At 48.1% G+C, this 104,011-nt stretch overlaps 2 protein-coding genes across 7 annotated transcripts; one reads left to right on the top strand and one right to left on the bottom strand.

Moving 5' to 3' along the window:
• The first annotated feature begins 26,298 nt into the window (after positions 1-26,298).
• On the top strand, positions 26,299-42,059 carry FAM151A (family with sequence similarity 151 member A). Its single transcript, XM_066376376.1, has 8 exons — positions 26,299-26,571; positions 27,687-27,833; positions 36,948-37,100; positions 37,570-37,729; positions 39,033-39,257; positions 39,919-40,058; positions 40,794-40,937; positions 41,386-42,059. The coding sequence occupies exons 1-8, from the start codon at positions 26,457-26,459 to the stop codon at positions 42,057-42,059; spliced, it is 1,758 nt and encodes a 585-aa protein (XP_066232473.1). The 5' UTR covers positions 26,299-26,456.
• Positions 42,060-42,190: 131 nt separating this feature from the next.
• ACOT11 (acyl-CoA thioesterase 11) lies at positions 42,191-98,808 on the bottom strand. 6 transcript variants are annotated; one of them, XM_066376372.1, is made up of 17 exons: positions 98,490-98,601; positions 94,870-94,943; positions 65,960-66,170; positions 64,920-64,989; positions 60,183-60,243; positions 57,822-57,920; positions 57,031-57,166; positions 55,079-55,235; positions 53,589-53,708; positions 52,070-52,214; positions 50,076-50,135; positions 49,192-49,254; positions 48,755-48,838; positions 46,718-46,851; positions 43,859-43,990; positions 43,126-43,252; positions 42,191-42,346 (listed from the first exon to the last, which is right to left on the bottom strand). In XM_066376372.1, exons 3-17 carry the CDS (start codon positions 66,096-66,098, stop codon positions 42,191-42,193), a joined length of 1,683 nt encoding a protein of 560 aa, XP_066232469.1. In that variant the 5' UTR covers positions 66,099-66,170; positions 94,870-94,943; positions 98,490-98,601. The 6 variants fall into 6 exon arrangements, with proteins under 6 accessions (XP_066232469.1, XP_066232472.1, XP_066232468.1 ...); XM_066376375.1 differs by lacking the exon at positions 94,870-94,943 and having other exon boundaries at positions 98,490-98,808; XM_066376371.1 differs by lacking the exons at positions 94,870-94,943; positions 98,490-98,601 and adding an exon at positions 93,285-93,412.
• Positions 98,809-104,011: the final 5,203 nt, after the last annotated feature.

Below are 104,011 nucleotides of genomic sequence, written 5' to 3'. Positions count from 1 at the left end.
GCACATACAAAGTGTCCCAGAAGTTAGACATTATTACTGCATTATACACCTGAGGAAGTGGAGGTCATGGAGAAGGTCACCCACCCCACTGGCGCTCAGGGCAGCCAAGGTCATCTCTTTATATCACCTGTCGTCCCTACCTCCATCACTTCCTCAATCCTTAGTAGCACCCAAAAAAAAACTTTCTGTGTCTGCCCCAACACCCTCTGCACCCTTCCTGCCCCTCCATACTCCCTTTCCCACTCCATCCTACCATCCTTCAAATCCTTGGAGTTTTTCCAAAGAGCCAGGCTCCTGGGTTAGGTCTGGGCCTTCCACAAGTTGGGCACCCCTTTCCCCAGCCTCCTTCCCTGGCTAACACGTGCAGCTTCACCACTTCACATTTCAGCTCAAATGTTAAAAACCTTCCAGGTCCCCCAGACAGGTAAGGTCCACTTATAAGCTCCCAAGGCATCTGGTCCACTTCCCCTTTCCTGGCACACACTATCTGGTTTCCCCACTAGACGATTTCTGCTCATTTTGGCTCCAGAAAAGGTTCTCTATATCCTCCTATGTCTCCATCACCACTGTCAAGCCCTAGGGTAGGTTCCATTGCCTTTGAGCTGGGTTTTGGAAAGCCCTCTCAACAATGGTCCTTGAATCTAGGGACTGCACCTGATAAACCATTTTCCAAAATAAGCTACAAAGTTTTTCCTTTAAAATTGCATTCAAGCCTGACCTGTGGTGGCTCAGTGGACAGAGCGTTGACCTGGAATGCTGAGGTTGCTGGTTCGAAACCCAGGGCTTGACCAATCAAAGCACATACAACAAGCAATTAATGAACAATTAAAGTGAAACAACTAGATCTTTCTCTCTCTCTCTCTCTCTCTGTCTCTCTCTCTCTCCCTCTTTCTCTAAAATCAATAAATAAAATCTTTTTTAAATTGCGTTCAACATAAATTAGTAGTTACAAAATAGTCACAAGATGTAAAGCATAGGAAATATGGTCAATAAAATTGCAATAACTATGTATGGTTACAGTTGGGTACTAGAAATATCGAGGGGAACATTATGTAAAATATATGATTGAAACTGTATACCTGAAACCAATATAAAATAAAATTTAAACTAAAAATTTGCATTTAATAATGTGGTACTGGCATAAGTGTAGACATATTGATCAATGGAGTAAAACTGAGAGTCTAGAAATACATCTATGGTCAATTGATTATCATGTGATTCAACAATTTCACCCTTTTGTATATACCCAAAAGAGTTGAAAATTGGTGTTACAACAAAAACCTGTACACACATATGCATAGCAGTATTATTCACAACAGTCAAAAGTAGAAATACCTCTAACGTTTGTCAACTGGTGAATAAGTAAAATGTGGTATATCCATACAACAGAATTGTATTCCCCCATAAAAAGAAATTAACTACATGCCAAACATAGATAAACTTTGAAAATATGCTAAGTGGCCCTGGCTGGTTGGCTCAGTGGTAGAGCACAGGCCTGGTGTGTGGAAGTCCTGGGTTCAATTCCCAGTCAGGGCACACAGGAGAAGCAACCATCTGCTTCTCCATCCCTAATCCCCCCTGTTTCTCTCTCTTTCTTTCTCTCTCTCTCTCTCTCTCTCTCTCTCTCTCTCTCTCTCTCTTCCCCTCCTGCAGCCATGGCTCAAATGACTTGAGTAAGTTGGCCCTCAGTGCTGAGGATGGCATCATGGCCTTGCTCAGGTGCTAAAATAGCTCAGTTGCTGAGCAATGGAGCAAGCCCCAGATGGGCAGAGCATTACCCCATAGAGGGCTTGCTGGGTGGATCCCAGTCGGGGCACTATTGGGAGTCTGTCTCTCTGCCTCCCTGCCTTCCATGTAATCAATCAATCAATAAATAAATAAATAAATTTTAAAAATTTAAATAGAAAATACGTTAAGTGAATAAAGCCAGACTCAAAAGGTCACATGTTATATAATTACATTTGTATAAAACATCTAGAATAATGAAATTCAGAGAGGCTGAAAGCAGATAAAAGCAGACAGAAAAGGTTGCCAGGGAGCAGGGAAAAGGAGAGAATGGGAAGTGACTGCTTAATGGGCACATGGTTTCCTTTAGAGTAGTGCTGGTCAACCTGGTCCCTACCGCCCACTAGTGGGCATTCCAGCTTTCATGGTGGGTGGTAGCAGAGCAACCAAAGTATAAATAAAAGATAGATTTAACTATAGTAAGCTGTTTTATAAAGGTTTATTCTGCCAAACTTAGCGAAAATCTGACATAAAGTACTTGATAAGTAATTATTATTATATGCTTTAACTTGCTGTAACTCTGCTTTATAAATTTTATAAAGTAAAGTTACTTCCCTACTTTATAAATCACCATTACTGTGGAACCGGTGGGCGGTTAGAAAATTTTACTATTAACAGAGATACAAAAGTGGGCAGTAGGTATAAAAAGGTTGACTACCCCTGATTTAGAGTGACAAAAATACTCTGTAACTAGATAGTGGTGATGGTTGCACAATATTATGAAGGTATTAAATGTCACTAATAATAAATTTTATGTTATGTGCATTGTACCACAATTTTTTAAATGCATGTAATAGACAAGAAGGCATAGACTCACTTTTTTATACTCTTGCCTTCTACATACATCTAAATATCCTGAAAATAGTCAACCGACAGCCATAAAGGGACTCTGAAAACTAGAAAGAAGTCAGTGGACTGGCTAGGAACCTCCAAACTTGAGGGAAGACAGGACTATGTGTTCTCAGGTTTTATTTTTATTGCCCATATACCCCAATTGGGCACACACACACACACATAGAAAAATGAAAAGAAAAGCTTGCTCTCTGACCAAAGGACCAGCAAAGGGGAAGCCCAACAGAGAGGAAGCTCCAGTCCCACTCCAACCCCAAGATAGTGGCAGGCCAATCCACCTGCAGCATCAGTGTCAGCAGGGCCCTGCATCTCTGGGCCCTCCACCCAGTGGCAGAGAACTTGCCAGGTCCCGCAGCTCCTGGACCCCCACGGACAACATACGGCCCAGGGAAGTACCTTTTGCCCTGATGGGTAGAACCAGCAAGAATGAACAGAAACCTCAGCAATGGCAGAACAAAGCAGACCAAGGCTCTGAAAACTATTATTGGGACTACAATCCATAAAAGTAGACCCGAACCTACATACTAAATCTTACCAGGTTGACTGTCTGCTAAAACATACTGCTCACAAAAATTAGGGGATATTTCAAAATGATAAATTCCTTTAAAAAATTTTTTTTAATTAATTTATTTATTTATTCATTTTTAGAGAGGAGAGAGAGAGACAGAGAGACAGAAAGAGAGAAGGGGGGAGGAGCAGGAAGCATCAACTCCCATATGTGCCTTGACCAGGTAAGCCCAGGGTTTCGAACCGGCGACCTCAGCATTTCCAGGTTGATGCTTTATCCACTGCGCCACCACAGGTCAGGCAAATTTTTTTTTTTAATTTATTGATTTTTAGAGAGAGAAAAGAGAGGGAGAGACAGAAGGAGAGAGAAGAGAAGCAGGAAGCATCAACTCATAGTAGTTGCTTCTCATACGTGCCTTGACCAGGCAAGCCCAGGGTTTCAAACCAGTGACCTCAGCATTCCAGGTCGATGCTTTATCCACTGCGCCACCACTCAAAATGAATATGAAGCAATAAAATATCCCCTAGTTTTTGTGAGCAGTGTAGAATATTAAAGTACGTAGAGTCAAGAGTCTGTTCACATCCAAAATACCAAAAGATACAATCAAAAATCACTCATCATACCAAATACTAAGAAAATCTTATCTTGGGAAAATATAAGGTCTACCGGAAAGTTCTGTCCGTTTCTATCACAAGTTTCGACACATAAGCACATGTTTATTTGGCGCATGTGTGCCTCTCTATTTTTATCATTTAATGTATACATACTGACGTAGCAAATTAACTAAAACAAAGTTGATTCACATTAGTCTTATGTGTGAAGCGATAGTGTACCCATGGCTACTGATAAAGTTCATTTACACGACTGTAATTTTTACAAATTTCAACAAGGAAGAAACGCTACAGAAGCATGTCTGTCGCATCCACCATATTCCCCAGACTTAGCACCCTCTGACTATCACTTGTTTTTGTCCTTACAAAATTTTTTGAAGGGCAAAAAATTCAAAAATGAAAAATATCAAACAAGCACTGGTTCAATTTTTCGCATCAAAAAATAAAACATTTTTCAAAAATGGGATATACAAATTGCCATCATGCTGGCAAGAAATCATGAATAATAATGGCAATTATATTATTTAATAAAGTTTATTGACAGTAAGAAAAATTTGTATTTTGTTTTATTCCAAAAACGGCAGAACTTTCCGGTAGACCTTATATAATCAACTGATGCTAACACTGAGATGAATTAGATGTCAGAATTTGTGATGATTTAAAAATAGTATCATAAAAACACTTCAAAAAGCAATTACAAATATTTGTGAAATACATAAAAAGTAGAAAATCTCAATAAATAAATATGTTATTAAAAATACAACAGCTGGGCTTGACTGGTGGTGGACTAGTGGATAGAGTATTGACCTGGTACACTAATGTCCCAGGTTAAAAACCCCAAGGTTGCCAGTTGGGCGCAGGCTTCCTAGCTTGAGCACAGGGTTGCTGGCTTGAGTGTGGGATAATGTCGCAGGCTTGAGCCCAAAGGTCACTGGTTAAAGCCTAAGGTTGCTGGCTTGAACAAGGGATCACTGGCTCAGCTTGAGCCTCCTGGTCAAGGCACATATGAGAAGCAATCAATGAACAACTAAAGTGATGCAGTTACCAATTGATGCTTCTCATCTCTCCCTTCCTGTTTGTCTGTTTTTCTGTCTCTCTCTCCCTCTCACTATAAAAAATATATATATAATTGAAATTAAAATAGAAGTTATTTTAAAAGCATAATAACTGAAGAAAAAAAAAAATACTTGCTAGTGCCTGACCTGTGGTGGCACAGTGGATAAAGCATCGACCGGGAATGCTGAAGTCGCCAGTTCAAAATCCTGGGTTTGTTTGGTCAAGACACATATGAGAAGCAACTATACTACAGTTGATGCTTCTTGTTCCTCCCCCCTTCTCTCTCTCTCTCTCTCCTCTTTCTGAAAATCAATAACTAAAATCTTTTTAAAAACTTGCTAGTAAAGTGGAGATTACAGAGAATAAAATCAGTGAACTTGATGAACAGATCGATAAAGTATACTTAATTCCATCAACAGAGAGGAAATAGGCTGAAAAAAATAAGCAAAGACTCAGGGATCTGTAGGAGAAAACACAATATCTAATATCTGTATTATCAGAATTCCAGAAGGAGAACAAAGAGAATGGTAAAAAAAATTTTCAAGAAATAATAGAGAAATAATAAAAGAAATAGAAATTTCCCAAATTTAGTGAAAGACAGCGTACAGATTCAGGAAGCTGAAAAATCCCAAATAGAATAAACTCAAGAAAATTCATTCCTAAATATCATCATTAAACTTCTGAAAACTAAAACAATCTTAAAAGCAGCCAGAGAGCATTATCTATTAGAGAACATCAGTTCAAGTGACCGCAGATCTCTCATCTGAAGCCAAGAGGCCAAAGAGAAGCGCTCCCCATTTTTCAATTGCTGAAAGAAAAGAATGCCAACCACGAATGACTTGTCAAGGCTACCCTTCAGGAATTAAGAGGAAATAAGATATTCTCAGATGAAGGAAAAATGCTTGCAAATCCAACCTTGCCATTTTCCTCTTGGGGCCTCACTTATAGGTGATTGCCTATAGGTTTTCAGACTTTTGACTGCGTACAGAGTTTATACATTTCTTTTAAAAGACAGGTTGCTGGGCCTCAATCTCATAAATTCTAATTTGTAGCTCTGGAGGGGCCCAGGAATCAGCCTTTTTAGCATGTATTTCCCTACCCCCTCTCCCCAAAGTAATGATCACATAGCTGGTGCACAGACACCCTGATCTGCAGTCTGATGTCTGCATTTCTTTTAGCAGTCCCCTTTGCCCAAAGGCCTCACCCCTTCATCTCTCCAGCTACATCTATCCCCTCCCCTGGTTCAATCCTTGAGTCACTCTCAACCAAACTGCACCTTGTACTCAAACCATTCTCAACTTCTCCTAGTGCCTCAAATGTGTTGGCCAACTTCTTGACTTGCGGACTTCGCAAATACTTTTTTCCTTTCTATAAACTTACCCAAGACTACCCACCTAAACCTCCATCACTACTTCTGGCTACCATCCAGTCACATTTTAGATGCCAGCTTAGGTGTCTTTTCCTCCAAGAAGTCTTCCTGAGACCCTCAAATGTGGCAGAGGAGCCTTCCTCATGCGATGCCACTCCGTATCAGAGGATTGCTCTGTCTACTTATCTGTCTCCACTCTAGAAAGTGAGCTTGGTGAGTGTCTTGCTGTCTAGTTACCCTGTTTTCCTAGCAAATGGCCTAGTGCCTAGCCCACGGGAGAGGGGGGTGTTCAGAAAATATTCATGGAGTAAGAAGACGAATGAGTGAATAAATGACAACTTTTCAAAATAGGCATCGTTAACTCATTTACCTGTGTATTAATTCAAACTGTTCAGGGATCTAAAGTGATTTTTGCCAAAGTTCCCAGCAAGTTGAAGAGGCCAAATTCAAACCCAGGTCCTCTCAACTCAGTTTTGCTTACAATATCCCAGAGATTCCCAAAACGTGAATCACTCAGTGAAGCTATGTCTTCCCATTTCTCACCTCCCATTCCCCATTCCCTCTTAGGCTTCTATCATGAAAGAAAGGACAATAAAAGCAACAAAACTCTCCTGATGCTCATTGTAATACACAAACCCAGGGCTTTAGGATCAAATAGACCTGAGTTCAAAACCTGTTCTGTCTCCCACCAGCTGTGTTAACCTGAGCAAGTAGCCTTACCACACTGAGGGTCAATCTTAATACACAATCCACAAAATTGCTGTAGGGAATAAAATGAATAATGAACACAGTGATGATAACAGGGCCTGGCCCCCGGTAGGTCTATAACAAATGTTCATCCTCACCATTTCTTCCCTGGTGAGGGTATGGTGGGACGTGGGGGGCGGGGCAGAGACTTGAGAAAAAGACCAAGTCTGGCTTCTAGGTTGTCTGTGTTCTCTTTCCCCCAATCTAAGGTACTCTCTCCCTGGGTCTTCTCACTCTCTTCCCCATCTCCTGCCCCCAATTCCTGCCCACCACACACTCTCAGAATTTGATAACCTAAACTCTTTCTCCATGAGCCCTGAGCTGTTAATATAAAGTTCAATGTGTTACCTCCACCTGGTGCATCCACATGGTAAAAGAAAATCCAGCTTTAAGCCAAAAGTGTGAAGTTGTAACTGTGGAATTACAGCCAGAGGGGAGAGACTTTTACCCAGGGGTGTGGCATCAAGATGGTAACTCCCTTGTGGAGGCTGTGAAGACTGCCACCACCCCTGGGACTTTCCCAGAGCCACCTCTCAGCTTACCCAGGCTCCCCCCAGCCCAGGCTGGTGTTACAGTCTTTGTGAGGTCACCAAGACTCAGGAGTTCCCAGCCAATGGGGTCCTGGCTCATGCCAACACAGTAGGAAGAAGCAGTTAACTATTCTTCCAGAGAAAGATCTATCTGGAAGTGACCTCTCTCAATTGAAGGCAGAGTTCCCTGCCTTGTGTGCAAGCCTCTCCATGAAAGCCCGAGTGACTTCATGCCTCTGCTTATCTTTAGGTGACAGCTGGGTCTGAGGAACATCATGGTTTGGGATGCAGCCGACCTGAGATGGAGTCTGGTGCATAACGTGGTGTGGGCAAAGGGCTTTGCAATCAGGTAATCTGTGAGGAGGTAACAGACCCACAGAAGGAAAAGACTGGCCCAAAGTCAAGAGCTAGGACACTTCCTGGTTGCCTTATCTTTCTCCTGCTGCCCCACACCAGGCACGGGTAACAGTGGAGCAGGATGGGAATGAGGGGGCGCCAAGAGACTCAGAAGTAAAACCTAGATCCTATGATAAGAAAAAGCTTTTTAAGGATGAGCAATAACTAAACTAATTAAGATTACCAGTGACTAGATAGAAAAATATCGCTGGACACCCCTTCTAAAATAGTAATGGAACTGTCCCCTAAGCTATATTCCTATTTACCCAGGCCACGAAATCTCAGGGTAGTCTGGTTATGTCACATAATATGCTGAGCTCTTAGGCCCAGAAATCTGCCTCATCACTCCTAGTCCCCACCACTGGGGGCCTCGACACTCGACAGTGTGGATGTGAGAAACATCCAAACCTGTAGATGTTTTTTATAAGTGTTTGAGCCCAAACTGATGACACATGCTGGAGAGCAAGATCTCAAATGCTGTGGAGAATAACAGTTTCTTTTATGCATTTGAAATTAAGGAGAGAATGTAAGGAAGATGGGAGAAAGCAAGGCAGGAGTTGGGTTACAGGATAATTAAAGACGTTTTGCTCCCTTAAGGGTGCTTATATCCTATAAGGAGGGGTCTGAAAGGGTGGTTCACACACTAAAAGGCGGGGTCTGAAAAGAAGCATATATATATAGCATATATATATATTTTTTTTTTTTTTTGAAAAGAGGCATTTCAAGATGTGTGCATCTAAATCAGCGATTTTCAACCAATGTGCCGCAAGAATTTTTAAAACATGCAACACCTGGCTATTTAATCAAGGGTACTGACCTCTTTTCCCTAGATTGTCAAATTAAAAATATGATACAGCCAACACACAATAACTGTCTGATGTGAATGTGTGGGAGACTGCAAGCTGGCAAAGCCTTCGCAGTTTAAGGTTTAGCCAAAGGTTAAGTTCTTTAAAGCCCCATACCTCCATATTGGCTATGAAGCTGAGTATTTGTGCTCATCCAATGTCCCCACATCTCCTGTTCAATTAAATTGCTGGAGGCAATTTATTTGCCTTTCCTCTCACCTTTTGTTTGTTCTGATGTTGGATGATTTCAGTTATGCATGGTGGGGGCATTCCTGTTTATGCCATAAATGGATTCCTGTTTATGACTCAAATGGATTCCTGTTTATGCCTCAGATGTGTGACTTTGTATCGGAGACTTCCTTATTTGCATATGGCTCTGCACTATATACTAAGGTAGACTGGGGGCTTTGCTCCGCTCTTGCAAGTTATCTTGGCGTTGCAAAGGCCTCCCAATCCCATCCTTTTTCTCTCTGAGTTTATTTCTTCATTCCGCACCATTCTCACTCAGGGCCTGGACAATTACTAGCCACGCTGGTCCGCGGCAGTGAATGAATCAAAATTATACCTATTTTTTTGTTGAATCGGCAAAAAAATGTAATACAGTATATTTTTTGGTGTGCCACAGAATTTTAGTAATTAGTTTATGTGTGCCATGAGATGAAAAAAGTAGAAAATTGCTGACCTAGATGCACAGAAACAATGGACAGGACTTGCTGCGCTTTTACTAAAAGGTTACACGCCTGGGGTGTAACGACCCGCTATGACCTGCCCAGCAAGGAGTTTATGATCAGATCATCCTATGAGGTTGCTTTCCACAGAACCCCTTTTTTCGTCTACCACAGTGAACTTCGTCCAGTCCACCTCAGATCTGCCCTGCCCAGTCCTGGCCCTGTACTGCCCTCCTGCTGCTTCATGGGACTGTGTCACTGAGTGCTTCCTCCATTTGCTTCTTCCCCTATGAGCATGGGCTAGGTGAAGCACAATAAGACATTAACAGGAGCCTGACCGGGTGGTGGTGCAGTGGATAGAGCGTCGGACTGGGATGCAGAAGAAGGTTCGAGACCCCAAGGTCGCCAGCTTGAGCGAGGGCTCATCTGCTTTGAGCAAAAGCTCACAAGCTTGAGCCCAAGGGCCCAAGGTCGCTGGCTCCAGCAAGGGGTTACTCGGTCTGCTGAAGGCCCGCGGTCAAGGCACGTATGAGAAAGCAATCAATGAACAATTAAGGTGCTGCAACGTGCAACGAAAAACTAATGATTGATGCTTCTCATCTCTCCATTCCTGTCTGTCTGTCCCTGTCTATTCTTCTCTCTGACTCTGTCTCTGTAAAAAAGAAAAAAAAAGACATTAACAGAAGTTTGCAGCCTAGAAAATACGGATTTATTAAGGAGATGGCACCATGTTCGGAGTCACAGGTAGCTCACGCTCAAAGACCTGGTACCCAGATAGCTCCCAGGGGGTGGATTATATGGAGGAAAATCGTTAATCATGGTGACTAAAGGAGTTAGGGTTATGCTCTCTACTGATTGGTTGGTGCTAGGGTAGGGGTAATTAATTGATCATTGCATCTGGTCCTGATGTCAGCCACGAAGTTCTGTCCAACTTCATAAGAGTTTGTTCTGAGGGATCATTCTGCTTTCCTGGGTCTAGAGCTAAAACACAACCAAGGCCAAGATATCATCTTTAGTTTGATTGAAAACTCTGTCTCTGTAGTCAGTAGACTGAGGACCTTGTTCCTAAGACTACTGGATACTGACCAGAACCTCACTGTCCTAAGTGCTTAATGATTAAGCAAGGAAGAGGGAAGTGGGTGACTTAGGGCACTGGGTGAGGCCAGTTTGAGTCAAAGAAAAAAAATTAAAATAAAAGTCCAGATTAAAGAAAATAAGGTTTCCACATGATTATAGTTCTTACAGTTTTCCCTCCAAATCTCTCCAGTCTCTCCAACCCCACACCCTCCATCTTGGCTCGAATCCTCATCACTAGAGGGCCTGGCCATTCTTCTCAGTCCTGTCCCACAGGGCAGGCTTTCTCCTCTGTTAACACCTTTCCCTCCAGCTAAGGCAGGGGTCCCCAAACTACGGCCCGCCCTCCCGCGGGCCACATGCGGCCCCCTGAGGCCATTTATCTGGTCCCCGCTGCACTTCCGGAAGGGGCACCTCTTTCATTGATGGTCAGTGAGAGGAGCACATATCACTTGTTACGGCTAGCAGTGACAAATATGGAACCGGATATTGACCATCTCATTAGCCAAAAGCAGGCCCATAGTTCCCATTGAAATACTGGTCAGCTTGTTGATTTAAATTACTTGTTCTTTATTTTAAATATTGTATTTGTTCCTTTTTTTTTTTTAACTTTAAAATAAGATATGTGCAGTGTGCATAGGGATTTGTTCATAGTTTTTTTTATAATCCGGCCCTCCAACGGTCTGAGGGACAGTGAACTAGCCCCGTGTAAAAAGTTTGGGGACCCCTGAGCTAAGGAGTTTCCCTGACAGCTCCCTCTCCCCTGCGGTAAACCCATTAGTCAACAGAGCCAAATATCAACAGTACAACGATTGAGATTTCTTTTTGAGAGCCAAATTTTTTAAACTTAAACTATATAGGTAGGTACATTCCTTTTCGAGGTAGCGCCTGCATGTGGTATTTTCTGGAAGAGCCCCACTCAAGGGGCCAAAGAGCTGCAGTGGCTCTTGAGCCAAGCTGCAGTTTGCCGACCAGGGCAAGGCTTAACCCCCTCAGCGTCTCCATGCCTACAGGGTTACGTCCAGCTCTTCAGTCAGTCTTCTTCTGCCTGCCTGTGCACCTTGTTTTTGCTCCCTTTTTGATTTTTAAAATGTGTACTGAAGTGCCCTGGCCGAATAGCTGGGCTGGTTAGAACATCATCTTCATACTCCAAGGTTGCAGATTTGATCCCTGGTTAAGGCATGTACAAGAATCAACCAATGAATGTATAAATAAGTGGAACAACAAATCAATGTTTCTCTCTCTCTCTCTCTCTCTCTCTCTCTCTATATATATATATATATATATAATAAAAAATTAATAAAATGTGTACTGAAGCATCATACACATACAAAAAAATTGCACATATCATCAATTTTGATGTGTTTTCACTGAGTGAATGCACACATATAACCAGCACTCAGATCTAGAGTATAGAAAATTACCAGGACCCCTAAAACCTGACAGTCCCAATCCTCCCACCAAAGGTAACTACAATCCACATTTCTTTTTGCTTCTTTTTTTTTCAAGTGAGAGGAAGGGAGATACAGAGACAGGCTCTCTCTCATATGTGCCCTGACCAGGATCCACCCAGCAACCCCATCTAGGGTTGTGGCTCTGCCCATCTGGAGCCTATGCTCATAACCGAGCTCTCTTTACCACCAAGGCAGGGGCTCCATAGAGCCATCTTCAGCGCCTGGGGCCAGTGTGCTCAAATCAATCAAGCCATGACTTCAGGAGAGGAAGAGAGAAAGAAGGGGGGGAGGAGGGAGGGATAAGTAAATGGTCGCCTCTCTGTGTGCCCTGACCAGGAATCAAACCTGGGACTTCCACATGCCTGCCTGGTCGACGCTCTATCACTGAGCCAACCTGCCAGGGCACAATCCTGACTTCTTTTTGTTTGTTTGTTTGTTTGTTTTGGGGGTTTTTTTTTGTATTTTTCTGAAGCTGGAAACGGGGAGAGACAGTCAGACAGACTCCCGCATGCGCCCGACCGACCGGGATCCACCCTGCACACCCACCAGGGGGCTACGCTTTGCCCACCAGGGGGCGATGCTCTGCCCCTCCGGGGGCGTCGCTCTGCCAAGACCAGAGCCACTCTAGTGCCTGGGGCAGAGGCCAAGGAGCCATCCACAGCGCCCGGGCCATCTTTGCTCCAATGGAGCCTTGGCTGCGGGAGGGGAAGAAAGAGACAGAGAGGAAGGGGGGGGGGGTGGAGAAGCAAATGGGCGCTTCTCCTATGTGCCCTGGCCAGGAATCGAACCCGGGTCCCCCGCGTGCCAGGCCGATGCTCTACCGCTGAGCCAACCGGCCAGGGCCCACAATCCTGACTTCTAATGCCACCCTTTATATTTGCCTGTTTTTGACTTAATATAAATGGAATTACACAGCAATACTCTGCTGTCTTTGACTTCTTTGGTTCAATATGTTTGTGAGAGTTTAACATATTTTTGCATATAGCAGCTATTCTTTATTTTAAATGTTGGCTCCCTCTCATCTCTTCCTGACTTTGATCTCTTTCTGAAGCCTTCAGGTAGAAGTCTTGTATATTTTGTTTAGAATTCATATCTCTAGAAGAGTTGCACTGATCAGAGCTACCTTGCCATCACCAGAAGTAGACTTTCCTTTGCCGTTGTTATCCTATTTTTCTCCTTTCTTATTCTCTTTAGGATTACTAAATTTGCCATCCTTCTCTCAATCCTTTTTCCCCCTTTTCTATTTCATTGGAAGTTACATATCCTATATCTATACTTTAGGGTTACTTTAGCCACTTTAACATACATACCTTATGTAGCAAAGTCTAAAATAATGCTGTTATCCTTCTTCGGAAAAATAAAAAAATAAGAAACATAAGGACCGGCCCTGGCTGGTGGGCCTGGTATGTAGATGTCCCAGATTCAATTATCAGTCAGGACACGCAAGAGAAGCGACCAGCTGCTTCTCTACCTCGCTCCCTCCCCTTTCTCTCTCTCTCTCTCTCTTGCCCTCCTGCATCCTTGGCTGAATTGGTTCAAGTGCATTGGTCCTAAGTGCTGAGGATGACTCTGTGGAGCCTCTGCCTCAGGAGCTAAAAATAGCTCAGTTGCAAGCATGGCCCAGATGGGCAGACCATCAACCCAGACCAGGGTTGCTAGGTGGATTCTGGTCAGGGCGCACGTGAGAGTCTCTCTATCTCCACTCCTCTCACTTGGAAAAGAAAAAAAGAAAGAATCATAAGAACCATAGAAGAGTTTCATTTTAATCAGCCAATGCCCATCTTATATATATTTATATATTATTATTTTTTTATTTACTTTTTTTTTTTTTCTGAAGTGAGAAGTGAAGAGGCAGAAAGATAGACTCCCAAAGGTGCCTGACCAGGATCCACCCGGAAAGCCCACCAGGGGGCAATGTTCTGCCCATCTGGGCATGGCTTCGTTGCAATCTGGAGGCATTTTAGTGCCTGAGGCAGAGGCCATGGAACCACCCTCAGCGTCCGGGCCAACTTTGCTCCAATGAAGCCTTGGCTGCGGGTTGAGAAGAGAGAGACAGAGAGAAAGGAGAGGGGGGAGGGGTGGAGAAGCAGATGGGTGCTTCTCCTGTGTGCCCTGCTGGGAATTGAACCCGGGACTTCCACATGCCAGGCCGATGCTCTACCGCCGAGCCAACTGGCCAGGACTTTATTTACTTTTCAAAAATATTTTAAATTTTGTTTTTATATATTGATTTTAGAAAAAGAGAGGAAGGGGGAGTGAGAGAGAGAAACAGTGGCTTGTTATTTCACTTATCTATGTATTCATTGATTGATTCTTGTATGTACCCTGACCAGGGATTGAAACCCCAAAATTGGCACATCGGGATGATGCTCTACCCAACTACCTGCCCAGGACAACTTTTGTTATGTTGTTGGGGTTTTTTTGTTTGTTTGTTTTATTTTTTCCTTTTCTTTATATATATTATTCTCTATTTTATTCCTGTTCTGTTTTTTAAATCCTACCAAGGTTTAAAAATATTCTTTTATGCAATCAGTGTTTATTTAGATTTAATAGATATATTTTTAATATCTTGGCAGATTGTTCTTTATTTTTTATTTATTTATTTTCTTCTTTGACAACTGAGAGGAGAGATAGAGAAACAGACTCCCACATGCAACCCGACCAGAATCCAGAATCCACCTGACAAATCCCACCTGGGGCTGATGCTCTGCCCATCTAGGGCCATGCTGGCAGGTGAGCTATTTTTGCCTGAGGCTTGGTGGAGCCACTCTCAGCACCCGAAATGATGTGCTCGAACCAATTAAGCCATGGCTATGGGAGGGGAAAAGAGGGGGGGAGAGAGAAAGGGGAAGGGGAGAGGTAGAGAAGTAGCTGGTCGCTCTTTCTCTGTGCCCTGACTAGCAATGGCAGACCATTTTTTAAATTGAATCTCAGTCTTTCCATCTGAGCTCCATTTCCTTCTGCCTAAGGAATAGCTTTTATAGCCTGGTCACTGGTGGCACAGTGGATAGAGCATCAACCTGAAATGCTAAGTTTCCCAGTTTGAAACCCAGAGGTTGCTGCCTGGCCTCTGGTGGCGCAGTGGATCAAGCGTCGACCTGGAAATGCTGAGGTCGCCAGTTCGAAACCCTGGGCTGCCTGGTCAAAGCACATATGGGAGTTGATGCTTCCTGCTCCTCCCCCCTTCTTTCTCTCTCTCTCTCTTCTCTCTAAAATGAATAAATAAATAAAAATATTAAAAATAAATAAATAAATAAACCGTTACAATTTCAAAATTAAAAAAAAAAAAAAGAAACCCAGAGGTCGCAAGTTGAGTGCAGGCTTGTTAGCTTGAGCACAGGTTGGCTGGCTTGAGTGCAGGATCATTGGCATGATTCCAGGGTCTCTGGTTTAAAGCCCAAGGTCCCTGGCTTGAGCAAGGGGTCTTGGCTCTGCTTGAGCTCCCTGGTCAAGGCATGTGTGAGAAGCAATCAAAGAACAACTAAAGTGATGATGCATCTACAAGTTGATACTTCTTATGTCTCTCCCTTCCTCTCTCTCCCTATAATCAATAAAAAACAATTTTAAAAAAGAATAACTTAGCCCTGGCCAGTTGGCTCCGCGGTAGAGCATCAGCCCGGAGTGTGGAAGTCCTGGGTTTGATTCCCAGCCAGGGCACACAGGCAAAGTACCCATCTGCTTCTTCACCCTTACCCCTCTCCTTTCTTTGTCTCTCTCTTCCCCTCCTGCAGCCAAGGCTCCATTGGAGCAAAGTTGGCCCGGGCGCTGAGGATGGCTCTGATTGCAGTGGAGCAACACCCCCAATGGGCCGAGCATCGCCCCCTGGTGGGCATGCTGGTGGATCCCAGTAGGGCGCATGCGGAGTCTGTCTGTCTGCCTCCCCCCCTCCCACATACTTCTCACTTTGGAAAAATACAAAAAAAAAGAATAGCTTTTATAAATTCCTTAATAAGAGTTTGTTAGTAGTAAGCTCTTAGTTTTTGTTTGCAAAAAAAAAAATTCTTTATTTTATCCTCATTTTTGAAAACATTTTCACTGAATGTAGGACACTAGGGTGTCTTATTTTATTTTACCACATCAAAGTTAATGCTCCATTTCCTCTGGCTCCCATTGATGCTAGTGAAAAGTCAGTCTGCCAGCTTTTTGGTGGATTAATCTATTATTTCTGGCTGCTTCTAAGGGCTTTTACTTTGGTGGTCTGCAATTTTACAATGACATATAGAGTTATGAATTTCTTTTGTTATTACTGCTTGAGATTCATTGTGATTTCTAAATCTGGAAATAGGTGTTCATCAGTGATTTTGAAAACTTTCCAGAAATATTGGAAAATACTGCCTTTCCCTCATTCTCTCTCTGCTCTTCATCTGCAGCTCTCATTAGAGGCAGGTTATCCTCTCTCTGTCTTAACCTCTCATACTCCATCTATTTTTGGTTTTCTTTGTTTTTGTTTCTCTATGTTAATTTCTAGATCAGAACTTGCCTAATTTAATAATCACATTGTGTCTTATGTTAAATCTTTTCATTAGAATATTTTTTTAATTTATTTTGAGAGAGAGAGAGAGAGAGGGACAGGAATACACAGGGACAGACAGACAGGAAGGGAGAGAGATGAGAAGCATCAACTCATAGTTGCAGCATCTTAATTGTTCATTGATTACTTTTTCATATGTGCCTTGACTCAGGGGCTCTTGCCAAGCCAGTGACTCCATGCTCAAACCAGCGACCTTGGGCTCAAGCCAGCAAATATGGGATCATGTCCATGATCTCACGCTCAAGCCGGTGACCCTGTGCTCAAGCTGGTAAGCCTGCGCTCAAGCCAGCAACCTCAGGTTTTCAAACCAGAGTCCTCAGCATTTCAGGCCAATACTCTGCACCACCACCTGGTCAGGCAGGATTTTTATTTTCATGTTATCTTTTATTTCTAGAAGTTCTGTTTGGCTCCTTCTCAAATCTGCTTAGTCATCCTATATAGTCTACTGTTGTTAGTTTTCAGGGTTTTTTTTTAATGTTTATTTCTTGATTTTAGCAAGAGAGGAAGGGAGAAAAAGACAGACAGACAGAAACATCAATCTATTCCTGTATGTGTACTGACCAGGAATTGAACCAGCAACCTCTGCACTTAGGGACAATGCTTAACCAATCAAACTATCCAGCCAGGGCCAAGTTATTTTTTATTTTTAAAACATTAAGCCTGGCCTGACCAGGTGGTGGCGCAGTGGATAGAGCATCGAACTAGGATGTGGAGGACCCAGGTTCAAGACCCCGAGGTTGCCAGCTTGAGCGTGGCTCATCTGGCTTGAGCCAAAAAAAATGCTCACCACCAAGGTCGCTGGCTCCAGCAAGGCGTTACTCGGTCTGCCGAGAGCCCATGGTCAAGGCACATATGAGAGTACAATCAATGAACAACTAAGGTGTCTCAACGAAAAACTGATGATTGATGCTTCTCATCTCTGTTCCTGTCTGTCTGTCCCTATCTATCCCTCTCTCTGACTCTCTCTGTGTCTCTGTAAAAAAAAAAAAAAACAAACAAAAAAAAACATTAAGCCTGACCTGTGGTGGCACAGTGGATGGACAGCATAGACCTGGAATGCTGAGGTCACCAGTTCAAAACCCTGGGCTTGCCTGGTCAAGGCACAAATGGGAGTTGATGCTTCTTGCTCCTCCCCCCCTCACCCTTTTTCTCTCTCTCCTCTCTAAAATGAATAAGTAAAACCTTTAAAATAAATAAATAAATGCTGAGGGTCACTGGTTCAAAACCCTGGGCTTGCCTGGTCAAGGCACAAATGGGAGTTGATGCTTCCTGCTCCTCCTCCCCCTCTCTCTTTCTGTCTCTCTTCTCTAAAATGAATAAATAAAAATTTTTTAAAAGATCAGAGCAGAAATAAATGACATAGACTAAAAAAAAAATTATAAATAAATAAATACAACATTAAAGATTGTGGTGATGCAGTAAATAGGGCCTCGGCTTGGAATGCTGAGGTCTCCGGTTTGAAAGCGCAGAATTGCCTAGTCAAGGCACATGTGAGAGGCGGCTGCTGCAAGTTGGTGCTTCCCGCTACTCCCCTCCTTCTCTCTCTCTCTCTGAAATTAATAAATAAAATCTTTAAAAAAATAATTAAGCATTATGAGCCCATGTCTGCTATTTTTATTTGGGTTTTTTTTATTCTTTTTTTTTTTTTTTTTTTTTTTTTTTTTTAGAGAGGAGAGAAAGGGGGAGAGAGAGAGACAGAGAAGAGAGAAGGGGGGAGGAGCTGGAAGCATCAACTCCCATATGTGCCTTGACCAGAGCAACCTCAGCATTTCCAGGTCGATGCTTTATCCACTGTGCCACCACAGGTCAGGCTCATGTCTGCTATTTTTAAATAATAAAGGCTTCATGGGTCTGAGTCTGCTGTTTACTCTTTCTGTCAGTTTTTACTCATGGTGCCATATTTTTCTCATGAATTTTGGGACTGTTGACAATGGGTTGTTTATTATCTTGAAAATTTGCCTGGGAATTCTTTTTTATGTTTTTTTTTTTTTTTTTTTTTTTTTTTTAACTTTTATTAATTTTTAGAGAGGAGAGAGAGTGAGGGGGGGGGAGGGAGGAGCAGGAAGCATCAACTCCCATATGTGCCTTGACCAGGCAAGCCCAGGGTTTTGAACTGGCGACCTCAACATTCCAGGTCGACACTTTATCCACTGCACCACCACAGGTCAGGCCTTTTTTATGTTTTTTAGTTGATTCATTTTAGAAAGATGGAGAGAGGGAGGGAGAGAGAGAGAGAGAGAAGCAGTCACTTGTTCCACTTAGTTGTTGCATTTATTGTTTGGTTCCCATATGTGCTCTGACCAGGGATCGAACCCACAACCTTGCTGTTTTAGGTTCATTCTAACTGATAGAGGTGCCCAGCCAGGGCCTTCCTAGGAATTCTTTAAAGTCTAGATGAAGTTATGATCCTCTTGAAAAGGTTTATTTTTGCTTCTGCTCGTCACCTTGGGCTACCACCTACCAGGGACTACTTTAAACTAAATTTCACCATTTCAAGTTTGAGAACCACCCAGACAGCATGAATTCGGACCACATAACTATAGGAGGGACAGCTTGTGGTTATTCATTTTCAGATGAGTTCTTTTCCCCACCAAGAGCCAATATCAAAACAAGTAAGTGGTTTCATTTCTTTCATCTTCACTGAGGGTGCAGCCTTTGGAGTACCGTTTTATGAAGGTACAGTATTTCCTACTAGAATTCCCCCTCTAGAAGGGGTCCTAGGCTTAATGCCTTGTCACCGTCACCAGTATTGCCATCATAGTGGAAGCTCTCTAGGGCTGGACAAAATTCCCAAGGACAGAGAGGTCAGGCTTCACAGTTGTTTCCCTCTCAAAGTTCCAGCTTTCATGTCATTTTTCAGTCTTGTGATTCTTTACTATTATACTAGCTTAAAGCTACATTTAAATGGTTATTTTTAGTTTATCCAGCATTTAGGTTGTTTTAATTAGGAGTTTTCTTTTCATTGTTTCTAATTCTTTATACCTCTGGAATTGCTCCCCGTCTCATCTCTTACCATTTCCTCCTATATAATTTCTGCTTTAGAAACACAGTGGTTCCCCCAAATTCACCGTGATGTTTTCTGCATCTGTGCCTTTTTTCATGATGTTCCATCCATACAGAATGTTCTTTCCCTCCCATGTCCCCCCACTTCACCTGTATAACTCCTACTCATCCCTCAAAACCCAATGGTATCTTCTCTAAGAAGTCCTCCATAATAGTTGCCATCCCAACAGAAGGAGGAAGCAACCCAACCCTGACATGGAAAATTTTACCCCTGAACCCCTCACAAGCCCGCCTTTTCACATAAGCCTGCTTTGTTCCAAGCTTATAAAAACAGCCAAGCAGAGTCAGCCTCCCAGACTGTTCAGAGGACTTTTCTTTCCTCTGGGCTGTCTCCCTTGTACTCAAGCATAAGCTTAATAAAATCTGTCTGAAAATTTCTCTGGAGTTTGCCCTGAATTTCTGTCTTGGGGAACCCAAGAACTCCAATGCCAGTAACACAATAAGACCATGAACCAAGAAATGCAGACAGAAGCCAGTAGCTGGAACAGCCAGGAAGTGGATTCTCCCCCTAGAGCATCCAGAAGAAACACAGCCTTACCAATATCTTGTTTTTAGCCCAGTCAAATCTATTTCAGACTTCTGACCTCAAAAACTAGAAGATAATAAATGTGTTGTTTATGCCGCTAAGTTTGTGGTAATTTGTTACAGCAGCAATAGAAAACTAATACACCCACTGAGAAAGCAAAGTAGAATATCAATAAATGTCCGTTGAAAAAAGAATGGAAAAATCTTCAATAAAATCAAAACAAGTTACAACTGGTGGGTAGATCTTTTAAGTTTAAAATCATGATAATGTCCTTTTCCCACTTTTCTGACGTTTCCCATATCTTTTTTTTTTAAACAGGTGGTACCTTGTTAGCATTTTTTTTTTTTTTTTTTTTTTTTTTACAGAGACAGAGAGAGAGTTAGAGACAGGAATAGATAGGGACAGACAGACAGGAATGGAGAGAGATGAGAAGTATCAATCATTAGTTTTTCATTGCGACACCTTAGTTATTCGTTGATTGCTTTCTCATATGTGCCTTGACTGTGGGGCTTCAGCAGACCGAGTAACCCCTTGCTCGAGTCAGCGACCTTGGGTCCAAGCTGGTGAGCTTTTTTGCTCAAACCAGATGAGCCCGCGCTCAAGCTGGTGATCTTGGGGTCTCAAACCTGGGTCCTCCGCATCTCAGTCCGGCACTCTATCCACTGCGCCACCGCCTGGTCAGGCCCATATCTTTTTTTATACCATTTTTATAAAAGGAAAAAATAAGCTTTTATTATCTCTGTCAGAGATCCTACCTACCCATCCTTCAAGGTTCAAATGCTGCTTCCCCCGGGAAGCCTACCAGCTGCCATAGCCAAGGTCAGACTCTCTGTTCGTATGGCCTTAACACTGCAACTAGATTCTAAATACCTCAGAAGTGGGTCCAGGCTAAATTCTCTCGGGGCTCAGCAGACCCCAGCTAGTGGGCATTCAATGGCCATAAGCTGGGTTCAGGAACAACCATTTTTCCTGAGCTGATTCAAGGCTGCTTTCCCCATATACTCACATGGGCTTCCCGGCGGAGGAAGGAGGGAAGGGGAGCACTGCCTCGCGGACGCTGGTGGGGCCTCTCAGGGCTCAGTGAGCAGAACCTCCTGCAGCACTTGTCCTAGAGACAGCTGCTCCACATCTAAAATAGTGGAGCTTCCTAACAACCTCCCGTTTAGTCTCCCTATCTGTCGGGATGAGGGGAACAAAGTAACCTAGGTAACAAATCCTGGGACTCAAACCTTGGTGAGCATATGGTTGCTCTGAGCAGAATGATGTGGGAAGTCGTATGACTCTGTCGGGGGACTGGGGTTGGGGGCAGTGTTAAAACAGGATGGCCAGCGTGCTAGAAAAAGTTGGGCCTTCTCAAGCCATGTCTCAATACCAGCTTCCAGAATCACCTCCGAAAATCCAAAGCTGAATGTACCTCCTATGTTAAAGACAAGTTCCAACTGAATAAATTTGAAGATCTAATTGGCTTTATTAAGTGATTTATGAATGGGGCTGCATCCCATCTAGCAACTAACTGGAAGAGTGCTCATAAGAGTTGTACAAAATGGAAGGTTTTTATGGGCAGAAAGAAAAGGGGATTAGGAAGTTACAATTTGATCATTTTAGGCAAAACCCCTTCTTCTAAGGGAAGGCAGGGAATCTTATTAGTCAGGTATTATAGAAGGCAAGGGGGAAGGAAAGGGAGCTATTAGAGAAAGAAAACAAAGGAATATTTTGGGGCCAGGATACTTTCTCTCTGGGGGAAGAGAGAAAAGGGATTTTATCATGTAAACTACCTCTTCCTTATATGGGCATGAAGAAGACCCAGGTGACAGATGACCTTAGAGGTGCTTGACTAGAAAATTCCATACTGGTTGATTAAGATTTAATATTTCTTATATTTCTTTTTCTTTTTCTTTTTTTTGTATTTTTCTGAAGCTGGAAACCGGGAGAGACAGTCAGACAGACTCCCGTATGCGCCCAACCGGGATCCACCCGGCATGCCCACCAGGGGGCGACGCTCTGCCCACCAGGGGGCGACGCTCTGCCCACCAGGGGGCAATGCTCTGCCCCTCCGGGGCATCGCTCTGTTGCGGCCAGAGCCACTCTAGCACCTGGGGCAGAGGCCAAGGAGCCATCCCCAGTGCCCGGGCCATCTTTGCTCCAATGGAGCCTCGGCTGCGGGAGGGGAAGAGAGAGACAGAGAGGAAGGAGAGGGGGAGGGGTGGAGAAGCAGATGGGCACTTCTCCTGTGTGCCCTGGCCGGGAATCGAACCTGGGACTTCCGCACGCCAGGCCGACGCTCTACCACTGAGCCAACCGGCCAGGGCCTAATATTTCTTAAAAAGAAAAAAAAAGATTTAATGTTTCTGGGAAAGGTTGAAACTACAGTTGGATCAGGTTTGAAATCTAGGTTTGATATCATGGACTCCCAGCATGAGTAACATCATTTGGGGCCTGTGGTTTTCTGTTTAACACTTGCTTATCTCATAGGTGAAGGCTACACATCACCTCTGGGTGGGGTGATCCACGCCTCTCACTTCCCCAGCCTCATCTCCCAGAGGACCCCCGTGTCCCACCCAGCGATCTAGTCAACTGTGCTGCCACGTCTTCAAGCAAGCCCTGCTTGCTACCACACACGCTGCTCCCTTGTATGGACTGTCCTTCCCTAGCTTCTGACCCTTACAATTCTCTGATTCTCCGTGACTCTCCTGAAAGCACCTGACCCACCCAGGTGGTTGGGGCTCCTCCTCTGTGCTCTCAATCCCCTGACATCTCAATCCATCATGCTTTCCCTTTAGGGCCCTGCCATTGGCACGTCCTCACAGGCTGTGAGCCCCCTCCTGCAGCACCACCTCCAGAACAGCTGCTGCACATCTGAGATGCTGGAGCCCCCTGACACCACCCCCTCTTTTTCTCAAGGGGGACAGGTGTGACCCCAGAGCCTAGCACAGTGCTGGGCACAGAGTGAGGCTCAGGATTTTAATTAGTTATCTGTCTCACAAGAAATATCACTAGCTGTGGAGTCCATGCAACCTAGAGTCTGCCCCAGAGCTGTTCCTCCTGCCGAAAGCCAGAGCTGGATAAAGTCCCTCTTCAGAGACACAGCCTGCAGAGCCCTCAGAGCTGAGAGAGGGGCCTGCAGCATCCTTGGGGGAGGGTGGACCTGGGAGAAGAGGGAGACCAGCAATATACGCCCTGCTGGGACCAGGCCCTTATCCTCACCTCCGCTGCTGACCCACTCCTGTCCCCTTATCTGAAAAGGGGAGGGGGTGACGCTGCCTCCCCCTTAAAAGTGTCAAATGGCCTCTAAATAAACAAACAATTCTAAAACAAAGTCGGTTAGTGCATGGAGAGACATTGTCAACGGTGAGATATTATTGTAAAGTAACGTTTCGCTGGGTTTACGTAGAAACACCAAGTCCAAATGAATTTTTAAGGAGTTTTATTAAAAGGAGGAGATTTATTAATATGCCGGCCACATATGACTGACACGGGGCAAAGCTGACCCAAATCGTGCTGTGCAGAATATAGCCCTGAGGCAGGTTATATACCTTTGATCACACACAGGGTGGTGGGGAAAGGAGGGGGGGAATGACATAATCATTATTAAGCTTATAACATTCGTCTTTAGGATTTATAAAAAAACATTTCTACATATTAAAACTTATAAGGTAACACAATAGCAAAAAATGTTGTTTTTCATATTAAAAGACATTTCCAAATCTTTCAGTGTTTATCTGCTATTCCTTTGTCTAGAGGTATATATATACATTAACTACACGCCTTCGAGAGAGGGAGGGGGAGCCTACATGGCGCCAGGGGATAAGCGTTTGTGAATGGTCCATTAAAAAAAGAAAGAGGGCCCTGGCCAGTTGGCTCAACGGTAGAGCGTTGGCCTGGCGTGCAGGGGACCCGGGTTTGATTCCCAGCTAGGGCACATAGGAGAAGCGCCCATTTGCTTCTCCACCCCCCCCCTCCTTCCTCTCTGTCTCTCTCTTCCCCTCCCGCAGCCGAGGCTCCATTGGAGCAAGGATGGCCCGGGCGCTGGGGATGGCTCCTTGGCCTCTGCCCCAGGCGCTAGAGTGGCTCTGGTCGTGGCAGAGCGACGCCCCGGAGGGGCAGAGCATCGCCCCCTGGTGGGCAGAGCATCGCCCCTGGTGGGCGTGCCAGGTGGATCCCGGTCGGGCGTATGCGGGAGTCTGTCTGACTGTCTCTCCCCATTTCCAGCTTCGGAAAAATACAAAAAAAAAAAAAAAAAAAAAGAAAGAAAGAAAGAAAGGGAAAGGGAAAGGAAAAGTGCTCGCTTGATCTTTCCTCTCCCCCCACCCCCTGCACCTGGCTAGGGTTTATTCTCTTTCTCACAGGTGCGGTGGAAGGGAGGGAATTCAGGTTTTCTTTCTACTTCCATTCAAAACCTAGCACAAAATCTTTCTATTTACAATATAATGCTGTCGTCTATCCTGAGTTGGTGCAAATCACATACAAGTATAAAAATCATATTTACAAAATCTCTCTGTATGCTTAGCCCAAATTATAAAACGTCCTTTAATCTTCCTAGTAAGAGGGGGTTTCCTACACAGTATGTCTCTGCAAGCCAGGAAATTTTTACATTTCTCTTCCCTCACTCCCTACAGAAAGGAGAGGACAGAAACCTGACTTTTTCTCCTAAAATATTAATATTACTTTTTCAATTCTTTGGTGCCTTACCACAATATAAGTTTTGGATTTTTTTTTTTTTTTCAAAAATAAGTTCGGCTAGGCCCTGGCCAGAGAATTCAGCTGGTTAAAGCATTATCCCAACACACCAAGGTTACAAATTCAATCCCTGGTCAGGGTACATACAAGCAAGAATCAACCAGTGGATGCGTAAATAAGTGAAACAAATCAATGTTTCTCTCTCTCTGCCTTCCTCTCTATAAAATCAATAACTTTCTATAAAACAAAAATATGTTTGTCCAGCATTCTTGTTATATATTTTAATCCTCCCCCCCAAAAAAAATGTCTATCTCCTTGTAAATGGAGTCCATGGACACTGTCCTCACCAGTATTGTCATCATTCTTTCTTTTTTAAAACTTGATTTGAGAGAGAGAAAAAAGAACAGGAAAACATCGATTTGTTGTTCCACTTATTTATGCATGCATTGGTTGATTCTTGTATGTGCTCTGACTGGGTATTGAACCCACAACCTTGGTGGGTCAGGACAACGCTCTAACCAACTGAGCTACCCAGCCGGACACAGTAATTCTTTTTATTGTCAAATCTGGCTGCACTTTGCTGTCCTTTTAGGACTCTGCTCCAGGTATCACTGACCACTCTTTCTTCTAGAAGTGATCCTTCCATTCACTCCTGGGACTACTCTGCCTCTCTTCATTCCGTCCCATTCTTCTGTTTCCACTAGCTCTGATTCCCCAGAGATCTGTATTCACTCCTTCTCTCTGTGCCTTGGACGGGAAATCATGCTCACATCCTAGTCTTTGGTCCTGAGTCTCAGACCTCTATATCTAGTGTCCTCCTGGGCAGCTCTTCAGGAATGACCCACAACCTCAGGACTCCACAGACCTGAATCAAACTCCCTCCCAACTTGCTCCTCACCACTCAGGCTTCTTCCATCAGCCCATCATTCATTCTTCTAGACACTCTTACACACATACACACACTATAATCAGTCACCAGGGGTTCTGCTGGGTTTCTCTGTGAACCTTTGTAAGCTGAAGTCCCTGTGTCCATTACAGGTGATTCTCGGACTCATTTAAACTCTAGGGTAGCCTAAGTCAGGACAGTCGCTAACTTCCTTCCCACAGCTCTATGCGAGGTGGTAACCCAACCTCTCCCCATGGACTCGCTGTCCTGGGAGCGACCTGCAGTAACCCGGGCCAGCATGCCAGGCCTATCGGTTTCAATCTCAGGTAGATAGTCTATCAGCCACAATCTGGGGTGGAAGGAGAAGTTCCCTAGGCAGATCCAATCTGTCCTTGTCACCAACCCTTGCCTGATCTTCCTGACTCCCTGGGGCAGGGCAAAAAGAGGGAAGGACAATTCAGCTGCCTCCTTTTACAAAGGGGGAGAACCAGGACCAGAGAAGGGAAGACATTTGTTGCAGGTCTCCAGAAAATTGAGGTCTAGATCCCCAGTTTCTCAACTCCCAGGCAAGGCAGACAGGCAGGGGGTGGGGGCTCAGGCCAACATCCTCAACTGCCTCTTAATGTGCTCAAAGGTCATACTGAGGGTGGCAGGATTTTATGCATGACCCGTTAAGATCCTGGGAGGGGGGAGGAAGAGGAGGAGGGCAGAGGGAGGAGGAGCACCACCCTGGGACATCCCACACCTGCAGGAGCTGCCCTGTAGTGGGGGAAAACGGGTGCTGCTGGGAGCTCCTGCCTCCCACTGATTCCAGCTGCAGAGCATTCAGGGACTCTGGGCTGTGAGGAACTGGGAGGCAGTCTCCAGGGAGGGTGGTCATGGCCTGCAAGGTGTGCTCAAACAAGTGGGCTATTGCCAGTGTTGCCAGTGTGGTCCTGGTGTTCATCCTTGGATTGGTCCTGTGCTTCACACTGCTGGAGGTCACGCAGCCAGGTAAGGGCCTCCCCGCCATGCTATTATGTTGGCTTCCCCCATTGCTCACTCCTTGTCCCCACCAAGGTAGATCTCATCTGTCCTCATCACTAACCCACCTGGTCCCCATCGACAGATCTGATGGCCTCCTCTCCCGTCCTGCATTTCCCAAAACTTACTCTCATCCACAACCCCATCTGCCTCTCCCACTACCACCCACACCAAGACTTCCCTGCACGAGGTCCCATTGGCCTTATTGTCCTCCCTGTTTCACCAGGTTTCAGTTGCCTAAAGACCACACCAAACCTTGGTCTTCATCCCAGACCTCTCTCCTGTGCCCTCAAATAGACATTTCTTTTATGAGGTGGGCATCTCAAACTCAGCAAACTGAGCCAAATTCACCCTTTCCCCCCACACCTTCCTGTCGCCGTGCCCCCTCCATTCACACAAGGAAGTGGGAACAGTCTCCTCCCATCCTCTCTCTCAGGCTGTCTCCTCAGGCCCTACACCTTGAGGCTTCTGCCTTCTGCCCTCCATTGGCTACCACCCTGCCTTCTCAGGCTCCTCCTGGACCCCGGCAGCAACCCTCCCCCTCCCACACAGTCTCTGCCACCAAGGGAACCTTTCTAAACACAGAACTCACTCACTGCCCTCAGCACACATCCAACTCCTTTGCTGGTGGTCTAAGCCATTTATAACCTGATCACAACCCTCTCCTTCCCTGTCTTGCCCTACTCCGTGCTCTATAGCCCATCTGTACCAAGCCAACGGCCATTCCTTTAGGAAACCCCCCCATTTCCTACAGTCAAGCCCTTGCTTATAATGTCCTTTCTGTCTGGAATAACCCACCCCCCTTTTCTGTCAAATTTATACCTAGCCTTCAAGCCCCCCTCCATAAATGTTTCCTTCTCTGTAAACTTCTTGACTGCCCCAGGCCGGTTTAGAGCCTCCTTACACTTAGAAGCCACATATGTCCCTCTCTCTCAGCACTGATGACTCTGGGGTCCCACTGTCTCTCTGCTAGATGACATGCTGGACACACCCTGGGAGCCCAGAAAAGAAGGGTAAGTGAATGGACAGGAATCTTGAGCTGGGACAAGAACTGAGGCTAACAGCCCCCTTGGCCTTCCTTCCAGGCTGTGAGCAGGATGTGGCTTGCCGCCCGGATGCAGACATGCTGGACTACTTGCTGAGCCTGGGTCAGATCAGCCAACGAGATGGCCTACTGGTCACCTGGTACCATGCTGCCAACAGCCAGGAGGAGATGAAGGCTGCCCTGAACAGTAAGTCTGAAACTGGAAACATCAGAGTTTGTGCTGCCTGTCACCAATTCAGCCAAAAAGTCATGCTAGGGTTTGAGTCCTTATGAGCACTTTATTCAGATGACCAGCAATCTGAGGAGACGGGGTTTACATTTCCAAATCGTCTCAACCCCCTGGCCCCAGACAACCATTTTATAAGGGGAAGAAAAGAGTGGGTAAGGAAATTCAAGGAAGAGTTAATCAGATTATAACCAAAGTCAATTGGATCATAGTCAGCAGGTTTTTCTTCCTCCGAGTACAAAGGTGGTCTGCTCACAGATCTCCTGGGGCACAAAGTGTATTACTTGTGGTCCTTTGGGGCACAAAAGTGGATCACTCACAGATCTCACGCATGTAGGCTTGTTCAGCTATCCCAGTTCCTGGAACAAAGCTTTTACTTGCATTAATCATTATGCCCACTGACCAAAACCATAGCCACCAGTTCCCCCTATCAAGTCCAGCTGCAAGGACTGGGACAGGCCAGGCAGGAGTGGAGGAGATGGAGGGAGAGCAGAGGCGGGGATAAGACCACATTGCCAATGAAGTGCCACTATGATGAGAACCCACACAGCTTGTCATTCTCTACATGAGGAAGTGGGGGCTCAGAGGAGTTAAGGGACTGGCCCAGGCTGTGCAGCTGATAAGCTTGGAGCCTAGGACTCGAACTAGAAGTCTTATTCCAAAGTTATCATGTCCTGCCCTTCTTCTCAGCTATCCCTCCCATGACCTGTCAGGTGACAACTATGGAGGCCTTTGCCCCCAAAGCCTAAGGAAACCAGAAAACGTGAGTTTGAGGCCCAGCATTACCAAACAGAAGCTGTAAAAACCTGAGCAAATAGTGTAACTCCTCTGAATCTACAATTCAGAATGATTATGACAACCAGTGAGCAATGTTTCAGTAGAGATGTGCACACACATTCCACATGAGTTCTCCTGGGTCCACCAGTGACCTGTTTCATGGGTACTTTGTAACAAGAGTAATAAGGAAGCTCAGAAAAGTTGAGTAACTTACCCACGGTGACACAAGAGCAGTTGGCCCCACGCTCTTGAACACTGCATTATGCCCCACCCGGTCCAACAAGGAAGACATAAAACTCAATATCCAAAATGAACGGCATGGCCTTCAAATCTGAGCATGCTTCCGAAGACACAGATTGCTGGCTCCACCCCCAGAGTTTCTGATTCAGTGATTCTGAGATGGGGTCTGAGAATTTCCATTTCTGATAAGTTCCCAGGTGATGCTGATGCTTCTGGCCCCAGGACCACACTTTCAAAAGCACTGCTCAACCAAAATACCTCAATCTCAGACAAGAAAACCGGGGTCCAGAGTGGGAGACAGTCTTGTCCAAGGTTATGCAGTAGGTCTAAAGCAGAGCAAGGTCTAAGAACCAGGCCTCCAGCTCTTACTCCTACAAGGAGGAGTTCCTATACCAGAGGGCCTAAGACTAAGTGCCTGGGAAAGGTTTACTGAATGAATGAATGAATGAATGAATGAATGAATGGTTAGGGAGGACTTCCTGGAAGGGACAGGCTTGGAGATCAACAGAGGTGAGACCACCATCGGCTGGGGGGAGCCAGTTTGCTATGCTTCAGAGATCTCCTCTGATTAGAAGGTTGATGGCCAAACCTTGGTGATAAGGAAGACAGACCCCACCCCCTGAGGGAGCCAGGCCAGAAAAGGAGGACTCTTATCTGGGAGATAAGGCCTGAGGCAAGGATGACTCACCACCCCTAGGCGCATCCCATGTCAGCGTTGGGGCAGCAGACAGATCCAGCTCTACCAAGCTGGGAACTTGGCTAAAAAGAAAGTCAAGCGCCACATGACCTGAGGTGGCAGAATGGATAAAGTGTGGACCTGAAATGCTGAGGTTGCTGGTTCAAAGCCCTGGGGCTTGCCCGGTCAAGGCATATACAATAAGCAATCAATGAACAACTAAAAGTGAAGAAAATCAAGGGCTTTACCAGGCGCAGTGCCAACAGCTCAGAAGCATGGAGAGGCACACTTAGTATAGCTGCAGGGGTCTAGAGAGGACCCAGACATTGCTTCTTTCTGACAGCATACCAGGTCCCTGGAAGGCCCCTGGGAGCAAGGTGGTGCCACATTGGGGTTGATCCCCAACGGGGAGCCAGTGGTAGGGCTAAACCGGTGAAGTCATCTCAAGACAGGACTGGACATCCATGTGGGGAGGAGGGGCCAAAGTGAAGGCCTGGGAAGCAGAACGGGATTCAAATTTTCCCTTGGCCCTTTACTAGCAAAGTGCTTTGGGGCAAGTGACTTCACCTGTTACAGTTCAGTTTTTCCCTCTGCAAAATGTGGGTTAGTAGGATGACTGTGTTATTTATCATTCCAACCAGGGCACTTTTGATAGTGGAAGAAATCATTATTAATTATTATGCAGAGATAACAGAAATATACCAGACTATCCTAGGAAAACAAGGATATATGGTCACCTAGTTAAGTGAGTTACTCCATTACTCCGTGTAAATAATAATTAACACTTAGTGAATGCCTAACCAGGGATATTTTATTATTAATTCTAGTAAATGAGAAGAAAGCACACAATGGTCAAGTAACCTGCCCAAGGTCAGACAGCTTACACGTGTTAGCACGGAGACTGGAAGCTAACAGAATGGGTTCAGGGTCTGCATGCTCAGCAGCAATGCTCTCTCCCTGGGTGAGAAGTGTAGAGCTGGTGTGAGGCAGGGCGGGGCAGGGCTCAGTAACTTCCTGTCTGTTCCCTCTGGAGAGTAGCACTCTGTAAGGCCAGGAGTCATGGCCAGGACCACCATCAGAGCAGCCCGGCCCATGCAGGTTCGCATTGGATTCGGACAGTCGGTAAAGAAACAGCGGAGCCAAAAACTGGTGGGCCATAGCCTTTAATCCTACCTTGCACCCGGCGGGCAAGTAAAAACATACACTGGGCTCCAAAACCCAGTCACACTCAGTGCTCACAAAGCCACTGACTTATCCGAGTTTCCTAGAATCAAAGGTTTCTAGCTCACCAGCCTTCTTCTCCTCAGTTCCCCATCTTCTTCCTTATCCCAGATACAAACTCTACACAAACTGGCATCTCACTCAGCACTCCACCATCTTGGCTGCTTCTCCTGGCCTCCTCCACGTGGCCTCCTTTAGCTGCTGGCTCTACTCTCTCCGCTCTCTCATGCTAACCTCAGGAACAAGAGACCGAGTCCCGTTCTGCCTCCCTTTTATAGTGTAGAAATCCAAACCCTTAATCCAATATACATAATAGGGAAGTCTCTAATACAAAGTCACTTCTCTGAGGCATGATAGGATTGTACCACCTCACACCAAAAAGGGTGGGACAGGCTTAATCCCAAAACCAAGCCTCAGGCTACAACAATTCTCAACACACATTAATATCACCTGGGCAATGGCCTCACGTGGGCAGCGCCTATTTTTAACAAAGTGAGCATAATACATTTTATCTGCCCAACACACTCCTTCCTTTCCAACTGCACCCCTGAGAACCAAGGCTCCTGCTGTGGCTGCAGGAACCTGATCCTTCCCTCATCTCCTGTTCCTTCTTCATATCCCACCCAAGCAGGTGGCAATCACAAGGAAACAGGTTAGATCTAGAATGCACTCCCCATCAGTTTTTAGTCCAATTTGCTAAGCAGTTGCTAGGCCAAGGCTCTGAGACAAGGAAAGGAACTGGCTTGAGACAGGTTGTAGAAGTTCCTTAATCTGACAGTGATTTTGATATCTACTCGATCTTTTTTTTTTAAACTCTATCTTCATTATAACAGAAACATTATCAATCTAACAATCTTGAGACTACAATAATATTTGTATCCATATACTCAAAAAAAGGCCCCCTTTCTACCTTACACTAAAGAAAGAGTCTGTAGATAAAATTTATGGACAGATTAATGGTTATCTTTCCTGAGGTCTGGGGATACCACAGAAATGGTTCAGTCTATCCCAGTCCAGTCACCAAATCTGCATGAGATTCTCTCAAGTGGGTCAGAATCAAAATGGTGCTTTGATCCACTTGAGCCATGAGGTGCTCCCTCTTGTACGATACAGCCAGCACTACAGAATGAAGCACATCCTTTTTATTGTGAATAATAATAATGAGGACAGCCCAGGCTGGATAGGTTGATTGGTTAGAGCATAGGCCCGAAATGCAGAGGTTGCTGGTTCGATCCCCAGTCAGGGAAAATACCAGAACAGTTTGATGTTCCTATCTCTCTCTCTCTCTTTCTCCTTTCCTCTCTCATTAAAATAAAAATAATAATTTTTAAAAATAATAATAATGAGGACATATTTTTTCATATTGTTTTATTTCTTTGCATTGAGTATGGGGAAGACTTTCCTGTGTATATATTATTTTGTAGTATAAATGAATATTACCAACTGATTTGATTCTTCTCAGAGGGTACTGCTGTTTAATGAAAATGATAACTAATGAGCCTGATCAGGCAGTGGCACAGTGGTCAGAGTGTCGGACTGGGATGTGGAGGACCCAGGTTCGAGACCCCAAGGTCACCAGCTTGAGCATGGGTTCATCTGGTTTGAGCAAAGCTCACCCACTTGGACCCAAGGTCACTGGCTTGAGCAAGGGGTTACTCAGTCTGCTGAAGGCCCATGGTCAAGGCACATATGAGAAAGCAATCAATGAACAACTAAGGTTTTGCAATGAAAAGCTGATGATTGATGCTTCTCATCTCTCTCCATTCCTGTCTGTCTGTTCCTATCTGTCCCTCTCTCTGACTCTCTCTCTGTCTCTGTAAAAAAATAAAAAAAAAGATAGCTAATGATTCCCCCCCCATTTTTTATAACTAATCAATATTTTAATATGTGTGTTCTTTATAAAATTTAGATGTGATTCATTATTGAACTCTGTTTCCAATATTCGTATGTAGCACGTGATGTGACTCGAAGGAAGTGCTGAGCTAAAGCCAGCCCTCCAATATTCATATGTATATAAACATAATGCTATAGCCATTTTTAAATACATGAGAATAAATAAAATAGTATTTAAAAAAAACAAAAAAGATTTATCTATGTTGCCGCAAATGGCAATATTCCATCTTTTTATGGCTAAGTAATATTCTATTGTATACATGTACCTCATTTTCTTTATTCATTCATCCATCAAAGGACACTTAGGTTGTTTCCATGTTTGGCTGTTGTGAATAATGCTGCAGTGAACATAGGGATACATGTATCTTTATGAATAAGTATTTTCAAATATTTTGGGTAGATACCCAGTAGAGGGATTGCTGGGTCATATGGTAGTTCTAGTCTTAATTTTTTGAGGAACCTCCATACTGTTTTCCATTGTGGCTGCAATCTACATTCCCATCAGCAGTGAATGAGGGTTACCTTTTCTCCACACCCTCGCCAGCATTTGTGGTTTGTCTTATTGGTAATAGCCATTCTAATAGGGGTAAGGTGGTCTTGTGATTTTGATTTGCATTTCCCTTATAATTAGTGATGTTGAGAATCTTATGTCTTTTGGCTATCTGTGTCTTCCTTAGAAAAGTGTCTATTCAGGTTTTTGTCTCTCGATTTTTTTTATTTTTTATTTTTTGAGAGAGACAGGAAGGTAGAGAAAGTGAGGAGGGGTAACAGAAAGAGGAAGAGAAGCATCAACTCATTCCACTTAGCTGCCCTGACCAGGGATTGAACCAGCAACCTTGGGGTCTAGCCAGTGACCCCAAGAATGAACCAGCAACCTCGGTGCTCCAGGACCACATTCTATCGACTGCATGATCTGCTGGGGCCTGTCCATTTTTTTAATCAGATTGTTTTTGTTATTGAGTTGTATGAGTTCTTTATATATTTTGGATGTTAGCCCCTTATTGAAGGTATCTTTTCCAAATATCTTCTCCCATTCAGTTGATTGTCTTCTTGTTTCGTTGCTGACTTCTTTTGCTGTGCAGGAGAAGCTTTCTAGTTTGATGTAGTTCCATCTGTTTATGTTTTCTTTTACTTTCCTTGCCTTTGGGGTCAAGTTCACAAAAAATCCCTCTGAGACCAAGGTCCATAAGTTTAGTGCCTATGTTTTCTTCTGTATATTTTGTTGTTTCAGATCTTATATTCAACTCTTTAATTCATTTTGAGTTAATTTTTATGTAAGGTGTCAGATAGCAGTGTAATTTCATTCTTTTGCATGTGGCTGTCCCGTTTTCCTGATACCACTTATTTAAGAGACTTTTTCCAGTCTATATTCCTGGCTCCTTTGTCAAAAATTAGTTGCCCATTATGTGTCTGGATTTCTTTTTGGGCTCTATTCTGTTCTATTGGTCTGTGTGTTTGTTTTTCTGTGAATACCATACTGTTTTGATTATTGTATCTTTGTAATATAGTTTAAAGTCAAGGAGTGTGATACCTTCAGCTTTTTTTTTTAAGGTTGCTTTGGCTATTTGGGGTATTTTATGTTTCCACACAAATCTGAGAAATTTTTGTTCTATTTCTGTGAAAAATGACATTGAAATTTTGGTGGAGCCTGTATATTGCTTTAGATAATATGGCCATTTTAACTATGTTAATTCTTTTTTTATGTTTACAATTTTATTTATTGATTTTTAGAGAGAGGGGAGAGATAGAGATAGAGATAGAGAAGGGGAGTGGATGGAGTGGGAAGCATCAATTCATAGAAGTTGATTCTTATATGTGCCTTGACAGGGCAAGATAAGGGTTTAGAACTGGTGACCTTAGCATTACAGGTTGATGTTTTATCCACTGCGCCACCACAGGTCAGGCTATGTTAATTCTTCTGACCCATGAACATGCAATACCTTTCTATTTCTTTAGGCATTCAATTTTTTTCTTTCTTTTTTGGGAGAGGACAGACAGACAGGAGAGAGATGAGAATTATCCATTCTTCATTGCAGCACCTTAGTAGTTCATTGATTGCTTTCTCATATGTACCTTAACTGGGGGGCTCCAGCTAAGCCATTGACCTCTTGCCCAAGCTGATGAGCCTGCTCTCAAGCTGGCAACCTTGGAATTTCTAACCTGGGTCCTCAGCATCCCAGGCCGACGCTCTATCCACTGCACCACCCTCTGGTCAAGCATCTTCAATTTCTTTCAACCATGTCTTGTAGTTTTCAGTGCACAGGTCCTTCACTTCCTTTGTTAAGTTTATTTCTAGGTATTTTATTCTTTTGTTGCAATTTTGGTAAATGGAATTATTTCCTTCACTTCTCCTTCTGCTATTTCATTGTTAGTATATAGGAACACAACAGATTTTTGTATATTGATTTTGTATCCTACAACTCTACTATATTTATTATTTCTAACAATCTTTTGATGATGTCTTTAGGTTTCCCATATGTAGAATGATGTCATCGGCAAATAGTGACAGTTTTACTTCTGCATTCCCATTTGAATGCCTTTTCCTTTTCTTGTCTGATTGTTCTGGCTAGGACAATGTTAAATAACAGTGGTGAGAGTGAGCATCCTTGTCCTGTTCCTACTCTTAAAGAAAAAGCTTTCAGTTTTCAATATTGAGTATGATAATAGCTAAGGGTCTGTCATATATAGCCTTTATTATTCAATAATTCATTTTGCAGCTCCTTTTTTGTGCCTGGTAACATCTTGGTCCCAGAATTCCAAGCAGTGGTCAATTCGGATTGGGCCTTGCTCCCTGGTGCTTACACTCAGGAAGGCTGGTGCTAAGCAACCAATTACATGGGGCTGAGCTCTTTCTTAAAGGAGAAGCCCTAAAGCAGGCAGACTAACTTAGACTGGGCATGGGTTTCAGAGATAGCCTTCTTGAAGAAGTTATATTTTAAGCCAACACCAACAGAGGAGTGGGAAATAGCCTACCTACTAAAGCTGCAGAGGAAAAGTGTTGCCAAGGAAACAGCCACATGTCAGAGCTCAGAGATAGGGAGGACAAGACAAATTCGAGCTTCGCTACTCAAAAGCATGGTCCATGGCCCGGCAGCATGGGCATCCCTGAAAGCTGGTTAGACATGCAGAATATTAGGCCTGATCCCAGATCTACTGTATCTGAACTTGCATCTTAATAGTTCCTGAGTGATTTGTGTGCACATTAACTAATGTTGGAGAAGCTGGAGTGTTGAAAGCTTAGAGAATGAGGGAGAGAGGGACTCGAGGTGAGATGGGAAAGCTTGCTGGGGTCTGATCATGCAGGACCACACAGACTACACAGTTAGGAATTTAGATTTGATTCTTAGGGCAATGGTGAGGCTGTTGTTTTTATTAACAGAAGTGACATAGTCAGGTAAGTGTTTAGAACAATCACTCTAGTGGCTATGCAGAGAATGGACTTGGAGGGGAGCAGGGCTAGAGAGGAGAGGAGGAGTCAGGAGGCTGTCAGTGTAAATCAGGAGAAAAGGCCCCTTCTGATGTCAACTGTCTGCGGTGTGGAGGAAGCTAAAAAGTGACCCCTCTGTCTCCCTGAACTTCCTTCGCTGTCCAAAGACAGAACACTGCTGGCAGGGTCTCCCAGCTCTGCTTCCCGCTGGGATCCTTAGCTCTTATCAGATGACATCCACCTGACGAAGTGAATGAACTGCATGCAAAAGCGACAGTGCTCAGTGCTGTTAGGGTGCAGGGAGATGGGCCAGTTTGTGGGAATGCGAAGCACAACAGTTTTTCTGGACAGTGATTTGATAACAGAGGCTTAAAATGATCCTGTATTGCCCTGACTCAAATTCCACAAGCAGGGATCAGAAGTTATCAGAAAACCAGGATCAAATGTGCATCATTATTTATTAGTAGCAAAAAAATTAGAAACTACAGCAATGTCTCAGGAATAGGAGGGGGGTAACTAAACCATCATGTGTATCATCAACCGGGGCTTTTATAGCCCTTTTTTCTTTAGTGAAACATATAAACGTTTGTGAAAATGTTGAAAGAAGAAGATTAAAAATTACAAATGCAGTGTAGTCTCAACTGTGTAAAAACTATACATTGACAAAAATGGAAGAAAATACATCCAAACGTGAATTCTGATGGAAATATGGATGAACAGGTCTATCCTCCTGTTTTTCTGTATTTTCCAAGTGTTCCACAATAAATATGCAATATTTTTATGATGAGGACAACTGTTTAAAAGCAGTCAAGAATTCCTCTGAATTTTGTGACTTGCACAGGCAACATCATGGTTTTGGAGGCAGACGTCACAGTAGAAGGGCTCAACACAGCCAATGAGACAGGGGTCCCCATTATGGCACACCCCCCGGCCATCTACAGCGACAACACCCTGCAGCAGTGGCTGGAGGCTGTGCTGGCCTCTTCCCAGAAGGGTAAGCGCCTTTCTTGCCCCCTTACCAGCTCCCAGCCCTCCGGTCCTCAGGCAGCATGTGCAGGGATTCCTCTACTGGGAGGCAAGTTCTGTCTCCGTCATGAGTTGCTTATTGCCTTGGCTTTCCAGCCAGTGTCCCAGAAGCACTTGCTCAGGGGATTCTAGGTGAGATGGAGGATTTGAAAGGGCTTGTCCTGAGTATTATCTCCTGGACACCGGTGAGATGGAGGATGCAGCTCACTCCTGCAGCAGTCCTTCCTTCCTGGGTTAGTCCTGCCTGTTTGAAAGCCCTTCTTCACCCTCAGCCAGAATAGGGTCCCCATTCGTTCCTCCTCTCCCCAAACCCTTCCCCTCCCAACACACACACACACTATACCTGCTTTTCCTGCCCCGGGAAGTCATGTCTTCCAGTTCCTTCTTCCCTGAGCATGAGGGGCCAGTTCCCCGAGCCCCCAGCCTTCTACCCACAGGTATCAAACTGGACTTCAAGAGTCTGAAGGCCGTGGCCCCCTCCCTGGACCTTCTGCGGAGGATGACAGAGGATGGGAAAGTCCGGAGGCCTGTGTGGATCAACGCGGACATCCTGAGGGGCCCTAATGTGCCCATCTCCATCGAAGTCAATGCAACACAGTGGGTGTTCCCCTCTGCCTCAACTCTTCCTCCAACATTTGGCACAAAAGTGCCCAGGGGACATTTCCTGAGTTTACCTTCAGACATACCATATACTCTGATCTCTGAGCCTTCACACAGGCTATTCCCTTTGCCTCAAATGCCTCTCCCCATTTCCTGATGAACCTTTTCCCAGTCATGACCTCCTCCAAAAACCAGCCCAACATCCCAGGCTGAGAGACACACTTCCTCCTAACACAGCAGGCTCGGCCTACTAGAAGAGTCTAAAACGCTGACTCCTTGCCCAGCTCCCATGCACTCTCAGCACTGCCCCCCATGGCCCTCATATACACCGTCTGCATGCTGCTCCACAGTTACAAAGAAGGGCCACAAAAAAGGAGAGCGTTTATCTGATTTGATGCTTACATAGCATCACTAGGTTTGAAGTGTTTTCCCTCCATTTTGCAGATGAGAAAGCTGACAATTGAGGCTTACTTTACTGAATGTTTATTATGTGCCACAGGCACAGCTGTAAGTACTTTAGTTGTAGAATACCATTTAACTTTTACAATGAGAACGAGGTAGGTACTATTATTTTCATTGTATTAGTACAGGAACTATCTCATCGAAGTTAAATGACCTGCCTAAGTCTAGTAATTGGCAGAGCAAAGAGTCAAAGCCAGGCCTTTGACTCTAAGCCCCACACTCTTGATCACCCATCTCTCCATCCATCCAGTATTTGTGATTCTCAAACTGAGGTGCATCTGGAAAGCAGCAATTTGAAAAATGTGTTCAGAGGCTCAAGATACATGTGGTTTGTCTTCTTGGAGTATTAATTTTACTCAATAGGTTGTGGAGAGGGAGATGGGACATTATTTGTCAATTAAAATTTGTATCAGGGCAAAGTCTGAATGAAATTTTAAAATAAAACCCAAAGCTTCAGAGACTCGCACAGCAGGCAGAGCCCAGGTCCTTATCCCTGGGGCTCTGGCTTTCATTGCTTCTGTCCATATGGGGTTGTTTAAGAGGTCCTGCCCCACCCCCTTCCCTGAGGGATTCCATCTTTGAGAACCAAAGAGGCAAAGTGAACTGCTCAAGGTCACAATCAGGATCTGAACCCACAATCAGTCCCCTTACCCCCCCCCCTCCAAAATCCAAGCCCTATTTGTGAGGCCTTGAACAAGCCACTTCTGCTCTTTAGGACTCTGCTCTGCCCTTATATCAGAGACTCAATGGTCCTGCCACTCCTAGCATAGTGGTGGGACCCCAGATGAGGAAGGGGCCAGTGAGGCTCTAAAAGACTGGTGTTCCTGATTCTCTGCAGGTTCCTGGCCTTGGTCCAGGAGAAGTATCCTGAGGCCACCCTATCTCCGGGCTGGACCACTCTCTATGTGCCCCTGTTCCCGAACAGCACATACACCCGAGCCATGGTGGAGAAGATGCAGGGGCTTGTAGGAGCGCTGCCGCAGAGGGTCACCTTCCCTGTGCGGGCGGTCATGGTGCGGGCTGGCTGGCCCCACTTCAGCTGGCTGCTGGGCCAATCTGACAGGTGAAAACTGCCAGGCCCCTGGCACAGCCCCTGCTCCTGCCAAACGCACCCCTAGGTACTGATGCCCCCAGGAAAATTCCAGATGCTCATGGCTGGAAGGGTCTTAAAGATTCTAGTCTAACCCCTGCTGGTGTTCGCATCATGTGCAACGTCACTTTCTGCTTGTATACTTGTTTATGGGCTGCTCACGATCACCTGAGGCAGCTCATCCATTGGTGGATAACTGAGTCTCTGTCTGTTTGAGTTTACACTGAGACCCCGTCTGCCTCCTCACAGCTGCCTCCCACAGGAGCCAGCACAGACTGTACCTGCAACCTCAGCCCCAGGAAAATCCCCCATCTTCTCTCCGGCAGTCTGCTCCCCGCTGCCCAGCCCCACTCTCGGCAGCTCCCCTCACCCCCTGTGCCCCTTCCATTCTGTCCTTATCCCTTTCCTAAAACATGAAAGAGACATCCTCTCCCTCCTTCTGGGCTTCTGCTTTCAGTTATCATTGCTGAAGCCCCTGTGGCTTCTGCTCCCAGGAAAGGGGCAGTGCTCTGGAAGATGGGGCTGATGGAAGGTCAAATGCTCTGCCCCTGGCCCAGCTAGGGTCCAGTTCTGAGCACAGGGACTGAGGGCCTAGCTGGGCCAGGCAGCCGCTGAGCCTGCTCTCTGGGGCCAGGTACAGCCTGACGCTGTGGCAAGGCGCCTCGGACCCTGTGTCAGTGGATGACCTCCTCTACATCCGGGACAACTGTGCCACCCACCAAATCTACTACGACCTCTTCGAGCCTGTCCTGTCGCAATTCAAGCAGCTTGCCAGTAGGGAGTGGTCTGGGAGGGCGGGAGGGGCGGTGGGGCCGGATTCGCACAGGGCAGCACCTGCGGGGCACTGGCGCAGAAGTGGAGGGGCAGGGCAGGGGAAGGGGAAAACCTGGGTAAAACAGGGAGAAGGAGTCGTTTTAAGCACCTATTACGTGCCAGACCCTGCTACTGTATGCTATCTGAGCTTCATGTATCCACGAAGCAGAGATTCCATTTTTATAGTCATTCGGCTTGTACATGGCACAGCTCAGACTGGAACCCAGAAAATTTCAAACCCCAGACACCTTCCCTGGAGCATAGAGTCTCTGTGGGTTACTCTAAGTTTCAGAGAGCGGCCACTCTGCTCTATCTGCCAATCAATGATCCAGATGCTATCTGTTTCCCTTGTTCGAATCCCTCATTCCCTTGACTCCAAACCTAGGAGATCCTTCGATTAAACCATATCAAAGGGGATTCATCAGATCCAACATCTTGCCCCTAGGAGCCATGTAGGTGAGGGGGAAGAATATCAGCTCTGGGGTCAGATAAACTTGGCTCCATCAGATTCTAATCCCAGCATTTCTGGTATTGGCTGTAGGATCTTGGGCAAGTCACTTCCCAAAATCTACAAAGTGGGAAATGACAGCTTCTGGGCAGGTTGCTGTGAGGGTTAGAAAGTATGTATGGCCGTGGTGCACAGAAGGCACTCCGTGAACGATGGCCACTTCATCCTGATCGTTTGGGGCCCCACAGTGAATGCCACACGGAAGTGGAGCTACTACACAGGGGGCAGCCTGATCCCTCTTCTCCAGCTTCCCGGGGGTGACGGTCTGAGGGTGCAGTGGCAGGTTCCTGGCGTCCAGGGCAATGGAACCACAGCAACAGTTCAACTCCCAGGTGAGCTCTGCCTGCAGCCCCTGTGCTCCTAGCTAAACTGTGGGGGCTTGCCTTTGCTTGGGGGGTAGGGACTCTGTTACCATGGCAACACACCAACTAGGAGGTGGGGAAGGACAATGTTACCAGGGGGATACTGTTCTTGGCCTTCAGACCAGTGCCGTTGAGCCTTTAGCCACATTGTGCTGAGAGAAGTGGGCACAGCCCTCAGGGCTGAGCCACTAGCAAGGGCCAAGAGCTGAGCTGTAGCTCTCATGTCATTCTGATGACACATTTATAAAGCGACTCCTCCACCTGGATCCCAGCCCCAGCCCATAGATTCCAGACAGAGGAGGCACCAGCTCCTCCTCCTTATCTGCCCATTACCTCCCTGCTGCCCCTTTAACAAGGGCCTCCGACACCTCTACGATAAGCGAACCACAGTCACTGTTGCCTCTACCACCTCTTCCAGACCAGGAAGGCATGATCCTGCTGAATGTTGGCCTCCAGGAGCCTGCAGCTGGGGACGCTGTGCCCATCGTACGTGCCCCAGGTAACCCCACCCTGACGCTGGAGACGTGCCTGCTGCAGCTTGCCACACACCGTGGACGCTGGGGAGTCCATCTGCACATAGCAGAGCCCACAGCCCTTCGGCCATCCCTGGCCGTGCTGGCCCGCCTCTCCAGCCTTGGTCAGCTTTCTCGGCCTGTGTGGGTGGGGGCCACAGTTTCCCATGGGTGTTTTGCAGTGCCTGGCCACGTGGCCGGCACGGAGCTGCTGTCAGCTGTGGCCGAGGTTTTCCCCCACGTGACAGTGGCACCAGGCTGGCCCGAGGAGGTACTAGGCAGTGGCTACAGGGAACAGCTGCTCACAGATATGCTGGAGCTGTGCCAGGGCCTCTGGCAGCCTGTGTCCTTCCAGCTGCAGGCTGGGCCACTGGGCCAGAGTATGGCTGGAGTAGTGGCGAGGTTACTGGCAGCCTCCCCCCGGGCCACTGTCACAGTGGAGCACCGCCCCGTGGAGGGCAGCTATGCATCTGTGCGGACAGCGCTGCTGGCAGCCAGGGCCGTGGACAGGGCCCGGGTCTACTACAGGCTGCCCCAGAGTTCCCGCGAAGACTTGCTGGCAGATGTTGGCAGAAACTGACCACCGAGTGGAGCTGGACAGGAGGCTTTCCAGGGGGAAGGCATGAAGAAATAAACGCCTCTGCCTTCCTCAGCGCACTGCACGTGTGTCCTTGGAGGATGGAGTGGGAGTGAGGTAGCTACTGAGGGTGCCTATAGGGTCTGGAGGCTGGGGGCCAGGTCATTTCGGTTGCTCAAAAGGAACTGCTCACAGGCCTTGAAGGTGTTGTAGAACTCAGAGGAGAGGCCGGCCACGTTGGTGGTCACGTAGTTGAGAAAGCTCGAGGTGGCCTGGTTGTAGTAGGACACCTGTAGGTCAGGAAGCCACACTCAGGGAGGCCGGGCTGGGGAGGGCTGGGCGCCAGGTCATGAGGCAGCGGAGTCAGCCCTGCTTGCCTGCTGAGGGCACCACCCGACCCCTCCCTCTGGGTGCTGACAACCCTAGCTTCCCTGTCACCACATACTGCACTGTCACTGTGTGTCCCCTGCCAGCCGGGAAGCCCTGGAAGACGGAGACTGGGTTTCTGCCCAACACAGATTCCTGTTTAAATGAAGGTCTATGAGGGCCTCAGAGACAAGTTAGAACTAAGCCCCGGGATTGTCCCGAGAGGCTCATCAGTTCAGTGTATTACTTGAACAAATCTCAGGGGCCCTAACAACAGCTGTGAGCCAGGGAGGGAGCTGTGTCTGCCCACCCTCACTCGCTCTCAGCCCCCTCCCCCACATGTTCAACGCCAACTGCCCCACTGAGTATAATGGGCCCTGAGACCTATAGGAAGCCTTCCTAGACAGGAAGCGGTATAAAGGTAAATAAGATGCATTTTAGATCATAACCTAGGCTTTCTGCTCTCAGCGTCCAGAGCTTTTCCCAAGACCCTGCAATGCCCTCAGACTTCTCTGTCTAGATTAGATCTCAATGATAGTGTACTTCTACCCTCTGACATTCGGCGGCTCCCCCAAGTTGGAAGAGCCCAGTCAGGCAGAAGGTGGGGGCCCAGGGCTGGAATTGTGGGAGCTGGACAGTGCTGAGCTCAGTACATGCATGTGGATTTGGGGTGGATCAGGGTGCAGGGGACACCAGGTCTCACCTTGGTCATCTGGTCCCCCTGGCGCCAGAAGCAGAAGCCTGAGCAGAGGGTCTCCCCACGTCTATACTCTGGTGTCTCAGGGTGCGTGGGCAACATAACTGACCTCAGTGCAACGACATAGGGGTCCCTGGAGGGGCGGAAGAGTGGGTAGGGGCACAGAAGGAGAAGATGAGGGTTTGTCCTGCCCAGCCCAGGCTCTGGAACACCCCTCTGGCACTGACACCAGACTCCAAAGACACGTAAACACTTAAAGGTCCCGTGCCTGGCTCCGGGCCAGGCTGGAGAGAGGAGGCACCTGTGTGTTAACAGCACTGAATTTGTCAGGAGCCAGCATGACTTCATGTACCTTTTCTGGAAAAGCCCCGTTGGAAGGAGTGGTGGGCTTTGGGATTTTTATGCTTCATCTTTCTATGGCTGTCTCTAGCAGAAGTAAGGCCGTCTGCTCAGCATCCTCACCATAACACCGCTGGCAGACACGCCACCCGCCATCCAACATGGTGCTGTCAGAGGATGGAGGCCAAGGAAGCGCCATGTGAGAAGTGATCTCGCCACCTCAGGATCAGAGGTGCTTTAGAGCATGAATGACCAGAGTGGAGGTGTGGTCCCTGTCCTGCATCTTACCCAGAAAAGCCAAGTATTACTTGAGGTCCCACAGCCAATAAGAAGCAAAAAGTCGACTCTAGGCTGATGTCTCCTCCCTGTCCACCTCCCACCCCATCAGGCAGACACTCACCCGTTGTCACAAGGCTTCCGCCGGGAGGCCAGGATCACAAAGTCCTGGGGTTTGGGGTCACCACTGAGGGGAGGGCTGATGACATGGTAGATGGCATCGTCCTCATCCACCTGCTGCACTAGTTCCACGCTCCTGTGGGGAGGCCCAGAGACCAGGACCCAAGAATGTCACACCTATTCCTTGTAGGAGAGCAGGAGAGCAGGTCTGGTCCAGCCCTCCATGCTTCAGCCTCCCTGAGTCAATGCGTAGGGGACACGTTAGCCCCTACATGGCTCAGCAGGGACCACAGGAGGCAGAAGGCTTGGCCAAGATGCGTGCAACAAACAAATACACAGGTACAGACACAGGAACAGATGAAGACATGCAGACACACACCTGCAGGTACACCTCCTTGTACAGATACTATGGGTGCGTGGCAGGTGCGCACACAGACCCATGCATGTCTGGACATGTCTGCAGGTATACATGTGCCACACAGATGTGTGATGACTTGCTGGTTGTACTGAACATTTAATGAGCACTAGTGTGTGCCAGGCACTCTAAGTGCTTCATGTGTACCACGCAGTTAATCTCAGATAGCAGATACTCTTAGTAGCCCCATTTCTTAGAGGAGGGGCTGAGTCTCCAACCTGCCCACAGCCACAAAGCGAATAGGGAAGCAGAGCAGCTGGGATGTGCCCACGCTTTCAGGTGCTAGGACTCTGCCCCTCAGGCCTGGGTACACCGTGTCCATGTGCCCGTACACACACGTAGGCTTACACCAACGCACATAAACACAAGGACATCCACAGAGGTACACATGCCACCTTCTCCCTTGTCTTTGGCTCCCTCTGAAGCAGCCTCAGGAGCAGGGTGGGGAGAAGCAGCTAGGGGCTCTCTTTCCCCTCAGGCCACTTCCCCTCAACATCTGGTCTGGCCTTCAAGGACCATACCAGCCTACCCCCTCCAAGAAGTCTTCTTACCATATAGTCAGCTTCCCCAATATCCACCACCAAATCGAATGGCATGCCAGTAGGCCTGGGGTCACCTAGACCAGAGCTTTTTAAAACAGCACAGCCCTTTTTGCAAAGACATCTGAAGCAGAAAGCCCGTGTATAAACAGCTACAAGTGGGTCTGCTCAAGTGAAGTCACACGGGGGTAGGAGCGAGAAGACCCATTTGTCAAAAATCAAAGGAACTGCTCACTGGATTTCTAAAAGCACAGGTCCTCCTAAAGGATAGACTCAGGAATATAGGCTCCTCATTATAAGCCACTGGAGAAATGATCAAAGAAGCCCCCCTCCAAAGTAGGGTGTTGGCATAGCAGAAAATGATTTCAAAGGGATTTGACAAAATACCACTTTCAACGTAACATTCCCATACTAAACATTGAAATTCTGGCTTATTTTTCTGAGAACAAAGCTCCTTGACTAAATGCAAAAGATATTTATATGAAGAATCAGTTAATTTGGGGAACCAATGTATAATTAGGAATAACATTCATATTCAGTCATTCACTACATTAAAAACTAACATATTTGCCTGACCAGGTAGTGGCACAGTGGATAGAGCGTCGGACTGGGATGCGGAAGGACCCAGGTTCGAGACCCCGAGGTCGCCGGCTTGAGTGCCGGCTCATCTGGCTTGAGCAAAAAGCTCACCAGCTTGGACCCAAGGTCGCTGGCTCAAGCAAGGGGTTACTTGGTCTGCTGAAGGCCTGCAGTCAAGGCATATATGAGAAAGCAATCAAAGAACAACTAAGGTGTTGCAACAAAAAACTGATGATTGATGCTTCTTATCTCTCTGCATTCCTGTCTGTCTCTATCTATCCCTCTCTGATTCTCTCTCTATCTCTGTAAAAAAAAAACAAAAAAAACCAACTAACATATTTGTATACATAGCCATACGTAGAATTAACACACAGTAAACTTAGTATATTGGCATTCTATTAATTGGCCTGAATCTGGGAAGGGGTCCACCCAGCCTTTCAGCCTTTCATCCTCCACCCCAAGCAGTATCTGAAACTCTCTTGGGAACGTAGAACTCCAGCAAACAGATTGAAAGTCAATGATCGATCCTTGAATGTAAACCCATGACCCATCCCTCAAATACCCATTTTTTTTCTTTCTTTTTTTTTAAGTTTTACAAATGGCTCTGGATTGCTCTGGCTGTCATGCAGCAGAAAAGATTTGTTTTAAGAGGAGGAAAAGTAAGGCCCAGAAAAGGAGTGACTTGCCCAAGGTCACACAGCTAGTTGGACCAGAAACAGGACCAGGCCTTCAACTTCAATTCCAGGCTCAGTCCCTTCTCTAAAGGCTCAGAATAACCCTGACCCTGACTCCCATCTAACACATAACTACAGCCCCCTACCCCACCCTGGCTAAAGGCCAGCTGGAGCTAAGCATAATAAAGAATAGCGTTGGGCCCTGGCTGGTTGGCTCAGTGGTAGAGTCTCGGCCCGATGTGTGGAAGTCCTGGGTTCGATTTCTAGTCAGAGCTCACAGGAGAGGCGCCCATCTGCTTCTCCATCCCTCCCCCTCTCCTTCCTCTCTGTCTCTCTCTTCTCCTCCCACAGCCAAGGCTGCATTGGAGCAAAGTTGCCCCAGGGGCTGAGGATGGCTCCATGGCCTCCGCCTCAGGTGCTAGAATGGCTCTGGTTGCAACAGAGCAACGCCCCAGATGGGCAGAAGATCGCCTTCTAGTGGGCATGCCGGTGGATCCCGGTAGGGTGCATGCAGGAGTCTATCACTCTGTCTCCCCGCTTCTCACTTCAGAAAAATACAAAAAATAAAATAGTTCTGCTGAAGGACACCTGTGGGTCCCCCACCTCCCCACCAGGCCCAAGAAGGGACCACACCCCACCAGTGCCCTAGCCCTCACCGGTAATGCTTGTCCCATTCGGGCCTCCGACGCAGGTCTGAGAGCAGCAGGAAGGCGTGGGCTGCATCCACATGTACCAACATCTCCAGGTGGAAGGAAAGGTACTTGTCATCCTCCAGTGTGTACAGGCGGACCTGCATGGGACAGCGGGCAGCCTCATTCCTGTATCCCCAGACTATGCTGCTGATGGAGTGGGCTGACTGGGATGCTGGAGGCCAGGGATGGAAGCTCAGGACTGCCACTGACTTGCTGTGTGACTGTGAATAAGCAACTCAACCTTTCTGAGCCTCACTCACATTCCTATGAAAGTGGCTGTTGAGAGAATTCAGCACGAGTGGACAGAAACGTGTCTTAAGAAGTAGTGGCTGAGGCCACAAGGAGTGGATCCTCAGAGCCAGGTGCCCATCAAACCCCCTAATGGGGAAGTGACTCATCCCAGGGCTGAGGCCAAAGTGGCAAAGCTCGTCTGCCTTCCGCCCATGCCTGTCCACTGCCCCCACCCTCCCCTGTGTGATCCATGGCAGAAGGAGCAGAGGGAGGGAGGGAGGAAGCAGCTGGGCAAAGGCAGCACAGATGAGAGATGAGAGATGGGGTAAGATGGGGGACAGGAGAGGAGCATTTGGGGGTTCTCTGCTCAGGGCCTTGTTCAGGCAGGTATGACTGGGTTGGCTTTATGGCAGCAGTTTTCAACCTGTGGGTCACGACCCCGGCGGGGGACGAACGACCAAAACACAGGGGCCGCCTAAAGCCATCGGAAAATACATATTTATTATACAATACATTTTTAAATAAAATATGTATTTCCGATGGCTTTAGGCGGCCCCTGTGTTTTGGTCGTTCGTCCTCTGCCGGGGTCGCGACCCACAGGTTGAGAACCGCTGTTTTATGGGTTCATCCCAATCCTTTTAAGAAATCCCCTTCTGCCCCAGCCGAGTAGCTAAGGTGGTTAGAGTGTTGTCCCGATATACCAAGGTTATGGACTCAATCCCCAGTCAGGGCACATACAAGAATCAACCAATGAATGCATAAATAAGTAGAACAAAAAAAAACAATGTTTTTCTCTCCTTTCCTCTCTCTGTCTAAAATCAGTAAGTAAAAAAATTTTTTAAAGAAATTCTCTTTTCAAATTAAAACCACAATGAGATACCACCTCACACCAATCAGAATGGTGCTCATTAACAAAACAACACATAATAAGTGCTGAAGAGGATGTGGAGAAAAGGGAACCCTCCTGCACTGCTGGTGGGAATGCAGACTGGTGCAGCCACTGTGGAAAACAGTATGGAGATGCCTCAAAAAATTAAAAATGGAACTGCCTTTTGACCCAGCTATCCCACTTTTAGGAATATATCCTAAGAACACCAAATCACTGATTCAAAAGAAGAAATGCACCCCCATGTTTATTGCAGCATTGTTTACAATAGCCAAGATCTGGAAACAGCCCAAGTATCCATCAGCAGACAAGTAGATTAAAAAGCTGTGGTACATATACATAATGGAATGCTACGCAGCAGTGAAAAAGAAGGAAATCTTACCTTTTGTGACAACATGGATGGACCTGGAAACTATTATGCTAAGTGAAATAAGCCAAGCAGAGAAAGAAAAATATCATATGACCTCACTCATTTGAGGAATCCAATGAACAATGTGAACTGAGGAACAGAATAGAGGCAGAGGTGGGATCAAAGGGACCAGAGGGAAAGTGAACAGAGGGAAAGGGGATGAGAGAAGGGAAAGAGATTGGTGAAATTATATATACATAACACAGTGTTATAGAGAGCAAGAAAGCAAATCCTGGAGGGAAGGGGGGAGGGCGTTGGGGGGAGAGGGGCAAGGGGGATGTTGAGGGGAACATGGGGGTGGGGGGATGTATTCGGTGGGACACTTGAATCTATGTAAACACAATAAATTAAAATCAATAATAAATAAATAAGAAATTCTCTTTTGACATGAATGACTTGAGAGACTTCCTGTTCCTTGCAGTCAGCCACCTCAGGTTGCCCAGAGGAGAAACAGTGGGTGGGTGGGGTCAGCTACCTGGTTGACCTCTGAGGACAGCACCCAGTTGTCCTTGGCCACCAGCATCTTCAGGCAGGAGACGTTGTTGTAGCTCAGGTACACCTAGATAGGGCACATGGAGAAGCCTCACCTTCTCCCCTTCCATAAGGCTTGGTGCCAAGGCCATGCTGAGGTCAGGGAGAGGAACTTGGACTGTGAAAGAGGGTGGGTGCTGGGCTTTGGGGACGGAGGCCAGGCCTGGTCAGACTCGGGTAGTGACCCTGAACAAGCCACTTCTCCCCTCAGCTCCCTCCTGCCAAACAGGGACATAGGGAAGCCCTTTGCTAGCTACATGAACCTTGAGGTATTAGTACTCTGTCCCCTTCAGGCCCACCTCCAAACCCACTCTGACAGCAGGGAAAGGCTGGGGACCCCGCTGGACCCGAGGACTCTCCCCTCAGAGCTGAGGGCCTTACCTGGTTGCTAGGATCCCAGGAGACAGAAAGGGCGAGCTCCGCCTGCTTATAGGACACAATGTACTTCCTGGGAGAGAGGAAAGATGGCAGTCTTGATCCCTTGGGAACCTGTTTCTTTGGACAGACTTCACTGCATGCCAACTGTGTGCCAGGCCCCATGCTCAGCCCAGAGAGACTCCAGTCTATCCAGGGAGACTGGATGGGCCCACAGAACACAGCAGCAAGAATATACACACTCAGTGAGCGGAGGACGGGCCGAGGGCAGGGTGCCCGTGCCTGGGGAAGGCTCGGTGCCCCACACCCTGGCTGAGCGAAAGCAGCTTCACTCTCATGCTTCAGTGTCCTCATCTGTGGAATGGGGTTTGTAGTCACACCTGCTTCATAAGATTGTCATGAGAACAGGGCTTGGCATATGGTAAATGCTCCATAAATACACATTTTCTTATTAACAATGAATGGAAAAGGTGAACATTGGTGTGTTTATGGCTCTAAACTGTACAGTTCTAATAGCCAAGTCATTCAGACTCAGGCTTTTGTCTCGAGCAATCGCTTCTCTTCTCAGGGCCTTTCTTTGTTCATCTGCCAAATGGGCATTAAAGTCAATGGAAGAAATAAAGGACTGAACATTGGCCAGGCCTGGCCAGGTTCAAATTCTCACTCTGCTGGTCATTCCTATCTGTGTGCCCGTGGCCACAGTCCCTCTGTTCTGTGTTCTTACCTTGTACACTGGGCCAACCAGACCATGGTGAAATGAGGCTACATGGATGTATAGGGCCCATGCAGGGCCCAGCACTGGGGCAGCATTGAAGAAATGCAACTCCTTGAGGCCGCAGAAGCATGTGGAAGCCTGGACCCCATGTCCTGTCCCACTACCCAGCCCCAACTTGCCTGTCCAGGCGGATCTTCCTCCTGGCACTGGCCTCTCGGTACCGCCGTTCGCCATCCTGGGGAGAGAATAGGGAACAGACCATGGTATGGGGGGGAGGGGACAACCAGCTTGCTCCCCACACCCCTGGCATGTCTAACCCTCCCCCCAACAGGGGCCCAAGGAGGTATTCAGACCTCACTGGGGCAGCCAGAGTCAAAGCAACCTGGACAGGAAAATGCCCGGGCACTGAGCTCCGGTCCCAGCTCCCCCTCAGACTCTGGGTAACACTGGGAACACCACCTGCTCTCACCAGGCCTTAGTTGCCTCCTTGGAAGAAGGAGATCCCTAAGGACATGTGAAATGCTGATAAGAACCCACATTTACTGAGCTCTTGCTATGTACCAGGCATAGTTATTTTAAAGTGCTTTCCATGCAAAATCTGCCTGTGGTGGTACAGAGGATACAGCAATGACCCAGAATGCTGAGGTCACCAGTTCACAGCTCTGAGCTTTCCCAGTCAAGGCACATATGACAAGCAACAAGCAAGTCATGAACAACTAAACTGAAGCACCTATGAGTTGTTACTTCTTACTCCCTGCCTCCCCTGTAAAATCAATAAAATCTTTTTTTTTTTAATCCATTGAAAGGAGGGAGGCAGAGAGACAGACTTCTACATGCACCCCGACTGGCATCCATCCAGAAAGCACCCTAGGGAGCAATGCTCTGCCCATCTGAGGCACTGCTCCATTGCTCAGCAACTGAGCTCTTTTTAGCACCTGAGGTGGAGGCCATAGAGCCATCCTCGGTGCCCAAGGCCAACTTGCTCCAATCAAGCCATGGCTATAGGAGGGAAAGAGAGAGACAGACAGATAGACCTAGAGAAGCAAGAGGGGGAGGAGTAGAGGAGCAGATGGATGTTTCTCCTGTGTGCCTGACCAGGAATTGAACCTGGGACATCCACATGCCAGGCCAATGCTCTACCACTGTGCCAACAGGCCAGGGCCAATAAATAAAGTCTTTTATAAATAAATAAATAAAAATTTAAAAATAATAAAATCACTTTAAAGTGCTTTCCATGCAAAATTTCATTTAAGCCTTACTACAACCCTCTGAGGTTGGGACTAGTACAATCCCCATTTTACAGAGGAGAAAACTGAGGCACGAAAAGTTTAAGTGTCTTGCCCAATGTCACAGGGGTAATGAGTAGAGACAGGAACAGAACCCTGATGGCCTGCCTCAGAGCCTGCCCTCTTAACTACTGCTCTAATGTGTCCCCACTCGCGAGCAGTAAATGGCAAGGGCCTGGAAGGCATTGTGGGGACTGTACACTATACTGCCCATCTACAAGGCTCCCCATGCCTCCACCCACCACCCACTCTTGACTGCCCAATCCTCAGCTATGGAGCAGGGAATTTTCACAGCCCATACTCAGCCTTGTGAGGCAGGCAGGGCAGGGACCTTCCCAGAGAGAGAGAGAACAGCCTCTTCAAGGTCATTCCCTGGCCCTCCAGAAGCAGGTCCACTGAAGGCACAAGGGAGCATTATTTTAAGGGACAGCCTTTGAACCCAGGCCCTGACACTCATCCCTGTCTCCTTGCTCTCCTGTCATCATTGTCATGACAATCACCACTTTCTCAGTATCCCATAGACCCCCACAGCCCTGCGAGAGCCAGACTGCAGGTACGCCCGCTTTACAGGCAGGGACCAAAAGCTCACAGAGGGCACCCACTAGAATGTAGCAGAGGTTCCTCTAACACACATCTGACCCCAAAGCCAGTGCTCTTCCAGCTCTGTTAACACCCGCTGGGAGCCAAGTCCACGTGCATGGTCTGAATTGTTTTAGGCAGAACAAGGCTCCTGACTGGCCCGAGGGGTACCTCCAGGGCACTCAGTACTGGCTGTGCTCCAGCAGAGGGGCAGGGCTGTGCCTGTCAGGAGCTGGCAGGCATCCCAACCCTGGGCAGAAAGGCAGGGGAGCTGGTAGAAGGGCAGGGTGCTGCACTCACTCACCCCAGGCTGGGGCTGAATCCAGGGCAGCAACTGGGGCTGGTCATTTGAGTCCAGGACCACGAAGGTCATGAAGGCGCTGTTGATGTGCCGCCGATGGGTCTCTGCCTCCTGGCGGTAGGCCTCCACGCTCACGCCCACCTCCATGCTGTGGGGCAGGGAGGGCTGCTCTCATGCCGGGCAGACCTACCTGAGGCCCTCTCCCCAACACACATGCACACACACACACATGTGCATGCACACACGTGCACTCCTGCAGTTCTTCCTAGATCAGAGCCCCACTGGCAGGACACCCAGAACTGTTCCCTTTCATCAGTGTTTACAGAGCACCTACTGCATACTTGGCTCTATGCCAGTCACTGGGGACAGAGAAACGAACAAGCCTGTCGATCCATGTCCTCGTGGGCTAACAGCTGAGGGGTGCAGCAACAAGCATTTATATATAATATATAATGGTAGATAGAATGTTATGAAAATATGTTATGGAAAAACACTAGCAAGGAGGTGGAGGTGCAGAGCCTAGTTAGAAAAAATGTTCATTACACACACAGTCACCAGCACCCTCACAGCTCAGTGGCTGCTGTTTCCGTTGTATATCTGCCTTTATTAATTATATAATAGAATAGGAGCCACCACCATCCCCCTCACTGAAGGTCTTGATCACAGAATGTAGACCTTATACAGATGGGAAGAGCAAGACTTAGAACAGGGCAATAACTTGCCCAGAGTCACACAACAGTCTGGAAGAGAATCTGGACCAGGCACCAGGCTTCACAGCTCCCTGTTCAAGGCTTTCCCCCCTGCTTGGCAGCAGAATGTGTGCTGGTCAGACTGTGAATAACAACAATAATAATAGCAGCAGCAATGGCTGTCCTTCAGACCTTCACCAAACATTTCTCTGACTAGTAACACATCATTGAATCCTTAAAATTATACGATAGTTGTGGTGAGCCCCGTTTTACAGGCAAATGAACCAAAGCTCAGAGGGATTAAGTAACCTGCCCAAAAGTAGTCACACAGCTGGTAAGAGGTGAGCCAAACTTGAACCCAGGTAGCCTGGCTCCAGATCCTTCACTATTATTGACTCTACTATGATCTTTGAAATCACCAAGAAAAGATAGACATTTAAAGTAAGCTTCATAGGAGTAGGAGTCAGGATTCATTTCAAAGGTAAAGGTTCTGCAGACTAAGCTTTGTTTAGAAAAAGGTTTGATGACAACAGAATACTGGCAAGAGGCAGCCCTGTGATCCACACTGTGGCAGGCCAGGAGTCTGGAGCACACACATAGTGAACCCGTGGTACGTGATCCGAGACAGCAGGAGACACAGGGTTGGGGGAGCCCAGAGGAGGGAGCATCAGGGCTAACTCTCGGCGAAGGTGAAAGGACCCAGCAGCAGGGCAGGGCTTAGACCTCATCTGCAGGGCCAAGGGTTCCTGACAGGTTTGCAGTAGGGTCCTTTCTTGGGTCAGGAAAAATCTTCAGCCCCCAGGACCCTGGTCCTGCCCATCCCAGCCTCTTACCTATGTTTGAAGGCGTTGTTCACAATGGCCTTGAGCACCAGGCGGTCCCCAACCTGGGATGGTCCCCGGAACTGAAACATCTCAATGGCTTTCAGCGTAGGGTGGGCATGACACAGCCGGCTGGAGGAGATGGGTAGGTGAGGGGACAGGAGAAATGTCCTGTCCCTAGTGCTTCAGCCCCTGGCTTGAGCCAGCCTCTACCCCCACCCCCATCCCCACATGCACCACCTTCAGGCCCACCCACTCCCACCCAGTGACAGTTCTGCCCAGAGGAACAGAACTAAGTCCCATTTCAGAGCTTAGACTACTGAGTCTATGTGCATGGCTGGAAAGAAGCTGCGTTTGAGGTGACAGGGTTGGGGCAGGGTTGGGGTAATCCCTACCCCATTTTTCTTCCAAACATTGTATCTAAGCAACAGCTGTCCCTACTACCTGGAAGCCCTCTCCTTACCCCAAACTACTTGTCATTCAAGCCCAACTGAAGTGCTCTTCCTCCAGGAAGCCTTCCCTGACAATCTAGACTCTGACTTTCCACTAAAATCTTACTGTATTCACAGCTTGGGCTGCCTAAAAGGGCATTGCTTATGCATCATGTCCCACGCACTAAACACAGAGGAGGGGCCGCTGGAGCGAGACTCTCGGGGGGAGGAAGAATTTGCCTAAGGAGAGTGTGGGTTGGGAAGAGCACTCTTGGCAAAAGAAAAAACAAGTACAAAGTCAGTCACAAAGGTATAAGAGTGTCAGTTAGTGAATGGCAGTTATCCTAACTATAAAAATGCCCTGATGTTTAGGGTAGAATGAGCCCAAGACAGGCACAAAGGTTGTAGACGAAGGAAGGAAGGAAATAGTTTCACCTCTAGGGGGAAGGGACTAGTCAGAGAGGCTTCATGGGGGAGGCGGGCAGGATTTTAGCAGACAATAAATAGAGGGGTGGCATGGTAGGAGGTTAGACAAGGAGCAAAGGCACTGGGAACAAGGAGGACAGGCTGGGGGAGGGAAAGTGGCTTGATCTGCTGAGTAGAAGATACAGAAAGACCGCTGCAGGACCAGGTCAAAGGGAGGCCCTGGTACTGGACCTAGGGACTCAACATTTCCCAGGCAGGAGATGGAGCCGGTGGAGGGCTATTTTTTTTTTCCTCCAAATTATAATGGGAAGCATATTTTTATTTAAAAAGTTACAGAGGCAGTAGAAGGGCCCTTGGAACTCAAGAGAAAGAGGGAGAGGGATACGCGCCTTGAGGGACAAAAGAAGGAGAGGCGCAGGCGTGCTCCAGAGAGACAGCTGCCCTGCAGGGCTTTTTGAGCCAAAGAAGGAATGGGCAGCTCACAGAAAATCATTGCTCTCCAATTCTCTGGGTCTGAATGTCCCAGGTTACCTTAATAGAACAGCCAAGCTCCTGGAGCCTTGAATGACAACACCAAGCTAGGGTTTCTACCCTGAGGGAGCTGGCCAAGGGAGGGAGGGCAAACTCAGTGCACTCTCCTCTCACCTGGCTGCAATGGTGGCCACATTCTCCATCCAGGCCATGATCTGGCCCCCGAAGGTATTGCCCTGGTGATTGGCGTGGGGGGGCAGGACCAGCTCCACGCTCTCCACGCGGGTCTTCTCGGCTGGCACCATGTGGCTGCAGTCTCTGCTCTCCAGGTCTAAGCAAGGATGGGCAGAGGGAGAGTGGGGCAATGAGAAGCATCCCCATGGGCAGCCCAGGACCCTATTCCCCCACTCCGCCCCACCCGCATTCTTTTCTTCTCTCGGCACCAGGTGTGCTGGACCTACACGAGGGAAGAGAGGAAACCAGGCACGAGAGACGAGGCTGGCACAGGGCAGTGGGCACAACTCTTGCACCTCAGCTCCACCTGACACAGGCTGGAAGGCTGTGGACGCATCAAGTAACCTTTCTGACCCCCAATTTCCTCATCTGTGAAGGGCAGATGTCAAACCCAACCCCACAGAACTGTGGAGATGAAATGCAATCTCCATTCTAGAGTGCCTGGCACCAAACACAGTAGGCACGCCCTCAAAAAGGATAGCGCTTCCCTCCCTCTGCCCTGACATGCCCTGCTCCTCAGGGGCAAAGGCATTAGGATCTCCTTAGTAGGACAGGTTGGAGAGGCCAGGGAGGCCAGGGACTCAGACGCTGGCATGCCCCACCCAGCCCAAGGAAGGGCCATCTCCCAGGGAGAAAGGCCTCCTCCTCCTCAGGGAGGGCCCAACAAATAGGTAACATTCTGCTTGGCTCGCAGGCTGCTGAGAGATGCCACAGGCAGGGAGTAAGGAGGTTGCAGGCCTGAGCCAAGGGCTGGAGGCACAGTGGCAGGATAGTCACAGTCACGGGGACAACCAGGCCTTTGACTTAGCTAGAGCAGAGGGCAAGTAAGGGACAGCACCAGATGAGGCTGAGCAGTCAGCCAAGGTCCTGGAGGCCAGGCGAGGGCATTTGGACTGACCCTTGAACAGAAGGGCTATTACAGGAGGGATTTGGGAGGATTGCCGTGGGGATCGATGGCTCTAGGGGGCCCTGATGACAGTAGGAAGAGCTGGGCCTGCCTCGCCGCAGCCCCCAGGCCCAGAACAAATGGGCACAAGGAATTCGAAACAGAGCCCACTGCTTTCACTGGGTAAGCTAGTTCCACCTGCACCCCTCCCCACTCTGGGCAGCTGAACTATCTTTGACTTATCCTAAAATTGCCTGCTTTAAGTTTCAAGAAAGACTCCACATCCTAATGTTCTGGAGATCAGTGATGAAATCCAAGGTCACTCCTCTGATTCATTGCCAAGCCTGTGCCCTTTGTCAGGAATGCATTTCCTCATCTTTCCATCTGTCAAAATCCTACCAGTCCTCAGAGGATCTGCGCATGCTGGGACAGAACAAGCTCCAAGATGCGCTTTAAGGAAGGAAAAGCAAGAGACAGAACAGTCTGTACTGTATGTTCCCTTTTGCGTAAAAGAGGGGGCTAATTATACCTAGTGGGCTTAAAGATGCAGGAATGCTTCTGGAAAGAGGCCCAAAAGTGAGGAACAGTAGGTGCCTCTGGAGGGGACCTGCATTCTTGGGTAAGAGAGTCTTGCTTTTTATTTTATCTTCAGCTCTATACCTACGCACATACCTATGCCTACATCTCTATCTATCTACTTTCCTACCTATATGCTTTTTAAAAATCCTAGAGTCTCCAAAGCCAAGCTCAATGCTACCTTCCCAAATACCTTACATCCTAGAGACCCAAATGCATTTTGTGAATAACAAAGTGCTTTCCTCATGGCAGCTGGGAGCTGGGCAAGAGGCACTCCCCTTTGCCTAAAGGAGACCTTGAGACAAGAGGGCCAGCCAGGCCTGAGGCCACCAGTGGGTCAACATCCCAAGAATGTCTTTCCTCTCTGCCCAGTTGGGGGCCCAGGGCCGAGGGGAGACAGCAGCTGCCCTCCCTAGTCCCAGCCACTCACCGTCCTGAATGACGCAGTTGGCCAGGAGGTCCTTGATGGTGTCGGCGTAGACCAGCCGCATGCGCCGGCGCTCGGCTGCCACACCGTGCTCAGTCTTCTCCTCCTCTGTCTGCGGTGTGATCTGCTTCAGCTTCACCTGTGGGCAGTGGGGTGGGGGATACTCGGGACAGGATCCCTGAATCATCACCAGAGTCTGTCCCCCCAGCCGCCATCTCACACCTGGGGCTGTTGAATGGTTACAAGTCTGTTTGTTCTTTCTTTGTCCATATTTGAAAAACCATACATGTGGGCAGTGCCTGGAGGGTTTCTGGGCATTTATGGGTGCCCAGAGGCACAGCCAGGACTCGCTCTCTCAGTCTCAGTGGTCCCTCGGTCAGCACTGGTCCAGCTGGGGGAAGCTGTCTCGGTCTGAAGGCCATAGGTGGTAACATAGAGACCTGGGGTATTCTCAATGTTGACTGATACGTAATATTCATCCTCTAAATGGCCCAGGCTCCCTTCTGGGGTAAAGGCACAGGGGAAGGGGAGTAGGGGTCATTGCAGAACATGAAAGGGAATGATGAGACCTGAAAAATCCTCATGTGAGATGCACAGGGAGAGGCGGGGAGAAGGAGAGAGCCTGGGGCTGGGGGTTGTGGGGGTTGGGCCTTCTTCTAGGGGCTGTGGATTCACTGTCCCACCCCCACCTCCACCACTCTGCAAACCCAGCCTCACCACCCTGGTCCAGGCCCAATATGACTGGTGGCCAGGTGGCTCAGCAGCATCGAGCAGCCAGGTATAGAGCCACCAACCTTGGAGAGATCACGCTGGGCCACAAAGGTGGCCAATGCCTTGCACACACTCCAGTGCTTCTCAGAGCACAGGTCCTCGGAGGCCACCTGGATGCCCACCTGGAGAGGAAGAGTGGATGGAGGAGTGAGGAAGGAAGAAATAGAGCTCAGGAACTGAGGCCCCACAGCCCAATGAGATAGAAAGTCCCTACCCCAAGCCTGGCCTCTGCATCACCCATCAAGTCTAGGAGGCTAGAGACCTGGGGTAGGTTCTGATTCTGCCCCTGGCTCCCTGGGAAACTGGGAAAATCACTTTCCTTCTCTGGGCTTTGGTTTCCTCATCTGTAAAGTGGGTATGACCATACCCAGCCTCACAGGGCCATTGAGAGGATTAACAAGAGGCTGTGTCTACAAAAGGACTTAAGGCAGTGGTGGGATTTAGTTGGTTTGCACCAGTTCAGCAGAACCGATACCTAATTTTTTGCTGAGTTTGGTGAACCAGTTTTTAAAATGGCACTTGTAATCTGGGTTCTAAGGTGGGTGGCTGGCCAAGCCCACCTTAGATGTGGAAATCATAATTTTACATTCCTTACTCTTTTTTAATGTTCCTTTGCACAACAGCGTATTCTAAGCACCCATACTAATGCTCATTCCGTCCATAAAAATTTGACGGAACTATGTTTGTTTTTTAAAATTCCCAGAACTATGCAATTCCTGAAAGTGTTCAAAGAGCTAAAAATATTGCCCAAACAATTGCTGTAAGTGCCACCAGGTGGTGGCATAGTGAATAGAGCATTGGACTGGAATGCGGAGGACCCGGGTTGGAAACCCAAGGTTCTTGGCTTGAGCACAGGCTCACCAACTTGAACGTGGGGTTGCTGGCTTGAGTGTGGGATCATAGACATGACCCCATGGTTGCTGGCTTGAATCCAAAGGTCACAGGCTTGAAGCCCAAGGTCGTTGGCTTGAGCAAGGGGTCACTTGCTCTGCTGTAGCCCCCCAGTCAAGGCACATATGAGAAACCAGTCAATGAATAACTAAGGAGCCACAATGAAGAATTAATGCCTCTCATCTTTCTCCCTTCCTGTCTGTCTGTCCCTATCTGTCCCTCTCTCTGTCTCTGTCTCTCTGTCTCTCTCTCTCACTCATACTCACACACACACACACACACACACACACACACAATGCTGTAAGTTCAGCAGAAGCGGAAAGGGGTTTTTCAAAGATGAACATAATATGTTCAGAGAAGAGGAGTCGCCTGTTTCTAATATATTAAACACAATGACTATGACTATAGTCTAATTGGCCTACCTGTAAAGAAATGGGATCCTACTCCTACAGGGAAAAGATGGTTAATGATAAATCACAGAGCTGATGATGCTTGGATAAAAGCAAAGAAAATTACAAGTGAGGACACCAATCAAGAAGCAATATGGAAATATGTTAAATAACAGGTTTGGTTTTTTTTTTGTTGGGTATTATTTAATATTTTTCATTAATATTTTAAAACTTTCTTATAACATAATCTAGTTTTGTGTACCTCTTTCATTGTTCTTATTTAAGTATTAAATGCATGAAATAATAAACTACCTTTCAGTATATCTTTTTTTTATACTTAAAATGGTCATTAGGGCAGAGAACAGGTTGTTAAATTATTTGAATCCCACCACTGACTTAAGGTAAGTAAAGTGTTGGATAAATTGAAAAATAAAACATGTGGGTGGTGAATTTATGGGCATTTCCTGGGCATTTATGGGTGCCAGAGGCACAGACAGAACTCACTCTCTCAGCCTCAGTGGTCCCCCAGTCAGCACTGGCCCAGCTGGGGGAAGCTGCCTCCGTCTGATGTTCATGGGTGGTAAACAGAGTATCTCCCCACAGCTCCAGAGCCCTGCGCACCATCAAGAGTCCTTCAACAAGCCTGAGCCATAGGAATCATGCTGCCACTTCCCAGGCAGGGAGACAAAGTCTGTGGGAGGTAAGCTGAAGGACTGACGTCCAGCGCTCGCCCTGCTCCAGGCCCACAGCCTCCAGGGTCAGGCACAGCAGCTGTCTTCCTTGCATTTCCTTCCTTCCAGGCAGGGTCTGACTAGGCGTGAAGACCCAGGAGGCCAGAAGTCAAGTCCCACATTGGGATCTATGTAGCTTGGTGACTTGGAGCAAATCCCTTCCCTTTCCTGGACCTCAGTTTTCCCTTCTATGTTATGGGGTGTTGGACAGAAATATCCTGAGGACCCTCCCAGCCCTGCCTGCTAGTTCAGAGCTCCACTGCCTGAACCAGAGCTTTGCGTGTGTGATGTCTGGGCTGGGGACAAAGAGCAGAGGGGAGACAGAAAACCCACCCAGCACCCACCGTCCCCAGGCGGTGTCTGCCCCACGTACCTCCATGCTGGAATTGAAGGCCCGGTTCACCTTGGCCTTGATATTCACTACTTGTCCGACACTGGGAGAGAAAAGCAGGAGGTGAGCCTTCCAGAGGGAACAAACGGAGGCAACAGGAGGCCCCCAATACTTGCAGGGCCTCTGCTGAGGGTAATTGGCAAGAGAATGTAAGTTTGCAAAGCATGTTCATGTACGGATGTTACCTGAGTCCTCAAATAAACCCAGCAAGATAGTATTAGCACCCCTTTTATTGGAGGAGCAGCTGAGGCTGAGAAGAGTGGTATATTTCATTCATCTGCCCCCTCTCTCACACTTCTCCTTGTCCAATGAATAAACAAGCTTCTTTTTTCTGTTTACTGGTCACTTCCTCAGGGAACCTCACTCTGTCCCCCTGTAGCTCTGCAAGGTTCACCTTCCTAATACTCCTTCCAGCAGATCGACCTCTGTCACCCCCACAATCCTTAAGCTCCATTGGAGCATGGACTAGCACAGGGCACAAGGCTATCCCTCCATACTGGGTTCCCCTACTAAATTAACACGTTCCACATATACGGCATACCTACTCAGTGCAAGGAGCTATCAACAGAGGGTGGGAAGGGAAATGAAAACATTTAAAGAATGCCTACTACATGCCAAGCATGGTCTCTACCTCATTTGAGCCTAAAAACAACTGTGTCAGGTAGGTTTAGGGGCAGATTGAACATCAGAGAAGGTAAGCCATTTGCCCGAGGCCACCAGTTAAAAAATGACAAGGCCAGGATTCTAGACTGATTCTGCTGACTGCTCTGGCCCCCTCTGTCCAGCAGCCTGTTCCTCGGGAATGAGTCCCACTTCCAGATGAGCAACCAGAATCCCCAGGGAGCCACCCAGCCTGCCCTGTGCTTACCGGCTCATTCCCGCCCCCCTTTATTTTTTAGCAGTTCCAACAGTCATGAGGGGACTGTCATTTTTTGGAAATGCATCATGACAGGTGGAGGGATGAGTATCATGATGCTTACAACTTACTTTCAAATGGTTCAGCAAAAAGAGAAAGTATATGTATTTATCCATATATAGAGAAAGCCAACTTAGCAAAATGTTAATTATTGAATCTCGGTGATGGTGATCATTGTATTATTCAACTTTTCTAGAATTCTGAAAGGTTTCATAATAAAAAAATTAGATAAAAAAACCTTCCCTTGTCCTCAAAATAAAAATAAAATTTTATTTTCTGTGGTGCTAAAAAAAATAATAATAAAATTTGTGACTCTCCTCCCTCCCCCTCATCCTCATCCTCCCTTTCCTCCTCCCCTCTGGCCTCCCCCAAAGCCAAGCAGACATCCATGTGGACTTCAAGATTCTCTTGCTTCTTTTTTTTTTTTTTTTTTTTTTTTATTTTTTATTTTTTATTTTTTATTTTTTTTTCATTTTTCTGAAGCTGGAAACGGGGAGAGACAGTCAGACAGACTCCCGCATGCGCCCGACCGGGATCCACCCGGCACGCCCACCAGGGGGCGACGCTCTGCCCACCAGGGGGCGATGCTCTGCCCATCCTGGGCGTCACCATATTGCGACCAGAGCCACTCTAGCGCCTGAGGCAGAGGCCACAGAGCCATCCCCAGCGCCCGGGCCATCTTTGCTCCAATGGAGCCTTGGCTGCGGGAGGGGAAGAGAGAGACAGAGAGGAAAGTGCGGCGGAGGGGTGGAGAAGCAAATGGGCGCTTCTCCTGTGTGCCCTGGCCGGGAATCGAACCCGGGTCCTCCGCACGCTAGGCTGACGCTCTACCGCTGAGCCAACCGGCCAGGGCTCTTTTTTTTTTTTTTTTTTTTTTTTTTTTTAAGATTTTATTTATTTATTTAGAGACAGAGAGGGATAGATAGGGACAGACAGGAATGCAGAGAGATGAGAAGCATCAATCATCAGCTTTTTGTTGTGGCACCTTAGTAGTTCAGTGATTGCTTTCTCATATGTGCCTTGACCGTGGGCCTTAAGCAGACCAAGTAACCCGTTGCTCGAGCCAGTGACCTTGGGTCCAAGCTGGTGAACTTTGCTCAAACCAGATGAGCCCGCGCTCAAGCTGGCGACCTCGGGGTCTCGAACTTGGGTCTTCCGCATCCCAGTTCGATGCTCTATCCACTGTGCCACCGCCTGGTCAGGCGATTCTCTTCCTTCTTAACTGTTCTTCATCCCACAGCTCAGGCCGAAACTGGCTCCTCCCCCAGGGTCACTGCCCAGCCTCCCTGGGGGTCCCCTCAAGCCCCTAGTTCCCCAACAGCCCTCCAGGTGTTCACATGGCGGAGAGGCAGCTACCATAAACAAACCTGACCCGTGTTTAAGTCCTTCCCCAGGACCAATTTACTCTCAGGGGACAGAGGAGCATGTTAAATGTCATGTCAATGATGCCAGCAGCAAAACCCAGGCGATGGAGAACCCTAGAAGGCCAATGACCAGGTTTTCTCAACACATAAATTCCAAGGAAAGAGAAAGACGGAAAGGGGGGAAGGGAGAGAGGGAGAGAGAGTTTGGGGGGAAGGTATAACACCTATAGATTTAAAAAAAAACTTAATGCCTGGCCTGCGGTGGAACCGTGGATAGAGCAGCGACCAGGAATACTGGGATTGCCAGTTCGAAACCCTGGGTTTGCCCCAGTCAAGGCACATACAACAAGCAATCAATGGACAACTAAAGCGAAATGACTATGAGTTGATGCTTCTTGTCCCCCCACTTTTGTAAAATCAGTAAATAAAATTTAAAAAAAAGACTTAAGAAACATATCATCCAATTGCAACCTTATTTGCATCCTGACTTGAACAACAAAAATATCTGTGAAGCAAAACAAAATAGAAACAAATTCATGATACAATATGGGCAGTTAAATGCCGACTGAATATTTGATGTCTATGAGAAATTATTGTTAATTGGGTTTAGGTATTTCGGCCTTGAGGTTAAGTTAAAAAGAGTTCTTACCCCTTACAAACACAACTTGAAATATTTTTAAATGGCAAAAGAAAAAAAGAACAACACTTCCGCAGCTTTCCTCAGGCACAGCCCAGGCTTTCCTGGCCACCAACCAGGTTCCAGGCCCTTCCCCAGCTTGCCCTCCTTCCCAGGATCCTCTCCAGCTTTCCCTTCCACACACGCCCTCTCCGCCCAGACTTATCTCCACTCTGCTGGGCCTTGCCGCAGGTCCGTGCATCCCCCCACCAGCCCTCTCTATCCCTAGCCCTTCCAGTTCCCAGAATCTGTGTTGGAAAAAGAGACTCAGAACTGGACCAGAGCAACTTAGCTGTTCTTCAAAGTGTCTCTACTTATAGTGCTGACAGTACTTGAGCCAGCTCAAACACTTCTTCCAGGTGGCCCCCCTCCTTTATGCCACATTACTCACCCCAAGACATATAGGAAATGCAGCCCATTGGGTAAGAGCAAGCTCTGGGATCAGACTGCCTGCCTGGTACTGTATCCTGGGTCCTCCACTAGCTGTATAACCTCAAGCGAGCTATTTCACTTCTCTATGCCTCAGTTTCTTTTCTGTAAAGTGAAGACACTAACAACCAAGGTCTCATCGTATTGATCTGAGGATTAAAGAATGTATTTTAAGAGGTATTGCAAATAAGGAATCAATATTGGTTCATCAATTATGACAAAGGTACTACCATATGAATGTAAAATGTTAATCAAGGAGTTGGATATGGGGTTTATGGGAACTCTCTGTACTATGTACAACTATTTTTGTAAATTAAAAACTATTCTAAAGTAAAAAATATTTGGAAAAAGTATTACAAAGTACCTATATGTCAGAGATCATTATTAGCATGGAACTCACCCCTATGAATTTAAATTATGTTTCTACATATGCCTCCCTGCAGTTTGGGAGCTGCTAGGATATAGGGACTACACTCCAGTTGATTGTGTGTATCACACACCCAGCATTGGCCCTAGTCCAGAAAAGGTGCAAGTAGTGATGAATGACTATACAATAAACACAGGGACTGGCCAAACTTTTCCTTAACTGAAACATTCTGGGCACCAAGGAAGTCTTAAATAAGTCCTTGGCACTTGATGTCCTAGGTACTGATAGAGAATTTAGAAGCAAGACAGAGGCAAGAGCATTGCAAGCAGTCCCTACAGACTAGCATGGTCCTTGGGTCCCAGCAAACCTCTACAGAGACAAAGCTCGACACAGTATGATGAAGAACTTTCTAACCAATACAGGCGTTAAAGAAAAGAAAAGAAAACTGGAAGATAGTGAGCTCCTCATCCCTGGAAACATGTGAGTAGAAATTAAATGACACAAGCTTCTGATTAGGTTTTGCCAAGGTACCTTGTCTAGGGACCTCCCTACAGTCCAGCGACCAATGAGCCACAGAGAATGTCCAAGATCAAAAGGCTTTCACTGATTAAGTCTAATCCCTTCCATTTTGCAGATAAGAAAACTGAGGCCCAGAGAAAAAGTCTGACTTTACCAAAGCCACACAGCACCCCATGCTGAGCACCGCCTCAGCAATGTCCCTTTCCAAATTTGAATCATCTTCCTTGGCTCCACCCTGGCTGAGCAAACCCACCCACAGCAACTAGCAGCAAGCCAGCTCCCAGCCCACTGCTGTCCCAGAGACCCTGCCGATGGGTCATTGCTTCCCAGACACTTCCCCAACTCCATCTGCAAAGACCATCAGGTTCCATGCAGGAGAGACAGGGCAGGGGTCGCTAGGCTAGTGGTGGGAGCCCAGAAGGACCTAGAGGCAGGAGGGGCCACTTACCTAATGGTGTGCTCAAAATAGATATCATCCATGGAGGCCGTGACACAGGGGCAGCCAGCATGCCTCTCCGCTAGCATTGGGAGAAGAAAGCCATGTGTTAGCATCCTCCCATGTTATGCAGACCTCTGATTAAATGTCAGATCTCCCGAGATAGGGCTATGCCTCCTCACTCACAACCTTCTTTACTTTCCTTCAAAGTTACCATGTCCCATTTTATATATCTGGCTTTTGTCTGTCTAGTACCTCTCCCTTCTGTCCAACTGCAAGTTATTTGAGGACAAGAATTTTTGCCTTGTTCACTGTTATACCCCAGTCCCAGAAGAGTGCCTGGCACATAGGAAGCACTCAATAAATAGCTGTTGAATGAATAAATGAATGGTTATACTATGGTAGTCTACTCCCTGGCCTTCTAGAGTGCCCACACAGGTTTGCTCAGCCAATTTCACCCATCTTTGCTTGCTTGCCTGAGTAATTCTTACCCTCAGGACTCTGCTCATGTGCCTTCGTCCCTCTAGAATCCCTTCTCTGTCCCCAGAGCTAGGTCACAGCTTCTGCTCTATTCTCCCACAGCCCTAATTTCACCTCCCTTTCCCAGTCCCCATAAAACAGTGCCAGAGGGCAGTTGGGTCATCTGTCTGTCCCCCCAAATCAGACTGTAAGCTCCCTGTGGGTTGGAGAATACTGGGACATCAAAAGGAATGAAATGAGTTCAGCTCAATTCAACTTAATGTAGGGAGCCCTTTAAGGCAGACAGCATGGTGCTTGCTCACAGCGCTCCTAAGCCCGTCTTGGAGCAGCCACACTAAGGCCATGCTGTATGGGAGCAGACCTATGGGGCACTCAGGGCTAGAGGGTTTGGAGGAAGGGTAGGCCAGAGCTGAGCATCAAGAAATTGGAGAGGGCTTTGCAGGTAGGCAGGCTGGGATGAGGGGTGAGTGCTGCACTCAAGGAAACAGCAACCACCTCAGAAAATCGAGGCCTCTCCTGCAGGTGTGTGGGGCCAGGGGGCAGGAGGACGGCTGTGCCGATCGTAGCCTCACCGGACAGGCAGGCCGTGGTGTCAATCCACTTGAGCAACTGCCCGCCGCTCAGCTCACCACGCTGGTTGGTGTGGCAGGGCAGCACGAGCTGGCTCATCTGCACTTCTGTGGGGTTCCGGTACCCCTCGCTGTCTGACATGGTGCTCTCTTTGTCCTCTGCATGTGAGGTTGACTTCCGGGACTGGCGACTCAAGAACACAGAGGAGAAGCCCTGGGGAACAGGTGAGGTCAGAGAGGTCAGCTCATAGCAGGGTACCCTGGGTCTGCCCATCCCTGAGACCCGAGGGCTGGAAGGACAGGAGAGTACCTCAGAGCCACCTCCCACCAGACCCCCAACTCCAAGAGTGGTGTTCACCCTCCAGCTCATGGCTCAGACCCCAGGGGGCAATTTGAATGTCACTTAATGCCCAGTTTCCTTTTAGCCAACAACTCCAAGTTACCATGACCTTGAACCCGAGGAGGGGGGGGAGAGAGGAATCGTGTGGAGAATTCAGTCCTTCTTGCTTCAGCTTGTATGTGGGTCCGCTTTTTAAAGTTTTACCTCTGATTGACCTTCATGCTTGAAAGATTTCCCCTCTCCATGCAGAGAAGCATAGTGAGCCCTCTAGCCCTCAAGCCTAGGGATTTGATCCCAATAAAGCATTTCAAGAAGCAGCTCCTATTTCATCCCCCAAGGGCCCCTTTCTCAGGCTCCTTGTTCTCCAGATGACACCTCTGTTGGGTGCTCATTTGTCTTTAGCACTTAGCTCTGCTGACCGGGAGCGCTCTGGGCAGTCACTGAGCGGCTGGGCTGCGTGGCCCAGGCCAGGGCTACAGAGGCTGCCAGCTGGAGAACCAGCCGAGAAAATCCTCAGACTTGTTCATTGGAGGTGGGGTTTCTGCCCAGCGCCAGCTTTTCTTAGTCCTCAGGCAGAAGAGGTGGCGAGGGCCTAGCAGCCCCTTGAAGGGGGTGGGATGGAGAAGGTAGAGCCCACCTGTCATTCCTTTTCTTCCTAGTCAGACTGTGAACAAGAGCTGGGTACACCTGCATGTGTGAGAAAAATGACAGGAGGGGCAGGAACAAGTTCCAATTCTCACGGCCACTGCCAGTTGTGGTGATGATGACAGTTGCCACCAACATTTATATAGCACTTATTAAATAGCAAACACTCTTCTAAGCACTTTCCATGGACTAATTCAATTTTATCCGCACAACAAACCCCTGAGGTAGGTTCATTATTATCCTCACTTCACAGCTGAGGAAACTGTGTGAGGCCCAAGTAAGTGGCAAAGCTTAGCCGTGACCCCGGAGGCCTGGCTTCAGTCTGAGGTCCTACCCACCACACTGCACTGCCTGCAGGGGCTCTTGGGGCCAACATGAGAAGGAAGCCAGGGCTCTGGGCCTGGATTCAGCAGCAAAGAGTGTCACAACCCAATGCTGACCCAGCCCCTGCTGCAGATGGGGGCAGTGACAGCTCAGGGCAGAGGTGGCCCTCCTGCCAGAGGCATGCACCCCTCGGATAACTCTCCCAGTGAGGCTCCATAGCTAATCCAATAAATTCAAAACACACCAACATAGCCCTGGCCGGTTGGCTCAGCGGTAGAGCATTGGCCTGGCGTGCGGGGGACCCGGGTTCGATTCCCGGCCAGGGCACACAGGAGAAGCGCCCATTTGCTTCTCCACCCCCACCCCCTCCTTCCTCTCTGTCTCTCTCTTCCCCTCCCGCAGCCAAGGCTCCATTGGAGCAAAGATGGCCCGGGCTCTGGGGATGGCTCTGTGGCCTCTGCCCCAGGCGCTAGAGTGGCTCTGGTCGCGGCAGAGCGATGCCCCGGAGGGGCAGAGCACCCCCTCCTGGTGGGCAGAGCGTCGCCCCTGGTGGGTATGCCGGGTGGATCCCAGTCAGGCGCATACGGGAGTCTGTCTGACTGTCTCTCCCCATTTCCAGCTTCAGAAAAATACAAAAAAACAAACAAACAAACAAAAAAAACACCAACATGACTGACTCAAGGTTGCTGACCCATAAGTGGTAGAACTGGGATTTGAACCCAGCTTGTCTGACCCAGAACAGCTTGTAGTTCCCCAGAGTGGCAGCTCATTCTCAAGAGCCCCTGGGTACCAGGTACAGTTCTGGGCACTATAGGGAGAGAGGGGAGGGCAGCCATTCCAGGAGCTCTCAGCTTGGGTGGAAGCCTTCGAGGTGCCTGGCTGCCAGGCTTGCAGGATCTTGCAGGCATCTCTCAGGCCTTGTGGTCTAAGCACAACTATCACCATGGTAACCACTGCCAAGGCATTTCCCGCCCAGTGTGCACTGGGGGCCTGCTTGGATGTGGAAGCGGGTGACTGCCTTTCTGAGTGTGTGGGAGGCGGCAGAGGGAGGAAGCCGATAGACTGTTCACCCACGCTCTCCCCAAACCCCTCTCAAAGCCAGGGGGTTCTACACAGAACATTCCAGAAAGAAGCCTAGAGAAAACTAGGGAAACAGGGGAGGCAAGATGCACAGGGTAAACAGGCAGAAGAAAGGGAGCCAACGTGTGGGGTTTCCGGGCAGTTCTGGGCATGCACACACAATGTCCCTGCTTCACAAGCCTATTTCACACCCACCGCTTCACTGGATCCTCACAAGGAAGGCAGACCCCATTTTTTACAGATGAGGAAAGTGAGGATGGAAAAAGCCCCAGACCAGAAGTCAGGATACCTGAGCTCGAATCCTCTCTCTGCTTCTCACCTGGTCAATCCCCACTCCCACCAGCCTCCTATTTCCTGTTCTATGAAAAGGAGTCCTTACCTTCCCAGTGGGACTCGATAGGCCTCACTCATTCACTCACCAAGCACCTCTTCTGCACAAAGCCCTGGGCCAAACACTAAGAACTCAAAGGTAAATTGAGCCAATCCCTCTGAGAAACTCCTACTCTAGTGAGTGCTCATATCTAGAAGGGCCTGGCACTAAGTAGGACCTCATCAAAGGTTTGTGGAGGGACAGACAGACTTGAGTTCAAATTCTAGCCCTGTCCCTCAGGTGCTATGTGATCCTGAGCAAGTCCCTTCTCCTCTGGAACCTCATCTATCATTCACAAGGTGGGCAGGGGCAGTGGGAGACTGCCAATCCCCAAGGTATCCTCAGTCCTGGTTCTAGGATTCTGGGGTCTAACCCTGCAGGGTGCTGGCATGCCCAGATGAGATTTCCAATAAGGAAGCCAAGGAGCCCTGTCACCTCGTCAGACAGGAAATATTAGCCTTCTCCAAGCAGGGCTGAGCTCCCATCTCCCCAACCCTTGCAAGCTGCACCATGGCTCTCCCCCAACACCTCTAAAAGAGGGGTGCAGAGCCCTGGGCTCTAGCACCAGCACAGGGGACAGAGCAGCACCAGTGGCCTGGGAGACACGGCCTCTCAGATTCTAACTCCTTCCTTGGCTCCAAGACAGCCTGGCCCTGCCAGGCCGGGCCAGGCCTCCTTCTCATCCCAGAGTGGGCGGGCAGCCAGCCTGGGAGGCAGGGGAATGTGCAGCCCAGGACAGTTTGGCCAATGGGATCCTCGAGCTCAGCCACTCCTCCCGGAGCCAGTTACAGGGTGAGCGGAGGCACTGGATGGAGTCAGGTCCTGGGCGGGCCAGGCAGCTGAGCTGAGACAGCTCACAGGGAGGGCAGAGTCCACTAGAAAGGTGGGGTCAGAGACATGCCCTCACAGGAGGCAGCCGTGCCAGGCTCTGGCACCCAGCCTTAACAGATCTGGCCAGGTTTGATCATGCTAGACTAGGCCTCAGTTGGCTACACCCTAGGATCTATGTCCCACCTCCTGGGCCAGCCATGTCATAGCCCTACTGGTCAGAGCAGGAAAGGCCGTTCACCCAATCATGTCATTGACAAGGAGACTAAGGCACATGGAAGGATAGGCTGGTCCAGGGTCATGTAGCTGGGTGCCAGGATGAGCCCTCCTGGGCCGGGGCTCCTTCTAGGCTATTTGACCACAGCACCACACTAACACACTTACCCTGGGTTTCCTCCCTTCCTCAATGAGCCAAGTAACAGGGATCCAACCTCGCAAAGCTCTCGGCCTACCCCACTGCCCTGACACGCTCGGGGTCCCGCACTGCAGCTTGCCGGACTGTTTCCATAGCCTGTTCACAGGCCTCCAGTACCTGCCTCCTTCTGGCCTCCACGCAGCACCAGACGGATCTTCCCAAAAAGCAGATCTGACTGTGTCCTGCCTGGCAGGGAGACCAGGTCCAGTCCTTCTAACTCCTCCCACCCCAGGATTTTGTTCTGTCCCTTAGAACCACACAGACCTGTTTGAACAGTAAGCCTGATCAGACACCTCCCCCGCCCCAGACAGACAGCTCCCCGCTCCGCCCCCCCCCCCCCCCCTGCTCTCAGGACCCAGGCCCTGCTCCGGTCCTGCCTTCCTGCCATGAAGCCCAGCGGCTGCCCTCCCAGCTCGTCCACAGGAGGGTCCTCAGAGCACCACTCTCCTCCACCTCCTTCCCTCTGCCCCTGGTGCTGCTTTTGCCTAGGATCTCTTTATCTGCCCTATCTGCCAGGTGAGTCCTCCCTCCTTCTTTTGCAAGCCCCCCGCCCCCTGCCTCTTCCCCAGAGAGAGTCAGGGCCTCCCAGCCCCCACAGTCCCACCAGTCTCCATCACAGCACTGAGCACGCTGTGTAGTCCCTGTATTCATGGATGCCTCTCCCATCAGACAGGCATTTCCACAGGACACGGACAGATTCAGGTCTGGCACAGAGCAGATGCCACATAAACACCTATGGAAGAGGCTAATGACAGGGTCCACCTTAAAGCTGAGACCTGGAGATGAGGAAGGTCTGAGAAGGAGAGGACAAGAAGGCAGTAGAAAGGACAAGCAGGAACAATGGTGCCTTGGGTGATGGGAATGACCGTAGCAAAGGAAAACATGAGGCAGTACTAGGCACCTATGTGGGTAGACAGAGGGAAAGGGGCCAAGGAGTCCCCAGAAATGATGGAAGACTCTTGGAGAGGGGTATGGCCTATAGTCAGAGGAGAACTGAACAGCAGGCACACCAGGTGCACACCCTGGACCCCGACTTCTGAAGGCCCCGCAAAAGCCCAACTTTACACCTTTTTCTAATGACACCAAGTTTGGTTTCATATGTGCAATTTTAACATTAATAGTTCATAATATTTTTTATTTATTTAAAAATATGGTTAACATGTATTTTTATTTCCCCTGTCTCCCTTTTTATAAGGGGCCCAATATTTTCTTCTGCTCTCGGGGTCTCAACCGACTTTAATCTGCCTCTGCCTATAGTGGTTACCCAGAAAAGGAGACCAGCCAGCAGAGAGCTCTTAGTGCCTACAGGAACCACCAGGAACAGCAAGCCTAGAGCAGGGGAGGCCCACCTGCTCTGGCGGGAAGGAACTGGTTTGGGTGACCTCTCAACTAACCCGCCATGACAGATGGGCCTTGGAAGTTGATCTGGCCAGGGTTAAAATCTGGTTCCATAGCTAACTTGTGTGACCTCAGGGCAGGATGGTAAGAAGCTAGGAAAGTTCCTTGGGGAAACTGAGAAAGACAGCTGAACAAACTGACCGGATACAGAATGTCACCTCCCTAGAGATAACATCTAGGCCTCGGTTGTATTTCAGCTCCAGGCCCAGAAAAACAGCAAAACCAGGTAGGCAACACCAGAACCAGCTGCAATGACTGATGACCCGTGGTGCTGACCAATCAGTAAAGACCACGACCCTGAAAGGGCACACCTGGAAAGCTGATGAATATTCTATTGAAATCTCCCATAAGACCTCCCCTAAACTCCCAGCCTTTAAAAACTCTCAAAACAAAGGACCAGCGCTTGCTCTCCCTTCTGGGAGCTCACTCCAGTCTTTCTGTACCCCCTCTTTTCCCCCACAGGGGTGCACCTCCTAAACTCTAAGGGTCCCCATGAGACTTGTAACCAGGGAGCAGTGGGTAGCAGCAGCTTGCCCCGGGCTCATCCCCTGAAACTCTCTCCAAGGCCCCCTTTTCTCTGACTTCCCAGTGAGCCAAAGCAGCCCCGCCTAGGCTCTCCTGTTCCTTCTTCTTGTTTCACTGTCCCCAGCTTTAACAAACGTACTTTCAAAACCACCTGGACTTGCGTTGTGAAGTCAAGAACCTGCATGACGTCAAGAACCCACACACTACCAGCTGGCCCTAGGCAGAACCACTAAGGGCCAGGCCCGCTTTCCGGTAACAATCTCAGGATAAGCTACTCAACTTCTGTGGGCCTTAGTTTTCTCATCTGTAAAAAAATGGGATTATAATACCTACCTCCAGGGGTCATCCTAAGAGTGAAACTAAATGAGATCAAGTGTTTAAAGCTCCTAGCACATGGCTGCCATGTGGCTAACATTTGTTGAGCGCTCACTATTGGTTTTATAAAGCTGAGAAACATGGCTGGGAGAGACCCAGACAAACCTAATTCACACGGTACTTCACACAGCCTTTCCTCACCTATGAGTTCACCAGAACTTCACGGTGCAGGGGCAAATCTGTGAAGGGGCAAGGTTATTAGCACACTTGAGAGGTTCTGGAGAATTAAAAAAAGCCATTGATATTGGAGCCTGAACTCAATCCCAGGGTGTGGGACTGAAAAGCCCCTGTTCCTTCCACTCTCCCTCCCTGCCTTTGCAGAGGGGTGAGGACTAAAATGCAGACTGGAGCCTGGCCTATGGTGGTGCAGTGGATAGAGCCTTGACCTGGAATGCTGAGGTCGCCAGTTCCAAACCCTGGGCTTGCCTGGCAGGCATATTTGTCAACATCCTAAATTCTCCTCAGATTCCCTAACTTTCTCCCCCAAAAAGGCTCCGACCAGCCCCCACACACTCACAGGATGCACGTGCACCAGGAGCTGAAATGCACGCAGAGCTGAGAAACCAAATAAGGGAATAATTATGTCAAGGTACATAAGACAAACAATCAATGAACAACTAAAGTGAAGTAACTATTAATAGGTTTCAGTTCTTCAGGTTACAAACGTAAGTTTTGTTTCTTTAAATTTCTATTTATCTTTCCCCGCCATTTTGTATATTCAAATCGTTTCTTCTACTCAATCACCTTTTGACATCTACTTCTATATAAGGTAATAATCCGTACTAAGCAAAAACTTCCACATAACTGCCTAACTACTCCTACCAGTGATAGGCCGCCCCGTATCCTCTTTCCTCCCCTAAATATCTTTAAAATTACCGTACCAACCATAAACCGGGCTGCTCTCCCTTACGAGACAGCCTGGCAGGTTTTCTCTCAATAAAGCCTGTTACACTGGTCTTTCGGACTCCGATTGACTCTATCAACTATGAGTTGACACTTCTCATTCCTCCTCCACCCCTCTCCTCTCTCTGTAAAATCAATAAAACTCTTTAAGAAAATTAAAATGCAGGCTGGAGGGGGCAGGGAGAAGCAGCCTCTGACACACACACACCCCTCTGAGCCCCTGGCCAGGCCCACGAAAGGCCTGGTTGTTTAAGCATGACCACTCTGAGCTGTCTGAGGGAGCTGCCTAACCTGATACCCTGTCCCCACAAAGGTGGCTCCAATCTCTCAGAGAGACTATCATGGCCTCCTCATGATGGCTTCCCCACCAGCAAGGCAGGCATATTTGTCAACATCCTAAATTCTCCTCAGATTCCCTAACTTTCTCCCCAAAAAAGGCTCCGACCAGCCCACACACTCACAGGACGCACATGCACCGGGAGCTGAAATGCACAGAGCTGAGAAACCAAATAAGGGAGAAGTAATTATGTTAAGAATCCAGCTACACAACCCCCATGTTTGTGGCAGTATTGTTCACAATAGCAAACATCTGGAAACAGCCCAAGTGTCCGTCAGAGGACAAGTGGATTAAAAAGCTTTGGTACATATATACTATGGAATACTACTCAGCCATAAGAAATGATGACATCGGATCATTTACAATAACATGGATGGACCTTGATAACATTATACGGAGTGAAATAAGTAAATCAGAAAAAAAAACTAAGATGAATCCATACATAGAAGGGACATAAAAATGAGACTCAGAGACATGAACAAGAATGTGATGGCAACAGGGGTGAGGGGTGAGGGGAGGGGGGATGGGGTGAAGAAGGAGAGAGGGGATGGGGGAGGGGAGGGGCACAAAGAAAACCAGATAGAAGGTGACAGAAGACAATTTAACTTTGGGGGAGGGGTATACAGCACAATCAAATGTCAAAATAATCTAGAGATGTTTTCTCTCAACATATGTACCCTGATTTATCAATGTCACTGCATTAAATTTAATTAAAAAAAAATAGGCAAGCCACAAAAAATAAATAAATAAATAAAACAACTAGCTAATCATTGCAGCTAGGTAACACAGCAGCTAAAGCTGATACATACCACTTTTTTGGCTTTTTAGTTTTATTTTATTTTTATTAAATTTATTGTAGTGACATTTCTTAATAAAATTATACAGGTTTCAGGTAAAAAAAAAAATAAAAGAAAGAATCCAGCTACACAAAGATGCTGCCCTAGAGAATTGCACTTGGCCTTGAGATTCCCAGTGGACAAAGCAAAAAAGGATAGCAGTGGGCACCAAACTCAGGTAAACAGAGGGAGCAGTCATCCATGAAGCTAGCGTGAGGGTTGGGAGGACACCAGTGGGCTGTTCTGATTGTCATATGTTATCAGATCATATCTTCATTCTAGAAGATAAATAATGACCCCCAGAGCCCTATACAAACATCCTCATTTTACTTCTAGCCACGGCGTGTGTTGGCACTTAACGTTTTTCAAAATTTTTTCATGGGAAAGGTAGATAATTAAATCAATATTTTTTATTAAGCACTTTCCATACACTATTCATTGGGTTAATATTTATTGAACACCTAGTATGCATAAAGTTCTATGCTAAGAACTTTCAGATATAGTATCTCTGTAATTCTCATATTTACTATGTGAGGCTTTGTTATTCTACCCATTTTACTGATGAGCAAACCAAAGCTAGAACAGGTACATTGCTTCTGTGCACCTGGGAAGTGGTAGAGTTTAAGACACTCCCAGACCCACCAGCCAAAGTCCATGTTTACATTACTATAGCATTTCCATAGGCCTTGGGGATGAGGAAGATAGAAGAAATTCTTCCCATGTGCAACTCAGAGAGGGGAAGCAAACTACCTCTAATCACATAGCTAGTCAGCGATGGAGGAGAAAATAGAGGCTGCAGGCCTCAGTCCCTGTCCAGAGCCCACAGCCTGGTGCAGACTCATCAGGCAGTGAGCTTCCCCCTTTTGACTGCTAGCCCTTGGGAGCAACTGCTTTATAGGTAAGGAGTTTTACTTTAAAGTGACAGAAATGTTTTGGAACTTGATAGAGGTGGTGGTCGCACAACATGTTGAATGTACTAAATGCCACTGAATTATACACTTTAAGATGGGTAATTGTATTTTATATTTCTCCTTGATAAAGTGTTTTTAATTCTTCAGGAAAACATTTTAGATAAATATCAGAGAAGCCTGTTAAATTAATGTAAATGTAAAATGCCAACTATATTAACAAAAAGAGATGTTAGAAGCTGACTGTTTACCTTAGTACCTGGCACATGCTAAAAATGGTAGGCAGCTTTTATTATTAGCTCTCTGGGCCTCAGTTTACTCATCTGTCAAATGGGGCGTTTAACTATAGTCTCCAAGACTTGGCTTCTGGGAGGAAGTTGTCAACAGGGCCCCTGAGGTCTCCGAGGCCCCTCGCAGACAGCCCTGCCACATCTCTAGCCTTGCTCATACCACGTGCCCCCGGCCTCACGGTCTTCTTTCAGTTCCTCATACTCCTCATGCCACTGTCCACCACAGGGCCTTTGCCTGTGCCGTTTCCTCTGCCTGGAGCACTCTTGCCTCTCGTCTTCACTTCTGTAATGCCTGTTCATCCCTCAGTTCCATGATATCTCCCCCCATCCTCAGGCTCCTGGCATCTGTACCTCACCTCTTTAATGCACTTTCTATAATGAATGACAATGTTTATTTAATTGTGGGAGTATTTGGTTGACACTGGACCAGAAGATCTACCAGGAAGGAGCATTCTCTTTCTACTCCTGGTATCCACAGGGCCCAGCACAGAGCCTGGCTCATTGAGGACCAAATAAATAAGTTTGTTCCATGGGTCCCCAGTTCCTGCTAGTAAGGCAGGGAAAAGAGAGGTCATAAGGTCAGGTGAAGTTCCCCACTAGAGGTCCGGCTCCCACCCCTGCCCCTTCACCCCATTCTAGAACAGAGAGCCTGGCCATCACCTGTCTTCCTCCACCTCCAGGGTAAAAATAACCTTGTCTGAAATCTGATGCCTACCTTCAGGCAGGTCAGTCAGCAAGAGAACTCCCACTCCCCCACAAGGAGCCTGCCAGGGCCAAAGTGGGTAGAGAGGGCATTTCCTGAATATTTTCCCATTCTTATCCTATCTGACTGATGGGCACACATTTGAGGGGTTATCACTGGCGAGGTACACAGAAGACCCAAGCCCAGAGAAGTCCCAAGTCCTGTCTATCCAAGGTCTCCCTGCTCTGAACCACAGAGCCAGGCTTAAGCTTAAGAGCAGGCCTCCTGCCTCTACCTACACTGCAGCCCTTTCCTCTACCATGAGAGTGAGGAGGGTTTGGGAAACTGATTACAACAGCCTGCTTATATGACTAGGGAAACTGAGGCACTGGGGGCTCTCTGTCCAAGGTCCTGAGTGAAAGAGCCTAGAGTCAGGCAGACCTTGGGGAAGTTATGAAGAGGCTGAGGACAAATACCCCATCCGACCTCATCCAAGAGTAGTGTGAGGACTAACAGAGATCCCAACAATGAAGGCACAGCGCCCGGCTAACTGGGAAGTGTTGGGCACATGTTAGGGAGTATCAGTTTGAGGAGGCTGGAGAGGAGGGAGCAGTTGGGCTGGATAGGGCCTGGTCTCTCCTAAACCACAGGACACTCCAGCGGCCCTCATTTCTCAGCTTTGGGGAAGTGAGAATGTGAGGAAAGGAGGCACCATGGGACCGTGGGTTCTAGAGCCGGGTAGGCTGCATGCAAACCCCAAATGCAGGGTTCACGGGCAACTTGTTTCCCGCTACACCCAGTGATCTTATGTTCCACCACTGAGCAGCCCCCGCCAGAGGCCAGTGTCCCCGTCTGTAAAATGAGATCAATAAATACTCTACAGAGCAGTCCTGAGTGCAAAGGGAAGGGACGTGTGGGGAGTGCTTTGTAAACTGCAATGGTTCTGCCCTCTTACTCCAGCACTACCTGAGACTCTGAGCAGACCTGCCAGTGTGCACAAGCCTGAGCAGATCCACAGCCTCACAGAGCTGCAGAGCGAGGGGCTCCCTCGTGCTGTTACAAAGAGGGGTAAGGCCTGTGGGAATCTGTGCCAAGCCTACAGGACGAGGGACTGGCCTGTGGGGCTGGGGGTTCAAGTTCGCCTCAGCCAACACCCTCACTCCACTTCTCTGGACTATGTGGGTGCTGTCCCGCAGTATGCCCCAGAACGAACGATGACAAACATGAGCAAGTGTTTTCACATCTGTCTCTGGCCCCAGCTTCCTCATTTAGAAAATTGAGAGGGTGGGTGCGTAGGTGAGATTGAGAACAATCGCTCTCCCTTGCTTAAATATTTAATACGTGCCAGACACTGTGCTAAGCATTTCCTGTGCATTATCTCTTTCGATCTTCACGTGCTCTAATAGTTGAATGTTGTTATTCCCATGTTAGAGATGGGAAAACAGGGGCTCAGAAAGGGAAAGTAACTTACACATGTGAGCACGCACACACACTCGTACAATCTCACTGTCAGTAAAGGGCAGAGTTGGAACTTGAACCAAGTCTGTTTCACTCAAAGTTGCCCACTTTGCCATAATTGCCTCTCTCATTTGACGGGCCAGGTAGTTACCTCATCATCCCAGGTATCTGTGCCAAGTACAGCCCTTCCTCACCACACGTGCCAGGCCGGGACCCATACAGGGACTATCCCTGTCCACCTCACATGCTCCGCAGGGAACGGTGATGTTAACAGTACCTCCTTCCAACATAGTCCAGAGTCAAGGCTCTTGTCTTACTGGATGCTCAAGGCCCACAAGCCCACGAGGGGACCTGGTGGACACCACAGTGAGACACCTGCACGCTGGCTGAGAGCTGCACCCTGTGCTGTGTAAACCCTTAGCTCTCAGGGGTGTGTGGAGACCTACTGGCCAGCTGGGTACACCCCTCTCAGGTGTACCCAGGAATCTCAGCTACCACCCTCCCCCGAGTGGCTTCTAGCATGTGCTGGCTTGCTCCTGGAGGCAGGGGCTCACTCTCTTCTGATATAAATCCTTCCAATGAGGAGCAGGTCAGCCTGTCAAGAGTTCTCCCATCCCCCCCACACACACACACACCCCACACAATTGATCAGCTGCCTCCCTGCAGCCTCCCCCCTTGGCTCTGTTTGCTACCTCCTACCCCCACTCCACCAGACCCCATGAAGAGGCAGGAGAGAGCTACACACAGGCAGTCTGACCCTACGTCCAATTGTTGCCAGTCACCCTAATAGTACCTGTGGCCCCTCAGGGGAGCCACTCTGATAGCACCCAGCCCAGAGCCCACATTCAAAGGCACACCCCCATGCAGAAGCTCCTGGCAATGGAATGTGCCCTTCAGGAACTGTGAAGAACAGGTCCAGCCTTTCTCCTCATCAGAGCCCTTCACCCCTCCCAAACAGACAGCCAAGGCTGCTGCCTGACACTGCCTCTGGGTCACCATGGCAACAGGTGGCCAGGTGATGGGTCAGGCCCAGCCATTCTGACAGTGGCCTCATTTAACCTTGGGGCTGAACACACCAGCTACAGACATCACAAGTTCCCTTTAGGAGGGCACAGGAGAGGGAGAAAGAATAAGAAGAAGGAAGGGGGGAGATGAGGGGTTTCAGAGACAGAGAAAGAGGGAAAGAGAATAGAAAATTCATGAGGTCAAAGAATACAGGCTGGTAGAGAACAGAGCAAGTAGGAGAATCTCTCTCTCTCTCTCTCTCTCTCTCTCTCTCTCTCTCTCTCCTCCCCCTCCCCCTCCCCCCAGAGAGAAGCAAGGGAAGCAGGAAAGGGGCCCCCTCACCCTCCCAGGCTGCACACATTCCTGCGGCCTGAGCTGCTGCTCTCAGCCCTATAGGATTCTGGCTGCAGCTGGGACTTCCTGCCCCAGGAAGCTAGCAACACGTTGGGTGGCCCCTTCAAGGCCCAGCTGCTCCTCCAGCCCTGGCAGGCCCCTCCTTCTGAGGGATGGTGTCCCTGGCCCCTGCAGGTGGGCCTGCTTCCCCCAGTCCCTTAGGCAGCACCTTCAGGTTGACCTCCCCTGCACTCTCTGAGGCCCCAGACAGCCCAGCTCTCCAGCCCCCCCCCCCCCAGGTCTGCAGTCTGCTTGTCTTCTTTCCCGGCTTCTCCTCATATAACACACCCGCTCTTCCCCCAAACTGTTCAAGAAACCTTCCCAAGCAGAGCCAAGTGGTAAGAGCAGGAGTGTGCCTTTCTCCATGGAACTCATGCCCTTATACCATGTAAGCGTTAGACCAGGCCTCAGAATGAGGTCAAGCAAGGAGACACCACGCCTCAGAGGGATGCGCTGAAGGCCTCAGTCACCAGGTCTAAGGGTAAGAAACAGAGATGGGGCACCCCTTTGTGGCACAGCGGGCATACCACCTGCTCTGCACCAGGCACTTACTGTGCTTCAAGTCTTTCCCTCCGCCTCAAGCTCTCTGACTGCAAGATAGCTGTGCTAGTCCCACCCTCACCTGTGTGTCCTACACTGTCTCTGAGGAACTTCAGCCCACAATAAAGGTTTGTTGAAGAAATGATGATTCAATAAAAATTTTAAAACAAACAAAAAAAGTCCTGGCCAAGTAATTTAGTTGATTAAAACATCATCCTACCATCCCAAGGTTGTAGGTTCAATCCCAGTCAGAGTACATACAAGAATCAACAACCAATGGGGGAAAGAAAGAAAGAAAGAGAGAGAGAGAGAGAGAAAGAAAGAAGAGAAAGAAAGGGAGGGAGGGAGGGAGGGAGGGAGGGAGGGAGGGAGGGAGGGAAGGAAGGAGGGAGGGAGGGAGGGAGGGAGGGAGGGAGGGAGGGAGGGAGGGAGGGAGAGGGAGAAAGAAAGAAAGAGAGAAAGAAAGAAAAAAAAGCAGGCCTGACCAGTGGTGGCATAGTGGATAAAGCATTGACCTGGGATGCTGAGGTCCCAGGTTCAAAACTCCGAGGTCCCTGGCTTGAGCAGGGGCTCATCCAGCTTGAGTGCAGGCTCACCAACTTGAGAACAAGGCTGCCACCTTGAACATGGGATCATCAACATAAGAAGCAATGAATGAACAACTAAAGTGCCACAACTACAGTGATGCTTTGATGCTTTTCATCTCTCTCCCTTCCGGTCTCTCTCTCTCTCTCTCTCTCTCTCCCCCTTTCTCCCTCTTAAAAAAACAACACAATTAAGTACTAATGTGAAGTTGCCCACGCCTTCTTTTCCCCTTCCTCCATCCCCTCTTCTTCCCCCTCAGGCATGTATCTCCTAAACTCTAAGGGTCCCCATGAGACTTGCAACTAGGGGAGCAGTAAGCATAAGCAGCTGGTCCCAGGCTCACCTCCTGAACCTGTCTCCAAGGCCCCCTTTTCTCTGGCTTCCCAGTGTAGGCTCATCTCTTTCCCGAAGGTTTCTAGAGCCACTGCAGCCCCATCTAGACTCTCCTGTTGCTTCTTCTATTCTAGGTCCTTCCTTGTTTCACTGTCCCCAGCTTAATAAACTTACTCTCAAAATCACCAGCACTGCTTTGTGAAATTTCTCCTACACAAAGTCAAGAACCCACACGCTACCGCCTGGCCCTAGGGAGACCCGCAAGGCATGATCCCCTTTCTGTTAAAAGAACCAGGGCTTCATTTCAGCCACGAATCAAAACGTTGAATAGAATAGTCTGTGGCACTCCACGGAGACTTCCCACAGACATTCACACAGTCTCAGGGATTTCTGGGCCCCCAAAAAGCTTAAGATACCTCATGAAGAAAATGTTTTATTGGAATAGAAGGCCATGATCACTAGAAACCAGCTTGGGTTCACTGGGAACAAGACATTTCAGGCATAAGGGAAGAGGTCATTGGGGCAGGAATAGACATATTTTGCATATTTTACATTTGCATAGACCTTGAATATTGTAAGGGCTCAGTCAACATGTGTGAAATTGAACCTGGGAGGTGTCTCCAGTGGACTACCACATTTGTCTGCTCTGTTCAACAGTTGATCAACTGGTTTGAATGAAGACACACCCAGTCAATAGATGGCCACCTGAAACATTTTCACATAAACATCAAACCAAACAGATGAAAATAAACCAGACTCATGGTACCAGTCTGCATTTTCGTTTTTCTGTTGCCATCAATTTGCTTTAAGTTATATGCATGATGGGTGGCTCTAACTTAACAATTGTTTATGCAAAAATAGCCACATGATCTCACCTGTCCACAGCTCAACAGTGCCAACTTCTACTGTAACCAAACTAGCACCCTGTGGTTGCTGAAGCCTTCTGCTGTCATGGGGGCATATTTAGGGCAGGAAAGATTTAGCGACAGGGAGAAGACAGCCCCCCACTGGGTTACAACAGCTAGGATGAGGCCCAGTCCTAAGAGGGGAACAAAAGGAACAAGGAGTGGCAAAGGACAAGCATGTCCCAGGAGGGACAGTGAGGGGGCTGGGCTACATTTGGCCTGAGTGACAGGCTTCTGCCTAGGTCAGAGGACAAGAGGGGTCCTAGTAAGATATAAAACCATGACCAGACCAGGATGGGCCAATCCTGCCTGGAGATCAACATCGATCTTTTTTTTTTTTTAACAGAGACAGAGAGAGAGTCAGAGAGAGGGATAGATAGGGACAGACAGACAGACAGGAACGGAGAGAGATGAGAAGCATCAATCATCAGTTTTTTTTTCATAGTGACACCTTAGTTGTTCATTGATTGCTTTCTCATATGTGCCTTGAACACGGGCCTTCAGCAGACCGAGGTTACCCCTTGCTAGAGCCAGCGACCTTGGGTCCAAGCTGGTGAGCTTTTGATCAAACCAGATGAGCCCGCACTCAAGCTGGCGACCTCGGGGTCTCGAACCTGGGTCCTTCTGCATCCCAGTCCGACGCTCTATCCACTGTGCCACCGCCTGGTCAGGCAACATCGATCTTTTTTAGGTGCATTTAAGATCTTGCTCCCCAGCATGTCATCAGTTTGGCTTAAACAAACTCTTATGAAAATTCAAGTAAAACAAAACATGATAGAGGGAGACTTGACTTGAAGAGGATGTGAGCACACAGTGCCATATACAGATGATATATTGTAAAACTGTACACCTAAAACCTGTATGATTAGCCAATGTCACCCCAATAAATCCAATTAAAAAAATAAATAAATAACAAAACATTGACCCTTTTTTAAACTCCTATTCATTCTTTCAAGGTGCAGAGACTAAAACATTGAACAAGACACACTCTTCTTTCATGGATAGACAATAAACAAATAAAGGAACAAGATCATTTAAGGAGTGAAAAGTGCTATTAAAAACAAACAAACAGCCCTGGCCGGTTGGCTCAGTGGTAGAGCGTCGGCCTGGTGTGCTGGAGTCTCGGGCTCGATTCCCGGACAGGGCACACAGGAGAAGCGCCCATCTGCTTCTCCACCCTTTCCCCTCTCCTTCCTCTCTGTCTCTCTCTTCCCCTCCCGCAGCCAAGGCTCCATTGGAGCAAAGTTGGCCCCGGCACTGAGGATGGCTCTGTGGCCTCTGCCTCAGGCTCTAGAATGGCTCTGATTGCGGCAGAGCGACGCCCCAGATGCGCAGAGCATCGCCCCCTGGTAGGCATGCCAGGTGGATCCCGGTCTGGTGCATGCGGGAGTCTGTCTGACTGCCTCCCTATTTCCAACTTCAGAAAAATAAATTAAAGAAAAATACAAAAAACAAAAAACAGCAGGCCTGGTCCTGGTAGCTGCTTGTTCAGAGTGTCATCCTGATACGCCATGGTACTAGTTCAATCCCTGGTCAGGGCACATACAAAAAGCAACAAATGAATGCACAACTAAGTGGAACAATAGATCAATGTTTCTCTCTTTCTCCCTTTCTAAAATCAATAAATAAATTAAAAAAAAATTTTTTTAAATAGCAGATATGATAACGAGAGAAGGTGATGGATGGGGAGGAGCTAATTGAGGTTGGGTAATCAAAGAGACTTCATGGACAGGACCTGAATGAATGACAAGAAGGAGTGATTTTGCAAGGCTCTGGGGGCACAGGGTCCGGGCAAGGAAAAAGAGGGTGTAAAGATCCAAAGGAGGGATGGGACAGGCTTGGAAGGGTGGCCAGAGTGGCAGGAGCAGTCAGAGAGGGTGGCCAGGTAGGAAATGCAGTCAGGGGAGCAGACAGGGCCCTTGTCACCGAGGCCTTGTAGGTTCCGGTGGAGTCAGGTTTTACTCCAAGTGTGATGGGAAGAGCTGAAAGCTCTAAGTGGGGAGGGAGGTGATTTGATTGGCATTTTAAGATCACTCTACTGTTGTCTGGAGGTGAATTAGAGGGTGAGAGAAAAAAGATAGGGAGACTCCTCAGTGGGACACTGCAGTCCAGGGAGAGGTGATGGAGCTTGGGCTGGGCTAGTAACACTAGAGATGCAGAGAGATGATGGCCCGAGGGAGTATTTGGGAGGTGGAGCCAGCGCAACTTGCTGATGGATCCCACAGGCTCGCACCGGAGAGAAAGGGAGGATGCAGGGAGGACCCAGACTTTGGACACATGACTGGTGAGTGGTGATGCTGGTTACTGAATTAGGGGAGACTGGGAAGAAATAAGTAGGGGATAGAATCAAGAATTTTTGAGATCTTGCCAAACCAGGCAGTGGCACAGTGGATAAAGTGTTCACCTGGTAAGCTGAGGATCCAGGTTCGAAACCCCGAGGTCACCGGCTTGAGCACAGCATCACCAACTTGAGCATGCGATCATATACATGACCACATGGTCTCTGGTTAGAGCCCAGAGGTCGCTGGCTTGAGCCCAAGGTCACTGGCTTGAGCGAAGGGTCCCTGACTCAGCTGAAGCTTCCCAGTCAAGGCACATATGAGAAAGCAATCAATGAACAACTAAGGATCTGCCACAAAGAATTGGTGCTTCTCATCTCTCTCCCTTCCTGTCTCTCTGTCCCAGCCTGTCCCTGTTTTTCTCTCTCCTGATGGAAGGAAGGAAGGAAGGAAGGAAGGAAGGAAGGAAGGAAGGAAGGAAGGAAGGAAGGAAGGAAGGAAGGAAGGAAGGAAGGAAGGAAGGAAGGAAGAAAAAAGGAAAAAGAATTTTTTTTTTTTACAGAGACAGAGAGAGTCAGAGAGAAGGATAGACAGACAGGAACGGAGAGATGAGAAGCATCAATCATTAGTTTTTTGTTGCGCGTTGCAACACCTTAATTGTTCATTGATTGCATTGCAACACCTTAATTGTTCATTGATTGCTTTCTCATATGTGCTTTGACCCCGGGCCTTCAGCAGACCAAGTAACCCCTTGCTCGAGCCAGCAACCTTAGGCTCAAGCTGGTGAGCTTTTACTCAAACCAGATGAGCCTTGGCTCAAGCTGGCAACCTTGGGGTCTCAAACCTGGGTCTTCCGCATCCCAGTCCGATGCTCTATCCACTGCGCCACCGCCCGGTCAGGCAGAAAAAAGAATTTTTGAGATCCTATTAAACATACAGAGATGCCAAGGAGGTGACCATCTGAATGTTCAAGTTTGGAGGTTACTGGTGAAGAGGCTAAATCTGGAATATGAGAGTATGTGGACATTTAAGATCTGTCAGACTCTGCACCCTTGTGGTCAGTCAGATATGGCTGTCAATTCTTTGTTACTCTTCCCTTTGATGGGTTGAGTCTAATTCCCTCCCCTTGAATTTACGTCACTGGTTGCGATATTTCAACTGGTGACTTCTGAGACTAGATCACAAGAAGCTGGCAGCTTCCACCCAGGCCTCCTGGAATTCTTGCTCTAGTGGAGCCAGATGCCAGGTGGTAAGTCTGACCACCCTGAGACCGTCATATAATAAAAGCTTCATACTGGTGCTGGGAATGACAGTTGGGACAGCTAGTCTCAACCTTCCAGCCATGCCAACTAGCCAGATGCCAATGATGCCATCCTGAACTCCCCAGTCTAACCCATCTACCAGCTGAATACCACCAGGTTATCTTCTATGGAGAAATATCCATCAATACCACATAGAGCAGAAGAGTCACCCAGCGAAGCCGTGCCCAAATTCCTGACAAATAGAATCTCAAGATATAATAAAATGGTTTTCTTGTTTTAAGCCACTAAGTTTTGGGGTAGTCTGTCACACAGCCATAGTAACTAGAACAGATGTCACCTAAAAAGAGAGCGAAGACAGAGCTATTTAGTGGTAGGATGGGAGGATGAACCTGCAAAGGAGACTGAGAAGGAACACTGGGCAAGGTGGGGAAGATACCATTCCCAGAGGGAGATCCAATCGCCAGCCCCATGGGACTTCTAAGACAGAGCTGGGCACTCTGGAGACAACTCCATGGGTTGCCCCTGGCTCCCCTGACTTCCAGGTGATATGGAGAAAAACTGGAAGGGGGTGGTCTCTGACCAGCCCCTCCCACCTGGGCAGCATCCCCACCATCATCATCCCACCACAGTCTATCCAGCTTTCTGTCTGCCTAGCTGAGAACAACCTGATGCAGTGAGACACACCTTCTCTTAGCCTGGCTGCCCGGAAGCTCTCTTTTTATCTTCAAAAGCAAGGAGGGGCGGGCGGGGACTAGGTAAACTCAGAGTCTCAGGAAGCAGGCCCTCAGGGTGAGGCAAAGGATGCCAGAAAGCAATTCTGTGCTTGCCTGCCCCCTTCCCACTTTCTTCAAGGGATGGTCACTCCTCTGGACCCTAAGTCTTTTCATCCTTGGGCCCCTTCCTCTCTGCGGGTCCCCTTTCCCGCATAGCCTACTGCTCTCAAGGGCTGGAAGCACACCATTCAATCTCTTAAAATTCATCTTCTCTGTGTAACTGGCAGCATGGAGTGAACCTGCTTGGCACAAAACAGACTCAAGTGACAGGGACCATTGTTACCCCCGAGTCCCCATATTACAGATAAGGAAACTGAGGCTGGGAAAGGAGTCGCTGCTACCCACTAGCAAGAGTCAGCCAGAGTCTTCTGACTCCAGACCTCCATCTGCCCCTCCCACAGCTCATGGGCCGTAGAGAAGAAGGAGAGCTGGGGAGTCTCTCCACACCCTCCCCAAGGAATCAAAAGGAAATGGAGACCCACCTGTTCAGCTCAGCCCTGGAGGGTGCTGGAAACCTGAGGCTACTGAAGGGAGGCCCAAGGGCCACTCCCCTTCCAACCTCTGACCAGTTTCCAGGCCTGGAAGCAGGACCACACCCCCAGGGCGGATCACAGCCTGTTCTAGAGGTCACAAATAGGACAATGCCAAGGAGTGGAGAGCTCGGGGGTTTGGCAGCGGCAGCGCCACCCACAGCGGGCATCCCATCCTGAGTGATGGGCCACAGGGGAGGTGTGGCCAGCCAGCCCGCTGACTCTGGGCTTTTGAACAACCAGATGAGGTAGAGCTTGTACACTAGCTTCCTAGATGTAAAGTGGGTACACAAGTGAGGAGGTAAGAAACTCCCTGAGGACAGGGGGCAGGTCCCGTGTCTCTGTAGTCTCAGTGTCTCATGACAAATTTTTCCAGATTTATTGAGATATAATTGACAAATAAAAATTATATGAATTATGTAGGTTACACAGTGTGATGTTTTGGTATACATATTCATTGTGAAATGATTACCACAATCAAGAGATGCTTAATACTTAATATCTACAGACAATTAATTAACTAATGTCTGGTTTGCTGAGGGTAAATTATTACTATTTAAGAAGCCCCCAGACAGGATGTACACATTACATGGACAAGGGGGCCAGGAAGGGACTGTTCAAGGCATCACCGCCAAATGCTCTGCCCATTCCTTATGGAGTGAGCTCTTCCCCACATCTTCCATATGGCTGCCCCTGCCTGGGGCCTGGGAAGCTCCTTTAGGGAGCTGGCCTGCCCCCAAGGCTATGAGGGCCACTCTGGGCCTCCCTCTGTCACAACCTGGCCACACTGTGCTATCATCACTAGTTTGTTCCTCTTTCTGTCTCTCCATCAGTGTGGGGGCACCTGAGGACAGGTCCAGTGTGACTCATCCCTGTGTCCCCAAAGCACCGGACTCTAGTCCTTTGCATCATTGCCCTGATGCCACCTCCTACCCGCAAGGAAGCTGCTCCTGGGGAATAGCAGGAGCACGAGGTCCACAGCCAAGGAGCTGGCAGAGGGCCCCGCCACCAGCACCATGTGTCCCCAGAGCCACAGGACAGAGCAGGCACAAGGCAGCACTGTCAGTTCACCGCTCAGCCAGGTCGGCCAAGGACAAGAAGAGCCACAGCACCAGCTCCCCGCCCAGCTGCAGCTTGGGGTCAGACAAGACTTAGAATTCTCTAACTAGCTCGACGATTCAATGTCAGAGCCATGGTTTTCTTATCTGTAAAGCCAAATGAATACCAGCAGCCTGGCAGAGCAGCTGGGAAGTCTAAATATGCCTGACACTTACAGGTACGCCACAGGAGCTAGCTTTACCATCTCATCTGACCACCTAATCCTGTTAGCCGCCCACTGAGGAAACTGACATCCAAATGAGATGAAAAGAGCCAAAACTGACTATAGCTAATGATGTGCAGGTTCTACAGTCCTCCAAGGTCTTCATCTCACCAACTATCCAGCAAGATCTGCAGGAAGACCTGGTTCACAGATGAGGAAACTGAGTCCCACAGGAGTGAAGTGAGTTCGTATCTCCAAGGCAGGTCACTGGACTCTGACACAGTGGGCGCAGTGGTGAGCTGCCAACCAGAGGTGCCGGGGATGCCAGCTCGGCCCCAGCTGGATCAGGCACAGGTGGAGGGCAGTGGAGCAGCCTCCCTGGACCCTGTTGTGTGTGAAGTGGGGAAGGTGGGCACCCCTGGAGCTGCACTGTCAGTGTGTGAAGGTGGGCCGAGCAGGCTAGGATGGTGGGGTAGGTCTGAGTGTGAAAGACCCTGAGACCATGTTCCTGGGTGCACAGAGGCTCTGGGTGCCTGCCTGGTCAAGACAGGGGTGGGAAAAGGGTCCCAGACTCACAGGTAGAGGTCCTGAGTCCCTCACCAGCTGGATGAGCCCAGGCACATCATCTCACCTCTTGGTGCCTCCTCTGTACCGGATGGCTGATCCTGTCAGTTCACCACTCAGGTGGTTCTGACATTGAATCGTCGAGCTAGTTAGAGAATTCTAAGTCTTGTCTGACCCCAAGCTGCAGCTGGGCGGGGAGCTGGTGCTGTGGCTCTTCTTGTCCTTGGCCGACCTGGCTGAGTGGTGGTTCCACACCTACCTATTGTGAGGGGTCAGGGGTGGATGGGAAGACAGCTGGGACCTTCAGTGTGCTGGCCATTCAGAGGAGAGGAATCATGATGATGTGCTTCCCTGCATACCTTGGCACCAAGCCTGGGGGCCCAGAGAGTCCCCAAGGAGTGCACAGTCTGGTGGGCAGGACTATACAACCCAGGGCATTCCAAACCCCTAACCCAGCCTACAGGGCCCAGACTCCCAGCCTGCTGCACACGGCAGCCATGTCTCAGCCCCTCCAACTGCTCTGTCCTCGCTCACTCCACTCCGACCCACTCTGGCCTCACTCAGCAGCTCAGACACACCAAGCTCGCCCACCTCGGAGCCTGCACATGAATGTTCTTTCCCCAGTTCCTCACAGCTGCCTCCTTCTCAGCTGCTAGGTGTCCACTCAGTTACCACCTGCTCAGAGAGCTCTCCCATGCCCTCTCTCATTACTCTCTAACTCTTCTCTGTTCTCCAGACAGCCTGAGTTTAATCTTAGCAGTGCCACTTACTACCTTTGTGGTCTTGGGCAAGTTACTTAACCTCTCTGTCTCTATTTCATCTTTAATACGGACGCAATACCATTATCTACTTCAGAGTTGTTATAAGGATTATCTGCGTCCATGCATGCTTGGCACATAGCTAGCACTTAAATGACATTCACTCCTACTGTTCTATTCACAGCTTTCAGCACAGATTTCCTTGTGTATTTCCTTGACAACTTTTTCACTGGGTCTCCCTCATTAGCTGTCAGCTCCACACAACAGTCTGAGTTCATCCCAGTGTACTCAGCACCTGACACATGCTAATCCTGTGGAGGGAACAAATGAAGTCAGGAAAACATCCTGAAGAAATGCCATTAACTCTGGTACCAGGCAAGATGGGAACTGGAAGGGAAATGATGGCCACGCTGGGTTTCAAATAATAAAGAAGAGTCCTCCGGGACAGGCTAAGAACACTAATGGTGTCTGCCCATGGCTGAGACTGGGGTTCAAATGTGGCTCCTCAGTAGTCTGAAGCTATTGAAGAAGTCCACATTGGTTTTTTTTAATAATTTTTTTAATTTAAATTTTTTATTTTAAAGAGAGAGAGGAAAGAAGAAAGAGACAGAAAGATCAATTTGTTGTTCTACTTTTTTATACATTCATTTGTTGATTCTTGTATGTGCCCTTACCAGGGATGGAACCCACAGTCTTGGTGTATCAGACCAACACTCTAACCAACTGAGATACCCAGGCAGGGCTCTAAGTGTCCGAGTCTTGCCTCTTCCTCCAGGAAGCCTTCTGGGACCACTTCAGCCCATTATGAGCTCCCATTATCACTCAATCATCAAATAGTTTTTATACTCCCACATATGATAGGCCCATCATTTTATGCCTACAGGTCTCCCTTCCAGCACCACACAGTGGAGTCCTTGGTCAGATGACCCCTGCCTTTCATTGTCAGGACCAACCTAAAGGTGATGCACAAACCCTTCATAAACCTCCAGATCCCTAAGATGTCAAGGCTGGTGAGGACCTCAGGGACACCCAGATATGGGGAACACCTGGCCCAAGGTTACATGTGAGCAATGAAGTGAAGATAAAATTCTAATTCAGGGTGATCAAATGTTGTGCTCTAAAGCTCCCCACATTAAAGCTGGACCCCTAATGAGGCTGGGGCTTTGGGCTGGGAAGCACACCTCCGCTGTCCTCATGTTCAAGGTGAAGCAGTGGGTCACCAAAGGGGTGGGGAGCAGCATGAAGGTCTCTGGGTTCACATCAGCTGCAATACCTGGGCACAGGGCTTCTCAGGGGAACTGGGACGAACAGCTCCACCCCCCTTTCCAGAGTAAATAAAGTTCCTGGGCCCACTGGGGGCTGACAGAACCAGGCTGGACTAGGGCTAAGCAGAGACACCCAGCCTCCCACTGATTTGTCAGTGGGTCCCCACCAGCCCAGGGGTGTGAAACTCAGGGCCCAGTGCAGACTGGCCCTTGGATGTGAGAAGGAGAAGGGTCTCCACTGGGAGGGGCAGGACGGGGGACCCTCCCAGCACCACTGGGCAGGTGCCCTGTGCTCCCCACAGCCCCTGCCCCCGCTTGGCAGCAGACTCACCACCTTGTCCGTTCTCACTCCCTCTGTCACTCACTCACACATGCAGAGTGCTTGCTGGGTACCCAGTGGTGGGTAAGAGCCAGAACACTCCAACTCCAAAATGCCCACTCTCTGCAGAGCCACAGGATACAGACAAGGGTCCCCAATCCTGTGACACTGCCCCCTTTCTGTTCCCAGTTTAACATGGCCTTCTTTAGGTGGGTGGGATTTTTTGGTTTGCTTGTTTTTCACTAAAAAAAGGCTTTGGTAACAGCCTAGAAAACAATCCCCAACTCTACTGTATTCATGGGGAATTGGGAATTCAGGGGGGAATAAGGGGAGTCCAAGCAGAGCTGCCATGCAGGCAGTGGTCCAAAGGTGGCAATCCAGAACAGTGCTCTCGGCCAGCATGAGGTCACCAGTGTCACCTTGCGGGCCCAAACTGCATGCCCCACGCCCATCTCCACTCTCAGACTCAGTGGGAGCGAGGGACAGTGCAGGGAAGAGAAACTCCAGCTGGGCTCGAGTCTGGACATGGGGGTTGGAATCCCACTCTGGGCATCTATCAGGCTGAACCTCAGGCTCCTTAAGAACTCAAACTCTGAGCCAAATTTGAGTTCGTGTTCAAATCTCGGCTCTGCCACGTCCTCCCAGTGTGACCCTGAGCAAGTCACTCATTCTCTGAGCTCCACTTTCCTCATTTGGAATATAGGGATGATAGCTCTACCTACCTCCCAGAGAACTGAGGGGGTTAATATATGCATGCTCTGATGCTCTGGTGCCTAGCATAGTCAGTGCAATGTAAGGAATTGAGCTAGAAGATATTGCTGCCTGACCAGGTGGTGGCGAAGTGGATAGAGCGTCAGACTGGGACACAGAGGACCCAGGTTCAAAACCCCAGAGGTTGCCAGCTTGAGCGCAGGCTCACCAGCTTGAGCACGGGGTCTCTGGCTTGAATGTAGGATCATAGACATGACCCCATGGTCGCTGGCTTGAGCCCAAAGGTTGCTGGCTTGACGCCTAAGGTCACTGGGTTGAGCCCAAGGTTGCTGGCTTGAGCAAGGGGTCACTCACTCTGCTATAGCCCCCCGGTCAAGGCACATATGAGAAAGCAATCAATGAACAACTAAGGAGCCGCAACGAAGAATTGATGCTTCTCATCTCTCTCCCTTCCTGTCTGTCCCTATCTGTCCCTCTGTCTCTCTCTCTGTCTCTGTTGCAAAAAAAATATTGCTACCTCTGTAAAATGGCCACAGTGGTATGCCCTCCCCTATTGCCTTCTCCCAGTTTCTGATGAGAATCATAGGAAAGAGTCAGATCAGTGGGAGAAGAGTTAAAGATGAACAGACATAAGAGACAGAGGTGCTCTCTGCCCTGTGTTCAAGGAACAGGAGTAAGACACCCTGCTGCTCAGATACCACCCTTGGCCTTGCTGTGAAGTTGTCTGTGCCCTTCTACTCATTAAACATTCGCTGGGGCTCTGGCTCTGCCCAACACTGCACTGGGCACACCAAGAGCATCCCTGGGGAACTCACTGGCTAGTGGAAGAGATACACATACAAGTCCACCACACAATCTGGGTGAGAAGGGACAAAGAGGCTTGCTGTGCTGAGAGAAATCTGGGAAGGCTTTCCAGAGGAGGGAGCATCTGAGCTGAGATCTGAGGGCTGAGACATACCTTTCCAGAGAAACAAGTTAGTAGGGTGCAAGAGGAGGCTGTCACTCCAGCAGAAGCATAGTATGTACAACAGCACAAGGAGAGAACAAAGTTGGTACACTGAGGCAGTGGCGAGCAGAGCAGGATGGCTGCCATACTGGACGCAGAGGGGAGGGCAAGATGAAATGAGGAGGGAGAGGTGGGCAGAGCAGACCACCAAAATACGTTCGTGTCAAGTAAGCAATGTGAACATTATACTGACAGCAGCCATCTGAGAAGGTGAGGAATAACGGCGTTTACCTTTTAGAAGCATCCCTCCAGTGGAAGGTGGATTGGAAGGGGCTGGATATGGGACAGGGGAACAGGTGGGGAGAGGGTACAGTGAGTCTGAGCTGAGTGGCAGTCAGGGAGATGGAGGGAGGAGATGGGTAAGAGACTTCATTATTTGCCCCTTCCCCTTTTAAAAAGGCTTTTCCTGGAAACATCCTCTGAGGCCACCCACTGTACACCCAGCACAACCTCTGCCGGTGTGTCCCAAACCCTTCTCTGTTCACAAGATCAAAAGCCCACTGAGCACGTGGGTCTGTCTCGTGCCTCTGCATCTAATCTCAGCTCCAAAGTCCCTGTGAAGGGGTCCCAGGGAAACATTCTCTGCAAGGTCACCTTGCAGGCTGGTAGAAACAGCCTTCTCTTGGTCCTGCACTTGCTCTCCCAAGAGGTTACTGTTCCCGAGAACCCTGGCTTCAACCTGTTGCCCTGGTCTACACACCCCAAGCCCTGTAATGTCTATCAGCTCCGTGGCCTTTGAGCCCTGAACTCTAAGAGTTAAACACCACACAGACATGGAGCTCCGGAGTCCTGTGGAAACACACGCAGACCTCTGCTGAAGAAAGAAACACACTCCCCGGAATAGAATTCCTGACACAAAGAACTTGTGGAAGATGATTGCACTCACCACAACCTGCCCTCGGGGAGCTAACAGCCCTTGGGGCTTGTTTGGGGATTGTTGCTGATAAACCAGCCCAGGGGTCCTAAGATTTCTCCTTCCAAAAGAGAGTTAGAAAATGGCCCATGGAAAATGAGAGAGGAGATGTAGAACTTCTGACTGAAAATGGAAACTTTAATTCTCTATTGGGATCCCCAGATCCTCCCCTTCGTTTTGCCTCCAGTCCGCCCCCGGTACACCCTCCATACCCTTCGCAGATGATTCCCAACGTTCTGCATCATGGTGGCTGAGACCCCGCTGGCTGGTTGCACGATGGCAGCACCCTCCTAGAGACGGGAGTCACCTGAGCGACAGCCAGGCTCCAGCTCCATATGAAAGCCTGTTGGCAATCTCCTCCAGCTCCTCCCCCTCAGCTCCCGCCCCTGTGCGCCCAGGTCCAAGCCTCCACTCAGACTGCCCTCTGCCCCCCCTTCTCTGAGCCCCGCACAGCAGCTCTGAGCCTGCCTGGTGGAGAGGAAGGAGAGAGGCTGCCAGCTGGGGCATACCCGTGCCCACCCACTGGGCTCCTAGCCAGACACTCACTTCACTTCCAGCAGCAGCCAAACTTAGTCACCCCCATTTTCAGCCCCTGACACCCTCCCCACAGGGTCTCTTGACTCTGGGGTCACTCCCAGGGGGCAGGAGCCTCCAGATCCCCAGCCCCAGTCAGACGGGTAAACTGGGCAACAGGTTTCCATGTGTGCACAGGGGATCTGGTCGGAGATGGCAGGAGGCCAGGGAGCTGCCAGCAGCGTCCCAGACAGACTCTAGACCCACCTGCTAGGACTCTTCACCCTTTGAAGTGGCAGTCCCCCGCCCCACTGCTCCAGGCTGCTGGCATCCAGCAGCTGCTGGTCAGGGATAGGGCACTTCCTTCACTGCCTTAAAATAGGTGGTGTGATTTTTCTATAAGTGGCACCTGCCAAATCCTACCTGATTGGCTCCACAGGACTCAGCCCCTGGGCACCCTTCCTAGCCCCTCTGTAGCCACTACCAAATGACAGACCACTGGGATTTCCCCTTCTCCCTCTCACTGCTGCAAGAGGCTTAATGAGGAGGCCTGGCACTCGTGCGGGACTTCTTACGACAGGGCAATAAAATCAAGTGTGGTGGTTAAGGGAGGAAGGGGGTGGCAGTCTAGGCAGGGGAGTCAGACAGACAAGCGGATCAGCACTGATAGTGAACTCCTTACAATCACTGAGCAACTACTGTGTGCCAGGCCTCACTATGGTCCTCATTCCAGCCCCACCAGTAGGTCCCTTGGGGAAGATAGGTGAGGTGCTTCAGGGGGCATAGCGTTTGAGTACGGAGCTGTGCTGGCACAGAGGTCAGCCTGATTCTGAGGCCTTTGCCCTTTCCTCTGCCCCTCATTGCCTCTATTACACTCACCACAAATCTAATACAGTCTCCCCCTGGGCCTATGGCAGCTGGGTCTGAGCCTGGTTCTTTCACATAGCACACTGTGTCATCCTGGGCATGCTCCCTCCTCTCTCTGAGCCGCCCTGCTCTAGGAGCCAAAGGCCCCAATGTCCATCCCTATGAGGTCAGGCCTTGCCTTTCAATTGCTTATGGTCTGTCAGCAGTTTAGTGTCTACAAATGAGAAATTAGAGTCATACCTTAAAGACCACACGATGGTCCAAGGATGGCACTGAGGGTTGGGGCAAGCCAGGAAGCTTCCTGAAGGAGGTTGTACTAGGGCTTACCTGAAGATTGAATGGGTTTGGATAGGCTGAGAGGAGGGTGAGGGGGAAGAAAGAGAACAGGATGCTATCACAAGCAGTGGGGGCCCTCACCTTGCAGAAAGAAGCTGGTATGTGTTGAGGAGGGCCTCACATGCCAGGCAAAGGGTCCAGGCATCAGGAAGCCTCTGAGAATGAAAAATATGCTCAATGTAATAAAAAAAAAGTCATGTGAGGTGAACAGAACAAGTGTCATGAGACTGCCCTGGACTGGGAAGAAAACCATCCCAGAAAGGGGACAGCTCGTATCACTCAACCTCACCGGATTCTGGAAGGCAACATGACAATCTTAGGGATCTCACTATGCAGGTGAAGGAATCAAAGAGGATAGGGTTGGGGACCAGAGAGCTTCTCTCCAGAGATCTTAATATCTCAGACTCACTGGACTCAGTCCAGTCCCCTCACCTTACAGATGGATACATTAAGGTCCATAAATGAAAAGTGAGCCCCCCTCCCACAAAGTCACACAGTGAGGAAAGTCATCTAGAATCACCACTCCTGACCTCAGTCTAGAGCCCTACCCACCCCATCCCACAACAAGGCATAAAATAAGGAAGGCTTCAGTTAGACTTATGAGAAGATGTCCAGCAAGGTTCAATCAGTATTATTTTCAGGAACAAGCAACAGAGGGCTAGATCTTTCTGTAGAGGCCCCTCCAACCCACAAAGTTCTCTCTCCTCTCTGCTATTTATTACAGAACTGACTCCTGTGTCTCTTCAGCAGTTCTGTTCAGGATGTTACTCCAGGGCATATTTCCATGGATATCTGCCTCCCCTTTCCAACTCACGTAGGAGTCCCGTCCTATTCACCCCCAGACCAGGCCCCTAAATGCAGGAAACATGAAACACAGCTGCAAGACTCACCATCCTGGAAAGGCAGATGGAGGTATTAAGTGATAGCTAGGTCAGTGGTTCTCAAACTCCAGTCTCCATCAGAATCACTCAGAGGGCTTGTTAAAATACAGATTGCTTGCCAACACAAAATTTTTTTAAAAAACTATACAGATTGTTGGGCTCCATCTCCAGTAGAGCTGCAATAAAACCTGATAATTTGCATTTCTAACAAGATCAAGGGCTATGGATTTTGCTGGTTCAGGGACCATACTTTCAGACTCAAAAATAGGTCAGTGAATAGGTCAGCCCTCCCTTTTTACGGAGATTTTAAAGGCAGCTCTTGCCAGAATATTCCCTGTCATCACTGTCATGACTGTCACTGTCATTATAACCCTTCTCACATGCCCAGCACTGTGCAAGCACTTCATGTACTTTACCAGCTTTGGGCCCTGCCCTAAGGGGAAGGTACAGCCTATGATTATTCTCTTACAGAAGAGAAAACGAAGGCAAAGAGCCATTTGTCCAAAGTCACACAGTTGATAAGAGTTAATAGCAGGATTTGAACCCTGATCTAAGCCTGGAACCCACAAGTTCAACCACCACTCTACACAACCTGCTTAGAGCTTAAGCTGGTCAACAAATGCAGTCTAGAGGTTCCCAAATCCAGTAGGTTCATTTATGGTGTGGGATGGGCTTATGGTGCACTCAGCCCAGAGGCCTGGTCCTTGAGTGGGTTCCCTGGGTGTCCCACATTTTCAGAAAGTCTGCCTCTGAAGCTCTGTGAGCACAGAGTGTTTCCTCCCACAAACACATCTTTTCCCAAATTAAGTCCTCCATCTGGCCCCACCAGTGGGGCCTTTCTAGCTGAAGGAAAAATGTCTGCATTAATTCTTCAGATCTACATCCCAGATTTACCTCCCCACTCAGTGACAAAGCATAATGAAATAATCTTCATCTTTATTCTACAGTGATACTGTGGGGTGACTGACAGGCACTGGTCTGTCTCCCCCCCATCAGACTGGGAATTCATGAGGGCAGAGGTCTCTTCTGAGCCTTAGTTCTCAGCATAGGGTCTTCTCAGAGCAAGGATTTAGTGACTAAGTCATGGTAGGAAGAAAGGAAGGAATGAAGGAACGAAGAGAAGGAGGGAGGGAGGGAGGGAGGAAGGAAGGAAGGAAGGGAGGAAGGAAGGAAGGAAGGAAGGAAGGAAGGAAGGAAGGAAGGAAGGAAGAAGGGAGGCAGGACAGAAGGTAGGAAGGAAGAAAGGAGGAATAGGAGCAAATGAGGGAATGAATGAGTGAATAAATAACCAAACTTTCAGGAATTCTCTCTGCTGGGCCTTTTAGTCTTCCCAGATAGGATCACAGACTTTCTAGGTAAGAGGGGACCTCTGACATCATCCACTGCAGCTCCCACTTTCAGCACTTTCCTAGCTGAACCCATCCATGGGCCAGAAGTTGCTCTCCACCTCCAAACACAACCCTAGTACCCAACCTCCACTTACATACCTCCAAGATTGAAGAGTTCACTCCAGCTAAGGCTGCCTGAACAATTGAAGAGCTCTAATAGCCAGAAGGATCTTGCCGTCAGCCCATGACCCTGGCTCTAGGTCGCCCAGAACGAAGCTGCTCCCCTAGTCTGTGACATTGGCAGAGATGTGGGAGCACATGTCCTGTCCTTTGCCTGGCCCTGGCCTCCCTGCTCAGACTTCTAATGCTCTCAAGCCATGAACAGAACTTCCCACTGGTGCGTCACACCTAGAGTTTCCTCTGCTCCTGTTGTTCCCTCCACTCTGATGCCCTCTGATAACTCTGCATCCAAACCCTGCCCTCCATCAAGTCCCAGCTCAAATGGTACCACCTCCAGGAAGTCTTCTGGGCCCCTCTTAAGTGGAAATTATATTTTCCTCCTCTGGATCCTCAATCTCCACACACAAACACATACTTCACAGCCCTTATTGCTCTCTCATGCTGATTTTTCTCTTAAATTGGGCTAATTTATTCTAATTTCTCCTTCCTGATCTTGTGCAAGCTGGCAGTTGGAATGGTGTTGATTCATCAGAGAGAACATCCTGCTCCTTCCCACCAAACACTCAGAACTTGATCATAGTAGATGTTCAATGTCCAAAGAATGAGTGAGTAATTGAATGGGAAAGAACAAGGGAATATGTGAGTGAATGAAAATAAATACATGTGTAAATGAATGATTGAATGAATGAATGAACCAACCAACCAACCAACCAATGCAAGAATGTTGTCTGTCATCCTATCCTATTCTTTAAGCTAAAGACTCCCAGTTCCCTCTGGGGCCCCTTTGGGCGTGGCCTGACAAAATGAAGGAAGTTGTAGGGTAAATGAGTAGGAGGACAGGGGGCAGAAACAAAGGAAGACGCAGTGAATCACCAAGATAGGAAGTAGAGGTGAAATAAACATTGCTTACAACATGGGCTAGTGCTCTCTCTCTCTCTCTCTCTCTCTCTCTCTCTCTCTCTCTCACACACACACACACACACACACACACACACACACCACACACCATGCTCAAGTCAGCAGCGGCTTCTACCCTCTGAACTTTGAGTCTTGTGCCCCTAGGCCCTCCCCAGGGCCAGCTTTCTCCATCCTAGTGAGAGGCCCGCCCATCCCAGCTCAAATCCCAGGTGCTGTCGACCAGCATGCCTAAGCACAAGTGCATCTGGTTTGTCTGGAGCCCAGAACTGGGCTAGAGGCAGATCTGCTAGGGAGGGTGCTGAGACCAAGGAGGAGCGTGCAGCAGGATCCCAGGTAAAGTGGCCCTTCTGAGGCAGGGAGGTGAGGGAGGGGCTGTCAGTGACTGGAACCTTACCCAAGTGGTGGGACACTCTAGACACAATGGCTTGCTGGGCCGAGGCCAGGGGAGCCGAATGGGGATGTCAAAGAAGCCAGTCCACCGGGAGAGGCTCTGAAACAGGCATCCGAGGTCCCAGAGCAGAGTGTAACCGGGGAGGCTGCAGGAGGCTGGAGGGAGGCGCAGGAAGCAGTCGAGAGAGGCACAGTCGGGGCAGCGGGCCAGTTCCTGGAGGTTCCTGCTTCCCTCCCCTCCTCTCGCCTCACTGGAGCGGGTGAGGGGCCCCGGCGGCCGCCGAGCCTGCGGAGCACAAAGGACCAGGGCACCCGGGCTGGCGCCAGACTCCCCGCCCCGCGAGGCAAGCGTCAATCCTAGGCGCCGGGCAAAGGCGGAAACCAGGCTCAAAAGCCTCTCCCTGTTACTGCTAAACCGGCCCCTCACTGTCTTAAAAAGTAACACCTGCTACTCGTTCACAGCTCTACTGAACGCCTACTATGTGTCAAACACTGCTGCTGGATGATGGGATGAGGTTCTGAGCTCGACACACTCTCCTTGCCTTTTTGTGTATAAAATAAAAATGTGCAGTCTGAAAAGAACAAAAGAAAATGGATACCATCTATTATCTCTCTTCACTCAGAGAATCACTGTTGATATTTTGGGGTCTATGCTTCCCGCTGGACTAGAGATAAAAAAAAAAAATGTAGACACACTGATGGAGAGATGGAGGCAGCCCTCCTCCTCCCATGCTGAGTATATAGATATGTGATATGATATGATATGATATATGATATATATACACACACACACACACACACACACACACACACACACACACAATGCAATCAAAAGCATGGAGGAGCTGCCTAGAAAAGTTGCCATAAGTGCTGATGTTTTGGGTGTGGGCTCCTCCGGCAATCTTAGAAGGGAGCTAACAGAGGATGATGGTGGTCCCTGAAAGACATGTATCTGGGGGAAGAGGAGTTTGGCAGAAGAAGTGCATTCCACACCCAGAGGGAGAGTGGGAGGGATCAGTGATTTCAGACACTTCCCAGAGGTTGGCACTTGAACTCATCCTGCCCCAGCACCTCTGGGAAAAAAAGGAGAGGCCAAAGAAGAGAGCTGCCATGATGAGCTCAGCCACACTTGGGGCCCAGTCAGCCTTCCCGTGGGGCCCTCTGGCTATGTAACAAGATGAGGCAGTTCCCCTTGTCACATGGCCTGGGCCATGCTCTCTGAAGACCCTAAGGCTGAGCTCGTTAGGACGCGAATGACAGGGCTGCAGCCTGGGCCTGTCTCTGGCTCAGCTAGCAGCATTAATGCAGGTGCCTCTGCTTAGCAGAGGCTCCAGGTGTCAGCAACCGCAAATGACATCTGAGATTGTTCTCCAAGTGCAGTGAGTCACATTTGAAGACACCCAGAAACATATGAGACAGGTGGACTTTGCAAGGAGGGGAATCCCCACACTGGCAGGGTGGTTATGGCTAGCATAAATCATGAATTAATTATTTTTATTTATTGATTTTTATAGAGAGATGAAGGGAGAGGGAGAGAGAAACATTGATTTTTGTTGTTCCTTTTTTATGCATTCATTGGCTGATTCTGGTATGTGCCCTGACCTCGCATCGAACCCACAACCTTGGAGTATTGAGACAACACTCTTACCAACTAAACTACCCAGCCAGGGCAATCATGAATTAACTTCTTTTTAAGATTTTATTTATTCATTTTAGAGAGAAGAGAGAGAGAGAGAGAGAGAGAGAGAAGGTGGGGAGGAACAGGAAGCATGTACCTTTACCAGACAAGTGTAGGGTTTCGAACTGGCAACCTCAGCGTTCCAGGTCAATGCTTTATCCACTACACCACCACAGGTCAAGGCAACCATGAATTAATTTTAATGTGACACTATTTGTGATCAAATGGTGAATCCTGGAGATATTCAAGGTGTCAAAAAAAAAAACATGTTTATGGCAACATTGTTCACAATAGCGAAGATCTGGAAGTAGCCCAAGTGTCCATCAGTGGACAAGTGGATTAAAAAGCTTTGGTACATATATACTATGGAATACTACTCAGCCATAAGAAATGATGACATCGGACCATTTACAACAACATGAATGGACCTTGATAACATTATACTGAGCGAAATAAGTAAATCAGAAAAAACTAAGAACTGTATGATTCCATACATAGGTGGGACATAAAAATGAGACTCAGAGACATGGACAAGAGCGTGGGGGTTACAGAGGGAGGGGGTTGGGGGAGGGGAGGGGCACAAAGAAAACCAGTTAGAAGGTGACGGAAGACAATTGGACTTTGGGTGATGGGAATGTAGCATAATCAAATGTCAAAATAACTGGAGATGTTTTCTCTGAACATATGTACCCTGATTTATCAATGTCACCCCATTAAAATTAATTTTAAAAAAAGTACTGCTAATGGTGAATAGATGGATAAACCTATGGGGAAATTTTTAATAAACATATTTATTTATATATTTTTAAAAAGATCATATAGGGAACACTGTCTTGTAATCTGATTTTTTTAATCTCAAAAATTATTATGAATATCTTTCCATAATTTTATTGCTCTGTATTATCTTTCCTTATGGATCTACTTGAATTTATTTAACTAATCTCTTTGTTTCTGCTTCTATAGCTTTACTGAGATCATTACATAAATAAACTGCACATCTTTAAAATATACAATTTGATGAGTTTTGTAATATATAATTTTTTTTTGTTGAAAACACAATTTTTTATTTTTCATTATTCTTTAATATGGTCTGAGACCAGCTGGGTGGGTTTTTCTGCTTCATATGGTGTCTATGGGGCTGGAAAATCCAATATCTTTTTTTCTTTTCTTTTTCTTGACATATATTTTAGAAAGCATCACCACAATCAAGTTAATGAACATATTCTTCACCCCCAAATTTCCTATGGCCCTTTGTAATCTCTCCCTTCTGTCCCACACTGCCTCTGCTTCTCCGGGCTAACGAAACAATAATCTGTCACTCTAGATTAGTTTGTATTTTCTAGAATTCTATATAAATGGAATCATATAGTATGTATTCCTTTTTGTTTAGCTTCATTCATTCAGCATAATTATTTGGCAATTCATATATATTGTTTGTTGCACACATCAATAATTTGTTTCTTGTCTGACCAGGCGGGGCACAGTGAATAGAGCGTCGGACTAGGATGCTGAGGACCCAGGTTCGATACCCCGAGGTCGCCAGCTTGAGCGTGGGCTCATCTGGTTTGAGCAAAAGTTCACCAGCTTGGACCCAAGGTTGCTGGCTCGAGCAAGGGGTTACTCAGTCTGCTGAAGGCCCGCGGTCAAGGCACATATGAGAAAGCAATCAATGAACAACTAAGGTGTTGCAATGCACAATGAAAAACTAATGATTGATGCTTCTCATCTCTCCGTTCCTGTCTGTCCCTGTCTATCCCTCTCTCTGACTCTGAAAAAATAATAATAATAATTCGTTTCTTTTTTTTTTTACAGAGACAGAGAGAGTCAGAGACAGACAGGAACAGAGAGAGATGAGAAGCATCAATCATCAGTTTTTCGTTGCGACACCTTAGTTGTTCATTGATTGCTTTCTCATATGTGCCTTGATCGTGGGCCTTCAACAGACCGAGTAACCCTTTGCTCAAGCCAGTGACCTTGGGTCCAAGCTGATGAGCTTTTTGCTCAAACCAGTTGAGCCCGTGCTCAAGCTGGTGACCCCGGGGTCTCGAACCTGGGTCCTTCCGCATCCCAGTCCAAAGCTCTATCCACTGTGCCACCGCCTGGTCAGGCTAATTTGTTTCTTTTTATCACTGAGTAGAATGCTATCTTACTGATATACTGTAATTTGGTTATTCATTCACCTACTGATGGACTTTGGGTTGTTTCTAATTACTGGCTATTGAACAAATAAAGCTGGTATGAACATTCATGTTCAATTTATGTGTGGTCATATACTTTGATATCTCATATGTACATACCTAGGAGTAGAATGGCCAGGTCATAGATGTGTGTTTTTCATTTTTTTAAATTTAATTAATTAATTTATTTTTGAGTGAGAGGAGGGGAGACAGAGAGACAGACTCCTGCGTGCATCACGACTGGGATTCACCCGGCGACCCCCATCTGGGGCTGATGCTCTACCCATCTGGGGCCAATGCTCGCAACCAAGCTATTTTTAGCACCTGAGGTGGAGGCTCCACAGAGCCATCCTCAATGCCTGGGGCCAATGCACTTGAACCAATAAAGTCATAGCTATGGGAGAGGAAGAGGGGGGGAGAGGGAGAGAGAAGGAGGAGGAAGAGGGGTGGAGAAGCAGAAGGTTGCTTCTCCTGAGTGCCCTGACTAGGAATCAAACCTGGTACATTCACATGTCGGGCTCTATCACTGAGCCAAACAGCCAGAGCCTCGTTTTTTCTTTCTTTCTTTCTTTTCTTTGTTTGTTTGAGTCAGACATTTATTGTGCAACTAAACATTGAAATCCTTAAGATGAAGTGGATACTACAATGGCTGCCCTCTCCAGTCTAGGTTTTCTTCCTTCACAGAATTAATGCCTGCACCTGCAGTAAATAATTTTTAGGTGCCTCGTTTTACCAGTGTTTCACATTTTTTAAACTGCCAAAATTTTTCCAAAATGGTATTATCATTTCACATACCCAACTAGTAGTATATAAGAACTCCAGTTCCTTCATAACTTCCCCAGCAGTTGACATGGTCAGTCAGAATTTAATCTTAGTCATTCAATGAATTCACTGTAGTATATCACTGTGGGTTTGATTTCTATTTTCATGTTCATTAATGTTAAGAATCTTTATGTATACTTATTTGCCATGATCTGTGTATTTTTTGTGGTAAAATGTCTATTCAAATCTTTCCTTGTTTCAAAAAAATTGGATTAGTTGTCTTATTATTGAATTCTAAGGGTTCTTTATATATCCAAAATAATTGAAAGCAAGATCTCCAGGACATATTTGTATGTCCGTGTTCATAACAGCATCATCCACAATAGGCAAAAGGTAGAAGTAACCCAAATGTCCACTGACTAATGAATGGATAAACAAAATGTGGTGCATACATACAATGGAATACTACGCAGCCTTAAAAAGTAGGGAAATTCTAGCCCTGCCTTGGCGGCTCATTTGGTTAGAGTGTAGCCTTGATACAGCAAAGTTGTAGGATCGATTCCAGATCAGGGCACATACAGGCACAGATCAATGTTTCTCTCTCCCTCCCCCCTTTCTCTGTTGATAAAATCAATCAATAAATTTTTTATTTTAAAAAAAGTAAAAATTTAAAGGAGCATATACCTTTCTCTTCTCCCTTTTCTTCCCCCCAGCACATTTCTCTTTCTCCTAAACTCCAAGGATCCTTCTTTTGCCTTGTAATTTGTTTCTTTACCTCTGTAACTTTCTAAATAAACTTTCTCTTATACAGAAAAAGCTTTTTAAGGAGGAATATTCTGACACATGCTACAACATGGATGGACATTGAAGATATTATGCTAAGTGAAATAAGCCAGTCACAAAAATACA

Source organism: Saccopteryx leptura, chromosome 3 (genome assembly GCF_036850995.1).
Source record: "Saccopteryx leptura isolate mSacLep1 chromosome 3, mSacLep1_pri_phased_curated, whole genome shotgun sequence".
In the NCBI taxonomy this organism is placed as follows: Eukaryota; Metazoa; Chordata; class Mammalia; order Chiroptera; family Emballonuridae; genus Saccopteryx; species Saccopteryx leptura.
This window is presented reverse-complemented; position numbering and strand designations above follow the sequence as displayed.

Excerpts from the sequence above, each read along its gene's own strand:
- ACOT11 (XM_066376370.1), bottom strand. The coding sequence starts at position 80,183 with ATGAGCCCCTGCTCAAGCCAGGGACCTCGGAGTTTTGAACCTGGGACC. Across the intron at positions 48,839-49,191 it reads CCTGGGATCCTAGCAACCAG|GTGTACCTGAGCTACAACAA; the intron begins GTAAGGCCCTCA and ends TGCCCTATCTAG. Across the intron at positions 43,253-43,858 it reads CGGAAGCCTTGTGACAACGG|GGACCCCTATGTCGTTGCAC; the intron begins GTGAGTGTCTGC and ends CCGCCCCTCCAG.
- FAM151A (XM_066376376.1), top strand. The coding sequence starts at position 26,457 with ATGGCCTGCAAGGTGTGCTCAAACAAGTGGGCTATTGCCAGTGTTGCC. Across the intron at positions 37,730-39,032 it reads ATCGAAGTCAATGCAACACA|GTTCCTGGCCTTGGTCCAGG; the intron begins GTGGGTGTTCCC and ends GATTCTCTGCAG. Across the intron at positions 40,938-41,385 it reads AGCAACAGTTCAACTCCCAG|ACCAGGAAGGCATGATCCTG; the intron begins GTGAGCTCTGCC and ends CACCTCTTCCAG.